This window comes from Xenopus laevis, chromosome 4S (assembly GCF_017654675.1).
Source record: "Xenopus laevis strain J_2021 chromosome 4S, Xenopus_laevis_v10.1, whole genome shotgun sequence".
Taxonomy (NCBI): domain Eukaryota; kingdom Metazoa; phylum Chordata; class Amphibia; order Anura; family Pipidae; genus Xenopus; species Xenopus laevis.
In genome coordinates this window covers 128,424,392-128,552,637 of record NC_054378.1, presented here as the reverse complement: position 1 = coordinate 128,552,637, position 128,246 = coordinate 128,424,392, and the positions used below count along the sequence as shown (strand labels likewise).

At 42.0% G+C, this 128,246-nt stretch overlaps 5 protein-coding genes across 12 annotated transcripts in view; 2 read left to right on the top strand and 3 right to left on the bottom strand.

Moving 5' to 3' along the window:
- Positions 1-29,706: 29,706 nt before the first annotated feature.
- hesx1.S (HESX homeobox 1 S homeolog) lies at positions 29,707-32,855 on the bottom strand. Its single transcript, NM_001085795.1, is given in 4 exon segments — positions 29,707-30,034; positions 31,454-31,555; positions 32,260-32,447; positions 32,671-32,855. Coding segments are annotated over 4 exon segments (549 nt in total). The 5' UTR covers positions 32,831-32,855; the 3' UTR covers positions 29,707-29,935.
- Positions 32,856-49,062: 16,207 nt separating this feature from the next.
- On the top strand, positions 49,063-78,781 carry appl1.S (adaptor protein, phosphotyrosine interacting with PH domain and leucine zipper 1 S homeolog). Of its 2 annotated transcripts, none has more exons than XM_018241190.2 (22): positions 49,063-49,269; positions 50,887-50,985; positions 53,012-53,071; positions 54,350-54,421; positions 54,652-54,739; positions 54,893-54,934; positions 56,758-56,816; positions 56,911-57,057; positions 57,755-57,837; positions 65,116-65,274; positions 65,393-65,581; positions 66,800-66,842; positions 68,440-68,496; positions 69,607-69,698; positions 71,062-71,235; positions 71,428-71,474; positions 72,942-73,116; positions 74,471-74,507; positions 74,704-74,850; positions 75,790-75,840; positions 77,768-77,857; positions 78,096-78,781. In XM_018241190.2, the coding sequence occupies exons 1-22, from the start codon at positions 49,216-49,218 to the stop codon at positions 78,234-78,236; spliced, it is 2,106 nt and encodes a 701-aa protein (XP_018096679.1). In that variant the 5' UTR covers positions 49,063-49,215; the 3' UTR covers positions 78,237-78,781. The 2 variants fall into 2 exon arrangements, with proteins under 2 accessions (XP_018096679.1, XP_018096678.1); XM_018241189.2 differs by having other exon boundaries at positions 49,065-49,269; positions 71,053-71,235.
- Positions 78,782-85,433: 6,652 nt separating this feature from the next.
- On the bottom strand, positions 85,434-92,530 carry kctd6.S (potassium channel tetramerization domain containing 6 S homeolog). Of its 5 annotated transcripts, none has more exons than XM_018241192.2 (3): positions 92,365-92,530; positions 87,041-87,144; positions 85,434-86,309 (listed from the first exon to the last, which is right to left on the bottom strand). In XM_018241192.2, exons 1-3 carry the CDS (start codon positions 92,390-92,392, stop codon positions 85,623-85,625), a joined length of 819 nt encoding a protein of 272 aa, XP_018096681.1. In that variant the 5' UTR covers positions 92,393-92,530; the 3' UTR covers positions 85,434-85,622. The 5 variants fall into 5 exon arrangements, with proteins under 5 accessions (XP_018096681.1, XP_018096682.1, XP_018096683.1 ...); XM_018241193.2 differs by having other exon boundaries at positions 92,361-92,526; XM_018241194.2 differs by lacking the exon at positions 92,365-92,530 and adding an exon at positions 91,971-92,100.
- Positions 92,531-92,561: 31 nt separating this feature from the next.
- On the top strand, positions 92,562-104,807 carry pdhb.S (pyruvate dehydrogenase E1 beta subunit S homeolog). Its single transcript, NM_001090876.1, is given in 11 exon segments — positions 92,562-92,714; positions 92,806-92,865; positions 95,295-95,402; positions 96,070-96,132; positions 97,080-97,115; positions 97,223-97,508; positions 98,787-98,897; positions 99,772-99,863; positions 101,492-101,633; positions 103,941-104,367; positions 104,457-104,807. Coding segments are annotated over 10 exon segments (1,083 nt in total). The 5' UTR covers positions 92,562-92,678; the 3' UTR covers positions 104,090-104,367; positions 104,457-104,807.
- A 4,321-nt stretch (positions 104,808-109,128) lies between these two features.
- pxk.S (PX domain containing serine/threonine kinase S homeolog) overlaps positions 109,129-128,246 on the bottom strand; it is a 55,983-nt gene continuing 36,865 nt past the window's right edge. Inside the window, exons 15-19 of one of the 3 annotated variants that reach the window (XM_041561858.1) lie at positions 127,991-128,077; positions 126,120-126,189; positions 125,860-125,919; positions 116,865-116,899; positions 111,552-111,674 (exon numbers count right to left, since the gene is read on the bottom strand). In XM_041561858.1, the coding sequence (XP_041417792.1) occupies positions 116,883-116,899; positions 125,860-125,919; positions 126,120-126,189; positions 127,991-128,077 (234 nt within the window). In that variant the 3' untranslated portion in view covers positions 111,552-111,674; positions 116,865-116,882. Of the gene's footprint in view, positions 111,675-116,864; positions 116,900-125,859; positions 125,920-126,119; positions 126,190-127,990; positions 128,078-128,246 lie in introns of all 3 variants that reach the window. The other 2 variants (XM_018241185.2, XM_041561857.1) reach the window with 2 other exon arrangements.

Sequence of the window (128,246 nt, the reverse complement as noted above, 5' to 3'; positions counted from 1 at the left end):
GTCAGCTAATTAATAGACCTGGAGGAGGATTGACTTCTGCTACATTGTTTCAGAACCAGAGAAGAGAGGAATGAATGGATATTGGGAAGTTGTATCAGGAGTCAGAGGCAGCAGTGCAGAGAAAGGGACAGACACAATGACAGTTACACAGAACTATAAACCCAGTGAGAATGAGGAATGAATGGATATTGGGAAGTTGTATCAGGAGTCAGAGGCAGCAGTGCAGAGAAAGGGACAGACACAATGACAGTTACACAGAACTATAAACCCAGTGAGAATGAGGAATGAATGGATATTGGGAAGTTGTATCAGGAGTCAGAGGCAGCATTGCAGAGAAGAGAAAGGGACAGACACAATGACAGTTACACAGAACTATAAACCCAGTGAGAATGAGGAATGAATGGATATTGGGAAGTTGTATCAGGAGTCAGAGGCAGCAGTGCAGAGAAAGGGACAGACACAATGACAGTTACACAGAACCTCTATAAACCCAGTGAGAATAAGGAATGAATGGATATTGGGAAGTTGTATCAGGAGTCAGAGGCAGCAGTGCAGAGAAAGGGACAGACACAATGACAGTTACACAGAACTATAAACCCAGTGAGAATGAGGAATGAATGGATATTGGGAAGTTGTATCAGGAGTCAGAGGCAGCAGTGCAGAGAAGAGAAAGGGACAGACACAATGACAGTTACACAGAACTATAAACCCAGTGAGAATGAGGAATGAATGGATATTGGGAAGTTGTATCAGGAGTCAGAGGCAGCAGTGCAGAGAAGAGAAAGGGACAGACACAATGACAGTTACACAGAACTATAAACCCAGTGAGAATGAGGAATGAATGGATATTGGGAAGTTGTATCAGGAGTCAGGGGCAGCAGTGCAGAGAAAGGGACAGACACAATGACAGTTACACAGAACTATAAACCCAGTGAGAATGAGGAATGAATGGATATTGGGAAGTTGTATCAGGAGTCAGAAGCAGCAGTGCAGAGAAAGGGACAGACACAATGACAGTTACACAGAACTATAAACCCAGTGAGAATGAGGAATGAATGGATATTGGGAATTTCATAAGAATTACATTTTCTTTCATTAAACAACATTTATTTTTGCCAGAGTTGCCCTTTAATCTTAAATGGGCTATCTTTTGACACGACTCTCAGAGGATGCTGGGAAAGAGAGGCAGACACACCTATATTAGTAAAACCATTGTTACTTTCTATTCTTGATTGTTCTATTCAGGCTCATCTCTGATTCCTCTTCCAGCCTTTCATTCACAGCATTGCCTTGTTGCTATGGTTAATTGGACCCCAGCAACCAGATAAATGATGAAATTCCAGACTGGAGAACTGCTGAGTAAAAAAAGGTTAAAATTTAATAAAAACATACACATTTAAAACAAATAAAAATTAAAGGGGAACAACTCTGTTATTGTCATAATTTTGAACTCCTCCCCTGCACGTCAGCGTGTATAGTTGAAGGGAACCATGGAATGACTTTACAGTAATGACGTAATAATAGAAGATAAAAGGCAAACAAAGTACAGAGAAATAGGAGCTGGGTCTGATGGCTGCAAGTGAACCACACAAGCTGTTCCGGCTCCGCTGTGCGTGATGGAATATTAAGGAAAAGGGCCACACTTGGGTTGCAGCTCAAACAATGAAGCCTGAGTAGCATGGGGCCTTCCTGCACCTGCCCCAGTCTCTACACTGTCTCTAAGCACCCAGGGAACCCACCAAAACCTCTTGACACCTCTTCATTACTGTGAGGCTGAGCGCCACCTATGGGACACAATGGAAAATACATGTCAGTCAATTAAAGGGAAATGTGCCTTTTCCATATTGAAATACTGTTATTATTAGTATTTGTATGTCATTGGTATTATATCCTTCTACTGTATAGAGCTGCATAATATGCTGTTGCTTTATAATCCCATGTCTGTATTAATTATATGCAAACATTTATATTCTTCAGAGCTTTACAATCATTATACCTGGTTCACATAGGGTTAACCCAGTGTTAGTCCATATATATATCTATATATATATATATCTATATATATATATATATATATATATATATATATATATATATATATATATATATATATATAGATATATATATGGACTAACACTGGGTTAACCCTATGTGAACCAGGTATAATGATTGTATATATATATATAATACACAAAAGCCATGCATATTTTGTAAATTATATCCTTATAAACGGTGAGTTCTTAAGTCATCAGTTATAAACGGTGAGTTTTGATGTCATTTCTGTCACATGACTCACTGAAACTTGTGTATTATAATAAATAAAGTACCCTCATTTGCAAAATATGAGGATATTGGAAGCTACCTTGGAGTTCCATGACCTGTATAAAAATACGCGGCATTTGGCTTCGTGGCCATGGTCATGAAACTCCTCAGTAACTTATAATATCCTTATACTTTACAAGAGGGGGTACTTTATTCACTATATATACCCCATCCCAGAATGCCAGCATAACATTCAAGGGACAGAGTCAGAGAAAGCCGACAACTGAGCTAAAAATGAACCTTTTGGATAATGTAAAAAATAAAAATTAGGACAATTTGCAACTGAGTTTTATTTTTTTGTGAGATCATTTTTTTTATTAATTGTTGAGCTTGGGTTTTTTTTTTGTTTTTTTTTTCCTGTAGGTTTCTTATTTGCCCTTTAAAGGGGGTGTTCACCTTTGAGTTACATTTTAATATGATTTAGAGAGGGATATTCTGAGACAATTTGCAATAGGTTTTAATTTTTTATTATTTGTGTTTTTTGACTTATTTCGTTTTTATTCAGCAGCTCTCCAGTTTGTAATTTCAGCAATTTGGTTGCTAGGGCCTGATTACCCCAGCAACCATGCATTGATTGGAATAACAGACTGGAATATAAATAGTAGAGGCCTGAATAGAAAGATGAGTAATAAAAAGTAGCAATAACCATAATTTTGTAGCTTTACAGAGCATTTGCTTTTTAGGTGGGGTGACCCCCATTTGAAAGCTGAAAAGAGTCAGAAGAAGGAAAATAATTTAAAAACTATAAAAATAAATAGTGAAGACCAATTGAAAAGTTGCTTAGAATTTGCCATTCTATAACTTACTAAAAGAGGTGAACCTCCACTAATAACCTAAAGGAGGGGTGGGACAATAGTCACACTACTAACACTGTTAAAGGGCTAGCACAAGTCAACTTTTAGTATGTTATAGAATGGCTCATTCTAAGCAACTTTTCAATTGGTCTTCTTTTTCTTCTGACTCTTTCCAGCTTTCAAATGAGGGTCACTGACCCCATCTATAAAACAAATGCTCTGTAAGGCTACACATGTATTGTTTTTGCTACTTTTTATTGCTCATCTTTCTATTCAGGCCTCTCCTATTCATATTCCAGCCTCTCATTCAAATCAATGCATGGTTTCTAGGGTAATCGGGGCCCTAGCAACTAAATTGCTGACATTGCAAACTGGAGAGCTGCTGAATAAAAAATAATAATTATAAAATAATAAAAAAAATGAAAACCTCACAGCCTCAAACATAACCCTAACAGACTTTTATGTCTAGGGCCCCCCTACCTGCTGCTTTGGGCCCCACATTTCTGAATCATTACTTTAGGAAGACAATGGTAATAGAACTGTAGAGATTGGTTTCTCCTCTCGGCTCCAGGTACCCCAGTTTGACACTGGTCTATTGGAAGACACAAATCACAAGGGCCACTGTTTGTCTTCTGTCCAACCACAACAAATCGGAATGTCCCCTTTAAATCTCTTGACAATAAATACGCAATACAATTATGGCCACTAGAGGGTGCTCTTTATCTACCTGGGCAGATCCTCAGGCTGGAAAGCTTTTGCACATGTCTGTAAGTACCTGTAGCCCTTCTGCTGCCTTTGGACTTCAATTCAGCAAAATGAAGACTGCTGAAGGGTTGCAGGGAGTTGAAGTTTAGCAACTAAAGAAGTGTTGAAGGTAGGACACCATAACCTTTATATATATATATATATATATATATATATATATATATATATATATATACACAAACAATATGGGGTCCCAGCCTTCCTGCAACACCTGATAACCTCTGTATAATACACACACATTTCAGCCTTCTAGTGCCACCTGCTGGTGAGTATTGGTACTACCCACCTCCTGCTTCCCTTGCAATTAGCTGATTAGCTCATATGACCAAATGGGCTAATTATGTAACCCTTTGTGTTCCACACATCATAGAAATGGTGCTGAAATGGATGGACCCAAGGAGCCAGTCCCATACGTTCTATGTCTTTGGCACAGCTGGCGGCACAGAAAGTGTTAAACCTCGGTCAATCTCCTTTGTGACCCAACATTAGTGAATTGCTGTTTTCTCTTACAGGAAGAATTAATTGTAAAAGGTGCTATAGAGGTCCACACTTACCCATACACATCGGTCGACCCATAGGATCCATTTGGTGCTGTTTTCTCTTTTTATGGGATTCTGTGGGGCCAAGCGAAGAAGAACCTTAAGGGGAGCAAAGAGAAATAAAGTGGCCCTCGGGCCCCACGCAGACAAGTGCCCAGCACAGTGTGATTCATGCCACTACTAGAATATTCCAGCATTGCCCATAACATGAGCCCATAGACCCGTGTTACGGAAAAAATATATCTGGAACGGTCTAAATCCTAAGACGGACGAATGGCTAGTGTCAGAGGGTTGATAGTTGTCACCCCCGCCCTCTATGACGCCATAACGCTATAGGGCCCAAGGCAGGATGGACTAAAAAGGGCTAAATGGTCTACTGTGGACAATGGTCACTCATATAGTTTATACTAGGCCATACAAATAAATGATCCCCACTCTGTTACTTAGATTCCAGAGTATCAGCATAGTGTCAGCATGTCTCTTATGCCCTTTTGCTGAAGTGTTGCTCAATAGCTGTCTGTACCACAATGGCTATGTTTAGCCAACAGATGTTTACGAGGCTGTGGACAGTTGGAACCAGAAATCTCTTATGTTGCAAAACTGCACATCTTACAGGAATGTACAAATATATGCCAGTAAGTCTCCTCGCCGGACCATGTATGGTATTTCCTTGAACCCCTTGTCACAATTACTGTAAATACCTTCTGAAAGCTATATAACGCCTGGACCAAGAGGTGGGTCTTTGGTAAGTCCTTGGCTGACATTCTGTGTGTTACTCCAACAGCTTACCCAGACAAAACTGTTATGTTGTATTATGTAAGAATAAATTGCCTGACTATTACTAAAGGTTTTCCTTTACTGAGTTTTGTCTTACACGAGGTCAAAAATGGTATTACTAAAAATACCATCATATGGTGACCCGCCGACTGTGATCCAGTTTTTTCCAGTCATTTTTTTCAGGCAATGGAGGGCTCCAGGCTGTGGCCATTGGAGTGTACCCGAGGAAGCTTTGTTCTCGGATGTCGATAGTTTACCCGTGGATATTTTCTTTTCCAGGACGGTTTCCCCGTAAAGCTTTACTTTAACGGATGATGGATACACGCGCGTAAGTACCCCTGGGTGGGGTATATATGTTTTTCTAACTTCTTCTTTTTGCCTCTTGTTTTGTTAATTGTTGTGTTAATCAGCTGAAATTATCTGCCATTCATGATAGGAATCCGCAGTTTCCTTCCTGTTTTTGTATTTTGTAAGTCTCTTATTCCTTATCATGAAGTGTAGTCTAAAACATCTTGAAATAGAAATTACACGTGTACTGTATGTTGTTTGATGAATGCAAAAGGATCCATGAATGTTGAATGTTTGCCTAGCTGAGTGCGTGAATAACTTTAGTGTAACTGTCATCTGTAGGTTTTCTGAAGGAAATTCTGTAGAGTGTGAAGTGTGAATCACTTTCCTGTCCGTTTGAATTGTCAGATGAAAAACGAGAGTCATACAAACATTTAGGTGTTGTCCAACTGCAACTTCAAACCTATTTTCTCCCTTTCCACTCAATTGTAAGCCTGTTCTAAATTTCAGAGAAAAGTATAACATCATTTTTTCCTGCAGGTGACTCCAGTTTATATGTCTGTTTGTTTGCCCTGTTTGTTTTATAAACCAATGTTAATAGCTCGCTGCTAAGCTTTTTGCATCCTACAGGTCTGTTAGAGCATATTTTGAATGTAATACTTGTGTGTATGTTAGAAAGAAAAGGACTTGACTTGACTTGACGGTTATATGACTTTGATGTGTCTGTAATGAATATGTTTGCCTTACTGTTTTTGGTTCTCTTTACTGTTTAAATGTTTTAGTAGGTACCTCTGGTAATGTAATATTTGTTCTATGGGTCTATCACTAAAATATTGTCATTTTGTCTTAGACTATCATGTCACTATTCGTATCCTATCCTAACATTGTCTTCTTTGTTATTATTCTCGTAGTAACATTAGTTCTCTTGTGTATTTCTGTTTGTGAATGGGTTACTCGTGAATAAGGTTAATTCACTCCACTTGTCTTTCTTGTGTGAACAGAAATATTAGTGTTGTCTCTTTAAATGTTCTCTGTTATAGTTTTTGTCTCAAACTAAACTTACTTCTCTTTTTTATCTTTATGTGTCAGATTGATAACTCTTTTTTTAAGTGTATTATGTTTGACTTGTGATCTGAAAAAAACATGTTCCATCAGTTTAGAATATCTAACAATCCTCCTAGATATGCTAGTTGAGTGCCCAAAACATTTTAAGTTTCAAAGCCTTTGTTAAGTGTCACAGTGGAGGGGATAAGACTGCGTTTTCCTGGCCAGAAGGCGATAGTATTCTTCCCTCACAACTTGACATTCTACTGTGACAGATAAAGGATAATTGTAAGAGAATATTTTACTATACTAATTGCATGCTATTAGATCTAGCAGGCTTATGCCAACCAATAGAAAGTGATATTTTTCACATATACTTCAGCTGAGACATTACACCTATTCTCTGCTCCTTGCTCAGCAAACTTAGATCCAGTCCTTTATATGGATACCCAGGAGCAATTAAATGCCAAATTTGTGCCTATTGGCAATTTTAGAGTAACACAGGGTTACACAATCTCAGAACTTTTGGTTCCACAGACAGTGCAGCCCCCAGTAATAAAGATTCTTATTGAGCTAATGGTTCAGAATGTTTTAAGCTTATTAACAGTAGTACTTCCCCTGAATATTCTGAAGAAAAAGGTCCTGACAACCAAATAAATCACCGTCAGTTGTTTCACACTGAAGTACTTAATGGTGCATTAGACTTACAGCACCCTTTAGAGGAAATCTAGTTCATAGTCCAATTAATAACAAGAAGGATTCTGTTTGCTGGTACTGTCATAAAAACTACATTTCCCAGAATCCTCCCTTGCACAATATTTCAGATGCTCCAACTTCTCTCACTGTTTTGTAACTTCCTCTTTTGTCAGGCAGCTGGCTCAGGAACTTTTAACCACAGCAAATAATTTTTAACTTTACCATTTCATACTCATCTGTAATTTTTTTTCTGTATCTCCTGCATCTGGATCTTTTTCACCAACATGAAGGTTAACTTGACGCAGTTTGATTCTATACCCGATTCACTCATTGGTACAGGTTAAATTATTTTCATTATTCTCTAGACAGATGTGAATCTATTATTTCATATTATTGTACTGCATTTGCAGTACAACAAGAGGGGAGTATTATATTGTGGGTTCTGTTGTTGTTACTATTTTTTCTAATTAAATAAGTTTCAGTTAATAAAAATGCAGCTTATGTGCTTGTGCCGCTGCTACAGAAAAATTCTCCCGTAATCATTGCACTTGTGTATCTTGCATCACAAGTCTGCAAGTGTAAGAAAATGCAGAAGTGACTTAAATTTATTGTTGATTTTGTCTGATAACCAGTAATTTCACTACCAAATTTGTAGAAATAAATGATGCTACTATAATGGGTCTATGTCATTTTCATTTAGGCTAAAAATATAAAAATATAAATATAGATACAAGAGAGAACTTGTTAAATGTTTTTCCTGGTTATGATTAATCAATATTATTTTGTTATAAGAAGGAAACAGTACAGGTTGTATTTGATAGTTTACACAATTACATTTTCGATTCTGTTACAAATTTGCAAATATCACTGATCTTAAGTGGAGTTGTGTCTTTGTACCATCCCACTTCCAACAACACAATCACTGGCAGCATTTGGTTGGATTTATTCCCAGCTGTCCTGTCAATTCTCTGCAACAATCCTATCAGGTGTTGTGGACTTTCTCCATTTGAATTAACCACAAGAAAATAAAAGCCCTTCACTCATATCATAAATGTACAACCACTTCTCATTACTGACAGTTCATACAGTAGTTTCATTAGAGTTTTTTAGCTAGTACATTAGATAAGTCAGTATTACCAGAACACCAGATATTGTCACATTGTCTTTTTGTTTCCAGGTTGGTGATCTGAGCAAAATTCCATCAGTAGCTGTTGAGATTATTCCAATCCATTCCAAATAGAACAGCTATCATTGATCCCACCACTCATTGAAAGAAACTCTGCATACATACAAAGAGTCATTTCAAAGTTTGCCATTCATATCTGTGATGCCTTTACATTTTTGCCTATCCTAATATCGAAACTATGGACTGATTATGAACTCCTAAAAAAAAAAAAAGAACTGTACAGAAACTGCTGCATTGACTGAATACAAGTGACTGTTGAATATTTCTTCATATGCCTATCCACCGCCATGATGTCTCTCTGATTGGACTTTCCCCTATAATGAACTGATGGACTGATATTGAAATGGGTTAATTTTAAGGTTTAGATTCATACAGTATTGAATGTGATATAGTTAAATTGTGTGCAATTTATAAGAACAATGGGAATGTGATAATGTAACATTTTCTCTATATGTTTAGTTTTAGATTAGTTATGAAAACAACAAAGGTAAAATTGTATCTGGTTCAAAAGTTTTTAGAAGGGAAGTTTCCTGCAATTACTTATTATTGTATTATTGCCCCAGGTCCTCAGCTCTATATGTAGCCGGTTGTGTGTAAACAGCACTGACATAGAAAAAATGATAAACCCCATAATAATAGAACTCTGTCATGTGCTAATGTTAGAATTGAGTAGAGTCTAGATTCCAAGACTAGTCCCGCCCATAATGTTAAATCTATAAAAAAAAATATAAATCTTATCACCGTCATAAACTAAGCTCTATAGTTAGTATAGATATGGGTATATAGAATTTGTGTGAAAGTAGGGAGGGGTGTATGGATGCTGGGTTTTCATTTGGAGGGGTTGAACTTGATGGACTATGGTCTATTTTAAACCCAATTTAACTATGTAACTATAAACATAGAGGTTGTTCAAATAAATAGAGTAGCTGACCAAAATAGTATGATTTTAGATTAGTATGTGTTTTGATAGGAAAAAGAAGGTTGTACTCATATTGTTTCTGAAATGTTTGTTGAATGTCATATAGTCAAAGTTTTAGAGCTGCAACAATAAGTGTAATCTTTTTATAAGAACAGTTCAGTTATTCCAAATGATTAGGTAAAATTTTATAGCTGGTTAAAGAACTCCATTGGAAGTTTCATTAAGTCTATCCATGTCATCCTAGCATTAATACTTGGTCTATATTTCTCTGTTAGAATTTGTGCTATAAGCACCTCCCCCCAACTTCTGCTTTCATTTGATTTACATCTATAAGATAAAGCTTTTCTCAGCCATGTGTGGGGAGGTTTGAAAGAAAGAAAGAATAATTTTTTACTTTTCAATAGTGATGAAATCAGTATTATATTAGTCTCTTATAACATGTTACATATATATTATATATTCTTTGTCATTTTATAGGGTTTTCTGTTCCCAACTGCACTTAACCAAGTTATTTCATGAAACAGGATGTATCTGTAGCTCCCTAGCTTCCTGTTTTTTCTTTTCACTGATTTCAGCTTTCAGCTGCACTTCTGTATTGGTGCTGCCACGACAGTTGAACTGTAACTCACAACAGCGTACACCACTGTCCCATTTATAATAGACCTCCCTTGTTCCTGGGGGTCCTCTCAGCACTCTTACTGTGCCTGTAATTACTAATGTGAAACGTCTTACAACGTTTCAAATGAGGAATGTTACGGAAAAAATATATCTGGAACGGTCTAAATCCTAAGACGGACGAATGGCTAGTGTCAGAGGGTTGATAGTTGTCACCCCCGCCCTCTATGACGCCATAACGCTATAGGGCCCAAGGCAGGATGGACTAAAAAGGGCTAAATGGTCTACTGTGGACAATGGTCACTCATATAGTTTATACTAGGCCATACAAATAAATGATCCCCACTCTGTTACTTAGATTCCAGAGTATCAGCATAGTGTCAGCATGTCTCTTATGCCCTTTTGCTGAAGTGTTGCTCAATAGCTGTCTGTACCACAATGGCTATGTTTAGCCAACAGATGTTTACGAGGCTGTGGACAGTTGGAACCAGAAATCTCTTATGTTGCAAAACTGCACATCTTACAGGAATGTACAAATATATGCCAGTAAGTCTCCTCGCCGGACCATGTATGGTATTTCCTTGAACCCCTTGTCACAATTACTGTAAATACCTTCTGAAAGCTATATAACGCCTGGACCAAGAGGTGGGTCTTTGGTAAGTCCTTGGCTGACATTCTGTGTGTTACTCCAACAGCTTACCCAGACAAAACTGTTATGTTGTATTATGTAAGAATAAATTGCCTGACTATTACTAAAGGTTTTCCTTTACTGAGTTTTGTCTTACACGAGGTCAAAAATGGTATTACTAAAAATACCATCACCCGTTGTACACAGGGTTCTCAAGTGCCTTCGGTCCCCTGGCACTTCCCAGACATTGGGCATTAAAGGGTCTGTTTCCCTCTGAGTTAACTCTTAATATGATTTAGAGAGTGATATTCTGAGACAAATTGCAATTGGTTTTCATTTTTTATTATTTTTGGTTTTTGAGTTATTTAGCTTTTTATTCACTGGCTCTTCAGTTTGCAAGTTCAGCCATCTGGTTGCTAGGATCCAAATTCCCCTAGCAACCATGCACTGACTTGAATAAGAGACTGGAATATGAATAGGAGAGGTCTGAATAGAAAGATGAGTAATAATAAGTAACAATAACAATACATTTGTAGCCTTACCGAACATTTCATTTTTAGATGGGGTCAGTGACCCCTATTTGAAAGCTGGAAAGAGTCTAAAGAAAAAGGCTTATAATTAAAAAACTATAAAATAAATAAATAAAGAACACCTATTGAAAAGTTTCTTAGAATAAGCCATTCTATAAGATACTAAATGTTAACTTAAAGGTGAACCTATGGGCTCTTACACAAGAGCGTTTCTTGCTCCGTTCCACCTACGTTAGGCACTTAGGAGCACTTATGGGAGTACAGGCTCATTGAAAAGAATAGAACTGCCTCCCCTGCCTTCCCGCAGGCTAAAATGTAAATCGCCGGCGGGATGGCAATCGTTTCGCTTTGTTTTCCAAGTCGCCTCACGAGGAAACTTTGGGTGCCTTCGGAAAACGAATTGCGCCGAGTGCCATCCCGCCGGCGATTTACTTTTGAGCCTGCAGGAAGGCAGGGGAGGCAGTTCAGGGAGATTAGTCGCCCCGAAGAAGAGGAGATATGTCGTCGGTCGACTTATTTCCCCGAATCTGCCTGTGTGCCCTGACCCTAATGTACATGAATTTACTACTCTGAGCGACTGATTGGGACTAGATTTGCCGGTTTTTGGAAGGGCCGCCCGGATGAAGACATTGAAGTGAATGACATGGCGATCACCCCCTCACCCTCAGTCCCGCCCCCTTATATCACCCACCCCCCTGACATAATCCAGTCCACCCAATGTCACTGCCCAGCCCCCAACATCACCAATCTGCCCCCCAACATCACTAGCCTGCCCCTGCCCATTAAAAAGGTGGCAACCCTAATTTGGACTGATTCACCGTTCACTGATGAGCCATTTATTAAAATGTATTTTCAGATTTAAATATGCAAATTAGGGTTCAGACTGGGGTGGATTCTGTATCCAAAGGATTTGGTGTATTCACGGTACCCTTGTTACTAGCCCTGCACCCCAATGGCATCTCTCAATAAGTGCCCAGAATTAGGCACAGGGCACGGGCACAGGGTAATACACACGTCAGTGTCTAAAGTCTGTCTGACCATTAGCCGCCAGCACCCATGTGCCCCAATTCCACTGACCCTCTGGTCTAGCTGCTCTCCTGTATCTGGGGCCCTACAGTAGCCTGCCATTATATTATATGTGTATTATCTGTTTATATCAATCCCCAGGTTTGTGCCCATTTGCTAAGCTTTCTGCTCTAAGCCCAGCACAAGGGCCACACCTTAGGCCTAATGACTGGGGATCAGCCACTTAATACTCTTAAACCCCCAAGCCGGGTATTGTCATGTTATTTAAACTCTATATAAGTCTTCTTACTGCGGGGCGTATAAACTATGGATTTCCAATTCCTGCCCCCCTGCTGACAATAAACTGTTCACTATGATTTTGTACTATTTCTCCTCTTAGGTCTTCATTTAATGTTTTTATTTTGCAGCTGTCTGGTTGCCAGGGCTTGATTACCCTAGCAACAAGAAAGCAGTTTGAGGTCACATGGATGGTAGATAATAGAGGACCTGAGCAGAAATATAACCTATAACAGATAAGGACGAGGGCGACGCTAAAGCCTTTCTGGTGATCTGTTTTTGGTTGTCAGGGTTAGCGAACCCTAGCAACCAAGCAGCATTTTCAATTGCAGGTCTGAAAGGTGTAAAAAAAAACAGAAGGCTCGTAATCCAGAATCTATACAACAATGTATGTAAAGTAGCTCAGAACAGGTGCATCTATAACATTCTATAACATAAATTTTTTTCCAAGGTGAACTTCCCCTTTAAAAGTGACTGTTTACACCTTTAGGGGTCATGACACAGGGCTGTTTGTGACTATTGAAGTCAACCAGGGAAAACCGACGTCATACTAAATGCCTGTTTCCACTCTCAGCCACTGCCATTTGTTTTTAAGGGGAACTCCACCAAAAACAGCTCCTACTGAATTAAATGTGACATTAAATGTCTAATTCCTGAGCAACACGGTCAGTGGGGTTTAAAGTCAGTGTTTCTGCTACTGAAAGCAATTTGTGCCAGAAACAATGGAGGAGCAGCAGCCACAAACCTGGAGGAGCAATGACTTCTACTAATTTGTTTCAGGAGTCAGAACCAGAGCAGAAAAGTGCACTACTTTGTACATTGGGCACCGGCAGCTTTGGGAAACAGATCAGCCAATCACATGCCAGGGGGTCACTGACTAGGATGTCCTTTATGTAGGGCAGGGAAAGGCCCCTTTTAATTCTATAGGCATTTCCCCAGTATCCCCCACATCTGGTGTCGGCGCTCCCCATTATCCACATATGGATCCCATTGGCCTCTGTATCTCTGGATTTGCCCGTGATACTTGCTTAATGCGATTTTCCCGTATATTTTAAATTAAACAAACTTGGCTTTTTGTAATGCGGTTTGTGTTCTATAAACATTGGTTTCTCTGAGCCGGGGGCAGACGTATGCGCTAGGGGATATTTATTTAAGTTGCCCCCGGGAGGTGGGGGGATCGGGGTGCTTAATGCACGAAGCTCATTAGGGAAAGAGAAGGATTTAATGCAACATAAATACACACATATAATATTGGGGATGGAAATGGATCAGTGGGTTTATCAGATTTAATGGGCCCAGATAGGTGTTTAAAGGAGCCGTTGGTTTTGCATTTTATTGTATCCACTGAAATAAAAATGGGAATTACATTATATTATAGGGCCCAAAGCGCTCACCCGTGAGTGTCTATTTGTGCATTCCTATAGGGTGCTGGTTTGATTCATTCCACTGAAGAGTTAATAGAGCCCATTCTTCCCTATGTTGTACCCTCATGGCACCAGATGTTACTGGGCCCCACTGCAAATTCAATTAAGGGCCCCAAAACCATACCTCCCAACTGTTCGATTTTCTGCAGGACAGTCCCGATTTCGACAGCTCAGCCCGCAGTAAAGGATTTCTTACGGATATGTCCCGACTTTCTCTTTGATTTCCTGCGCTGACGCTAGAAATAGATACAAAGTTTCTGAAACGTATTTAATATAAGAGGCTTTTTGGCAGAGAGCCTGGAACACTGAGCAGTTGCACTTAGATACCATTGTAACTAATAAGAGTTTCTGAAACTTAATTAAATAAGAGGCTTTTTGGCAGAGAGCCTGGAACACTGAGCAGTTGCACTTAGATACCATTGTAACTAATAAGAGTTTCTGAAACTTAATTAAAATAAGAGACTTTTTGGCAGAGAGCCTGGAACACTGAGCAGTTGCACTTAGATACCATTGTAACTAATAAGAGTTTCTGAAACTTAATTAAATAAGAGGCTTTTCCAGGCCCAGATTTGTGGAGAGGCCACAAAGGCCGGTCCTAGGATGGCAAATTTTGAGGGGCGGCATGCCGCCCAACCGCATGTAGATGAGCACTGGGGAGCCACATATACACATATTCGTTGGTGCTAGGACCCGGCGGACTCGGTGCCGGCGCATGCAATCGCAGAGGGGTGCACAGCTGTGCGCATTCCTGGCGGGCACTAGGACCCAGGCGGCCTAGGGGTGCCAAAAAAGGAAATCCGGCCCTAGGGGAGACCCATCAGAAGCCCCATACATGGGCAGATAAGCTGCCAAATTGGTGTAAAGGACTGATATTTTTTCTGCCTGTGTATGGCCACCTTAATAAGAGTTTCTGAAATGTAATTATGTAAGAGGCTACTGGACGAGAGGCCAGAACACTCAGCACCTGTACTTAGGTACATTTGTAACTAGACAAGATAAGCAGGTCTCTTGGGGAAACTCTGACTCACAGTTTAAAGGGCAATTTCAGCTTCATTAGCAAAACTGTTATAACACATAAAACATGGCCCTAAAACTCAGTGAAATGTCTTCAAACTTTCATAAGCTGCAGAATTTTGAAAACTGGACATGGTAATTAGGGGTGTGGCCATAAACTGGTTGTGGGGAAACATTTTTGGCACGTTATGTGGGGCAGATGTTTTTGTACCTATTTTACATTTTCCTAATGTTGGGAATTATGCAAAACATTGGTAAGTTGACCTATTCTACCATTTGATAATATTGAAATTGCTCATTAATTAGGGCCTTACTGAGCCCACTCCAGTCCTGGGGCCCCCCTGCACCCGCACGGTCTGCTTCCTCTTTAGTTACTTTGCTGCTGCATGGCACTGTACTGGCACTGTACTGTACTGCATGGCACTGTACTGTACTGCATGGCACTGTACTGCATGGCACTGTACTGTACTGTAATGTACTGCATGGCACTGTACTGTACTGTAATGTACTGCATGGCACTGTACTGTACTGCATGGCACTGTACTGCATGGCACTGTACTGTACTGTACTGCATGGCACTGTACTGCATGGCACTGTACTGCATGGCACTGTACTGCGTGGCACTGTACTGCATGGCACTGTACTGCGTGGCACTGTACTGCATGGCACTGTACTGCATGGCACTGTACTGTGTGGCACTGTACTGCATGGCACTGTACTGCGTGGCACTGTACTGCGTGGCACTGTACTGCATGTCACTGTACTGTACTGCATGGCACTGTACTGTACTGTACTGCATGGCACTGTGCTGCACTGCATGGCACTGCACTGCATGGCGCTGTACTGCATGGCACTGTAATGTACTGTAATGTACTGCATGGCACTGTTCTGTACTGCATGGCACTGTACTGCGTGGCACTGTACTGTACTGCATGGCACTGTACTGTATGGCACTGTACTGTACTGCATGGCACTGTACTGCATGGCACTGTACTGCGTGGCACTGTACTGTACTGTAATGTACTGCATGGCACTGTACTGTACTGCATGGCACTGTACTGCATGGCACTGTACTGTACTGCACTGCATGGCACTGTACTGCATGGCGCTGTACTGCATGGCACTGTACTGTACTGTAATGTACTGCATGGCACTGTTCTGTACTGCATGGCACTGTACTGCGTGGCACTGTGCTGTACTGCATGGCACTGTACTGTATGGCACTGTACTGTACTGCATGGCACTGTACTGTATGGCACTGTACTGTACTGCATGGCACTGTACTGCATGGCACTGTACTGTACTGTACTGCATGGCACTGTACTGCACTGTACTGCACTGTACTGCACTGTACTGCACTGCATGGCACTGTACTGCGTGGCACTGTACTGTACTGTAATGTACTGCATGGCACTGTACTGTACTGCATGGCACTGTACTGCATGGCACTGTACTGTACTGCACTGCATGGCACTGCACTGCATGGCGCTGTACTGCATGGCACTGTACTGTACTGTAATGTACTGCATGGCACTGTTCTGTACTGCATGGCACTGTACTGCGTGGCACTGTGCTGTACTGCATGGCACTGTACTGTATGGCACTGTACTGTACTGCATGGCACTGTACTGTATGGCACTGTACTGTACTGCATGGCACTGTACTGCATGGCACTGTACTGCATGGCACTGTACTGTACTGTACTGCATGGCACTGTACTGTACTGCATGGCACTGTACTGCACTGTACTGCACTGTACTGCACTGTACTGCACTGCATGGCACTGTACTGCGTGGCACTGTACTGTACTGCATTGTACTGCATGGCACTGTACTGCACTGTACTGCACTGTACTGCACTGCATGGCACTGTACTGCGTGGCACTGTACTGCGTGGCACTGTACTGTACTGCATTGTACTGCATGGCACTGTACTGAGTGGCACTGTACACCTCACAACATTTTGGAAATAGAAAGAGGGGCAAAAAGAATTGCTGCACGGAGAGGCAATTTGACCATGCCCATTTTGTGGCCACACCCCCTAATTACCATGTTCATTTTACGAAATTCGACAGGTTATGAAAGTTTGAACACATTTCTGTGGTTTTTATGTGTTATTACAGTTTTGCTAATTAAGGTGAATTGTCCTTTAGGGTCAGGGCAAACTCTCAGTTTAGGGGAGATTAGTCACCCGGCGACAAATCTCCTCTTCTTCGGGGCGACTAATCTCCTCAAACTGCCTCCCGCCGGCTAGAATCTAAATCAGAACGGTTAGTTTTCCGAAGTTGGCCAAAGTGGCCTCACGAGGAAACTTTGGGGATTTCGAAATAAGAAACACTCCGAGTTCCATCCTGCTGGTGATTTCAATTCTAGCCGGCGGGAGGCAGTTCGGGAGATTAGTTGCCCCGAAGAATATGAGATTTGTCGCCCTGACCCTTAAGTCAGTTTCCCCAAGAGACCTGCTTATCTTAAATAGTTACAATTGTTTCTTTGCTTATCTTAAATTGTTACAAAAGTATCTAAGTGCAGCTGCCACTTATTCTGGGCTCTCTGACAAAAGCCAATTTAGTTGGAAACTTTGTATCTTTTTCTGGCTGTTCAGTGAAGAAGATCAAAGAGAAAGTCGTGACATTTCAGTAACAATCCGGGACTGCGGGCTGAGCTGTCAAAATCGGGACTGTCCTGCGAAAAAGGGACAGTTGGGAGTTATGTCACTGTACTGATCCGCGGGCAACACAGGGCAGAATGGGCTCTGGTAACTGGTTCCAGTGCTGGTGAGACACAACAGCCCATGTGTAAAGGCCCTTAGTTGGGGGGTCGATATAGAGAGATTGTCCAAGGACCCAAAGGTCAACTTGCGTGAGTTTGAGCTGTACCTGGAGTTGTGATTAGAGGGGTCTCTGCAAGGTCTGTTATCCCCCTGGCCAAACCCTGCTGAAAAGAAACCTGGATGTCCATGTGTATGAAACACAAAGCTGTCAATCACAGAACAGGGTTTGATCCGGCAACAACCTCTTCCATTATATTTATAGGTGCTGTTAGGAGAAACAGTATATGTCCCGACCCTCAGCATCATAGAGGCCCCGGTCACTTACTGAGTCTGAGACCCAAGATGCAGGTGCAAGAAGGGACAGGGCAGCTTGTAAATAAAGACCCCACTGTGGACTGGACCTGTCGGCTCTCCCTGACTTTTATATCTGAATGACACCCAAGTTAGGGGACAGCTTTTCACCACCCACACGCCATGACTACGGTGCTCCCCAACACAGCCAGTGATTTATTCTTTGGGTGCTCATTGGTCTCTGCAATTCACCCATGTGTAATAACGCACCTGCCTGGCACCTACTAAATGACTCCAGAAATATATAGTGAGGTGGATACTGGGAGTTATAGTTCAGTCACAGTTCGGAGGCCTTGTAGGTCATGATTTAATATATCCCCCAAATGATCCCCAATGTCTGGGGCCCCTGATCCCATCCTCTGGCCCAGGACATATGGCTGTGAATGTTCTCACTGGTTACTCACTGGTTACTCACTGGTTACTCACTGGTTAAACAGCTGCCCCTCATTTTCTCTGCAGGTAAATAAAAGCCAAAGAGCCCTGGGGCCACTTGTAAAATCCAAGAAAAACCATTTGTTTCTTTATCTCCAGAGTTAATTGGAACACGACAGGGAGTTTTTATCTGCCCCCTGGGGATGAGATGGGTGTGAGTGCGGGGCCCCCCTCCTACAAATTAGCAACATCCAGGTAAGGGGCTCACTCAATAACCCAATAGCCTGGGAATTAATGGGCCCATTGTCCTGGATGCGGATTCACTTCTTATCTTCATATTAATTCAAGTGGATCCGGGAAAATGTTGCTGGAAGGGGAATAGGAACAGTAACTGGAACCTTAGAAAAGAAATTGAATTCAGCTTCTGAATAAGATTGTGAATGATTTTAATTCAGGGTTGGAAAGAGGGGGCCCTGACAATGACGGGCGGTTGCAGCTGCAGGATCAGGGGTCCCTGTTGGACCAGTTCAGCATTAGAACCAAGGGGGACCATCAAGGGTTTAGAGCCTCACAGGCCCTGGGTGAACCACATTCTGACCTACAGCATTTCACTTCTTTAAAACTACAAGTCCCAGAATCCCCTAATGGCAGAACCTTTAACATCGTGTCTTGTCTCCCTCCTGCTGTGCCGGATCTACATTCCTACATCTTTAGCCTGGGTGTCAGCTCCTCAGCCGGGGGAGTTTTAGTTCTAATTGAGATCCTTGTGTCAGTTACTATTACTATAGAGACAGCCGAAACGTTACCCCTAAAGAAGTCACGTGGGCTCCCAAATGTGCAATACATTATTACTATCCCCAGTGCAGAAAGGCGCCCCCCCCCCCACCCAGTCCCAAAATAGTGTGGTGCAGGGGAGTAAGAAAAAGGAAGATTTGAGAATCCCAACCTTTGGGTAAAAATGAGAAGACCAAGTCCTACAGCTTTATAACTGCCTCCTTGTGTCTTTATATGGTCACAGGACAACCCCTCAGTGACTTCTAATATCCTTATCATTTACAGTAGGGGGTACATTATCACTTATAATACATGAGTGATACTCAGAGTTCCCTGTATAACTCAGCCTGCAGCCTTGTGCCTTTATATGGTCACAGAACAACCCCTCAGTGACTTCTAATATCCTTATCATTTACAGTAGGGGGTACATTATCCCTTCTAATACATGAGTGATACTCAGAGTTCCCTGTATAACTCAGCCTGCAGCCTTGTGCCTTTATATGGTCACAGAACAACCCCTCAGTGACTTCTAATATCCTTATCATTTACAGTAGGGGGTACATTATCCCTTATAATACATGAGTGATACTCAGAGTTCCCTGTATAACTCAGCCTGCAGCCTTGTGCCTTTATATGGTCACAGGACAACCCCTCAGTGACTTCTAATATCCTTATCATTTACAGTAGGGGGTATATTATACCTTATAATACATGAGTGATACTCAGAGTTCCCTGTATAAGTCAGCCTGCAGCCTTGTGCCTTTATATGGTCACAGAACAACCCCTCAGTGACTTCTAATATCCTTATCATTTACAGTAGGGGGTACATTATCCCTTATAATACATGAGTGATACTCAGAGTTCCCTGTATAACTCAGCCTGCAGCCTTGTGCCTTTATATGGTCACAGGACAACCCCTCAGTGACTTCTAATATCCTTATCATTTACAGTAGGGGGTACATTATCCCTTATAATACATGAGTGATACTCAGAGTTCCCTGTATAACTCAGCCTGCAGCCTTGTGCCTTTATATGGTCACAGAACAACCCCTCAGTGACTTCTAATATCCTTATCATTTACAGTAGGGGGTACATTATCCCTTATAATACATGAGTGATACTCAGAGTTCCCTGTATAACTCAGCCTGCAGCCTTGTGCCTTTATATGGTCACAGAACAACCCCTCAGTGACTTCTAATATCCTTATCATTTACAGTTGGAGTTAAATTTTGCCTTATAGTACAGTGAGGACCCTCACCTGTATAAATCAAATATATATATATATATATATATACCTGCACAATTGCTCAGCTCAAGATACCAACTGTCAGTCTGCCCCCTCTTTAGCTGACAGTGGTGTTTCAGGTGTCTCCTATGATGAAGCCTTTGCACAGGCCACACTAATAATGTTAAAACGAATGTCACAGGGGCTCCTATAAGAGGCCATCGAGTTAGACTGGTTCTTTATACTGAGATTGTTTGGGACTTGGGTTGGCAATGGCACAGCTTATTCTGACTCCCAGTCCAGACATGTTTTGCAGAGCCTTTTTTAAAGCAGCCTCCCAACAGAACCCCCGCGCGCTTGCAATGTTGCTGAGATATCACAGACTGTTTCAGTTGGACCCGTCTAATCCAGGCAGTTTAAGTGGGATTTGCTGCAAGGCTCCAGTTAAAGCAACAAGGTCAGTAAAGCTGAACTATAATTATATAATAATAAGCCCTTCTTGCTCAGGACTATTGACACAAGGATGGTTTCCAATAATTGAATTTCTTAATAATAATAACAGTTCTTTCCCCCGGCCGCTTGTTGCCTCATAGTGTTAGAAACTGGGGGGCCTGTGCCCATAAGACTCCTGTGTGTGTACGAATCAAGGGTCGAAGTGGATTTGAGGGAATTTTCGAATTCGAAAAAAATTCGAAATTCAAAGTAATTTTTTGGATACTTCGACCATCGAATAGGATACTTTGACTTCGAATTCGATTGAAAGTAAAATCGTTCAAATACTCGACCATTCGATAATCGAAGTACTGTCTCTTTAAAAAAACTTCAATTTCAGGGGGCAGATTAGGGGCAGATTTATCAAGGGTCGAAGTGAATTTGAGGGAATTTTCGAAGTAAAAAAATTCGACATTCAAAGTAATTTTTTGGATACTTCGAGTATCGAATAGGATATTAAGACTTCGAATTTACTTAGACTCGAAGTAAAAATCATTTGAATATTCGACCATTTGATAATCGAAGTACTGTCTCTTTAAAAAAACTTTGACTTCAAGACTTCGCCAAATTAAACCTGCCGAAGTGCTATGTTAGCCTATGCGGAGCATTTTTCAAAGTTTTTGGAAGTCGAAGTAAAATCGATTGCTGAAATCCTTCGAATCGTTCGTTTAGAAGGATTTAATCGTTCGATTTTACTTCGACCGCAGGATACCCAAATTCACTGAAAAAAACTTTGACTTCAATATTCGAAGTCGAAGTATTTCAATTCGATGGTGGAATTTCTAGGTATTTTTAACTTCGAAATTCGACCCTTGATAAATCTGCCCCTTAGTGTCCCAATATGATCTACATCCATAATATCACTTCTGTCAATGGAAAATATTACTTAAATATTATTTATTATGTAACCTTAACAGAATAAGGGGCAGATTTATTAAGGGTCAAATTGAAAATGCGAATTCGAATTTTCAATTTCTTTTTATGGCCATAACTCTCAAATACGAATTGTGAATTATCCAAACTCGATTCGAGTTTTAGTTTGAATTCAAATTTCGAGATTTGTCACACTGTGGCCCTTTAAGAACTCAAATTCGACTACTCGCCACCTAAAACCTGCCGAGTTCTTAATAAGTCAATGGGAGAGGTCCAGGGAGCAATTTGGACATGTTAGTAGCCTTCCTGACATTCTAGTTTTTTTCAGAGAAAAAACTCAAATCGAGTTTAATCGAATTCGATTCGAGTTTTTGGATCGGGAATATTCATCCAAGTTTTACATATCCAATTTTTTTTTTTTTTTTATAAATAACCCCCCAGTCGAATTTTCGAGTGTATTCGAATTTAATAGAGTTTTAAAAAACTCACATGAATTCGAAATTCAAACTTTAATAAATGTCCCTCACAAGCTGTTTATTGACAGTTTCTTGGGATCTACTGATCACCCACTAAAGGTCTAATGGTACATCCCGATCTACCTTTTGGGCTCCCCTGCATTATGGGATAGCGGGGGGTTAGAAATAAACGTTACAAAAGGAAGAACAATGCAAACATAGTTAAAGAGACAGCAAGGCCCAACTGGAGACCTTATACAGGTATGGGACCTGTTATCCAGAATGCTCGTGACCTGGGTCGTTCTGTAATTTGGATCTTCATACCTTAAGTCTACTAGAACATCATATAAACATTAAATAAACCCAATAGGCTGGTTTTGCTTCCAATAAGGATTAATTATATCTTAGTTGGGATCAAGGACAAGTTAATGTTTTATTATTACACAGGAAATGGAAATGATTTTTAAAAATTTGGATCATATGATTATAATGGAGTCTATGGGAGAGAGCCTTAAAGTAATTCGGTGCTTTCTGGATAATGGGTTTCCGGATAACAGATTCCATACCTGTAGGTTCCAACAGGCCCGGACTGGCAATCTGTGGGTTCTGGCAAATGCCAGAGGGGCTGCTTTAAGGTCCCATAGAAAGTCAGTATTTAGTGGGCTGGTGGGGGCTGTTTGGGCCTCTATGTACCTGAAATGCCAGGGCCTATTTTAATTCTCAGTCCGGACCTGGGTTCCAACCATGCACCCCCCCCAATCCCCCGAACCCCAAGAGTCTACTCTTGAGAGCAAATCTAGGGGGAATATGTATTAGTGTATAAATGATCTGATTTGCTCTACTGTGATATAATTGTCATAAAGGTTGAACACAATAAATATTTATATAAATATATCAAGTGGCTGCAAAGGTTAACTTTTAGTATATCTGGAAGATTCTTAGCAATCTTTTAATTGGTCTTATTTATTTTTAGTCGTTTTTTAATTCTTTGCCTTCTTCTTCTGACTTTTTCCAGCGTTCACATCCAAATGCTTTGTAAGGCTACAAATGTATTGTTATTGCTACTTGTTTATTCCTCATCTTTCTATTCAGTCCTCTCCTATTCATATTCCAGTCTCTTATTTATATCAATGCATGGTTGCTAGGATATTTTGGGCCATAGCAACCAGATGGCTGAAATTGCAAACTGGAGAACCACTGAATAAAAAGCTAAATAACTCAAAAACCACAAATAATAATAAATGAAACCCAATTGCAAATTGTCTCAGAATATCCCTCTCTATGTCCTACTGACAGTTAATTTAAAGGTGAACAAGCCCTTTACTGGATCCAATGAATGACGTGGAAGCAAATTAAATTAAGAGACTATTTATAATGTCGTTTATATGTTGATGCCCCTCGTTAATAGACATTAGGCCACCAGAGATGGAGTATTATGTTCCCAAATGCCTTTGTGCTGCTGCTATTGCTGGGGACAAATCAGACTTAATTTTGCCAGTTGTGCAGTTAATAGTGAGAGGTTAAAGCTGCTTTTCCTTGACTGGATTAGTCAGATCTGCGCCTATTGTGCTCGTCCTTCTCAGCTTTAAGGTGAAACAATAGGTCGGAATTACCTGCCAATGGGTCAGGCGAGACTCTGGATCCCGACATTAGTGGGAACGACCTTTAATTCCATCACCAGTGTTCCCTGCAAATAGGGATTGTTCTGACTTAATCCAGCCACAATGTGGATACTTTACTGTTACTCTCCTTTAGATTAACTTTTTCCCACCCGTGAGTTGCACTTAATCCCATAAACCTGTCGCTATTTCATTCCAATTCTCCTGAAAAGTCACCGCTTTCAATTATTATAATGAGGTTTTTAGAAAATTAGCCACACATTACAGCCCTGGGACAGCGCATGTGTCAGTAGCAATACTTATTTTTTTATATATATATATATTATGTTTTATTTCATTGGATACTTCCCAGTCTGCTGCCCTTTGCTTGTTCCAGAAATGCGGCTTTTAGTAACTTTATGGGCAACCAAAGTGCATAAGGTGGGCCTGATCTTTTACAGGCAGTTGGGGAATGGGCAGCCCAGGTAGGACGGCACCCATAGACTCCAATTGGGAAAGGAAGCCTGGGATAAGCATAGGGCTCCCATAATGCACAATGTAGATGGGACAGCACCAGGCCCGGACTGGCAATCTGTGGGTTCTGGCAAATGCCAGAGGGGCTGCTATAAGGTCCCATAGAAAGTCAGTATTTAGTGGTCTGGTGGGGGCTGTTTGGGCCTCTATGTACCTGAAATCCCAGGGCCTATTTTAATTCTCAGTTGGGACCTGGACAACACCCATTAAGCCCAGTAGAGGAAGAAAGTCTTGGAGGGCTCCCTGAGCATGGAGTGGAATGGAACATTAAGGGGCAGATTTATCAAGGGTCGAATTTGGAAGTGTACAATACTTCGAATATCGAAGTCGAAGTATTTTTCACCGAATTTGGCCATTGAACAATCAAAGTAAAATCGTTGGATGGTACGATTGAATCGAACGATTTGAATAATTTTAGCGTACGATCGAACGATTTTACTTAGATGTGTAAAGACTTAGAAAAATGGTTGTAGAAGGTCCCCATAGGCTAACATAGCACTTCGGCAAGTTTAATTTGGCGAAGTATTGAAGTCAAAGTTTTTTTAAAGAGACAGTACTTTGATTATCGAATGGTCGAATATTCAAATGATTTTTACTTCGAGTCTATGTAAATTCGAAGTCTTAGGGGCCAATTCACTAACTTCGAGTGAAGGATTCGAAGTAAAAAAACTTCGAATTTCGAAGTGTTTTTTGGGCTACTTCGACCATCGAATGGGCTACTACGACCTTCGACTACGACTTTGAATCGAACTATTCGAACTAAAAATCGTTCGACCATTCGACCATTCGATAGTCGAAGTACTGTCTCTTTAAGAAAAAACTTCGACCCCCTAGTTTGCCATCTAAAAGCTACCGAACTCAATGTTAGCCTATGGGGAAGGTCCCCATAGGCTTTCCTAAGTTTTTTTGATCGAAGGATATTCCTTCGATTGTTAGATTAAAATCCTTCGAATCGTTCGTTTCGAAGGATTTAATCGTTCGATCGAAGGAATAATCCTTCAATCGTTCGATTTTAATTCCCAGTCGAATATCGAGGGTTAATTAACCCTCGATATTCGACCCTTTGTGAATCGGCCCCTTAGTATCCTATTCGATAGTCGAAGTATCCAAAAAATTACTTTGAATGTCGAATTTTTTTACTTCGAAAATTCCCTCAAATTCACTTCGACCCTTGATGAATCTGCCTCTAATAGTCTGATCTCACGCAATTAGAAAATGGTCAGTCTAGATAGGATAGCACCCATCAAATCCGGTAGTGTCATAAAGTCTGGGATATTGGATATTTGTTAAATAACTGTCAACCATTTTTACATTAATTAACTATTCCGAACAATAATATTTGGAAACTATTGTATAGATTCATTGAAGTTCAGCAATTTTGGATGTTTTTTTGTATTCATGAAATATCCACAGTCTCAGGGCCATTTATTTATTTATTTTCTGGTTCTCAGCAAACCAATTCATTAAATATAATCATATTTTATGTTTAATTATGCGTAAATATGAATTGATATTGTGGAATTGATTTATATTGCATTAGCAAAGGTAATTTTTTGCGGGTTCATAATGAACGTTCAATATTTAAATTTAAACTTAAATTAACATTGATTATATAAATTATAACTTATAATTCAAATTAAATGTAAATCTGATGTTGGGTCTTCTTATACTTTATTTTATGCTCCCCAGACATAATGCAGTTGAGGTTTTCTTAGATTGCTAATTGTTTAATGTTTTTAATTGGATCAACGGGCTAAATTCTATGTAGGTTTAATCCCAAAGTCATTTCCTTTAGACTAGTTTAAAAACTTGTAGCGGTTTTTCAAATTTGTACCTATGATTATGTATTGCTGCATATGAAACGAGTTAGGACACCTGACTTTTAGTAACTTGTAATAAAGCTTCAATTTTATCCTACCGACTGGAGTGTGTGTTTATTCTTTAGTTTATATTGAGTGGAATTAATCCGAAACCGAAAGTGTCGGACCTGGGGTTTTTACACCCAGGTCACTTCTCCCATAGGGTGAGCTGCAGTTCAGCATTTAACTTTGCAGCCATTTACATTGCTCAGACATATACGGTTCTGTGCTTGTCGTTTCTTGAGAATAGTGGGGAATAGTCAGTCCAGATGTTTCAGCACCCATAGAACCCAGTAGGGGAAGAAAACCTGGGATAGTCAAAGACATTTGGGGAATAGACAGTCCAGATGGGGCAGCACCCATAAAATCCAGTAGGGGAAGAAAGCCTGGGATAGACACAGGGTGTTGAGGAATTGACAGTCCATATGGGGCAGCACCCAAAGAACCAGTAGAGGAAGAAACCCTGGGATAGGCACCGGGTGTTAAGGAATTGACAGTCCAGATGGGACCGCTCTCATAGAAAGCCTGGGATAGACATAGAGTTCCCTGAGTAGATGTAACAGTAATTGGGCAATTTAAGGCTTTTATTCAGAGGACAGTGTAAATGGTTCAAAAAACATAGAAACATGGAGTAGAGATAAAAAGCCCTGAATAGACAAGGGGCTCCATGTGCAGCTAGTGAGGTGCATCAGTAATTCTCTGATCTGACAGCCCAGGTGGGACAGAAATGGTGAACCAGAGACTCCAATAGGAGAACGAAGCTCTGATTAGACATAGAACAGAAAGAACTGATCCCATTCTATACAGTTAGATTCTTGCTAATTATAAAACCTATTAGCAGCAGTAGTAGTGGCGGTGGTGGAGGTGGTAGGGCTGAATTTGGGAGCCATCGGAAACACACAACTGAACAAAAGCAGCACAGGAACCTTTATCTCTGCTCCGCAGCCCTGAGCCAAGTTGGGTTCCCAGAATTCCCAGACGGTTCCCGGGCCCCTGGTCTCAGCCATTGTCAGAGAAGCTGAACGGTGTCCCTGGGCTTTGTCTTCAGATTAGACAGTAATGAGGGAAAGGGCAACATGGCAGAAGGAGGAGAAACTATAACTCTAAACAAATAGTAACAGAAGAACATTGGGAGACAAAAACGTTCCCCCCTGGTTTTCAATAACATTATTCCTTTTATTTTCTCTTGTCATCTAATGAGCGACACTGTATTTGTATTTCTGTTACAGGACTATCCTTCTCTCTTTGTATCAGGCGAGTGGCAGTTGTGTTTGTGTTGGAGTAGGAGCCTCACTGTACTTACTGTATATACTGTATATACTGTACTTGCTGTATATACTGTACTTACTGTACTAACTGTATATACTGTACTTGCTGAACTTACTGTATATACTGTACTTGCTGTACATGCTGTACTTACTGTATATACTGTACTTGCTGTACATGCTGTACTTACTGTATATACTGACATTACTGTATATACTGTACTTGCTGTACATACTGTATATACTGTAATTACTGTATATAATGTACTTGCTGTTCTTACTGTATATACTGAACTTGCTGTATATACTGTATATGCTGTACTTATTGTATATACTGTAGCTACTATACTTGCTGTTCTTACTGTATATACTGTACTTACTTACTGTATCTACTGTATATATTGTACTTGCTGTTCTTACTGTATATACTGTTCTTACTGTATATACTGTACATGCTGTATATACTGTATATACTGAACTTACTGTATATATTGTACTTGCTGTTCTTACTGTATATACTGTGCTTGCTCTACATACTGTATATACTGTATATGCTATACTTACTGTATATACTGTATATATTGTACTTTCTGTTCTTACTGCATATGTTGTTCTTACTGTACTAACTGTATATACTGTACTTGCTGTTCTTACTGTATATACTGTACTTACTGTCCATACTGTATATACTGTACTTATGATAAATTGCAGCGCATTCCTTACTGGGTAAGTGCATTTCCATTTGAAAGAACTTGGCAGATCTATTTGTTTACATAAATATCTCAATTCCCATTGAAAGGGAAAGTAAAATTCAGACTCACACTACAGGCTACATATTGTCCAATTACAAATGTCCCCACCCCATTGGGGGCCCCCTATTCTCCGGCTCTGGCTTTGGAAATCTGTGTAATACGTAAAGGGCAATGGGTTATTGGATATAAAAATAATGATCAATTAATGTATGGGGGGGGTGCTTCATACTGAATTGGGTGACTTGGGTGGTTCTTGTGTGGCCAATGAATGATGATTACTGGAAGGGAAGTCAGGTACATTCTTATTACACAGCACTGGACATACAGAAGTCGTATTGTTGTGTGATGAGGACAAACTCACAGATTGGACCGGTGAGACCCCGAAAAAAAAAAACCAGGCCACCCCCCAGCCCAACGATGTGTCTCTCTTATTGCCTGATAAACCCCTCTGCCCCCCCATGGAACACGTGGCCCCCATGAATGATTCTGTTGACTTGTTTAGCAGCTTCTGTCTGTAAATATCAATGGTCTCCCAGCAGGTTCTACTCATTCCTTTGTCCCTTGTGTCTACAGAACCGCAGGTTATACTCAGTATCACTGCTTAGGGCCTCAATGCCTTTATTAACTTTATATTTGTAGCTGCCCCTCATTTTGTCCAGGTTTGTGAATCCAGAACATTCACTTGTACTGGATAGTAAGGACTTTATTTGGGAACCACTGTAGCCTTTGTAAGTAGTGATCAAATCATGATGTGATTCTCATGTGTTCTGCCCAGTGTTGGTGCTAGAGGATGATGGGAATTGTAGTTTAACAACAGCTGGATGCATTATACACAGTAATGACACTGTCAATTAATTGATTTAGGGCTCATCTTCTTTAACTTCAACCCTGATTATTATTATATTCCTTTATTTTACACAACACCAATATATTACAAAGAACAATCACCTTGTGTTTATTTGTACCCTGGGTACCCCTGGAACTATAGCAGGGTGACTGTTACCCCAATGTTTCTATATATCTGTAACCTTGTTATGAGCTAAGGGGGCCCAGCCTGAAGGTCAGTTAGGGGGAGATTTGGGGTGAGTGCTTATTTGTACCCTGGGTACCACTGGAACTATAGCAGGGTGACACCCCAATGTTTCTATATATCTGTAACCTTGTTATGAGCTAAGGGGGCCCAGTCTGAAGGTCAGTTAGGGGGAGATTTGGGGTGAGTGCTTATTTGTACCCCGGGTACCCCTGGAACTATAGCAGGGTGACACCCCAATGTTTCTATATATCTGTAACCTTGTTATGAGCTAAGGGGGCCCAGTCTGAAGGTCAGTTAGGGGGAGATTTGGGGTGAGTGTTTATTTGTACCCTGGGTACCCCTGGAACTATAGCAGGGTGACACCCCAATGTTTCTATATATCTGTAACCTTGTTATGAGCTACAGGGCTCTGACCAAAGCATCCGAGGGGATACTGAGATAAAAAAGCCTGACAACCACTATCCTAAAGAATGGGGATATTTAGAAGATCCAATACACATATAGTCCAAAATAATTCAAAATATTTATTACAGTTGATAAAAACAGGCTATTTACATAAAGTGCATCATTGTTCCACAGTTATGTTACAGGAGAAAATATTTACATCTCTTGGACAAATACACAGAATAAAATAGAGAGAGAACACTGCAGAGGCCCAAGTCTCTATCACGAGTGCAGCTGCCAAATAGCGACCGGTCACATTACATATTCCCAAAGCTTCTCTGGACTAATGGAGATCCTCATTCTTCTATCTTTGATGATAGTGAGTCTTTAACAATCAGGAACTGGGATTCCCGGTGAGACCTTTTGAGTTTTGCACGGCGATTTTGAAACCAGATCTGTAACAAAAGGCACAAGAATTTAAAATCAAATCTCAAAGCATGAAAAAGAGAAAGATTATGATAGAGAGATCAATGAGACAGAGAGAGGGAGATGGATGGATGGATTTGATGAATAGACGAATGGATTGATGGATAGACGGATAGACAGATAGAGAGAGAGATAGATAGATAGATGGACAGATAGAGAGAGAGATAGATAGATAGATAGATAATAGATAGATAGATAGACAGATAGATGATAGATAGATAGATAGATAGATAGATAGATAGATAGATAGATAGATAGATAGATGGACAGATAGATAGATAGATAGATAGATAATAGATAGATAGATAATAGATAGATAGATAGATAGATAGACAGATAGATGATAGAAAGATAGATAGATAGATAGATAGACAGACAGACAGACAGACAGATAGATAGATAGATAGATAGATAGATAGATAGATAGATAGATGATAGATAGATAGACAGACAGACAGACAGACAGATAGATAGATAGATAGATAGATAGATAGATAGATAGATAGATAGACAGATAGATGATAGAAAGATAGATAGACAAATAGATAGATAGATAGATAGACAGATAGATAGATAGACAGATAGATAGATAGATAGATAGATAGACAAATAGATAATGGATGAATAAATGGATAGATAGATAGATGATGGGTGGATGGATGGATAAATAAAATAATCGATACATAGATTATGGATGGATGGACAGATATATAGACAGATAATGGATGGATGGATAGATACATAGATAATGATTGGTTGGTTGGTTGGTTGGTTGGTTGGATGGATAGATGATAGATAAATAGATAGATAGATGATGATGATGATAGATAGATAGATTGATAGATAATGATGATGATAGATAGATAGATGATAAATAGATAGATAGATAGATAGATAGATAGATAGATAGATAGATAGATAGATGATGGATGGATAGATGATAGAGGCCCGGACTGGCAATCTGTGGGTTCTGGCAAATGCCAGAGGGGCTGCTATAAGGTTCCATAGAAAGTCAGTATTTAGTGGTCTGGTGGGGGCTGTTTGGGCCTCTGTGCCGGCTGATTGGGCCTCTGTGTACCTGAAATGCCAGGGCCTGTTTTGACTCTCAGTCCAGCCCTGGATAGATAGATAGATAGATGATAGATAGAGATAGATAGATAGATAGATAGATAGATAGATAGATAGATAGATAGATAGATAATGGATGGATGGATAAATAGATAGATAGACAGACAGACAGACAGACAGACAGATAGATAGATAGATAGATAGATAGATAGATAGATAGATAATGGATGGATGGACGGATGGATGGATAAATATATAGATAGACAGACAGATAGAAGGACAGACATATTGCGTCAGTTCCAAGCAAGAGGAGCCCCTACCTGGATCCTATCTTCATCCAGAGCTAATTTGCTGGCCAGCTCTTCTCTGACGTCAATGCCTGGATAGGAATTCACTCTGAACACGTTCTCCAATATTTCAATCTAAAAAGAACGCAGACAAACAAATACATTTATATTGGAGACCAACTGAGCCAAGTAGCTCTGCGTTATATTCTGCTGAAAAACAATCCCTTTGGATCCGTATATAATTTACTGTGAGACCAAGAGGTCCAAGACACTCTCAGAACAATGTGTATCTGTTCCAGTAACATTACATTTTGTGCCTCACTAACATCTTTCCAGCTCTTTCTTGGGCGTTAAAATAGCTTTTGTGTGACGGGACATTCATCCTCGCTTAGGTCTTGTGTCTGCAGGACCCGACCCAAGAAAACCAGTCTATACACTTTTGGACCAGGTTCATATTGAAAGACTTTTGTGCAGAAAGGGAAAATCATGGTAAGGATTTATAGGCTCAAAATAATAATTATAAATGATTTACAGGCCCAAATTATTAATGTTAAATGATTTATAGAACTGAGCATTTCTGTAACAAGTACATTGTTTATCTTGATAGGTCTATCAAATTTATAAACAAAAACAAATAAAGTATAGCTAAGACATTTTTGAAAAACCACAATTAAATGTGAGAAATGGAAAATTCTGAAAATGTAAAAAATGTCATTGTTATTTTGTCATTATAACTTTTAGTGAAGACAATAGAAATCTAATTTTGTTCACAAATATAAATAATATTCTGTATATTTATTTTTTGATAATTTGACATAGATTAAATTTTTGGTTTTTACCTGGCCTCTAGTGAAAGCAGTTCGGGGTCTTCGCCCCCGATACCAACTCTGTTCTCTCTTGTAGGTCAGTCTTTCCTCTTCGCCGGGATCCAGTCGGATCTTTGTCTCCTCTTCTGCGGATCGGCGCATGGCGTCAACTTGTACGGGAAGGTCATAGATCAATGGGATTTGCCAAAAGGTGCCGTCAACTATGAAGGAGAAACACAAGGGTTTCATTTAGAATAAGCCAAAATCTGGGAATTTGAAAACTTAAAATACTTTAAAAAAAAGATAATTTCTATCAATAAGGGCAAATAAAGGGAGGAGGGTTGTCCTATTTTGCTTGAAGAAAAATCTCAGTTGGGAATAGCCAAATGTTGCCTATGATTTGGTGAAGAACTATTAGGTTGAGCTGAAGAAGACACCACCTACCCTTGCTGCTGCACTCAATCCACGGCCGGTGGTGCTTTATAATGGGTGATGAAGCCACATCCATCTTCTTGTCTAATCCTAAAATATGTTCGATGGAAAATGAAGATGGAGGAGATCTATTTTCCATCAGACGGGATCCTTTCTGGAGACCAGTAGACATGGTGAGGCTCAATGGGAACGTTGTCCTTCTCTGAGCTTCTCCTTGGCTTTTATAGAGCCGCAATCCAAGTGATGGAGCTGCTCCAGCCTTCTGTCTAGCTGTGTTGACAAGGGGGTTGGATTTACAACCTCATTAATTAAAATCTTTCATTAGAAAGTTTTAGCATCTCAATGAAGCCTCCCCCACGGAGAGGCAAGGAGAGCTAATTGTTTATTTGTTTGGCGTGTAATTAGCAGCTAATGGGGACACTAGGGGAGCGATAGAGTGGGACAGACTCTTATCTCCCCCAACCAGAATATCTACTTTCTCTAAGTTAAATACCGCCGACAAACTCCTCTTTTATGGAAAACCACCAACGTATGAAATCATCGACTTATATCATTCCTCTTCATTTCATAACATTCAACCGACGCCTCTTCCAGGATTGTACGAAATCGGTCAAGTAGGAAGTAATCTCATTTAAGGGTTTTGGTTTTTTTAAGGGAAATTAAGGGGTTGGAAAAAAAATGAATGTGATAATGCTATTAGGCTTAATCCTAATGAACTGCCCGTCGGTTTATTTCTTATGCATATGTAGTAGTTAATGTGGTCAATAAAGACACAATGGATGGAGGAACGAGGCACACGGCAGAGGGCTGGAAATGTTGTTCAGAAATCAGGGCCATTGTTTTCCGCAGTGTCCTGGATTAGCAAATTGCACCCGTTGCTTTAAATAATAATGCGCTCGTTTATTTAACACTTATTTACGTAAAAGGGAACATTCTACCAACAAGAAGTGAGGGGAGATTAGTCGCCCGAAGAAGAAGCGATTTGTCGCTGGGCGACTAATCTCCAGAAATTGCAACGTGTGTCTCTGCCCTTTTTAGTATGTTATAGGATGGCTAATTCTAAACAACTTTTTAACTGGACTTTTTTATAGTTTTTGAAGTTTTTTCTTCTTTCCAGCTTTCAAATGGAGGTCACTGACCCCATCAAAAAACAAATGCTCCGTAAGGCTACAAATGTATTGTTATTGCTACTTTTTATTAATCATCTTTCTATTCAGGCCTCTCCTATTCATATTCCAGTCTCTTATTCAAATCAATGTATGGTTGCTAGGGGAAATTGGACCCTAGTAACCAGACATCTGAAATTGCAGCTGCTGAATAAAAAGCAAAATAACTCAAAAACCACAGATAATATAAAAATGAAAACTAATTGCAATTTGATCCAGAATATTCCTCTTTAGGGCTTTTACACACGGCCGTTCCGACCTGCGCTCCCCTGCGTTCCGTTTTTTGGCGTTCAGCCGCAGGGGAGCGCAGGAATAGACGCAAGTCATTATTTGAAATGGGGCTGTACTCACTCAGGCGCGTGTAGGCGCCGAACGCAGGTTCAGACGCAACATGCTGCATTTTTCCTGCGTTCGGCGCCTACACGCGCCTGAGTGAGTACAGCCCCATTTCAAATAATGACTTGCGTCTATTCCTGCGCTCCCCTGCGGCTGAACGCCAAAAAACGGAACGCAGGGGAGCGCAGGTCGGAACGGCCGTGTGTAAGAGCCCTAACATCATACTAACAGTTAATTTTAAGGTGAACGACCCCTTTAATTAAATAATCCAAATTTTCTGTGTAATTATAAAACAGTCGCTTGTACTTGCTCCCAACTAAGATTAATCCTTATTGGAAGCAAAACCAACCTATTGGCTTTATTTCATGTTTAGATAATTTTTTTAAGGAGACTTAAGGCATGGAAATCCAAAATATGGAAAGATCCTTTATCCAGAAAACCCCAGGTCCTAAGAAGTCTGGATAACAGATCCCATACCTGTACTTCTATTGTTATACTGCAGTTTCAGGGAAGTCAATAGAACAGCTGCTGGTGATTTACACATCGGTAACCCTGTACCCCAATTCTGGGTCAGCCTTTTAATATATAGACCTCTAAATGTTTAATTGGGGTGAAGGGAGTAGAAGGCACCCACTGCACCCACTTAGCATATATCCATCATGTGAACGTATAAATGTCTCTCATTCTGGCTCAAAACAGCAAACCTGTCTTACTTTATGGCAGGAATTTTGATGATATACTCAGGGTCACAGTAAGAAACAGTAGGAGATATAACATCACTTTATATAATTTCCTTTATTATATTGGCTTTGTTTGGATCATGTTTTACAGGTTCAGTGGGAGGAGTTTGTGTAATAAGTGAATGTGACGTCTCCCAGGGCCACATACTGTACATACCTCCCAACTGTCCCGCTTTTGACAGCTCAACCCGCAGTCCCTCATTTGTACTGGAATGTCTTGATCTTCTCTGCACTGAACAGCCAGAAAAATAAACAAAATTTCGAACTTAATTGGCTTTTGGCAGAGAGCCCAGAACAGCCATAGCTGCAGATAAGATAGTTTTGTAACAATGTCGAGATAAGCAAATAAGTAACAATATAAGATAACAGGTCCCTTGGGAGAAGTTAGACTCACAGCTTAAAGGGCAATTCACCTTCATTAGCAAAACTGTAATAACTGGGGAAAAAAAACACAGAAAAATGTTCAAACTTTCATAACCTGCAAAATTTTGTAAAATGAACATGGTAATTAGGGGGTGTGGCTACAAAAAGGGTGTGGTCAAAAATGTTGCCGCGCTGCAACTTTTTTGTCCCTCTTTGAATTATCGAAATGTTGGGAGGTATGTACATATAGGGAGAAGTAGTGATGTGCGGGTTGGGTTTTACGTGACCCACACTTGCCCGATATCAGACCTCCCTCCACCCGCGTGGGTTCCTTTTATAGACCCGCGCCGACCCACCCCTGATGTCACAAAAGGGGCGGGGCGAGCATCTATAAAATTTGAACCCGGACTTCGGAAGCAGCATTGTGAGGTCGTGGGCGGGTAGAGCCTGCAGAAGAGATCAACTCAGACCCGCCTGCAGCCTGGAAAGGGGGGTGCGAGGTCGGCACGAACCCGTCCGACCCATGGGTAAACCCCTGGGTCCTGCAAGTATCCCGCCCTCTCATCACTAGAGAGAAGGAGGCCACGCCTGCAGGGCCGTCATCAGAAATCACGGGGCCACTTATAACAACGTTTTCTGGCCCCCCTGGTCCCGCCCACCCCACAGTAAATAGGCCACACAGACATCAGCGATAAAAACAGTAAAGCCCCTCCCCCGCACAAGTTAAAAAAAAAACACATTGGTGTTCAGTGGAATTTACCCCAGGATACTTGTGGCTTTTGGGGCGACTTTCAGGTCTTTTTGCAGCTTCGGCTCTGTTTGCGACTTCGGGTCTTCAGGATTTATGATCTTTGGGACTTCACAGCTTTGTTGACTCCAAGGGGTGGGCCCGGCTAATTCAAAAAGTACAAATGTACCCCCTGTACCCCCAGATGGCAGCCCTGAATGCCTGTAACACATACATATCCCTAATAATATAAAGTCTTAGGCCTGGTAAATTGTGTCATTTAGTTTCTTTTTTATTCTTTGTTTCTATTGCACAAACAATTATTTTTTATACGGACGATTTTTTTGTATTTTATTCCCCAAGAATCACTTGTGGGGCGTTTTTTTCCCCTTTGACCTCCCAGAAGATAATTAGGAATAATCATCGATACAAAACCAACAGTATTAATTAGAAGTGACCTGTGCAAACACAATGGCACCCTATGGAATTTGCTTTTACAAATATAACAAGGAATTATACAAAGGCAATGAATTCATTGTACAAACACAATTTCACCTGCAGCCGATTACTCACTGCCGATTACTCACTGGCAATTACTCACTGTCAGTTACTCACTGCCAAACAGTTACATCAGGTCTTACTAGAAACTCCAGTGCAACCCTGTGATTGGCAGGCGCGGAGCTCAGGGCTGCTGGGTTTATTCAATATAATATACAGTTACAGGTATTGGACCTGCTATCCAGAATGATCAGGATCTGGGGTTTTCAGGGTAACGGATCCTTCTGGGTACCCTTTAAGTTAACTTTTAGTATGATGTAGTAGAGACTAATATTTTAAGTCAATTTGCAATAGGTCTTACATTTTTTTATGTGTGTTTTTTTTTATCATTCAGTTTGGAATTTTAGCAGCTACAGGGTTGCTAGGGACCAAAATACCATAGCAACCAAGCAGTGGTTGGAATGAGAGATTGGAATATGAATAAGGGTGGGCCTGAATAGATAGATAATAATAGTAATAAAAAATAACAATACAATTGTAACAAAGAAAAGCAATAGTTTTTGGCTTCTAGGGTTGGCGAACCCCATTTAAAAGCTGGAAAGAGTTAGAATAAGAAGGCAAATCATTAGAAATTTAGTAAAAACTATAAAAGACCAAGTAAAAAGTTGCTAAGAATTGGTCATTCTCTAACATCATCATCAGAAGGTGAAGCTATGATTTAATGTGATCTTAGATGTTCTGGGTACTGGTCACTGACCCCATCTAAAAAACAAATGTTCTGTAAGGCTACAAATGTATTGTTATTGTTACTTTTTATTACTCCTCTTTCTATTCAGGCCTCTCCTATTCATATTCCTGTCTCTTATTCAAATCAGTGCCTGGTTGCTAGGGGAATTTGGACTCTAGCAACCAGACGGCTGAAATTACAAACTGGAGAGCTGCTGAATAAAAAGCGAAATAACTAAAAAAACACAAATAATAAAACATGAAAACCAAAGGCAAATTGTCTCAGAATATCCCTCTCTACATCATACGAACAGTTAATTTAAAGGGGAACAACCCCTGTAACAGACCTGTTTGTTCCCACCAAAACAAGTCTAAATACAACCCAGATACTGACATGGCAGCTGCTTTACTTCCCATGATTCCAATCAGACATTATTGTTCCAATATATTTCAGTTACAATGTGGCGTTTCCTTGCTGCTCACTGAGGGGCTAATTGTGGGATTTAGGCAAAGTGACCCATCTGCTGATTCCCCAAAGCCCTTGAGCAAAAAAAAAAAAACAAGTGATACTGGACAAATCTTTGTAATACCCTAACGAGTGCCCTTACACTAATCTGTACCTGGTAATTGTGCAAAGTGCAACTCACATGGGCGGCATGGCAACAGACAACTGTTCAGGTAAGTGTTAGTATGGGAGTGTTATGCTGAGAGCTCAATTAGTCACGTGTGGCCTTTAATCCCTAAACTATAGATTCACTGCAGAGGGTTAATTGCTGGGGGTCTTATGTGTAACTGCAAGTACCAACATACCCTCATCTTATGGCCAGTTAATTGTTCCATTAGGCAACTTCATAAGATCTCTCTGTACAGACTATGAGCAAACTTAGGGGACTGTTCCTGCTGAATTGTGCTTAGTACAGGGGAATACCTATGTACCATAGTTTTATGGGATCTCTATGTACAGACTATGAGCAAACTTAGGGGACTGTTCCTGCTGAATTGTGCTTAGTACAGGGAATACCTATGCTGCCATAGTTTTATGGGATCTCTCTGTACAGACTATGAGCAAACTTAGGGGACTGTTCCTGCTGAATTGTGCTTAGTACAGGGGAATACCTATGTACCATAGTTTTATGGGATCTCTATGTACAGACTATGAGCAAACTTAGGGGACTGTTCCTGCTGAATTATGCTTAGTACAGGGAATACCTATGCTGCCATAGTTTTATGGGATCTCTCTGTACAGACTATGAGCAAACTTAGGGGACTGTTCCTGCTGAATTGTGCTTAGTACAGGGAATACCTATGCTGCCATAGTTTTATGGGATCTCTCTGTACAGACTATGAGCAAACTTAGGGGCTGTTCCTGCTGAATTGTGCTTAGTACAGGGAATACCTATGCTGCCATAGTTTTATGGGATCTCTCTGTACAGACTATGAGCAAACTTAGGGGACTGTTCCTGCTGAATTGTGCTTAGTATAGGGGAATACCTATGCTGCCATAGTTTTATGGGATCTCTCTGTACAGACTATGAGCAAACTTAGGGGACTGTTCCTGCTGAATTGTGCTTAGTATAGGGGAATACCTATGCTGCCATAGTTTTATGGGATCTCTCTGTACAGACTATGAGCAAACTTAGGGGACTGTTCCTGCTGAATTGTGCTTAGTACAGGGAATACCTATGCTGCCATAGTTTTATGGGATCTCTCTGTACAGACTATGAGCAAACTTAGGGGACTGTTCCTGCTGAATTGTGCTTAGTATAGGGGAATACCTATGCTGCCATAGTTTTATGGGATCTCTCTGTACAGACTATGAGCAAACTTAGGGGACTGTTCCTGCTGAATTGTGCTTAGTATAGGGGAATACCTATGCTGCCATAGTTTTATGGGATCTCTCTGTACAGACTATGAGCAAACTTAGGGGACTGTTCCTGCTGAATTGTGCTTAGTACAGGGAATACCTATGCTGCCATAGTTTTATGGGATCTCTCTGTACAGACTATGAGCAAACTTAGGGGACTGTTCCTGCTGAATTGTGCTTAGTATAGGGGAATACCTATGCTGCCATAGTTTTATAGTTTCTCTGTGCAAAAAAGAAATCTGTGGCTTTTTCCCAAATAACCACAACCCTTTACAACACCACTTCTGGGTTTGTGTAATGGAATGTAACACAGTAGGATGGCCGTGAGCTGAAATATTCTGTGGCCACCCAAACTGAGACAATGGTAACTTGAGGAGGAGTAAGTGATAAACACCTTCTTTGTATATGAGAACTTTGAATATGAAAATAAATCAAATACCGGTACACGTCCATCTCTAAATACAAAAGGAAAGTTAAAATAAATGATATAATGGCCCTTTAGAAATCTAATATATCTATTATTTATTTATATATATAAATGCGTATGTCACTGTTCCCAGTTTCCTTCTAGGCAAGAACAGCAGTGCTGCCTTGCTTTCTGGCAGGATACACACTGAGGATTAGGATGAGCAAAGGCTCAATGACACAGTATTTTATTGATTGAGACATTTCCCATAGTAACAAATGCAGTTGTAATTCTGATGGGCAGAAAGTGGGCCCTAGGGACAGTTACACTAATCTAGACGGGGAGATGGAACATTAGCATTTTGCCTGTAGACAAATAAAAGGGAACTGGTCGTGTTGTCCTGGAGGAGCAGTCGGCTTGAAAGGGAAATGGGAAGCCCAGAACCACTTCCAGGCTTTACACTGATCCAAATGATGGAAAGATCCATTATCCGGAAAACCCCAGGTCCTGAGCATTCTGGATTACAGGTCCCATACCTGTTCTATGTTTATTAAGCTCCAAAATATTTAACGTTGCTATACAAATAAAAGGTATTTACAGGTATGGGATCCATTATCCGGACACCAGAAATACTGCAGCTCTAACTGTAACAGGAAGAGATCACCTGACCAGAAATACTGCAGCTCTAACTGTAACAGGAAGAGATCACCTGACCAGAAATACTGCAGCTCTAACTGTAACAGGAAGAGATCACCTGACCAGAAATACTGCAGCTCTAACTGTAACAGGAAGAGATCACCTGACCAGAAATACTGCAGCTCTAACTGTAACAGGAAGAGATCACCTGACTAGAAATACTGCAGCTCTAACTGTAACAGGAAGAGATCACCTGACCAGAAATACTGCAGCTCTAACTGTAACAGGAAGAGATCACCTGACCAGAAATACTGCAGCTCTAACTGTAACAAGAAGAGATCACCTGACCAGAAATACTGCAGCTCTAACTGTAACAGGAAGAGATCGCCTGACCAGAAATACTGCAGCTCTAACTGTAACAGGACGAGATCACCTGACTAGAAATACTGCAGCTCTAACTGTAACAGGAAGAGATCACCTGACTAGAAATACTGCAGCTCTAACTGTAACAGGAAGAGATCACCTGACCAGAAATACTGCAGCTCTAACTGTAACAAGAAGAGATCACCTGACCAGAAATACCGCAGCTCTAACTGTAACAGGAAGAGATCACCTGACCAGAAATACTGCAGCTCTAACTGTAACAGGAAGAGATCACCTGACCAGAAATACTGCAGCTCTAACTGTAACAGGAAGAGATCACCTGACCAGAAATACTGCAGCTCTAACTGTAACAGGAAGAGATCACCTGACAAGAAATACTGCAGCTCTAACTGTAACAGGAAGAGATCACCTGACCAGAAATACTGCAGCTCTAACTGTAACAGGAAGAGATCAGCTGACCAGAAATACTGCAGCTCTAACTGTAACAGGTAGTCAAGAGTTAAATATAGGGCTCCCTTGTGTCCGAATATTGCGCAGAACCGAGTCACCAATGCAAAGTTTAGGGGTGCAACTTACACCAGAAATCCCAAGTGCAAGGTACAAGTGTAATATGAATAGTGAGAGGTGCAATTTTGGTCACCCCTGGGTCTTGCACTTGTGCCCATGGGATTAGTAATTAGGCACAAACCAGTTATGTTGGTAATTGAATAAAAGCTTCCAAACTACTGAAACATTTAGGGTAAGGGCAACTTTTGCTGCCCATAAATTGCCCCCCATGTGGCATAGTATGGCCAAAACTACCTTCATACTGGCAACCATGGGAATCCAAAACACTTATATACTGTAATCTTGACCAAATGTCTCCTTCCACATTTTCTTGAGATTCCCATGGTCAGTAAATTCATGGGGCCAACAGTGCCAGATCCTGACTGAGATTCAAATAGACCCCCCAAATGTCCCCAACCTCTCCTGCAGGTCCCCTTAGCTCATTACAGATATATAGAAACATTAGGGTAACAGTCACCCTGCTATAGTTCCAGGGGTACCCAGGGTACAAATAATCACTCACCCCAAATCTCCCCCTAACTGGCCTTCAGACTGGGCCCCCTTAGCTCATAACAAGGTTACAGATATATAGAAACATTGGGGTGTCACTCTGCTATAGTTCCAGGGGTACCCAGGGTACAAATAAACACATCCAAATCTCCCCCTAACTGACCTTCAGACTGGGCCCCCTTAGCTCATAACAAGGTTACAGATATATAGAAACATTGGGGTAACAGTCACCCTGCTATAGTTCCACGGGTACCCAGGGTACAAATAAACACTCACCCCAAATCTCCCCCTAACTGGCCTTCAGACTGGGCCCCCTTAGCTCATAACAAGGTTACAGATATATAGAAACATTGGGGTGTCACCCTGCTATAGTTCCAGGAGTACCCAGGGTACAAATAAGCACTCACCCCAAATCTCCCCCTAACTGGCCTTCAGACTGGGCCCCCTTAGCTCATAACAAGGTTACAGATATATAGAAACATTGGGGTGTCACCCTGCTATAGTTTCAGGAGTACCCAGGGTACAAATAAGCACTCACCCCAAATCTCCCCCTAACTGACCTTCAGACTGGGCCCCCTTAGCTCATAACAAGGTTACAGATATATAGAAACATTGGGGTGTCACCCTGCTATAGTTCCAGGGGTACCCAGGGTACAAATAAACACTCACCCCAAATCTCCCCCTAACTGGCCTTCAGACTGGGCCCCCTTAGCTCATAACAAGGTTACAGATATATAGAAACATTGGGGTGTCACCCTGCTATAGTTCCAGGGGTACCCAGGGTACAAATAAGCACTCACCCCAAATCTCCCCCTAACTGACCTTCTGACTGGGCCCCCTTAGCTCATAACAAGGTTACAGATATATAGAAATATTGGGGTAACAGTCACCCTGCTATAGTTCCAGGGGTACCCAGGGTACAAATAAGCACTCACCCCAAATCTCCCCCTAACTGACCTTCAGACTGGGCCCCCTTAGCTCATAACAAGGTTACAGATATATATAGAAATATTGGGGTAACAGTCACCCTGCTATAGTTCCAGGGGTACCCAGGGCACAAATAAGCACTCACCCCAAATCTCCCCCTAACTGACCTTCAGACTGGGCCCCCTTAGCTCATTACAGATATATAGAAACATTAGGGTAACAGTCACCCTGCTATAGTTCCAGGGGTACCCAGGGTACAAATAAGCACTTACCCCAAATCTCCCCCTAACTGACCTTCAGACTGGGCCCCCTTAGCTCATAACAAGGTTACAGATATATAGAAACATTGGGGTGTCACCCTGCTATAGTTCCAGGGGTACCCAGGGCACAAATAAACACTCACCCCAAATCTCCCCCTAACTGACCTTCAGACTGGGCCCCCTTAGCTCATAACAAGGTTACAGATATATAGAAACATTGGGGTGTCACCCTGCTATAGTTCCAGGGGTACCCAGGGCACAAATAAACACTCACCCCAAATCTCCCCCTAACTGACCTTCAGACTGGGCCCCCTTAGCTCATTACAGATATATAGAAACATTAGGGTAACAGTCACCCTGCTATAGTTCCAGGGGTACCCAGGGTACAAATAAGCACTTACCCCAAATCTCCCCCTAACTGACCTTCAGACTGGGCCCCCTTAGCTCATAACAAGGTTACAGATATATAGAAACATTGGGGTGTCACCCTGCTATAGTTCCAGGGGTACCCAGGGTACAAATAAGCACTCACCCCAAATCTCCCCCTAACTGACCTTCAGACTGGGCCCCTTAGCTCATAACAAGGTTACAGATATATAGAAACATTGGGGTGTCACCCTGCTATAGTTCCAGGGGTACCCAGGGCACAAATAAACACTCACCCCAAATCTCCCCCTAACTGACCTTCAGACTGGGCCCCCTTAGCTCATAACAAGGTTACAGATATATAGAAACATTGGGGTGTCACCCTGCTATAGTTCCAGGGGTACCCAGGGTACAAATAAGCACTCACCCCAAATCTCCCCCTAACTGACCTTCAGACTGGGCCCCTTAGCTCATAACAAGGTTACAGATATATAGAAACATTGGGGTGTCACCCTGCTATAGTTCCAGGGGTACCCAGGGCACAAATAAGCACTCACCCCAAATCTCCCCCTAACTGACCTTCAGACTGGGCCCCCTTAGCTCATTACAGATATATAGAAACATTAGGGTAACAGTCACCCTGCTATAGTTCCAGGGGTACCCAGGGTACAAATAAGCACTTACCCCAAATCTCCCCCTAACTGACCTTCAGACTGGGCCCCCTTAGCTCATAACAAGGTTACAGATATATAGAAACATTGGGGTGTCACCCTGCTATAGTTCCAGGGGTACCCAGGGCACAAATAAACACTCACCCCAAATCTCCCCCTAACTGACCTTCAGACTGGGCCCCCTTAGCTCATAACAAGGTTACAGATATATAGAAACATTGGGGTGTCACCCTGCTATAGTTCCAGGGGTACCCAGGGCACAAATAAACACTCACCCCAAATCTCCCCCTAACTGACCTTCAGACTGGGCCCCCTTAGCTCATTACAGATATATAGAAACATTAGGGTAACAGTCACCCTGCTATAGTTCCAGGGGTACCCAGGGTACAAATAAGCACTTACCCCAAATCTCCCCCTAACTGACCTTCAGACTGGGCCCCCTTAGCTCATAACAAGGTTACAGATATATAGAAACATTGGGGTGTCACCCTGCTATAGTTCCAGGGGTACCCAGGGTACAAATAAGCACTCACCCCAAATCTCCCCCTAACTGACCTTCAGACTGGGCCCCTTAGCTCATAACAAGGTTACAGATATATAGAAACATTGGGGTGTCACCCTGCTATAGTTCCAGGGGTACCCAGGGCACAAATAAACACTCACCCCAAATCTCCCCCTAACTGACCTTCAGACTGGGCCCCCTTAGCTCACAACAGTATTTTTACTGGTACAATATGATTTAATACAAAATTTGCTGAGTGTCATTCTGGGATAAAATTGTAGGTATTATGGGCTAGTGACTGAGTAATGAGTCCAGAGAGAATTGTTTGAAAGAAAATATTAGAAAATAACAACAAAACCTGAATTACAACCATTTTTTTTCATAACAAAGAATTAAAGAATAAAGAAGAAAGATTTGGCGGCATCTCTCAGTTACTTCCAGCACTGAAACCAATAAGTCATAGATTATAAGGGATAATGTACCCCCTACTGTAAATGATAAGGATATTAGAAGTCACTGAGAGGTTGTTTTGTGACCATATAAAGGCACAAGGCTGCAGGCTGACTTATACAGGGAACTCTGAGTATCACTCATGTATTATAAGGGATAATGTACCCCCTACTGTAAATGATAAGGATATTAGAAGTCACTGAGGGGTTGTTCTGTGACCATATAAAGGCACAAGGCTGCAGGCTGAGTTATACAGGGAACTCTGAGTATCACTCATGTATTATAAGGGATAATGTACCCCCTACTGTAAATGATAAGGATATTAGAAGTCACTGAGGGGTTGTTCTGTGACCATATAAAGGCACAAGGCTGCAGGCTGAGTTATACAGGGAACTCTGAGTATCACTCATGTATTATAAGGGATAATGTACCCCCTACTGTAAATGATAAGGATATTAGAAGTCACTGACGGGTTGTTCTGTGACCATATAAAGGCACAAGGCTGCAGGCTGAGTTATAAAGGGAACTCTGAGTATCACTCATGTATTATAAGGGATAATGTACCCCCTACTGTAAATGATAAGGATATTAGAAGTCACTGAGGGGTTGTTCTGTGACCATATAAAGACACAAGGCTGCAGGCTGAGTTATACAGGGAACTCTGAGTATCACTCGTGTATTATAAGGGATAATGTACCCCCTACTGTAAATGATAAGGATATTAGAAGTCACTGAGGGTTTGTTCTGTGACCATATAAAGGCACAAGGCTGCAGGCTGAGTTATACAGGGAACTCTGAGTATCACTCATGTATTATAAGGGATAATGTACCCCCTACTGTAAATGATAAGGATATTAGAAGTCACTGACGGGTTGTTCTGTGACCATATAAAGGCACAAGGCTGCAGGCTGAGTTATAAAGGGAACTCTGAGTATCACTCATGTATTATAAGGGATAATGTACCCCCTACTGTAAATGATAAGGATATTAGAAGTCACTGAGGGTTGTTCTGTGACCATATAAAGACACAAGGCTGCAGGCTGAGTTATACAGGGAACTCTGAGTATCACTCGTGTATTATAAGGGATAATGTACCCCCTACTGTAAATGATAAGGATATTAGAAGTCACTGAGGGGTTGTTCTGTGACCATATAAAGGCACAAGGCTGCAGGCTGAGTTATACAGGGAACTCTGAGTATCACTCATGTATTATAAGGGATAATGTACCCCCTACTGTAAATGATAAGGATATTAGAAGTCACTGAGGGGTTGTTCTGTGACCATATAAAGGCACAAGGCTGCAGGCTGAGTTATAAAGGGAACTCTGAGTATCACTCATGTATTATAAGGGATAATGTACCCCCTACTGTAAATGATAAGGATATTAGAAGTCACTGAGGGGTTGTTCTGTGACCATATAAAGACACAAGGCTGCAGGCTGAGTTATACAGGGAACTCTGAGTATCACTCGTGTATTATAAGGGATAATGTACCCCCTACTGTAAATGATAAGGATATTAGAAGTCACTGAGGGGTTGTTCTGTGACCATATAAAGGCACAAGGCTGCAGGCTGAGTTATACAGGGAACTCTGAGTATCACTCATGTATTATAAGGGATAATGTACCCCCTACTGTAAATGATAAGGATATTAGAAGTCACTGAGGGGTTGTTCTGTGACCATATAAAGGCACAAGGCTGCAGGCTGAGTTATAAAGGGAACTCTGAGTATCACTCATGTATTATAAGGGATAATGTACCCCCTACTGTAAATGATAAGGATATTAGAAGTCACTGAGGGGTTGTTCTGTGACCATATAAAGACACAAGGCTGCAGGCTGAGTTATACAGGGAACTCTGAGTATCACTCGTGTATTATAAGGGATAATGTACCCCCTACTGTAAATGATAAGGATATTAGAAGTCACTGAGGGGTTGTTCTGTGACCATATAAAGGCACAAGGCTGCAGGCTGAGTTATACAGGGAACTCTGAGTATCACTCATGTATTATAAGGGATAATGTACCCCCTACTGTAAATGATAAGGATATTAGAAGTCACTGACGGGTTGTTCTGTGACCATATAAAGGCACAAGGCTGCAGGCTGAGTTATAAAGGGAACTCTGAGTATCACTCATGTATTATAAGGGATAATGTACCCCCTACTGTAAATGATAAGGATATTAGAAGTCACTGAGGGGTTGTTCTGTGACCATATAAAGACACAAGGCTGCAGGCTGAGTTATACAGGGAACTCTGAGTATCACTCGTGTATTATAAGGGATAATGTACCCCCTACTGTAAATGATAAGGATATTAGAAGTCACTGAGGGGTTGTTCTGTGACCATATAAAGGCACAAGGCTGCAGGCTGAGTTATACAGGGAACTCTGAGCGTCATTGGTGGATTATAAGGATTATATCCATAATCCCCTAATGTAAAATGATAATAAATGTCTTTCAATCCAAGATTTTTTAGTGCAATAATATAGAAAGATACACAGTGCCTGGAATATACACTGTATAATACTGAAAGACCTTCCCATACACAGCTATTATATGAATAATTATTCCATGTGTACAAAGTATTAAACAAAAAATATAAAAAACAAGTTGTCCTGGGTTTTTTTTATATTGAAAAACTGTTTTTGTTATGTGTTGGGATGTGGTGCCTGTGATTTTCTTGATCTGTTTATAGAGAAACTAAACTCCTGGCAGTCAGGTCTGCAGAGAAGCAGCGCCATCTAGTGGCTACATGTTTAACTGTAACTCAAAGCCTGTGATGCAGGTGCAATGGTGCCAGATGCATCTCTCTGTATTGCAGCCATTGTTAATTAGGTTTAGTATACACAACTGGAACCTGTGGCCCACCCGTGGTTGCTAAACTGCAACTCTCAGCATCCCTCTGACAGCCATAGATTGTAAGACATCCCTGATTTATTACCCATCCATTCCCTCCTGAAGATGTGCCCAGCTTTCCTGCATTGCAGTAAATGAAAAGGACCAGGGCTGTAGTTCCCTCTAGGTCAGGGTGGGAGCAGAGTAGGCGGAGCAGAGCGGGAAACACATGGAGCATTATTTTAGCCCCTCCCCCAGGGCCATTTATTTTTTGCTTAAATAACAGGTAAGGCCCTTGCTGACCCCCCCCCCCCCCCCAAAATTAATTGATCTGTTTCCACCCCAGCCTTATCTGCCTGACTCTTTTCTCAGACAGGGTTCTGGGAGTTCTAAGCAAGTTGCACCACCAGAGCACATCCCTGCCTGACACTTGCTGCTGTTTGCAGGGGATGCTGGGAAGTGTAGTCCTATAATAGCTGCAGCCCCCATTTCTGTCTATGAGCCCTTTTCATTATTATCATGGCGAGTGTCTCTCTTTGCTGTCAGCTCACAGGCTACAGTAACTGTACAGCACATACAGGGAGTTCCCAGCTACAGAGGGCAGCCGGGGTAGAGGAGCACTGCAGAAGGTACAGGGAGTTCCCAGCTTGGGTAGAGGAGCTTTGGAGAAGGTGCAGGGAGTTTACAAGTATGAAGTGCAGCTGAGGAGGAGGAGCTGTGGAGAAGGTGCAGGGAGTTTACAGGCATGAAGTGCAGCTGAGGAGGAGGAGCTGTGGAGAAGGTGCAGGGAGTTTACAGGCATGAAGTGCAGCTGAGGAGGAGGAGCTGTGGAGAAGGTGCAGGGAGTTTACAGGCATGAAGTGCAGCTGAGGAGGAGGAGCTGTGGAGAAGGTGCAGGGAGTTTACAGGCATGAAGTGCAGCTGAGGAGGAGGAGCTGTGGAGAAGGTGCAGGGAGTTCTGAGGTACAGAGAGAAGCTGGGGTTGAGGAGCACTGCAGAAGGTGCAGGGAGTTGCCAGGCACAGAGTGCAGCAGAGGAAGAGGAGCTGTGGAGAAGGTGCAGGGAGTTGCAGGGTCAAGGCACAGAGAGAAGCTGGGGGTGAGGAACAGTACAGAAAGTGCAATGAGTTCCCAGGTGAAGGGTGCAGCTGAGGAGGAGGAGCAGTGAAGAAGGTGCAGGGAGTTAATAACAGAGTGCAGCTGAGGAGGAGCAGTGAAGAAGGTGCAGGGAGTTCTGAGGTACAGAGAGAAGCTGGGGTTGAGGAGCTTTGGAGAAGGTGCAGGGAGTTTACAGGTAAGAGGTAGAGTTGGGGTAGAGGATCAGTGCAGAAGCTGCAGGGAGTACAAGGCAAGTCCAGAGTGCAGCAGTCGGGGCCACTCAGGGCCAATGTTCCTCGCACTTTCCTCTCAGCGTCATGTTGACAACTTCCTGCCTGCCCCGCCCCGTAGCAACTATACACAGACAGACTGCTTAGCCGACCAATAAGAGGTTTCCGATTGTGAGGAACGGCGCGACCGAGCCAATGAGAAGAGGCTGTGAGAGAGTGTAGGCGGGATGTCCGCTGGCTGGGCGCTGCTGTAGGGTTCTCGGTTGTGTAGAGTCTCCGCTTGTTCCGCTGCTCCCCGGCCCAGAAACCCGCGCCATGCTCGGTACTGACAAGCTGCCCATTGAGGAGACGCTGGAGGACAGTCCTCAGGTACCGAGTGTCAGGGCGGGGCTTGTTGGCTTGTTACCGGCAGCGAGAGGGTTACTGAGAGGGGTAGAGGTGGGGCCCGGGGTGCAGGGGGCGGGGACTTGGAGCTGGTGCGGAACGTCATGAGGCGGGGGGTTAATACCTGACAGTACAGGGGGCGGGATTAGGGGATTGTGGGAGGAGTCAGTGTTGCACAGGTCACTCAGCTGCTGCAGAAGCTCTTGTCTGGCTCAGCCTGGTTATTAGACTTGTAGGGAGTTGCTGCAAGTTATAGTTCGTTACCAGTAAAGTCTGACTCTTGAGGGGCAGTGATTGGAGTCAGGAGACATCACATAAATACTCCTGTCATTTTACTGATTTGGGGAATGAAAACTCTCTGCTACTGCTGCAGAAGCTCTTGTGATACAGGACAGTCTGCTGCTAAACTGGGAATATTCAGTGGCTTGTGTTTCTTGTTATTCCTCTTACAGTGGGGTCGGCGACTCCCAGACATTATGATAAAAGACAAAATAAATAAAAGCAAAGAATGATCTGATTTTCTCTTTTGGCAAGTAGAATCGGTCTCTATAAAGAGTAATTATTCCTTTCTCTCTATTGGGAGTATCCGCGACCCCCTGGGCTTTATAGAAAGTTCCCACTGGGCCCAGAATAAACCCAGTGCCCAATCACATCCACCGATTTCTATGATGTCACAGTTCACGTATGACCCAAACCTGCTCATATTTACTTTGTTCATTGTGCAAAATGCAGTTTTGGGTGGAGTTTCTAGAAACCATCAGGCTGCGCAGGCCTCATATTCTCTTTCTTACAAACAAAACCCAGACACAACCTGCAACCAAAGTCCTTATAATTCAGAAGCCCTTCATTTTGCAGTTTGGCCAATCTGGTTGCTAATGTCCAAATTCCCCTAGCAACCATGGGTTGATTTAAATAAGAGACTGGAATATGAATAGGAGAGGCCTGAATAGAAAGATGAGAAATAAAAAAATTGGCAATAACAATACATTTGTAGCCTTACAGAGCATTTGTTTTTAGATGGGGTCAGTGACCCCCATTTGAAAACTGGAAAGAGTCAGAAGACGAAGGCAAATAATTCAAAAACTATAAAAAAAAAATAATGACCAGTTGAAAAGTTGCTTATAATTGGTCATTCTATAACATACTAAAAGTTAACTTAAAGGTGAACTGCCCCTTTAAATTTCTGCTATTGGGCCCTTATGAGCAGAAGTGCTAAATGGAATATTAAATGGGGGAGACTTATATGGCTGTGTATGGGCTGCTGGGGGAGTCCTGCTTCTGTGACAATATCACAAGTATCTTGCAGTAGCTATTGGCCAGTGTATGGGGCCCCTGGGAGGGACTAACTGACCTGTATATGGGCAAAAATCAGCAGGTTTATTTAAAATTATTTAAAACCCCATCAGACAAGGACTTCATCCCTTCTGTGTCCCGTCAGATTGTTCCCAATGTACCAGCCGACTCTTTATTAAAAGTATCTACTGTATCTGCCATTACTGCTGCTGGCACAGCGCGGGGCAATACAACTGGTTCCGACTTTCCTGTCAAAGTCCGAAGACGATGAACCTTTCATCTTACATTTCTTTTCCTTGTTCTTTCCAGACCAGGTCCCTGCTGGGGGTGTTTGAGGAAGATGCCGCTGCCATTTCCAGTTACAGTAACAAACTGTTTCACGCCATGCGCAGGATTTATGATGCCCAGGTACCCGATACATTGTATATATTGTCCAACACTTCTCTTCTCTGCACTGCTGCTTCTGACTCCTGATACAACTTCCCAATATCCATTCATTCCTCATTCTCACTGGGTTTATAGTTCTGTGTAACTGTCATTGTGTCTGTCCCTTTCTCTGCACTGCTGCTTCTGACTCCTGATACAACTTCCCAATATCCATTCATTCCTCATTCTCACTGGGTTTATAGTTCTGTGTAACTGTCATTGTGTCTGTCCCTTTCTCTTCTCTGCACTGCTGCTTCTGACTCCTGATACAACTTCCCAATATCCATTCATTCCTCATTCTCACTGGGTTTATAGTTCTGTGTAACTGTCATTGTGTCTGTCCCTTTCTCTGCACTGCTGCCTCTGACTCCTGATACAACTTCCCAATATCCATTCATTCCTCATTCTCACTGGGTTTATAGTTCTGTGTAACTGTCATTGTGTCTGTCCCTTTCTCTGCACTGCTGCCTCTGACTCCTGATACAACTTCCCAATATCCATTCATTCCTCATTCTCACTGGGTTTATAGTTCTGTGTAACTGTCATTGTGTCTGTCCCTTTCTCTGCACTGCTGCTTCTGACTCCTGATACAACTTCCCAATATCCATTCATTCCTCATTCTCACTGGGTTTATAGTTCTGTGTAACTGTCATTGTGTCTGTCCCCTTCTCTGCACTGCTGCCTCTGACTCCTGATACAACTTCCCAATATCCATTCATTCCTCATTCTCACTGGGTTTATAGTTCTGTGTAACTGTCATTGTGTCTGTCCCTTTCTCTTCTCTGCACTGCTGCTTCTGACTCCTGATACAACTTCCCAATATCCATTCATTCCTCATTCTCACTGGGTTTATAGTTCTGTGTAACTGTCATTGTGTCTGTCCCTTTCTCTGCACTGCTGCTTCTGACTCCTGATACAACTTCCCAATATCCATTCATTCCTCATTCTCACTGGGTTTATAGTTCTGTGTAACTGTCATTGTGTCTGTCCCTTTCTCTTCTCTGCACTGCTGCTTCTGACTCCTGATACAACTTCCCAATATCCATTCATTCCTCATTCTCACTGGGTTTATAGTTCTGTGTAACTGTCATTGTGTCTGTCCCTTTCTCTTCTCTGCACTGCTGCCTCTGACTCCTGATACAACTTCCCAATATCCATTCATTCCTCATTCTCACTGGGTTTATAGTTCTGTGTAACTGTCATTGTGTCTGTCCCTTTCTCTTCTCTGCACTGCTGCTTCTGACTCCTGATACAACTTCCCAATATCCATTCATTCCTCATTCTCACTGGGTTTATAGTTCTGTGTAACTGTCATTGTGTCTGTCCCTTTCTCTGCACTGCTGCTTCTGACTCCTGATACAACTTCCCAATATCCATTCATTCCTCATTCTCACTGGGTTTATAGTTCTGTGTAACTGTCATTGTGTCTGTCCCCTTCTCTGCACTGCTGCCTCTGACTCTAGAAACAATGTAGCAGAAGTCAGACTTTCATGCTTTTTATCAGTTTTCTCAGTCAGTTAACTTCTGCTACATTGTTTCAGGAGTCAGAACAAGTGTAGTCTATACAAGGGCACACAGGGAGACTGAAACCTGTGAATTAACTGAGGAGAAACAAAACATCACATGACTAGTATTGTGGTTAACCCAAGTGACTAATGTCTAGCTGTATAGACTTCTCTATTCAGGACTGACCGGTCTGTGCAGAGATCTAATTTCTAGATGCCGACTCTCAAGTTGAATTATAACTCTTAACCTCCCGCCCCTCGGAGTTGTAGTTCAGCAAGAGCTGAAAAGCCAAAGGTTTGTCACATGACAAAGTAACAGTGTTCAGTTTCATATAGAATGTTTCAAGGATTGGCAGCCCCTGGCACATGCATATAAGGTCGGTGGTGAAGGGGATACTGGGAGTTGTAGTTTCACAGCTGCCTTGAGTGTAAGTTGTTGCCCTACGGAGTGAAAAATGTCATAAAATCATTCTCTGATTCCTTCTTTTTTGGTTTATTATCAGAATGAATTAAGCGCTGCCACCCACCTGACCTCCAAACTCCTGAAAGAATATGAGAAACAGGTAAGTACCGGCATTTAGCTTCCTGGTCTCTTGTTTTTCTCTTATCCAGGGTATCGGCTTTATTGTTAATTGATGACTCTTATGAATCAATACGTTTCTCTTTAAAGGGTCAGTGATTGAAATTAATATATTCTTAGTATATTAAATGGGGATCTGTGAATTTTATGTGCAGGAGATGTCACAGTGCCCATTACTTTGTGCCGTCGCTGTAACAGACATCCCTTTAATTGCCCTGTATTAACTGTCAGTCTCCCTGCAGAGCAAGATGACAGTTCAGCTGCTTCTTGTAATGTAATATTGCTGCCTCTTTGTACTATACAATACACGAGTGATACTCAGAGTTCCCTGTATAAGTCAGCCTGCAGCCTTGTGTCTTTATATGGTCACAGAACAACCCCTCAGTGACTTCTAATATCCTTATCATTTACAGTAGGGGGTACATTATCCCTTATAATACACGAGTGATACTCAGAGTTCCCTGTATAAGTCAGCCTGCAGCCTTGTGTCTTTATATGGTCACAGAACAACCCCTCAGTGACTTCTAATATCCTTATCATTTACAGTAGGGGGTACATTATCCCTTATAATACACGAGTGATACTCAGAGTTCCCTGTATAACTCAGCCTGCAGCCTTGTGCCTTTATATGGTCACAGAACAATCCCTCAGTGACTTCTAATATCCTTATCATTTACAGTAGGGGGTACATTATCCCTTATAATACATGAGTGATACTCAGAGTTCCCTGTATAACTCAGCCTGCAGCCTTGTGCCTTTATATGGTCACAGAACAACCCCTCAGTGACTTCTAATATCCTTATCATTTACAGTAGGGGGTACATTATCCCTTATAATACATGAGTGATACTCAGAGTTCCCTGTATAAGTCAGCCTGCAGCCTTGTGCCTTTATATGGTCACAGAACAACCCCTCAGTGACTTCTAATATCCTTATCATTTACAGTAGGGGGTACATTATCCCTTATAATACATGAGTGATACTCAGAGTTCCCTGTATCAGTCAGCCTGCAGCCTTGTGCCTTTATATGGTCACAGAACAACCCCTCAGTGATTTCTAATATCCTTATCATTTACAGTAGGGGGTACATTATCCCTTATAATACATGAGTGATACTCACAGTTCCCTGTATAACTCAGCCTGCAGCCTTATAATTAAAGGGGTGCACTGGTGTTTATCATGGTCATTGTGATTAGACATTGCACAGGTCGCAGCTAATTATGAGACAGTTTTGCTGTTAATTGTTGCTGTTGTCTCCCAGAGGTTTCCACTAGGTGGCGATGATGAGGTTATGACTTCAACACTACAGCAGTTTTCCAAAGTGATTGATGAAGTAAGTCCTGTGTTTATGTTCTGGCCCCTCCGCTGTCCCTTTTCACTAATGTTGGGGTCACAGACCCTCCCTGTCATTATGAACTTGTTGTTTGGACCCCTCCACAGGAACAAACATTTAAAAACCAAAAAGTACTATTTACAATTCCATTTTGATTCTCGATGGGTGTAAAATGGTGTGTGTGTAATACACGGGTTATTGCCTTCACTCTCTTTTGTTTTACCCAATAGCTGAGCTCGTGCCAGGCCGTTCTCTCCACCCAATTGGCCGACGCCATGATGTTCTCTATTGGCCAATTCAAAGAAAGGGATTTGAAAGGTGAGTTCGTTGCTCGAGACCTTCCAGGCCTAGATCTGTAGCGCTGGATTGTAACAAACCTTCTCAATAATAAGTCATTCCAGCTCTATAAAGAATAAAGGACAACAACAATATTACTGAGTGGTTAAACCTTGTTGTTTCCTTTTCTTTCAGAAATATTAACACTAAAAGAAGTTTTCCAAATTGCCAGTAACGGTAGGTGCGGTGCCGCTGATGTCAATGGAATTCAGTGAATGGGATTTGCTTTTGTCAAAGGTGTTTAAATTCCTAATTGAAATGGAATTGCAGGTAGTGGATACAGGGTGTAGCTTCCCAGCAGATATGGCAGAGGAAGCAAAAAGTCAAGCAAATGCGCTACTAAAATAAACCGTCAGCCAATTATTAATTACACATTAATTAAAAATACAAAAACATTTATTAAGACGACCAAAAAGCCTGACTCTTTTCATGCCTATTGGGGCACTTACTCATCAATTAAAAAAATAGCTAAAAGTACAAAAACATTTTTTAGGACGAGACAAAAAAGCCTGACTCGTTTCATGCCTGTTGGGGCACTTACTCATCAATTAAAAAAATAGCTAAAAGTACAAAAACATTTATTAGGACGAGACAAAAAAGCCTGACTCGTTTCATGCCTATTGGGGCACTTTATCATCAATTAAAAAAAATAGTTAAAAGTACAAAAACATTTTTCAGGACGAGACAAAAAAGCCTGATGCGTTTCATGCCTGTTGGGGCACTTACACATTAATTAAAAATACAGAAACATTTATTAGGATGAGACAAAAAAGCATGACTCGTTTCATGCCTATTGGGGAACTTACTCATCAATTAAAAATAGTTAAAAATACAAAAACATTTTAGGACATGAGATAAAAAAAGCCTGGCGCGTTTCATGCCTGTTGGGACACTTACTCATCAATCAAAAATAGTTAAAAGTAAAAAACATTTATTAGGACATGAGACAAAAAAGCCTGACACGTTTTGCGCCTGTTGGGGCACTGTCAGTCAAAGTAGTTTAAAGTATTAAAAAAATAGCTAAAAGTACAAAAACATTTTTTAGGACGTGACAAAAAAGCCTGACTCGTTTCATGCCTATTGGGACACTTAATCATAAATTAAAAAAATAGTTAAAAGTACAAAAACATTTTTTAGGACGAGACAAAAAAGCCTGACTCGTTTCATGCCTGTTGGGGCACTTACTCATCAATTAAAAAAAATAGCTAAAAGTACAAAAACATTTTTTAGGACGAGACAAAAAAGCCTGACTCGTTTCATGCCTGTTGGGGCACTTACTCATCAATTAAAAAAAATAGCTAAAAGTACAAAAACATTTTTTAGGACGAGACAAAAAAGCCTGATGTGTTTCATGCCTGTTGGGGCACTTACACATTAATTAAAAATACAAAAACATTTATTAGGACGAGACCAAAAAGCCTGACACATTTCATGCCTGTTGGGGAACTTACTCATCAATTAAAAATAGTTAAAAATACAAAAACATTTATTAGGACATGAGACATAAAAAAGGCTGACGCGTTTCATGCCTGTTGGGACACTTACTCATCAATCAAAAATAGTTAAAAATACAAAAACATTTATTAGGACATGAGACAAAAAAGCCTGGCGCGTTTCATGCCTGTTCGGGCACTGTCAGTCAAAGTAGTTTTTGTTCTTTAACTATTGTTGATTAATGAGCAAGTGCCCCAACAGGCACCAAACGCATCAGGCTTTTTTTTTTGTTTCATGTCCTAATAAATGTTTTTTACTTTTAACTATTTTTGATAGATTTTTGGAAAACCCACATTATGTTGCTAAAAATCACTTTCAGTAGACTCAAGCAGATGCGCTTAGTGCATTGATAGTTGTTTTTTAGTGGAGGGTGGGAAGTACCTGCAATGCATGCTGGGAGAACATAAAACTGCGCGAATATAAAACACAGCGCTGCAGTATATTCGGCAAGGGCGACTGAAATAACCATCTCACCGGGTTCTTAATGAATCTTCTTCTCTGCCCAGATCACGACGTCGCCATCAACAGGTACAGCCGACTCTCCAAGCGCAGAGAGAATGAAAAGGTTAATGGCGTTCCTTACGCTTCTGATCCCGTCTCTGGGGGTGAGTTCTAGATCGGACCTCCTCTCGGTACCAACCGTGTTCCTTCATTCCTAGACCAAGTTCGAGGCCACGGAAGACGTTTACACGGCCCGGAAGAAGCAGCACCAGACCATGATGCATTATTTCTGCGCATTGAACACCATTCAGTACAAGAAGAAAATCGCCATATTGGAGCCGTTGCTAGGATACATGCAAGCGCAGGTGATTGGCTTATTATTGGGGGGCACTAGTGCGAGTCATGGGATAAAAGAATGGGCGATACATTCTTGTTTTGAAAGAGCATTTGTCGCATATCAATACCTTATGCAAGAAAAGCAACATGGCAGCTCCTTATTATTGATATAACTAGTATAAACCCCTCCCAGCACAAATATGTCTCAGCAGCTATTCCTGACAGTATTTACACCTCACGGGACAGGCAGTGCTTAGACAATTCATATCGGATGCATTTTGGTTTGTTGCGGTAACTGAAGGGCCAGTAATGTGGGTAACGTGTGCTTGGGGATTTTTTGTTTGGTACAGGTATGGGTTCCATTATCTGGAAACACCTTAGTGCTTTAGCACACGGGCAGATTCGGGCCTGACGACTAATCGCCTCTTCTGCGGGGCGACAATCTCCCCAAACTGCTATAATGAGTAAACGCCAGCGACGATGCACTTGCGGCACTTCGATTTTCGAAGTTGCCCAAAGTTTCCTCGTGAGGCAGCTTCGGGCGACTTCAAAAATCAAAGCGTCGCAAGTACAGAAGCACAAAACATCATGTACAACATTTCTACCTACTTTTTTGGTCAGGCTTTAGTTCTCCTTTAAGCATTGGAGAGAAGTCACTAATGCAGGGGGAATACGAGCCCTAGGAACCCAGATCCAATGCTGTTGTGTTCATCTCCTCCTGCACAGATCAACTTCTTCAAAATGGGCTCAGAAAACCTGAACAGTCAGCTGGAAGAGTTCCTGAGCAACATTAGTAGCAGCGTGCAGAGGTGAGTATATGCAGTTACCAGGGCAACCACACTGATCTGCCGAGCTTCTCCAGTGAGGCCCTTTCCTGCAAGTCCTACAGGGTCTGAGGGTTCCTCTGCCCATCAGTTAAACTGTATTACTGAGTCTGCCCATTACTCTTACATTTTATAGGTAATGCATTGGGCCATTCCACAACACAAGGATTCCCTTCTCTCAGTATTTGCTCTTCCTCATATCAGAGCTGTGGAGTGGCTTTTGGTACAGATCAAACTGGTGACTCCCCAGCACCCACGTTTGTAGCTATACCTCTATATTTTTTTTTTTGTAACTTATATTTTATTGACAGTTTTAAAAGTTTTACAAAGCTCAAAACATCACAATAGATATTGATTGCAGATTAATACAGCGAATCGAAAAGGGAATAACCTTGAGCTAGGGCCGTTATGGCCAGCTACCAAAGCTATGTCAATAAGCAAAAAGCGCTCGCATGTCCCGAAGGGCAGGCGAGATAGGAATTATACAAACAAGAAGAACAGCAATAAGAAAATATACATCTAAAAGAAAGTACAACAGTGATGAGTCAAATGGTAGCACTGTGGGTTCAGGTTCGAGCTATAGTAGCGGAGAGGGTGTAGGGAGAAGCTGAGGGAAAATGTAAGGAAGGTCAGAAATGGTCTCAGAAAAACTTAGTGGGGCAGGGCGGGCACCATCCCCCGAAGGTCCCAAACGGACCAAATTTTGAGAAATTGTTCCATCTTATGCTGGAGATGGGCTATGTTAGCCTCGAAAGACCGGTTGCAGTTCACCCTGTTGATAATCTCAGTCAGTGTGGGAATCGTCTGGCTTTTCCATTTAGCCGCAATGGCTAACCGAGTGGCAGTCAATATCTGGTTTACAAGGGCCTGCCCACTTCTCTGAATCCCTGGCAAGGGTTTGCCCAGCAAAAACGTTGTCGGGTCTAACGGCACTGGTCGGGAGAGCAACGAGCAGAGAAGGTCTTGGACTGCTTTCCAGAGGGGCAGTATAAATGGACAATCCCAAAAAATATGTAACTGGGAACCTTGGACACCACAATTTCTCCAGCAGAGAGGAGAGTGATCAGGGAAAAGCTTGTGAAGTCTTTCTGGGGTATAGTACCAGAACGTTAAGATCTTGTAAATATGCTCCTTCTGCCGTATACATGACACCATATGTGCCGCATTGTCCCAGATTCTGGACCAGTCGGAATCAGTGAGCGGTCGTGGAAGAACTAGGTCCCATCTATCCATATATTTATGACGATGCTGCGATGGAGTTTGGGGGGCAGTGAGCAGCAAGTAGATTCTAGAGATAAGACCTCTTTGTGGTAGACCAGTGGCTGCCAGAACCTCAAAAGCTGTGGGCCGAGTCCCAACCGTCGACTGTGCAAGGGAATCCACAAAGTGACGGAGTTGAAAGTATTCAAAGAATCTGATTCTCACAGACGAATCTTTGTCTTGAATAGTTTGTAAAGGAAGCATCTTGTGAGTAAGTGGGTGGAGAATGTCCCGTACAGTGAAACAGGAAAATTTCGACCACCGTAAATAGAACGCTGGGTCCATGCCTGGCTGGAAAACAGGGTTCCTCAGGAACGTGGTCAGTAATGGCTTGGGTGAAATCAGATTATGTTTATGCCTGGTGGCGAGCCAGATCGAATGTAGGTGCCTAGTCGCCGAAAGCACTGTGGGAGGGCATCTGATAACGGTAGTGGGGCACCAAAAAAGTGCATTTAAATGAAAGTCTCGTGCCATCACATTCTCAATGTGGCCCCATGTCGTAGGAGAATCCCAAAGCGACCAGGCCAAAAGTTGCCTAAGGTGGGCGGCCTCGTAATATTTCCGTATGTTAGGGGCCCCCAAACCCCCTCGACAACGCGTCGACATCAGGACCGATGAGGCCACTCTATGGCTCCGATTCGCCCAGACAAAACCATGAAACAGGGACTGTATTTCCTTAAGTGTTGAGGGTGGAACAGCAACCGGGAGAGTCTCAAACAGATAAAGGTATTTGGGTAGCACACTCATTTTGATAGCGGCCACCCTGCCCAACCAAGATATAGAGTAGTGAGACCATTTCAACAACTGAGTTTTAGTCTGCTGTATAAGAGGCTTAAAATTAAGGTCATACAAGTGAGAATAAGCCGCAGATAAATGGGTACCAAGGTATAATAAGGAATCCCTCTTCCATCTATAATTAAAAGCAGTCTGCAATGACTCCAGTTCACCCGATGCAAGGTGTAAGGGTAAAGCTTCAGTTTTGTCCAAATTGAGTTTGTAGCCAGATATTGCACTATACCTCGTTAATAAGTTGTGAAGGTTAGGGAGTGAAACAAATGGATTTGACAACGTGAGTAGGACATCGTCCGCGAATAGAGCTATTTTATACTGCGAGGAGCCAACCGTAACCCCCGAAACGTCCGGGTGGTTCCGTATGGCTGCCGCCAGAGGCTCAATACTTAGGGCATACAAAAGGGGGGAAAGGGGGCAACCCTGTCGCGTTCCATTAAAAATGGGTATTGGCTTTCGCGACTGGCCAGGAAGTTTGAGGAAAGTGAGAGGGGTGCTATACAAATTATTAAGAGCACTGAGATAAGGGCCAGAGAGGTTAAGGTGTCCTAGTAAAGAGAACAGGTATGTCCAATTAAGCCTATCGAATGCCTTCTCGGCATCCAAGCTTAAAATTACTGATTTGACCTGAGTCCTCTGGAGGATCTCAATCAAATCTATGGTGCGTCTGGTATTGTCACCAGCCTGCCTACCCAGTATAAAGCCTACTTGGTCTCTATTAATAAGTCGCGGTAAGATGGGTGCAAGACGGTTAGCCAATATTTTAGAAAATAGCTTCAGGTCAGAATTTAACAAAGCAATGGGCCTATAATTCGAGCATTGTGCGGGATCCTTTCCCTCCTTAGGTATGAGGGAGAGGTGGGATGTCAAGGTGGTGTTGGGGATGGCAGTCCCTTGTAAGTACAAGTTGAAAAGTTTCAGCAAATAGGGATTCAATATATGCTGAAACAGTTTGTAGTATTTATAAGGGAGGCCGTCGGGGCCAGGAGTTTTCCCAGTGGGCATTTGTTTGAGAGTATAGGATAATTCTTCCGCAGTAATAGCGGCATTGAGCACGGCCAGGTCGTCAACCGAAAACTTAGGAAGATCAAGGGAAGCCAGAAAGTCAGTTATTAATGCCCTATGGTGGCCTACTTGTGGAAACGGTGGAGGTAGATTATAAAGCTTGCAGTAAAAATCATGGAATGCGGAGCCAATTTGTTCGGGGTCGTAAGTCAAACATCCTGAAGAGAGCCTAACAGAAGTTATTCTAGTTTTGGCTTGTTGGTCCCTCAATTTCCTAGTCAACAGAGTATGCTGTTTGTCAGCTTTGTCATAAAACATTTGTCTAGTCCATATAATGGCCTTTTCCGCCTGTCTATGTTTCAAGGTGGCTAGTTCTTTTCGCAAGAAACTAAGTTGATGTAATAAGGAGTCAGTACCCAGTATATTATATTGAGTCTCTGTATCTCTGAGTTTCCTATGTAGGGCGAAGTAAGTTTTAGCCATAGATTTCTTTTTGTGGGCAGTTAACGCAATGAGGTGGCCTCTTATTGTAGCCTTGTGGGCCTCCCAAAGAGTAGCGATGGATTCAACAGAGCCCTCATTAATCTCAAAATATTCCTTCAGTCGTCCCTCAATTTGTGTAAAGGCCGTGGAGTCATGTAACAGCGTCTCATTCAGTCGCCAATGGGACTCACGGAGGGGGGGTTTAGAAAGATCTAAGGTCAAAAGTATGGGCGCATGATCGGACCAGGAGATAGGCAATATCTCCGCTGTGAATCGCAAATTAAGAGAAAAATGCGAAACAAAGAAATAATCAATGCGTGTGTGAATCTTGTGTACTGGGGAGTAGAAGGTAAATTGCCTATCTCTAGGATGTTTAATGCGCCAGGTGTCATACAAATGGGCTTGTCTCATGGTTTGACGGAACAACTTGGACAAATTGTGTGTTGCCTGAAGTGTGGCTGGTTGGGATCTATCCAGCACCTGAGAGAACGCTAGGTTGAAGTCCCCCCCTACTATAACATATTGGGGAGTATGTTGTTGTGCTTTAGCAATGACCCGTTTAAGAAAGTGAATTTGGCGCTTGTTAGGAGCATAGACATTAAGAAGGAGGACCTGAGTACCAGCATATGTTCCTGTTAGCAACAAATAATGACCTTTCGGATCAGGAAGGACCTGGTCGACCGAGAAGGGACAGTCCTTGTGAATAAGGATGGCTACACCGGCCTTTTTGAAAGGGCCTGAGGAATAGTAGGCCGTAGGATAATATTTAGAGCGAAGGCCAAAGGGACTATCCTTAGGGAAGTGTGTTTCCTGGATAAACGCTATATCGGCCCGGGAATCTCTAAGTTCCTTTAGAGTCAAATATCTCTTTTGTATGCTATTAAGGCCTTTAACGTTAATAGAAATGAACTTAGCCATGGGAGAACAATTTGAGGAATATTAAGATAAAGTGTGGCTTAGTTGTCAAGGCCATCGACAGGTGCGGTCGACCAGAGTCCCCAACCGATCCATACAACAACATATAAGGCACAAGATACTTAGGTAAACTGAGCTCCCTACATGTCAATTCAAAATAGACCCAAGAGAACATATGAGGTGAACCTGGAAAGGGGAAATGAACCCAAAACAGTAAAATAGCAGCAATAAACATAAAATAGATAATAGATAAAAGAACAGCATGTAATAAAAGAACAAAAAGCAAAAGGAAAAAAATAGTTATTCCAAACTCTCCTGAGCTCTATCAGGTATAACGATAACTGTGGTGAAAAAAGGTCAGATGTAACAATGGCAGTGACGAAAAGTCTACGGCCAAGGAGGAACAATCAGGTACCTCCGGTGAGGGTGGGTAAACAACTGTGATGCCAAGGATCGCCGCACTCGATGGAACACAAGAGAGTAGTCGACAAACCATGGTGTTCACGGAAACCTCGTGGGTTGGATCGAGCCAGTCATGGGTCAAGATGGCCACGTAACACAAAATAAACCCAGCAAAAAATCCTCAAGGAATCTGCGGAGGCGATGGGCTCAAGGCCAGTGGTGGCAAAACATTTTGACGCTGAATCGTAAGCCATTGGGGTTCAAAAGTAACCACCGGCTTCTCCCTTGGGCTGGGATGAGCTGGCGAGGGCATATCCTTAGGTGGCAGACCAAGTGCCTTTAAGAACCTAGCACCATTTTGAGGATTCTGCAAAGTGTAGGTGTGACCCGCCCGATTAACCACCAGCTTAAATGGGAAGCCCCATCTGTAGGGTATGCCAAGATCTCGGAGCTTTTGCGTAACAGGCCTCATTTCTCTTCGTTTAGTTAAAGTGATGGGAGAGAGGTCCGTAAAAATCTGTACTTTATGATTGCGAAATTCCACTGTATTGGCCGCTCTCGTTTTCGTTAGAATAAGCTCCTTAGCTTGATAGTAGTGGAAGCATGTGACTATGTCACGCGGAGGTTTAGGTGGAAGTGGTTTCGGGCCTAGGGAGCGGTGAGCCCTGTCAAATCTCCACATATCGGTTGGAGTGTCTGGGCAGATGTGGGTACATAGGTCGGTGAGGTAGCCCGGTATATCAGTCGGTGGTACATCTTCCGGGATGCCCCTGAACCTCAGGTTTTGTCTGCGGGATCTATTTTCTAGATCCTCGCACATGTCCCGCAATAGGTACACTTCCCCTTTAAGGGCGGCATTTTCCTCCTCCGTATTTATTAAACGCTGTGCAATATCATCGGTAAACGTCTCCAATTTATCAGTCCGATCGCCCAAGTCGGTCACATCTCTCCTGATTTCTTTCAAAGCCACATTTACTGCCGCCGCAACAGTCTGGGTAATGGTGGCCGTCAGGGCAGATTGCAGATGCGCCAGTTGGTCCGCCAATATTTGGGCAGTAACGGGCAGTTCAGCTTGTTGTTGGGCTGGGAGACTATCAGAGGGGGAATGCTGTGGCGACTGAGAGGCCAGTGAAGGAGAAGTACTCACGGAGTGGCTGGGAGAAGCAGCTGCATGCGGTGAGCTTGGAGGCGCGCTATCAGAGTCGGCGCCATCTTGGGGAGTATGCCTCAGGCTGCGACTTGGTGTCTTTTGCAGGTAAGGCGACATCGTAGTACGCTGTTTTTGTCGGTTTTGCCGTTTCCCCATGATCCGGCTCAGTAAGCGTGCATCCCGTGCTGTATATATTTGCTTGCGAATGCTGATATGCGGGAGTTCAGAGGTTCCGAGTCACGGAGCTCTTACTCTGTGCGACTGCTCAGCATCACGGCCAAGGACCGCCTATACCTCTATATTTAACATGCACTGTAATCCTTTACTAAACTGTATTTTAGCTCAGGGTCCCATCTCTTATACTTAGGGTTGCCACCTTTTCTGGAAAAAAAATACTGGCCTTCCTATATATTTATCTTTATTCCCTATTAATAACATTGGGATCACTGACCTTCCTTTATATTTATCTTTATTCCCTATTAATAACATTGGGATCACTGACCTTCCTATATATTTATCTTTATTCCCTATTAATAACATTGGGATCACTGGCCTTCCTATATATTTATCTTTATTCCCTATTAATAACATTGGGATCACTGACCTTCCTATATATTTATCTTTATTCCTATTAATAACATTGGGATCACTGACCTTCCTATATATTTATCTTTATTCCCTATTAATAACATTGGGATCACTGACCTTCCTATATATTTATCTTTATTCCCTATTAATAACATTGGGATCACTGACCTTCCTATATATTTATCTTTATTCCCTATTAATAACATTGGGATCACTGACCTTCCTATATATTTATCTTTATTCCCTATTAATAACATTGGGATCACTGACCTTCCTATATATTTATCTTTATTCCCTATTAATAACATTGGGATCACTGACCTTCCTATATATTTATCTTTATTCCCTATTATTAACATTGGGATCACTGACCTTTCACTTGATCCAGTCAATGAGTTGGGAAAGAACAATGAGGGACTAATAGTCACATTCTCTAAAGGAATAAAACACATTTCAGCCATTTTTCTTCCTGGTTTGATTTGGAATAGAATGTGCAGTGTTGCCAATGCATTTGTCTGGATGGAAATAAAAGCTATTATAAGGATTTTCACCTTTATTCACTCAAGCACACTGATATTATTGGGAACACAATTGTATAAGCCTCTGGGCAGTTTATAGTTGAGGAGATGTGAGTCTGTACAATAACTGTCCCGGCTTCTTGTCTCCTGCAGTGTCCGGAGAGAGATGGACAACGACATGGAGAACACGCAGCAGACGATACAGGACATGGAAGCTGCCAGTGAGCCATTGTACTTGCCAGACCCCGACCCAAAGAAACTCCCAGTGAATCGCAACCTGACCCGGAAAGCCGGTTACCTCAACATACGCAAGTACGAGCAATCCTATTGGCTGAGGCTGTTACAGTGACACGTTAACTGGTGCTCATTTTGGTTTATAAATGATCGGCAACTTCCCCCCTGACCATTGTGGGTGTCCCTGTTGTTGCAGCAAGACCGGCCTGGTGTCCTCGAGCTGGGACAGACATTACTTCTTCACTCAGGGTGGGAACCTGATGAGCCAGGCGAGGGGCGACGTGGCCGGGGGACTCGTCATGGACATAGACAACTGCTCGGTGATGGCCATCGACAGCGAGGATCGGAGATACTGCTTCCAGATCACGTCGTTCGACGGTAAAAAGTAAGCGGGGTTTTGTTATAGGATTTAATGTGTCAGGGCAACTTTAATTTAAATCTAATCTATCGCGAAAAATGAAAATGTTATATAAGCTTCCTCATACTGAAATAAGAAACGTTCTAAATACAATCAATTAAATATTCTGCATCTTTTCTGAAATAATCAAGTTTATATTCACTATTCCTCTCTCAGCATCTGTTTCTCTTCATTCTCTCTTCATGCAGCAGTTGGGTGTCAGATATTCATTGACAGTTAGATCAAATATATCTTACAGGGGGCTCCTTTTGCCTAGAAGATGTATTAGCGTTCACTCTATTAAACTCACCAGACATCATGTCTCTCTACATGCAGGATTTGTGCAAAAGGCGGTTATTTTGTTAGATTTTGTTTGTACTGGAATCAGCTATTTGTGTGAGCTCTAATACATCTGCTAGGAAAGGAGCCCCCCTATAAGATGGGTGTCAGATGAATGATCCAATATATCTTATAGGGGGGCTCCTTTCCTAGCAGATGTATTAGAGCTCACACAAATAGCTGATTCCAGTACAAACAAAATCTAACAAAATAACTGCCTTTTGCACAAATTCTGCATGTAGAGAGACATGATGTCTGGTGAGTTTAATTGAGTGAGCTCTAATGCATCTTCTAGGCAAAAGGAGCCCCCCCTATAAGATATATTGGATCTAACTGTCCATAAATATCTGACACTCAACTGCTGCATGAAGAGAGAATGAAGAGAAACAGATGCTGAGAGAGGAATAGTGAATATAAAGTTGATTATTTCAGAAACAAATGCATAATATTTAATTAATTGTATTTAGAAAGTTTCTTACTTCAGTATGTTGAAGCTTATATTATATTTTCATTTTCAAGGCAGTTCCCCTTTAGCCATTTTAAAGCCAGAGTCTATTTATTACTATCATTTAATAATGGTATGTTCCTTGCACTGTCCGAGGGCTGCTCCTACCTACTGTATATGTACAGCTATACAGAGATGGAATGCTGTGGGCGCATAGTGAAAGGAAGTAGAAGATAAACTGAATGTGATTAATGTCTGAACAGAACCAGGAAATTAATCATTAGAATTGATGGGTCTGTCACATGACCAAATGGAATAATCATCCGCCCTTTGTTTGCTGCTTGAGATCTGTTTGTGCTGCTTGTTGCAGGGAGTTGCAGTCATGCACATACTCTTCTCACTTTTTTTTCTTTTTCTTTAAGAGCCGTCATTTTACAAGCAGAAAGCAAGAAGGACTGTGAGGAGGTAGGTGTTGTGTTCTGTCCTTGAGCCCATGTGCCAGTCACTTGCCAGAATCACCAAAATGTTTAGGAAACCAATACAACGTTATTAAGTGCCGTTCCTCTATTACCCTGTTTCTTAACCAGATGTCACTGGATTTCAACTCTCGTAATTGGGATTATTGGCATTAACCAGATAAGGAGTTGTAGTCCAGCAACATCTGGCAAAGGTAGTCTTTAGTGGTTGTGGGTCTTGGGACAATCTATCCGGTGTGGAGCTCCCTTATTTAAAGGAGAACTGAAACTTAACTAAAGAAGTAGCTAGAAATGTTGTACATGATGTTTTTTGCTTCTGTACCAGCCCAAGGCAACCACAGCCCTTTAGCAGTAAATATCTGTCTCCAAAGATGCCCCAGTAGCTCCCCATCTTCTTTTCTGCTGATTCACTGATTCACATGCTCTGTGCTGCTGTCACTTACTGAGCTTAGGAAACCACTCACAATATACAGTACACATAAAATAGAAATGTCACAATATAAGGCTGATTAGTAATTAATACACATAATTACTACATGGCAGCACAGAAACCAGTGCAATTAGCATCAGAATTTAATAATCAGCAAACCTGTAGCATCAGCTTATATTACAGCCAGGGAAGCTCATTTTCTGCTGGATAATTAGTGACGAGCCCTAAGCTTAGCTTCTCAACAGCCAATCAGAGCCCACTGAGCATGTGAGTGTCACAGACACTTTCCAAGATGGTGACCCCCTGTGACAAGTTTGAAGTCCTGGATCATTGCTGCTATTGACAAGCTCAAACTTTAGCCTCGTGCAATAAGTTCACTCTATAAAATATGCCATTTTAAGCCACGTTCATTTTTAGTAGGATGCACCGAATCCACTATTTTGGATTCGGCCGAACCCCCAAATCCTTTGTGAAAGATTCGGCTGAATACCGAACCAAATCCTAATTTGCATATGCAAATTAGGGGTGGGAAGGGGAAAAAATTTTCACTTCCTTGTTTGTGTGATTTCCCTCTGCGCCCCTAATTTGCATGCACAAATTAGGATTCGGTTTGGCCGGGCAGAAGGATTCAGCCGAATCCCAAACCAAATCCTGGATTCGGTGCATGCCTTATTTTTAGGGTTTAGTTCTCCTTTAAGGGGCCCAATTTCTCTACTCCATGGACAACAGTAAGCACCATGGGGCATGTTGACGTGCCAGTTAGCAGGGTTAAATGTGTATATGGGGGTGCTGCACCAAGGAAATGAGCCATATTGTAACATGGATACTGTGCCTGTTGTCATCATTGCAGACCCCCTTTTTTTATTTTTGAATGTGACGTCCAGCTTCACTGTCTGTATTTGTCCCTGATTAATATGAAACAGGGCTTTATAGAATAAAATTCTCCAGGCATGAATGCTGTGCATGTAAATGATCTTTTCTGATAGAGAGTTACTGATATATTTGTGTCTTACACGACTACTGCTCCGATCCTGAGTGTGTGTATAGAATCCCTGCCATAAAGCAAGACAGAAAGGATGTAAAGACACTCACATGAGAACCAACACAACATTGTCCCTTCTAATGGTATTCTAACACAGATTTTCTTTACGCGCAGTGGATTAGTACAATAAACAACATCTCCAAGCGGATCTACCTGACGGACAATCCAGAGGTATGTAGAACAAGGGTATGCGGTGCGCTATACTTGTACCACCGATTCTTTATTGGCCCAGATGATCAGAGCCAGGACTCAATTATGTTGTGTTTTTTTTAAATTTTTCCTCTTAAAGATCCTACTGTATCAAGCTTAAAAATGGGTTTGATTGGGCATTGTGCCCCTTTTCTTCCCAGGGATGGCTATTTTGCATATTTAGAGAGTAGGAGGAGCTTTGGCCAGTATTTCTCTCTCCCTTTGTTAAAAATAGAAATTATGTTCAATGTAGAAGCAGAGATTATGTTGTGTTTTTTCCTTTATAAAGATCCCACTGTATCAAGCTTAAAAATGGGGTTGATTGGGCATTGTGCCCCTTTTCTTCCCAGGGATGGCTATTTTGCATATTTAGAGAGTAGGAGGAGCTTTGACCAGTGTTTCTCTCTCCCTATGTTAAATGTAGAAATTGTGTTCTATGTAGAAGCAGAGTAATACCGTATATACTCGAGTATAAGCCGTCCCGAGTATAAGCCGAGGTACCTAATTTTACTTCCAAAAACTGGGAAAGCTTATCGACTTGAGTATAAGCCTAGGGTGAGAAATGCAGCAGCTTATGGTAAGTTTCAATCAAAAAATTGAGGGTTTCTGCTCCCATTGGAGGTGCCGGCGTCTCGTTTTTGGACGCCGGCGAATATTCTTGGAGACTATTCTTGGACGCCGGCGACCATTCTTGGACGCCGGCAACCATTCTTGGACGCCGGCGACCATTCTTGGACGCCGGCGACCATTCTTGGACGCCGGCGACTATTCTTGCGCTTGACCCGTGTATAAGCCGAGGTAGAGTTTTTTAGCATATTTTGGGGGCTGAAAAACTCGGCTTATACTCGAGTATATACGGTACTCCATACTGTGCCACCAGACATGTAGATGATATGGAGCATATTTATTTGTATAGGTTTATGTTGGCATTTATGGGGGAGTTGCTTCTTTAGGGGATAAACCCTATGCCAAGCAGAACGGGTATCTCTGACCTTTTTCCGGAGCTTGGCATAGAGAGGCAATATTCTATTTCAGAGGAACTCTGTAAAGCCCTGGGATTCCTAAGTAAAGACAAAGTTATTTCCGATGTAGGAAACGGCTGCCAGAGTCAACCAATCTGCACTGGAGGCTGTGACTCCCTCCCCGTCCTTCCAGCAGAGGCACGAGAGCATGCGGCCGGGGGTGTGAGTATCAGGCGCATCTTACGCTCCTTTCTCTGCCTAACAAAGGTCACGTTTCAGCTTTGCGTCTCCGGTATTCGGCAAGATCTAAATATAAGCTCACGCCCTTTGTCAGCCTGTTCTGGGCTTTGGGTAAAACACAAGGTTGTATTTTGCATGTTTGTATAGACTTTTATATTGGGAATAAACAAGGGTTGCAGGGAGTTTTCCTTGCTGGAGCCTTCCTAGCCCTGGGCGCACATGGAGATCCTCTGGTACCCTGAGCTTGATTGGATAATACATATTTATGACCTTTGCCAGAGATGTTGCAGGTATGTTTAATGCCCCAAACAGTATGTTTAATGCCAACTTGATATTTAATACACTCAGATCACCCACTTTCTATTGTTTGCCCCCAGAACACACAACAGGATAGGCTGTAAATGCAGAACCAGATTCCTATTTAATACCCCAAGAACATATATTATAATTGCAGTAACAATTTTATATTTGGTGCCCACAGAACACATAGCTCTGTAAATGCAGTGTAATCTTTGTGTGGAATATTCCCAAAATATATAGCAGTATTAATGCAGCACCATCCTCTTTTTTTTTAATGTCCCCTGAACACACAGTAGTATTAATGCTGCACCGCCTTCTTTTTTTTTTCAATACCCCTGAACACATAGTAGTATAAATGCAGCATCAATTGTAGATAATATCTCTCTGGAGAACCAATTGCATCATTTTATTTAGAGATGGATGTGCATGCTGTGCATTTCTAAATAAATGAAACTACTGATTGAGGCAATTGGTTCTCCAGGGTGATATTATCTACAATTGGTGAAAGTTTGGTAGGTCTGGTGGTACCTGACTATGAAGTTGAACCCTCTACACTTGATAACTAAGGATCACATCATCCACGGGGTGTTTATACCTTTAAATGCAGCAATATTTTCTTGAAGCTTTTCTGGGTTTAGAGAGTGGGTTATATTTGTTAGTGGGATTTTGTGTTCTGTGTGCGTTTCACGTTACACCCCCTGCAGGGCTGGGACTCCCCAGATTCTCTGGGGACTAAATGTCAGCGGGTCACATCTTCACACTATTTCCTAACTGCCTGGGATCTGCTTAGGGATAAATCGGGGGGGGGGGGGGGTAGTGCAGATTTGCTTTGCTAATAAGACGCTGTAGGGATAACAAAGAGAATTTCTCCTTTATTCTCTGCCCGGTTTCTTTCTGTACCAACTTGGTGCCGGTTCTTGTTTCTAGCGGTATCAGCACATTGTGATACACGGAGTAACCCCGTAGTGACTGTGCTAGAAGCCTTCATGATCATATTTGGTTCAGGGGGTAAATGTATTAACCCTTTCTGTTTTAGACCCTCCAGACCCCACGCCAGACGCACCAGCAGCACCGGATCTATTGGATCAGATTCGTCGGCCCTCACTGCTCTCTCACTGGACTCCATTGTGGCGCCAGACACTCCCATCCAGTTTGATATTATTTCCCCAGTCAGTGAGGACCAGGCTGGGCAGCCGAGAACCCCGGGGCAGACTGGCAGGTAAAGTGGAGAAATGAGCAAAGTGCAAGGTTGTCGGATACAAAGTCCTTTGAATGGGCACCCAGTGGGTGACTAGGGGGGCTGGGACCCTTTATTGTAACACTAGGGAATGCCGAGGGGGTAGAATAAATGTTAGACCAGACATTCGAGATCGGTTGTTTCCCTGATAACCGGATTCTCTTCACTTTCCAGGCGAACAAACCCATTTGGGGAATCTGGGGAAAAATCTGAATCTGAAGGTAACGAGTTATTTCCTGCGTCTGTTTGTGAATTCATTACAGTGATTGGCTAAAGAATGTGAGAGGAGGGCTTTATACGGATGGAGGGAGGGATTTATATGGATGGAGGGGAGGGCTTTATATGGGTGGAGGGAGGAGGGAATTATACGGATGGAGGGATTTATACAGGAGGAGGGAGGGAATTATATGGATGGAGGAAGGACTTTATGCGGATGGAGGGGATGGCAATATATGGAGGGGATTATACAGTTGGAGGGAGGACATTATAAGGATGGAAGGGAAGGCATTATACATATAGATGGAGGGCATTATAAAGATGGAGGGAATAATACAGATGGAGGTCAGGCTGGCATATGTTTGAGGGAGGGCATTTTACATATGGAGGGGTGGCATACAGATAGAGGTAGGGCATTATACAGATTGATGGAGGGAAGCATTATATGGATGGAGGGGAGGGCAAGTGGGCATTATACAGATGGAGGGTGGGCATCAGGCAGCCATCAGGGGGTGACAGGGGGGGGAGAGTTGTAGGGGGCCCGAGGGTAAGGGGGGCCCGGCCACTTTGCACTTTCTTGATTAGCTGGGCCCCCCTGCTTTCTGAGAGCTGCTGACTTTGGGAAGGCAGGGCGGGAGCACAAGGGGAGGGATCTTCTGTCCATTCCTTTTCCTTATTGGTCACAGAGTTTAAGTCCCGGTTGAGCTGCTCAGGGATTGGATACCTGAGGTTTGAAATTCTCCTCCAGCTCATCCAATCACTATGCAGCTTTACCAGGACTTGAAATTCTGTGACCAATAAGGGAAGAAAATACTGTCACTGGAAGAAGATGCAGCCACCTGTGCTCCCCTCCTCCCTTCTGTAGTTGGCAGCTCACTGACAGCAGGTGGGCCACACTAATGAAGTAAGTGCAACATGGCAGGGCCCCCCTAAAGGTAACCCTTTGTGGTCACTGTTGTGTGGTGGGGCCCTGGGCACCAATTTTTTTTAAACTTCTGGGGGGGGCAAGTTTTTTTACATGGACGTTTAAGGGGTGCCCTGGCCACCAATTTTCTTATTACGTGGGGGGGGACCCTGGCCACCAATTTTTTTCCCCATGTAGGGTCCTAGCCACCAATATTTTTTGATGGGGGGGAGCCCTGACCACAAATGTTTTTTTCAATGGGGGGGCCCTGACCACCAATATTTTTTTATTAACATGTGGGAACCCTAGCCACCAATGTTTGTTTTTTTTAGTGTGTGGTGGAGGGTGAACCTGTGGGGTGGGGAGGGCAGACCTGTAGGTGGGGCTTGTGGTGGGCATAGCCCAGGGGGCCCAGGATCTTTTTTCGTATGGGGACCTGCGATTTCTGATGGCGGTCCTGGTGGGCATTATATAGATGGAGGGTGGGCATTATATAGATGGAGGGCTGTTGGCCTTTCTGTATATTCCCAGTAATTCAGTTGGTTGTTCCATAAACGCGTCATTACAGACTCCATCCTCCACCAGTTGTTCATCGTGCGGTTCCTCGGCTCCATGGAAGTGAAGTCAGACGAAAACACGGAGGTTGTGTACGAAACCATGCGGCAAATCCTCGCGGCCCGAGCCATTCACAACATCTTCCGGATGACCGAGTCCCACCTCCTGGTCACGTGCGACTGTTTAAAGTAAGTTCTACCCTATTGCTTTTTTGGTTTGGTCTGAGGGGACATTTGCCCTGGGTCCTTGGAGGTAAATCTGAGGGTAAAACTATTCAGTTTCAATTGTTGCAGGTTTAGCAGGTTCCTTTGCTTCCCAACCAGCAGACTCTGTGGGTTTTTATTGTCAGGGAATGCTGGGAATAGCGCTTCTCTTTCATCATTCTCGTGCAGTTAAAATTAGGGATGCACCGAATTTCAGGATTTGGTTCGGGATTCAGCCTTTTTCAGCAGGATTCGGATTCCTCCGAATTCTTATGCCTGGCTGAACCGAATCCTAATTTACATATGTAAATTAGGGGCGGGAAGGGAAATCACAAAACAAGGAAGTAAAAAATCTTTTTTCCACTTTTTCCTTTACCACCCCTGATTTGAATATGCAAATTAGGATTTGGTTCGGTATTTGGCCGAATCTTTCACAAATGATTTGGGGAAGTGACTGTGACAGTTTTTGGCCTGGTGCAAATTTGTTCCTGCCCAGCGACCCTTAGCAACCTTTGCTTTAGTGAGAGATCCGTTGCATTCCTAGTTAAAATACCTGAAGTAAAGGTTGCTAAGGGTCGCTGGGCAGGAGCAAATTTGCACCAGGCCAAAAACGATCACAATTAGGCTTGGGTGAATTTTTCCCCGTTTCAATAATTTGCCGACGCCCATTAAAGCCTGTGGGCGTCAAAAAATTTGATGCGTGATGCCATACAAGTCTATGGGCGTCATTTTCGTGGCGAAACAATTTGCCCTAGTGACAGTCACTTCTGCCTTCAAGTTAAATTCATTGACTTGCCCTGTATTCACTTTGTGTCCCCAATAGTTTTGCACTGCAACTCCCAGCATGCTTCAGCCCTTCAATATATCCTAGGGTAGAGTCCTGCAGCGGGTCGGGTACCCGCGGGTTACCCGCAAAAACCTCTGGTACCCTGCGGGTTGCGGATAGAGGTTCCGAGTGCGGGTATAGATGCGGTTCTGCGGGTCGGGCCGTGGGTCTTCTCAATAGTGATTTTTACTCCTTTTTTCTGGTGATGTCACTTCCGGTTTACAATGACAGCACTTCCTGATTCTTGGTGGTCAGCGGGTCGTGGCTCACAAATAAGGTACTTGCAGGTCGGTTAGCGGGTCCAATCGGGTAAGAATGTGGGTTGCGGATTGCAGGTTGCGGATACGAGTCGGGTACAGGTTCCAAAAAATGGACCTGCGCAGGACTCTATCCTAGGGGATTCTGGGAGATATTGTCCTGCAACATCTGGGGATAACCCCCCAATAATGATGTTCATGCATATAATATTGTATCTGTAATGATAAACCATTTCTTATTTGAATTTTATTTTAGGCTGATCGATCCCCAAACCCAAGTCACGAGGCTGAGGGTGAGTTTGCCTGTGGGGGAGGGGCATTTCTAGATGTCAGTGGCTGAAACTGCCAGTTGTGCATATTAGTGCTGAACTCCCAGCATCCTTCACTAGATGTTAGAGGATCATGAGAGTTGAACCTGCCGCTCCAGCAATGTTATAGGCCTTTCCCACTCTCTGTAAGTTCTGACTGCAGAACTTCTTTCTTCTTTAGTTCCCTCTGGCCAACGTGATTGTATACGGCACGCACCAGGAAAACAAGCGCCTCTTCGGCTTTGTGCTGCGCACGGCGGGAGGAAGGGCCGAGGGGAGGCCGCTCTCTGTCTGTTACATCTTTGAGTCCAACAATGAAGGAGAAAAGGTACAGAAGCCCTGAATTGTCTATGGATTTTAAAACAATTGCTGAAACCAATTATCAGCCTGGGACTCCCAGCAGGAGTGAGTTGCTTGCAGCAGGATAAAATCTTAGGCTGTGGATCTCCCAAATAAAGCGTCTTTTAAAAAGTACAGCTCTCCTTTCATCTCAAGTTTAAGGGGTTGTTCACCTTTTAATTAAAGGGGAACTATCACAAAAATGAAAAATTAATATTAGGGATGCACCGAATCCACTATTTGGGATTCATCCTTGGTGAAAGATTCGGCCGAATACCGAATCCTAATTTCCATATGCAAATTAGGGGCAGGAAAGGAAAAAGTGGAAAAAATTCTTCTTTTGTGACGTAAAGTCATGGGATTTCCCAACCTGCACCTAATTTACATATGCAAATTCGGTTCGGCCAGGCACAAGGATTCGGTAGAATCCGAATCCTGCTAAAAAAAAGTCCGAATCCAAAACCGAATACTGGATTTGGTGCATCCCTAATTAATATAAGCTTCCTCATACTGAAATAAGAAACTTTCTAAATACAATCAATTGAAAATTCTGCATTGTTTCTGAAATAATCAAGTTTATCTTCACTATTCCTCTCTCAGCATCTGTTTCTCTTCATTCTCTCTTCATGCAGCAGTTGGGTGTCAGATATTCACTGACAGTTAGATCCAATATATCTTATAGGGGGCTCCTTTCCTAGCAGATGTATTAGAGCTCACTCAAATAACTGATTCCAGTACAAACAAAATCTAACAAAATAACTGCCTTTTGCACAAATCCTGCATGTAGAGAGACATGATGTCTGGTGAGTTTAATTGAGTGTGATGATTATTTTATGAGGATTTGGTTGGTGTGTGGGCAGATCTGTCCAATCCCCCTGGATTTGCTTCTCACATTTGCAAATCTTCAAAAATATTGTTTTCTTTACAGATCTGTGATTCAGTTGGGCTGGCAAAACAGATTGCTCTTCATGCAGAACTTGTAAGTATCCCCTGTGTTATGTTAATGCAGGTAAACTACAACTCCCCACATTTCCTCACCTCAATAACCTCAGATCTTCCTGCTGAATTGTGCTTAGTACAGGGAATACCTATGCTGCCATAGTTTTATGGGATCTCTCTGTACAGACTATGAGCAAACTTAGGGACTGTTCCTGCTGAATTGTGCTTAGTACAGAGGAATACCTATGCTGCCATAGTTTATGGGATCTCTCTGTACAGTCTATGAGCAAACCTAGGGGACTGTTCCTGCTGAATTGTGCTTAGTACAGGGAATACCTATGCTGCCATAGTTTTATGGGATCTCTCTCTACAGACTATGAGCAAACTTATCGGACTGTTCCTGCTGAATTGTGCTTAGTACAGGGAATACCTATGCTGCCATAGTTTTATGGGATCTCTCTCTACAGACTATGAGCAAATTTAGGGGGCTGTTCCTGCTGAATTGTGCTTAGTACAGGGAATACCTATGCTGCCATAGTTTTATGGGATCTCTCTGTACAGACTATAAACAAACTTAGGGGACTGTTCCTGCTGAATTGTGCTTAGTACAGAGGAATACCTATGCTGCCATAGTTTTATGGGATCTCTCTGTACAGACTATGAGCAAACTTAGGGACTGTTCCTGCTGAATTGTGCTTAGTACAGGGAATACCTATGCTGCCATAGTTTTATGGGATCTCTCTGTACAGACTATGAGCAAACTTAGGGACTGTTCCTGCTGAATTGTGCTTAGTACAGGGAATACCTATGCTGCCATAGTTTATGGGATCTCTCTGTACAGTCTATGAGCAAACCTAGGGGACTGTTCCTGCTGAATTGTGCTTAGTACAGGGAATACCTATGCTGCCATAGTTTTATGGGATCTCTCTGTACAGACTATGATCAAACTTAGGGGACTGTTCCTGCTGAATTGTGCTTAGTACAGGGAATACCTATGCTGCCATAGTTTTATGGGATCTCTCTGTACAGACTATGAGCAAACTTAGGGGACTGTTCCTGCTGAATTGTGCTTAGTACAGGGGAATACCTATGCTGTCATAGTTTTATGGGATCTCTCTGTACAGACTATGAGCAAACTTAGGGGACTGTTCCTGCTGAATTGTGCTTAGTACAGGGAATACCTATGTACCATAGTTTTATGGGATCTCTCTGTACAGACTATGAGCAAACTAAGGGGGCTGTTCCTGCTGAATTGTGCTTAGTACAGGGAATACCTATGCTGCCATAATTTTATGGGATCTCTCTGTACAGACTATGAGCAAATTTAGGGGCTGTTCCTGCTGAATTGTGCTTAGTACAGGGAATACCTATGCTGCCATAGTTTTATGGGATCTCTCTCTACAGACTATGAGCAAACTTATCGGACTGTTCCTGCTGAATTGTGCTTAGTACAGGGAATACCTATGCTGCCATAGTTTTATGGGATCTCTCTCTACAGACTATGAGCAAATTTAGGGGGCTGTTCCTGCTGAATTGTGCTTAGTACAGGGAATACCTATGCTGCCATAGTTTTATGGGATCTCTCTGTACAGACTATAAACAAACTTAGGGACTGTTCCTGCTGAATTGTGCTTAGTACAGGGAATACCTATGCTGCCATAGTTTTATGTCATCTCTCTGTACAGACTATGAGCAAACTTAGAGATGACTCTGAACCTTTTCTATTGAACACCAGTGATGTAGCAACAGGACTGCTATGAAGTGTTTAGGCCATGTCTGATTATGGCTTCACATTAGAGATTGTAACACAACAGGAGGACTATTGCAGGTAATGAGAAAGCTTGAGGAAGAGACAGTGGCAGCTCATACAGTAACACCAGAGTAAATCATAATAATAAAAAAAAAAAAAAAGTTTTCAATTTTTGCCATCATGTGACCTGATACGGTATATATTTTATCGCTGGCAGGATCGCAAAGTGTTGGAGAAACAGAAAGAAATAGAGAAAGTCAAAGAGAAAAAACAGAAAGAAATCAGCAAACAGAAACAGATAGAAAAGGTAAGTCCCTGCCCCTGAGCACTTCTTACCCCTGGGGGGCCCTCCAGCTTCTCTAGTGTTAGTGTTGGCATTACTGTGTCTGCTAATTTACATTTAGTTTCATTATAAATGGTCATTTTTGGGTGGAGTTCTCCTTTAACGTTTAATGGCACAGTATCTCTTTATTAGTCGGGGGGTGCTCCCCTTTATTCCCCTATTGGGGTGCATGATCTGACCTTAATAACTTTCGTACCCTCAGGATCTGGAAGAGCAAAGCCGTTTAATCGCCGCCTCCAGCCGACCCAATGCTGAGGGACAGTTTGTGGTTCTGAGCAGCAGCCAATCAGAAGACAGCGATGTAGGGGACGAAGGGAAGAAGAAGCGAGAGTCGGAAGCATGATGGAGATAACGGGACGTCCTGTTGTTGCTGAATTAAAGGCACAGGCGCATGCAGGAAACACGCTTTTAATATTAATTACTCTGAACGCCTTTCTATTGAGTCGGTGCAAGAGCTCATTCCTGCGAGAAGCGGCCATGTTTTTTGCGGGAGCTGCCATACTAACGTCAGGCAGATACACGGCTGCATGATTTCCCCGGCTGGGGCCCCTACATCAAGGATATTGTGATGCTGCCTCCATTTAAAGGACTTGCCCAGTACAATTAAGGGGAAGAGCTGAGCCTGCTGGGAGTTGTATGTGTGTGTCGACCTCGCCGACCTTAATTGTTTCGTAATGAATCATTGTTGTAACGAGACTCTGTTGTGACTCAATTGTGATTAAACCTTTTAATTACTCGGGGGGATGTAACACATTTGCCCTCAATGCCTCTTGCGCTATCGAATGTACTGGCTCCGCCCAGCATGGGAAACACAAGGGAAGTCAGGGGTATGGGTTAAAGGGACAGCTAACCTGAACATTAAATTTTAGTAAGCCTCATTCTAAGTAACTTGGCAGTTGGCTCTTATTTTTTTTTGCTTATCCTTTCCTTTAACCCTTTTGCATCAGTAACACAATCTGCTCTGCTTTGGTTTGATACCTCTATAAGTCTGTGACTGCACAGCGAATGTTGCAAGTGATCTAAGTGTTAAAAACCTTAAAGGGATCCTGTCATCAGAAAACATGTTTTTTTCAAAACACATCAGTTAATAGTGCTACTCCAGCAGAATTCTGCACTGAAATCCATTTCTCAAAAGAGCAAACAGATTTTTTTATATTCAATTTTGAAATCTGACATGGGGCTAGACATTTTGTCAATTTCCCAGCTGCCCCTGGTCATGTGACTTGTGCCTGCACTTTAGGAGAGAAATGCTTTCTGGCAGGCTGCTGTTTTTCCTTCTCAATGTAACTGAATGGGTCTCAGTGAGACATGGGTTTTTACTATTGAGTGCTGTTCTTAGATCTACCAGGCAGCTGTTATCTTTTGTTAGGGAGCTGCTATCTCGTTACCTTCCCATTGTTCTGTTGTTAGGCTGCTGGGGGGGAAAGGGAGGGGGTGATATCAGTCCAACTTGCAGTACAGCAGTAAAGAGTGATTGAAGTTTATCAGAGCACAAGTCACATGACTTGGGGCAGCAGGGAAATTGACAATATGTCTAGCCCCATGTCAGATTTCAAAATTGAATATAAAAAAATCAGTTTGCTCTTTTGAGAAATGGATTTCAGTGCAGAATTCTGCTGGAGTAGCACTATTAACTGATGTGTTTTGAAAAAAACATGTTTTCCGATGACAGTAACCCTTTAAGGTGTTGGTGTTTGCGGTGCATGCTGGATGCAAAGAGGGAGTTAAGTGCAAATAACTGACTGCTGTGTGTTCTGAGAGTTATCTGACAAACAGCTTTTTCTTTTCTCTGTTAAGCTGGCCATAGACGCAAAGATCCGACCGTACGAATCAACGTACGATCGGACTTTCCCATCTCTCGACCCTCCACTAACCATTCAGATCAAAGTCTTTACCATTCCAATCAAATAAGAACAGATCAGCCAATGTTCTGCCCCTGACAGCAATCGTACGATACTTATGTCTGACAACACTAGTGACAGTCTCCCTCTGAAAATCGTATGATCGGCAATACACGCAGAGATATTATCGGCAGCCGACAGAAATTTTCTAACCTGTCCGATCGACCAAACGACCGATCTCCGACGGACGAAAAATGTCGGGACTCTCCACACATGGTCCGAAAATCGTACGAATCCACGATTCGTACGATCGGATCTTTGCGTCTATGGCCAGCTTTAGGGGTAAACTGGTAGATACATTTAGTGCTTTTATTTTCTTTTTGTGTTTTAGCCTGAGATAGTTTATTTAACGTTAATAAGGGGTTTTTATTTTAGTGCTGGTAGCAAACACCATTGTTTTTTCTCTCTTCCCTCTGCCTGATAATTAAGGGGGAGGAGTTAATCAGGTTAATTCTGATCAGGCTTCGTGTTCTGTGGTTTGAAACCTCCATAAGTTTCTGTCTGCGCAGCGAGTGTTGTGTGTGAATTAAGTGTTAAGCAGCGTTAAAACCAAAAAGACGTTTGTGAGGAATTGCACTTGGGAGACTGTATGAGTGTAAATATGAGTGTAAGTGGGTTTGCTGCTATTACATAGTGTGTGTCGTATAAAACTAGGCTCATAAATCTTTGGACAGAGACCACTTTTTTTCTAATTTTGGTTCTGTACATGACCACAATGAAGTTTAAATGAAACAATTCAGATGCAGTTGAACTGCAGACTTTCAGCTTTAATTCAGTGGGTTGAACAAAAAGATTGTATAAAAATGTGAGGAACTAAAGCCTTTTTTAACACAATCTCTTCATTTCAGGGGCTCAAATTAATTGGACAATTGACTCAAAGGCTGTTTCATGGGCAGGTGGGGCAATTCCTTGGTTATGTCATTATCAATGAAGCAGTTGAGTTGATTTGAGGGGGGGGGGGTGTATGTGGAACAGACAACATGGGGTCACAGGAGCTCTCCATGCAGGTGAAACAAGTCCTCCTTAAGCTGCAAAAACAGAAAAACCCATCCGAGAAATTGCTCCAATATTAGGAGAGGCAAAATCTCCAGTTTGGTACATGGTGAGAAAGAAAGAAATCACTGGTGAACTCAGCAACACATAAAGACCTGGACCTCCACGGAAGACAACAGTGGTGGATGATCTCAGAATCATTTCCATGGGGAAGAGAAAGCCCTTGACAAGAGCCAAACAAGTGAAGAACAGTCTCCAGGAGGTAGAGTCTCCATATCCAAGTCTGCCATAAAGAGAAGACTGTATGAAGTAAATACAGAGGCTGCACTGCAAGGTACAAGTCACTCATAAGCATCAGCAATACAAAGACTACATTGGACTTTGATAAAAAACATCTAAAAAAGCAGCACAGTTCTGAAAAACATTCATTGGACAGATGAAACCAAGATGAAGCTCTAGCAGAATGATGGCAAGTAAAAAGTCTGGAGAAGGAGTGGAAGAGCTGATGATCCAAAGCATAGCACAGTTGTGTATAAAAGATTTGGGAGGCAGTGTGATGGCTTGGGTGTGATTGGCTGCCAGTGGCACTGGGACACTAGTGTTTATCCATCATGTGACACAGAAGCACAAGAATGAATTGTGAGCTCTTCAGAGACACGGTCTGCTCACATCCAGCTAAATGCACTCACATTGATTGGGAGGCGTCTCATAATGAGCCAAAACATAGAGCCAAAGCAACCCAGGAGTTTATTAAAGCAAAGAAGTGGAATATTATTGAATGACCAAGTCACCTGATGTGAACCCAATTGAGCTGCATTTCACTTGCTGAAGACTAAACTTGGGACAGAAAGGCCACAAACAAAGAGCAAGTGAAAGAAGCGGCTGCAGTAAAGGCCTGGCAGAGCATTAAACAGGAGCAAACCCAGAATCTGCTGATGTCCATGAGTTCAACACTTCAGCCTGTCATTGCACCAGACATTAAATGATATAACATTAGGGTCACTATTACCCAGGGGTTCAATGACATTTGCTATAAGTTCTGAGTCATTAGAGATCACTAGATCCAGTAGAGCATTTTTCCTGGTTGGCTCCTTCACAACCTATGCCATAAAATTGTCATTTAACAGTTTATAAACTTGTTCCCATTAACTGATCTGACTGTTGCTCCAGTCAATATCTGGGTAATTAAAATCTAATGGTCTGATACATTAGATAGGTATAAGAAGGGATTGGATGGTGTTTAGCAAGTGAGGGAATACAGGGATATGGGAGATAGCTCATAGTACAAGTTGATCCAGATGGAGTTTTTTGCCTTCCTCTGGATCAACTGACAGGCAGGTTATATATAGACTTAAAAGGCTGAACTTGATGGACGTGTGTCTTTTTTTCAACCTCACTATGTTACTGTGACTTTGGTTGTTTTTATGTAAAAGCCAAAGTTACGGATCTGGTACATCCCTTGTTTTGATCAGAACGGCGCCCTTTGTTTTCTAACGGTGTTACCAGCTAATGAAAATACATGAATAAAATCCATATTCTCTATGGCTAAATACGAGGTTATTTAGGTGCATATTTACAACTGCACAGAAATCAGCATCGGAATTTAGAGCTAATTGGTTAGAGCCCTAGTTAGTGGGGGGGGTGAGGGATGATCGTTAGCATTTGACACATACATGTGACTGTAGGATAGTGATATCCAAATGAGAACATTATTAAAGTACAATATTATAGCCCAATGGCTCATCATGCTGCATTCAGCAAGCACTAGTCTCCATGATGCACCAACAGCATCTGGAATGTGGGAGAATAAAACTCCATCGCTTCACAAGAGGCTGAGCACATGCAGCCAAATTTCTGTATCTTACCATTGCTGCACAGTAGTGATGTCCGGGTCGTGAAATCCTCAACCCGCACCCGACCCTAATCCGCATCCGGCCCACTATTGCCCCTCTATTTATAGAGCCACGCCTGCCCCGCAGTGAAGTCACAAAAGGGATGGGCTCGAGTCTATAAATTTAGGTGCCGGAAGTGGTAGGTCCCGAAGGTTTTGGCGCAGGAGTCGGCCTAAACCAGGGGAAGGCAACCTGCGGCTCCAGAGCTTCATGCGGCTCCAGAGCTTCATGCGGCTCTTTATCCTGATTGCTGTGGCTCGGTCTTGCGGCTTTGCCTGTCCTGACGTCTATACAACCCTCACAACTGCTGTCGGCTTCTTGAGTGTGCGACTCCGGTATGCTAACTGTTCGCTTACTGCGGTTGCACACTCAGGAAGCCGCCAGCAGTTGTGAGGACTGTATAGACGTCTCAAGAGTGACAGGCAGGCCCGGACTGGCAATTTGTGGGTTCTGGCAAATGCCAGAGGGGCTGCTGTAAGGTCCCATAGACAGTCACTGTTTTTTGGGCTGGTGGAGGACTATTTGGGCCTTTGTGTAAATGCGAGGGCCTATATTGACTCCCAGTCCAGACCTGGTGACAGGCAAGACTGAGCCGCAGCAAGATGATTCATCCTGGTACTGCGGTCACACACTCAAGACAAGAGAATGAAGATCAACATGGAGCTTCACAAACAGAAGTCACATTAAACAGATGAGAACACTAGCATTTAATAGGGCTATTCAGTGTTTAATTTATTTCAAAGTAGCCCTATACAATACTGTTTGTTGTATTCTGTTGTTGTAACTGTTAAAATTAAAAAAAGGTTAAGCTGGGTTATGTTTTGCGGCTCCAGAATATTTTTCTTTAATGGAAGAGGGGGCAAAATGGCTTTTTTGATAATAAAGGTTGCTGACCCCTGGCCTAAACCCACCCAGGTCCCAAGGATTTCGGGCCGGCAGTGCACAGTCCACTTACAATAAAGGGGCAAATTTATCAAGGGTTGAATTTCGAATTCATGGCAGTTTTTTTACAACTGCCATAAACTCCCATGAACTCGAAATTCGACCAATCAAAATTTATGGAATTAAAAAAAAAAAAAAAACTTTCTAATTCTCGGTTGAATTGGATTAGACCCGAAAACTCAAATCGAAGGCGAACTGAAATAAAATTCTCAGAAAAAAAAACTCGAATTACAGGAAAGCTGCAAACAATTGTCTCCCATTGACTACAACAGCAATTTGGTAGGATTTAAATAGTTGAATTTCAAATTCTTAAAGGGCAAGTAAGTAAACCCCAAAATAAAAATTTGCCAAATAAAAGAGAACATAATTCTAAGCAACTTTTTAATATTACATTACATATTTTCTATGGTTTTTAATTTATTTGTATATGTATTGCTATTGAAAGCAGTGTATGTCTGTCCCTTTCTATTCTCTGTCCTGATGTCTAAAGGTGGCCATACACGGGCCGTGTATGGGCCCCTCTGACTGGCTTCCCCGATCAAGATCTGGCCGACGGTGCGGTCCCGCAATCCGACCACCCATAAAGCCACCGTTAGGATCCGATCGTTGGGCCCTAGGGCCCATGATCGGATCAGCCCGATATTGCCCACCTCAAGGTGGGCATATCGGCGAGAGATCTGCTCGTCGGATCTCTCCTGGTATGGCCACCTTGACTGTTGATACAATATAAGAGACTGTAACAGACCTGGTTTTGATGGAGAACCAAGACTGTTGCAGCATTGATATTTTTTTTTACAAATAACTTTCAAAGCACTGAAACTTTGTAATGAATTTATATTGGAAAGTTGCTTAGAATTATATTTTCCTTTGTTAGGCAAAGTTTTATTTTGGGGTTGAGTTGCCCTTTAAAGGGCCAGAGTATGATAAATCTCGAAAATCTAATTAGATTTTTTTTTAAAAAACTCAACTCGAATTTTAACAATTCCCTAGTCGAATTGGACAGTTTTGGCCATAAAATAACTCAATTCGACCCTTGATAAATCTGCCTATAAGAGTTATACACGGAGCACATTGTGCCGCTCGCAGGCCCCAGTGTCGGACTGGCCCACAGGGATACCAGGAAAACTCCCGGTGGGCCATGGTGTTAGTGGCCCCTCATGCTGCTAAACATTTGGCTTATTTCATGGCCGTTGCCTATTTATATGAGAATAAAGAGGCTAAATAGATGGAATAATAGGTTATAGTATGTAAAGAAAAGAGAATAGGAGAATAGAGGTTGAGCAAGAAAAGGAAGAAAATAATACTTAGAGTGGGCCCCTGGTCTCAAGGTTTTTGGGTGGGCCCTTGGTCTAAGGGTTTTTGGTGGGCCCCTGGTGTCCCAGTCCGACACTGGCAGGCCCGGATTTGTGGAAAGGCCACCTAGGCCCGGGCCTAGGGTGGCAGAATTTTAGTGGGGCAGCGTGCTGCTTAACCACACCCACATTGGTTCAAAAACACTGGGGATGCGCTGGAGATACAATCATTTTTTACATTTCCTGTGAGCCAATCCCCATTGCTCCAGTCCAGATGATGAAAATTTTTACTAATAAAGGGGAGGGGACAGGGGCGTCGAATGGCAGTGGGCCCGCTCGGTATTGTTTAGCAAGCGTGCATTCCTTCTTTTGCATTTTTGGCTATGCCGTTTTTGGAGACTCTTATAGGGAGACTCCTTAGGATTTGCACCTCATACGCATTTACTGAGGGTGCGTCATCCAAATTCGTATCTCGGTATTTAGCAGATATTAAAGCAAGGAACGAGTCATTATTAAAATAGAAAGTCTCCTCCATACAAGCACATGCATACATGATGGAGAAGCTGGGAATGTCTGACGGAAAATCACACTAGCGATCCACTCAAAATGGCTAATAAATAGTTGTACAAATAGAAAATAAAAGCGTTATTAGGTAACATGGCATCTCCTGCGTCTGGCGTTTCAGCTGTAAGAACGTTAGCACTACGGGTCAGTCGTCCGTCTTACGAGCCAGTCGGCAGAAAGTCCAGTTATGCTCCACGGTGTTTTCGTTGGCGCGCTCGCTCATGTGATGCACCCGGGTATTTCGGATGGTGAAGCCTTGCTTTGTGATGTATTCCATGAGATGGACGCGGAGAGAGACCTCCTGGTGGTAATCGCACGGGCCAAACGTGAAGGAGACCTGGCAGTCCCGCGTGTCCATCATGTGTTTGTTCCACTTGGTGAAATGGTTGGCAATGCCTTCCAGCAAGGAGTGCACTTTGGTGGTGATGGTGAGCTGGGTTATGATGACCGCCACGGGGTTGGAATACTTGGACAGCTTCCGGGTACTCGAGAGTTCCACCACTTCCTCAAAGGTGTCCGTGGGGTACAGGGGTTTGGGATCGTTCAGGTATTGGATTAAAGGCTCAATCTGATAAAAATCGGCTTCTTTACTAAGCAAATCGAACTCCTTAAAGTCAACCGGCACAGTCAGTTCTGATGTCCGCAAGAAGTTCAGGATGTAACGGAAAAGAGCCCCGTCTCTGTCGATGAAGTAGTTCCCCTGGGAGTCTCGAGCCGTGGGGAAATCCCCCCCGAACATCGCCCCCAGCATGGAGTCTGGATAGCGAGTCAGAGTGGAGAGGGAGGTGGTGTAGACATGGCCGCCTACATTCAGTGTGACCGGATCAGTCATCTAAAATCCAAGAGAGAACATTTAAGGGATTCAGTCATGATTTTTATGATGTAGTTTTTATTTCTAAATGACACAGTTTACACTGCAAATAATTCACTGTACAATATAAAATGTCATTCCTGAACCAACAAGTGTATTTAGTTGTAATATTGGTGTGTAGGTGCATCTCAGCTCATTTTGCCTGGTCATGTGATTTCAGAAAGAGCCAGCACTTTAGGATGGAACTGCTTTCTGGCAGGCTGTTGTTTCTCCTACTCAATGTAACTGAATGTGTCTCAGTGGGACCTGGATTTTACTATTGAGTGTTGTTCTTAGATCTACCAGGCAGCTGTTATCTTGTGTTAGGGAGCTGCTATCTGGTTACCTTCCCATTGTTCTGTTGTTAGGCTGCTGGGGGGGGGTGATATCACTCAAACTTCAGTCACTCTTTACTTCTGTACTACAAGTTGATCAGAGCACAAGTCACATGACTGGGGGCAGCTGGAAAACTGACAATATGTCTAGCCCCATGTCAGATTTCAAAATTGAATATAAAAAAAATGTGTTTTCTCTTTTGAGAAATGGATTTCAGTGCAGAATTCTGCTGGAGCAGCACTATTAACTGATTAAATTTATTTTTTTCCCATGACAATATCCCTTCAATTGCGGAATTCCTGCCGATCCTTAAACTCCTGTCATGCTCAGAAGCCACAAACCAAAAATAAGGGCACTCCCCTGACTGCAGCACTTACCATGTACCCCCAGTCTCCATTATCCATATGTTCAAACGATCGACCTGCTGCGAGCAAACGCTTCACTGCTGCGGGACGCATGCGCTCTTCTCTCCGTCCAGCTTCTGTAAGACAGATGTGCAGACACTGCTTATTATACGGGATTCCGAGAGCGACAGTGCAAAGTTACAATGGTAACAGGAAGGGAGAGAGGTGCTAATGCTATTCCCGCAGGAGCTCCCGCTGTATCCCTCCTTTCTATATAGAGAAGTGCCAGTCACAGCAGGATCTTTCCCTTAATCATTAAAATGATTGTGCTTTACAGCCGAAACAGACCGAGACTGAACATCTTTTATATAAATGTATACATATCTATCTATCTATATATATAATACATAAAAGCCATGAATATCTTGTAAATTATATCCTTATAAACGGTGAGTTCTGATGTCATTTCTGTCACATGACTCACTGAAACTTGTGTATTATAATAAATAAAGTACCCCCTCTTGTAAATTATAAGGATATTAGAAGTCACCTCGGAGTTCCATGACCTGTATAACTCGGCCTTCAGCCTCGTGTTTTTATATGGTCATGAAACGCAGAGGTAACTTCTAATATCCTTATAATTTAAAAGAGGGGGTTCTTTATTCACTATCTATCTATCTATCTATCTATCTATCTATACCATTGCTTACCCTGCTATTACTCATTGGTCATAAAGGGTTTGTTTACCTTTACATTTATTATGATGTAGAGAGGGATGTTCTGAGACAATTTGCAATTGGTTTTCATTTTTTATTATTTGTGGTTTTTGACTTATTTAGCTTTTTATTCAGCAGCTCTCCAGTTTGTAATTTCAGCCATCTGGTAGCTAGGGTCCAAATTCCCCTAGCAACCATGCATTGCTTTGAATAAGAGACTGGAATATGAATAGAAGAGGCCTAAATAGAAAGAGGAGTAATAAAAAGTAACAATAACAATAAATGTGTAGCCTTACAGAGCATTTGGTTCTTAGATGGGGTCAGTGACTCCCCATTTGAAAGCTGGAAAGAGTCGGAAGAAGAAGGCAAATAATTCACAAACTATAAATATAAATATATAATGAATACCAATTTAAATATTGCTCCATTGTATAACATACTAAAAGTCAACTTCAAGGTGAACCAACCCTTTAAACATTCATTTCTTTTGTAATAAATCTATTTGTACAGGACTCGCACCCTCCCTGTAGATAAACACAATTAGTCTGCTACTGCTTTATATCAGTTCAATGAATAGAGCTGAAGTTCTGTGCTCTGAGACATCACCTCTGAGGGAACCCCCCTGATATAACGAACCCTAAAAGATATACATTTCCAAGTGCCAACAAACTATTCCCCAACTGAGATAGGCAAGAAGCTGCCCCTGTGGAGGAGCAGGGTTTAAAGGGGTAACACCCATTCTGGATTTAGGGCTTTAGCAGTAACACCACAAATGAAAAGTGTTTGAAAGGAATAAAAATATAATGTATTGTTGTGCTGCACTGGTAATACTGGTGTGTTTGCTTCAGAAAGATAACTATAGTTTATATAAACTAGCTGCTGTGTAGCCATGGGGGCAGCCATTCAAGCACAGGATACACAGTAGATAACAGATAAGTACTACTATAGTTTATATAAACAAGCTGCTGTGTAGCCATGGGGGCAGCCATTCAAGCACAGGATACACAGTAGATAACAGATAAGTACTACTATAGTTTATATAAACAAGTTGCTGTGTAGCCATGGGGGCAGCCATTCAAGCACAGGATACACAGTAGATAACAGATAAGTACTACTATAGTTTATATAAACAAGCTGCTGTGTAGCCATGGGGGCAGCCATTCAAGCACAGGATACACAGTAGATAACAGATAAGTACTACTATAGTTTATATAAACAAGCTGCTGTGTAGCCATGGGAGCAGCCATTCAAGCACAGGATACACAGTAGATAACAGATAAGTACTACTATAGTTTATATAAACAAGCTGCTGTGTAGCCATGGGAGCAGCCATTCAAGCACAGGATACACAGTAGATAACAGATAAGTACTACTATAGTTTATATAAACAAGCTGCTGTGTAGCCATGGGGGCAGCCATTCAAGCACAGGATACACAGTAGATAACAGATAAGTACTACTATAGTTTATATAAACAAGCTGCTGTGTAGCCATGGGAGCAGCCATTCAAGCACAGGATACACAGTAGATAACAGATAAGTACTACTATAGTTTATATAAACAAGCTGCTGTGTAGCCATGGGAGCAGCCATTCAAGCACAGGATACACAGTAGATAACAGATAAGTACTACTATAGTTTATATAAACAAGCTGCTGTGTAGCCATGGGGGCAGCCATTCAAGCACAGGATACACAGTAGATAACAGATAAGTACTACTATAGTTTATATAAACAAGCTGCTGTGTAGCCATGGGGGCAGCCATTCAAGCACAGGATACACAGTAGATAACAGATAAGTACTACTATAGTTTATATAAACAAGCTGCTGTGTAGCCATGGGAGCAGCCATTCAAGCACAGGATACACAGTAGATAGATAAGTACTACTATAGTTTATATAAACAAGCTGCTGTGTAGCCATGGGGGCAGCCATTCAAGCACAGGATACACAGTAGATAACAGATAAGCACTACTATAGTTTATATAAACAAGCTGCTGTGTAGCCATGGGGGCAGCCATTCAAGCACAGGATACACAGTAGATAACAGATAAGTACTACTATAGTTTATATAAACAAGCTGCTGTGTAGCCATGGGAGCAGCCATTCAAGCACAGGATACACAGTAGATAACAGATAAGTACTACTATAGTTTATATAAACAAGCTTCTGTGTAGCCATGGGGGCAGCCATTCAAGCACAGGATACACAGTAGATAACAGATAAGTACTACTATAGTTTCTATAAACAAGCTGCTGTGTAACCATGGGGGCAGCCATTCAAGCACAGGATACACAGTAGATAACAAATAAGTACTAGTATAGTTTATATAAACAAGCTGCTGTGTAGCCATGGGGGCAGCCATTCAAGCACAGGATACACAGTAGATAACAAATAAGTACTACTATAGTTTATATAAACAAGCCCTTCAGAGTAAAGAGGTTATCTATGGATTGTGCACACAAGGCAGAAAAGCTGTTTTGGGTTTAGAGTGGGAATTTCTCCCAGGGATGAACAGGGTGGGACCAGCTGGGCTTCTATATTCCTGCAAAAGAAATCAGAGCATATTGTAAAGCAATTGTCATGTTCTTAGTGACAGTCAGTCCAAATGGTGAGTCCCAGAGATTTATTTCTAGAACTGTGTCACAATTGCGTCACGTCTGTGTTACTGTTGTATAAAGCACATGTGCTCCACTAAACTGCCAGACTGTACTTCATGCCTGTATCAGATCCTGGAAGGAAAATTACCGACAAATAAACTTCCTGTATCCGACAGTTAGAAGATTTAAAGGCCAACTAAAGACATAAATGTTCATTTCATTTTCTCGTCCTATGGGGGGATATTTGTACCTCAACTGTTCCTGGATACTGGACATACAATTAAATAAAGAGAAAACACTGGGCAATAAAGATTGTTCTTGTCACATTCATAAATATATAACTGTTGCACCTACATGGCTTCTGTGTCCGCAGTTTAGGGGTTCATCTGATTTGCCTAATTCCCATTTCAACCCACATATTCTATTTAACACCCAACTGTACAGTGATGTCACTGGGGCAGAGATACAGAGTATTGTACTAGACCCGTATACACTGAACAGAGACAGAAATACAAGGACTCACTAAGCCAAATGCAGTGGGCAAATAAAAAAATATATATAATCTTTGGGCATATTTTTGTATTCTGTTCAGCTGTGTAAAAATGGGAAGGGGAACGCCTGTGGGGAGGGGTGAGTAACCTGCGGCTGCTGCAGAACCTCTTGCAGATCTGTCACTCACTTCAGTGGAACCTCTTTGCTCACAGCCAGTGTGGGGGTAACAGGAAATGAAAGGCCAGTTGGACGAGGCAATGGGAAATAAAATCAGGGGCAATGGGAAATAAAATCAGGGGCAATGGGAAATAAAATCAGGGGGAGCGGGAAATAAAATCAGGGGCAATGGGAAATAAAATCAGGGGGAGCGGGAAATAAAATCAGGGGCAATGGGAAATAAAATCAGGGGGAGCGGGAAATAAAATCAGGGGCAGTGGGAATGGGAAATAAAATCAGGGGCAGTGGGAATGGGAAATAAAATCAGGGGCAATGGGAAATAAAATCAGGGGCAATGGGAATGGAAAATAAAATCAGGGGCAATGGGAAATAAAATCAGGGGCAGTGGGAAATAAAATCAGGGGCAGTGGGAATGGGAAATAAAATCAGGGGCAGTGGGAATGGGAAATAAAATCAGGGGCAATGGGAAATAAAATCAGGGGCAATGGGAATGGAAAATAAAATCAGGGGCAATGGGAAATAAAATCAGGGGCAGTGGGAAATAAAATCAGGGGCAGTGGGAAATAAAATCAGGGGCAGCGGGAAATAAAATCAGGGGCAGTGGGAAATAAAATCAGGGGCAGCGGGAAATAAAATCAGGGGCAGTGGGAAATAAAATCAGGGGCAGCGGGAAATAAAATCAGGGGCAGTGGGAAATAAAATCAGGGGCAGTGGGAAATAAAATCAGGGGCAGTGGGAAATAAAATCAGGGGCAGTAGGAAATAAAATCAGGGGCAGCGGGAAATAAAATCAGGGGCAATGGGAATGTGAAGGCCAGTGGGGCGGTAAAGCCTCATTTATTAGGGGAAAACAAATGTAGGGAGAGGTCGGGCAGAGGAGTGGGTCGGTCGGTAGAAGAGGCCAATAGATATTATCAGAACTGGATACATAAGATGAAGATTTAAGGCCTGAGACTCCCAGTTGCCGGTGCCTCACACTCACCTCAGTGCGGGGAGAGAAGGAGGCGGGTCCGGCTCATACAGTCCGATGCCTTCAGCTCCCGCCAACTCCACCCACGCCCGCCCCGCCCACTAGCGATCCCCTCCCACAGCCCCGCCCCCTTCGTTTCGTACAAAACCCTCAATTAGAGTCTTTTCTCCAGTTCGCCCGTAACCCCTCCCTCATTACTGACCCTCCCCACCCGTTATTATTATTATTCCCCTCCGTGACTCCCGGTCTCATTCCAGCCCGCAGTCCCTCGGCGCCTCAGAGCAGACATCATACAACTAAATCCCTTCTACACGTCACACTCCCATGAGCTGCTCCTGCTGCTACACAGTACCACCCCCCCCCCCAGTGATTCCACTTTGGCCTCTCCCCGCACCTTCCTACCTACCCACTCGCACACCCTTCGCATGAATCATCCCATCCACAGCGCTCTCCCCTCAGGTGACAAATGTCCCTCACGACTACCCTTACACGTCCCCTCACTAAGCCCACGCCGCTGATTGGCCGTCGCACAGCAACATTCCTTCCCCTCTACCCAATCTCAATAATGGCGGGGCCGTGTCAAGTTCAGCGCAGCGATACAGTCACGCCTCTCTTTTCATTGGTCATGCGGCGTCAGATGATCGATTGGAACCGAGAGCAGTTTTTTATTGGCTGAAGCGTTCGCGAAGGGCGACGTTTTGGACAGAGGACAGAAGTAAGATGGCGGCGCTCAGGAGCTTGTTCTGTGGAGGGAAGGTGAGGGGAGCGAGATTTGGGGTCAGGCGGGGCCCTTAGTGTTTTACTGTGCGGTAACTAAATGCTTCATTACCCCTTGTCTCTCCCGCAGAGCTCGGTGTCCTTGTTACTGCAGAGAAGCTTCCACAGGAGCAGCCCGGCCGCCTTGCAGGTAACGCTAGTAGTGTCTTTCTGACTCCCCTGTGCTCACTGTAGGCCTGGGACTCGCTTGTCTCTGCCCATGTGACCTGTTACTTCTGAACTGACACTCACTCCACTGGATTCTCACCGCCAATGTCAGGAGGAAACTGCCCCGACCCCTAGTCTGACCCTCCAACCAGGGACCCCAAGGGAGTTGTCATGGAAACCATTTGCAAAAGTGCAACTAGTTCTCCAATCAGCCTCCTCCTGTTAGTGTTTCTGGAGTCGCAGCCACTGACCCTGCATTCAGCAACAATTCCATTGAAAGGGGCTGTTCACCTTTAAATTAACTGTTAGTATGATGTAGAGAGGGATATTCTGAGACCATTTGCTATTGGGTTTCATTTTTTATTATTTGTGGTTTTTAACTTATTTAGCTTTTTATTCAGCAGCTCTGCAGTTTGCCATTTCAGCAATCTGGTTGCTAGGGCCCAAATTCCCCTAGCAACCAATCATTGATTTGAATAAGAGACTGGAATATGAATAGGAGAGGCCTGAATAGAAAGATGAGTGAGAAATATTAACAATACAGTTGTAATCTTACAGAGTATTTGTTTTTAGATGGGGGTCAGTGACCCCCATTTACAAGCCAGAAAGAGTCAGAAGAAAAAGGCAAATAATGGAAAAACTATTAGACTTAAAGGAACAGTTCAGTGTTAAAATAAAAAAAAAAAATGGGTAAATAAATAGACTGTGCAAATTAAAAAATGTATCTAATATAGTTAGTTAGGCAAAAATGTAATGTATAAAGGCTGGAGTGAGTGGATGTGTAACATAATAGCCAGAACACTACTTCCTGCTTTTCAGCTCTCTAACGCTGAGTTAGTCAGTGACTATAAGGGGGGCCACATGGGACATAACTGTTCAGTGAGTTTGTAATTGATCCTCAGCATTCAGCTCAGATTCAAAAGCAACAGATATGTCCCATGTGACCTCCCCTCAAGTCTCTGATTGGTTACTGCCTGGTAACCAATCAGTGGAAAGCAAGAGAGCTGAAAAGTTTTGTTCTGGCTATTATGTTACACATCCAGTCACTCCAGCCTTTATACATTACATTTTTGCCTAACTAACCATATTAGACATTTTTTTATTTTTGCACATACTATTCCAGTTTTTATTTTTATACTGAACAATTGCTTTAAAGGTAAACCACCTCTTTAAAGGAGAAGGAAAGGTTAAAAGTAAGTAATCTTTATCAGAAAGGTCTATATAAATACACCAGTAAACCCTCAAAGTAATGCTGCTCTGAGTCCTCTGTCAAAAGAAACAGCACATTTCTTTCCTTCTATTGTGTACTCATGGGCTTCTGTATCAGACTTCCTGTTTTCAGCTTAAAGGAACAGTTCAGTGTAAAAATAAAAACTGGGTAAATAGATAGACTGTGCAAAATAAAACATGTTTCTAATATAGTTAGTTAGGCAAAAATGTAATGTATAAAGGCTGGAGTGGTTGGATGTATATGTATTGATGTCAGTCAGACACTACTTCCTGCTTTTCAGCTCTCTTGGTTTACACTGATTGGTTACCAGGCAGTAACCAATCAGAGACATGAGGGGGGCCACATGGGTCATAACTGTTGCTTTTGAATCTGAGCTGAATGCTGAGGATCAATTACAAAATCACTGAACAGAAATGTCCCATGTGGCCCCCCTTCAAGTCACTGACTAACTCAGAGTTATAGAGCTGAAAAGCATGAAGTTGGATTCTGGCTGTTTTATTAGACATCTGTTCACTCCAGCCTTTATATATTACATTTTTGCCTAACTAACTATATTAAATACATTTTTTATTTTGCACAGCCTATTTATTTACCCAGTTTTTATTTTCACACTGAACTGTTCCTTTAAACCTCCAGTGCTAGGGCATGCTCAGTTTGTGCCTCTCTCCCCTCCTTGCTGTAATCTGAGCCCAGAGCTATGAGTGAGCAGGGAGAGACTCAGGCAGGAAGTGATGTCACACCAAGCTAATATGGCAGCTGCTATCCTTAACAAACAGAAAGCTTCTAGAGCTTATTACTAGGGTATGGTAAAGCATTCTGCAGAATAAATATAGCATTCTACAGCTAATTGTAACTTCCCTTCTCCTTTTAATGAGTGTATATCGGAACATTAGAACGAAAGGTCTTGTTTAAGTGTAATACGTAGTAGCACTATAAAGAACCCCAGTGTCTGACCTATTAGAAGGTACATTGAGAACTGAAGGAAGCTCATATCCAGCAGAACTCTGCAGCTGGTGTCTCTGTGGGAGTAAATGTGATAGGGATATAAGCAGTTTGCAGCAGATACAAAGTATGAAATTGTGTAGCATAATCCATGGGAGTGTTCCTCCATCTGAGTTTTACTTTCTGAAATCAATCAGAATGAAGCCTTACGTAGTATATGATATTGTGTGTGTCTGCAGGTGACTGTACGTGATGCATTAAACCAGGCTATGGACGAAGAAATCGAGAGGGATGAAAGGGTGTTCCTGCTCGGGGAGGAAGTGGCGCAGTATGACGGAGCCTATAAGGTACACTTTCCTCAACATTAAATGGGAACTATCACAAAAACGAAAATTTAATATAAGCTTCATCACACTGAAATAAGAAACATTGTAAATACAATCAATTAAATATTAATTTCTGATATAATCAAGTTTATATTCACTATTCCTCTCTCAGCATCTGTTTCTCTTCATTCTCTCTTCATGCAGCAGTTGGGTGTCAGATATTCATTGACAGTTACATCCAATATATATTATAAGGGGGCTCCTTTCCTAGCAGATGAATAAGAGCTCACTCATAACGGATTCCAGTACAAACAAAATCTAACAAAATAACTGCCTTTTGCACAAATCCTGCATGTAGAGAGACATGATGTCTGGTGAGTTAAATAGAGTGACCTCTAATACATCTGCTAGGAAAGGGAGCCCCCTATAAGATATATTGGATGTAACTGTCAGTGAATATCTGACACCCAACTGCTGCATGAAGACAGAATGAAGAGAAACAGATGCTGAGAGAGGAATAGTGAAGATAAACTTGATTATTTCAGAAACAGTACAGAATATTTAATTTTTTGTATTATATTTCAGTATGATGAAGCCTTTTATTAAATTTTCATTTCCGCTTTAGTTCCCCTTTGAGATAAAAATGGAAATGTCGCAGGTGAAAGTCTAATTACTGTCTCCCTTTCAGGTCAGTCGGGGTCTATGGAAAAAGTATGGGGACAAGAGAGTTATGGACACTCCAATAACTGAGGTACGAATGTGTTCATGAAAGGCTTTGTGCTTTATTAATAATGCTGGGGGGTCTGGGATGCTAAACTCAAGCCAGACACATCTGATGTCAATAAAGAGGCTCATGTATAGAACCATTAGAATTGCCAACTGATGTCTGTATGTGATTATTACTTGCACAAATTCCTGTTCCCTAAAGACTTTATTGGCCCCCATTTTAGGCCTTTACTTATCTGGGCTACACGGGGAGGCTCATTTATCAAAGTCCAAATTTTTCTCATTATTTTCTGTAAAATACTCCGACCAAATACGCGCAGGTTTTTTCCCCTTCTTTATCAATACATTCTCCCGAAAATGTTATGTTATGTGCTTGAAAAAACGAATGGTAAGAATTTTTTGGATTTTACACTCAGATTTTTGGCTGAAAACTATAAAATCTTCAGATTATTGCATGAAACCCAGCTCTGATCAAGATATTTTCGGGACTTCTCCCATTGACTCCATTTTATCCAAAGAATCCAAAGTTTTAAAACTGATTTCCTTTTTCTGTGTAATAATAAAACAGTAGCTTGTACTTGATCCCAACTAAGATATAATTAATCCTTATTGGAGGCAAAACCAGCCTATTGGCTTTATTTAATATTTACATTATTTTCTAGTAGACTTAGGGCAGGAAAATCCAAATCCAAAGCTCTATTATCTGGAAAACCCCAGGTTCTGAAATTCTGGATAACAGGTCCCATACCTGTATACAACCTCTGCAGGTCTGAAATGCCAGATTTTCAGATTCAGACTTTTTCCATCCTCAGGCTATTATAAATCTCGAAAAATTCATTTTTTTTTTTTTACTAAAAATACACAATTTTTGGGGGTTTTTGGCATTCTGGCCTTACTAAGAAATAACATGTCTGTATTTTCATCACTAGTCCCGGGCAGGTTGTATAATGAGCCCGTGTTTGTTATTTACAGATGGGCTTTGCTGGAATCGCTGTAGGTGCTGCCATGGTAAGTACATTATGTTATTTGCATCTCTAGTGTGTGTGTGTATAATGGGTGTGTATAATGGGTGTGTATAATGTGGATGTTCTATGAATTCTGCTGATTCTAAACAGGCTGGACTAAGGCCCATCTGTGAGTTTATGACCTTTAACTTCTCCATGCAAGCCATCGACCAGGTGATCAACTCTGCTGCCAAGACCTACTACATGTCTGCTGGGCTGGTGTCGGTCCCCATAGTCTTCAGGGGACCCAATGGGGCGTCAGCTGGGGTGGCCGCCCAACACTCTCAGTGCTTCGCTGCTTGGTACGGACACTGCCCGGGGCTTAAGGTGGTGAGTCCTTGGAATGCGGAGGATGCTAGAGGTCTCCTTAAATCTTCCATTCGGGATGATAATCCAGGTATGTTTTTATAAAAAGTTTGCCTTCCATTTTATTTAATTAAAGGGTTGGTTTAAAGGGATACTGTCATGGTAAAAGATGTTTTTTTTTTCAGAACACCATCAGTTTCCCAGCTGCCCCTAGTCGTGTGACTTGTGCGCTAATAAACGTCAAGTCACTCTTTACTGCTGTACTGCAAACCCCCCCCCCAGCAGCCTAACAACAGAACAATGGGAAGGCAACCAGATAGCGGCTCCCTAATACAAAATAACAGCTGCCTGGTAGATCTAAGAACAGCACTCAATAGTAAAATCCAGGTCCCACTGAGACACACATTCAGTTACATTGAGTAGGAGAAACAACAACCTGCCAGAAAGCAGTTCCATCCTAAAGTGCTGGCTCTTTCTGAAAGCACATGACCAGGCAAAATGACCTGAGATGCACCTACACACCAATATTACAACTAAATACACTTGCTAGTTCAGAAATGACAATTTAGAGTGAATTATTTGCAGTGTAAACAGTGTAGTTTAGAAATAAAAACTACATCATAAAAATCATGACAGAATTCCTTTAACTCGTAGTATGTTCTAGAATGACTCCTTCTAAGCAGCTTTACAATTAGTCTTCATTATTCTTCTATATAGTTTTTAAATGATTTGCCACCTTCTTCTGACTCTTTCCAGCTTTCAAATGGGGGTACTGACCCCATCTAAAAAACAAATGCTCTGTAAGGCTACAAATGTATTATCGCTACTTTTTATTACTCCTCTTTCTATTCAGGTCTCTCCTATTCATATTCCAGTCTCTTATTCAAATCAGTGCATCGTTGCTAGCGTGTTTAGGACCCCTAGCAACCAAACTGCTGAAATTGCAAACTGGAGAGCTGCTGAATTAAAAGCTAAATAACTCCTGACATAATAAAAAAATGAAAACTAGTTGCAAATTGTCTCAGAATATCACTCTCTACATCATACTAACAGTTATAATTTAAAGGTGAACAACCCCTTTAAAGTACAGCAAAGTGAGGATAAATTTAACATGCACTGAGCGTTCCTTATGTAAAGGTGGTAAAGCTTTTCGTTTGCTCAGTGAATATTTACGTTTTGTACTTGTGGGAGATTCTTGTGTATTCCTCACGGCAGCCTGTTATTACATCTATAGGCTCCAGTGAAACTGTGTTGCCATTGGCAGAAAGTTTCTTTGGAGGTTACACCCTCTTTCTCACAGGAGCGTCCTTGTTACCCTGCAATAAAACCCTATTGTTGGAATAGCTTCTAACCCGTTTTATTTTTGTAGTGGTGTTCCTGGAAAATGAGTTGATGTACGGGGTCCCTTTTGAGTTATCCGAGCAGGCTCAGTCTAAAGACTTTGTCATTCCAATTGGAAAAGCAAAGATCGAGCGGCCAGGTAAGTCTTTTATCCGCAATTCACTAGTAACTCTTGGATGGGGCGCAGCAATATAATAACTCACGGGTTAAACCAACTTTAACAAGCCAATAAAATCCAGGCAGGAATGCAGGTCTGTCACATTTAAAGGATAAGTAAACCTTTAAAATATGTGTGTAAAATTCACAAGTGGGATATTCTAATTAATTTTGCAATGTACATTCATTGTTTATTTTCTTTTAATTCCAAGATATGAAGGGATACATGTGCTGTTAATATGAATGAATTTTGTTACAACAGCTCCACCTGCTGGTCACTTTCCCACCAGTCTGACCAGCAAGTAGTCAAGGAAGTTGTCAGGAGAAAGAAAGAGGCTGATGTTCTTCTGCTTAGGAATTAAATAAGAAACCTTTCTCACATCTTTCCTAAGCAGAAAAACATCAGAGCAGCCTCTTTCTTTCTCCTGACAACTTCCTTGCTTAGAATAGCCCCCTCATCCGTTTTACATTCACTTATTTTAAAGGTTTACTTATCCTATAAAAAGACAATAATGCAAGCCCATCTACTTGGTGAAGTACAGTGACCCCTTAAGGTTATATGTCTTAAAGGAGTAATTCATTTCATTCTTTGTAGTTTCCAGCTTGCAGGTTTAACATGCAGTCTACTTGTCTGGGGTCACTGACCCCAGCCACCACAACAAACTGCAGTTCTGATAGCCGCTAAAGAATTGAATCTATAAGTGTATAGTTATTTTATTTTCCACGGTTTGTACAGTGATACCCTAAACATGTGGCAGAAGAGCTGCAATGGGCTCCCATGTTTTACCACAACCTGCACAAACTTTGGGATGTGCACAGAAGCCAATACCAATTGTGAACTCTTTAATTTATCACAGGATCCCAGATAACACTGGCTTCTCACTCCCGGTCTGTTGGCCATTGTTTGGAGGCTGCCAGCGTGTTGGCAAAGGAAGGAATTGATTGTGAGGTAAGAAGCACCCATGCAGCAGTCCTTTTGCTATTATTCACTGGATTGCAACAAAGCAGAGGCCCCGCCCCTTGCCTACAACTCCAAACTCAATCACAGGATCAAATCCTGAAAAAGAGAATCTCATTTGTTACTTTGACTCTGTTTGACGAGTGTATTCAGCCCAGCGAGTTGTTAATAATTGTTAAAGGGAAACTATACCCCCGAACAATCTAGGTCTCTATGAACAGATATTGCATAAAACAGCTCATAGGTAAAACCCTGCTTCATGTAAATAAACCATTTTCACAATAATATACTTTTCTAGTAGTATGTGCCATTGGGTAATCATAAATAGAAAACTGCCATTTTAAAAAATAAGGGCCGTCCCCATGGATCCTAGGATACGTGGTGCACACAAACAAACCATACATGTTAGGTCACATGAGCCAATTAACAGACAGAGTTGTGTCTTTTGCTTCCACACTTCTTCCTGTTACAGTTAGAGCTGCAGTATTTCTGGTCAGGTGATCTCTTGCTGTTACAGTTAGAGCTGCAGTATTTCTGGCCAGGAGATCTCTTCCTGTTACAGTTAGAGCTGCAGTATTTCTGGTCAGGTGATCTCTTCCTGTTACAGTTAGAGCTGCAGTATTTCTGGTCAGGTGATCTCTTCCTGTTACAGTTAGAGCTGCAGTATTTCTGGTCAGGTGATCTCTTCCTGTTACAGTTAGAGCTGCAGTATTTCTGGTCAGGTGATCACTTCCTGTTACAGTTAGAGCTGCAGTATTTCTGGTCTGGTGATCTCTTCCTGTTACAGTTAGAGCTGCAGTATTTCTGGTCAGGTGATCTCTTCCTGTTACAGTTAGAGCTGCAGTATTTCTGGTCAGGTGATCTCTTCCTGTTACAGTTAGAGCTGCAGTATTTCTGGTCAGGTGATCTCTTCCTGTTACAGTTAGAGCTGCAGTATTTCTGGTCAGGTGATCTCTTCCTGATACAGTTAGAGCTGCAGTATTTCTGGTCTGGTGATCTCTTCCTGTTACAGTTAGAGCTGCAGTATTTCTGGTCAGGTGATCTCTTCCTGTTACAGTTAGAGCTGCAGTATTTCTGGTCAGGTGATCTCTTCCTGTTACAGTTAGAGCTGCAGTATTTCTGGTCAGGTGATCTCTTCCTGTTACAGTTAGAGCTGCAGTATTTCTGGTCAGGTGATTTCTGAGGCAGCACACAGACCATCACTAAATGGGGGTTCAAGGCAAGAGCTGTAAAAGGGCAATATTTACTTAAATATATATATATTCAAGTTTGGTAAGATTCTTTAATATGCCACTTAATATGATATAAACATCTGTTGCTTTAGTATTCATTTTGGGGGTAAAGTTTTCCTTTACGCTCTTGATATTTAATATGGATGTCTATAAGGCTGTTCACACTAGTGCCTTAGACAGCAGATATTGGCTGCACATGTGCTGCAACTGGTTTGTATTTGTGTGATTTGGACCAAGCTCAAAACATCATGTGCAGCAGAGTTTGATCTAATGTCTGTCATACAAAGTTGCTGCTGTAATTCAGGCCTGTAAGCATTTCCTGCAGGGGCCTCTTATTGGCCAATGTCACTTATCTTCAATAATCAGGTTTTTTTTCTTTCTTTAAAGGTAATCAACTTGCGTACGATTCGGCCGATGGACATTGAAAGCATTGAGGCGAGCGTTGTGAAAACAAGTCATCTGGTGACTGTAGAAGGAGGGTGGCCACAGTTTGGTGTAGGTGCTGAAATCTGTGCCAGGATCATGGAAGGTGGGTGCATCTCTAAGCAATGCAACTCTATACGCTTTTATATTGCTCCCTCAAACCACCAAAAACTGTTCAGGACCAGGGATAAATATAATAGCTTTTTTTTTTCTTCCTAAGAATCCCACTGTACATACAAGGTCATGCAATGAAATGTATATTCCTAGACCTGTAGTAAACCTCATAGACTGCACTCGTTATCCTTAAACCTGGTACAATTTCTTTGGGTCTCTGTCTATCTTCTTGTTTTCATTGTCTACTGAATCTCATGACACCTAAATGTGCTCACACGCAGGCAGATTTAAAGGAAAACTATTGCAAAAATGAAAATGTAACATAAGCTTCATCATACTGAAATAAGAAACTTTCTAAATACAATCAATTACAAATTCTGTACAGTTTCTGAAATAATCAAGTTTATCTTCACTATTCCTCTCTCAGCATCTGTTTCTCTTCATTCTCTCTTCATGCAGCAGTTGGGTGTCAGATATTCACTGACAGTTACATCCAATATATCTTATAGGGGGCTCCCTTTCCTAGCAGAGGTATTAGAGCTCAGTCTATTAAACTCACCAGACATCATGTCTCTCTACATGCAGAATTTGTGCAAAAGGCAGTTATTTTGTTAGATTTTGTTTGTACTGGAATCAGTTATTCGAGTGAGCTCTAATACATCTGCTAGGAAAGGAGCCCCCCTATAAGATATATTGGATCTAACGGTCAATGAATATCTGACACCCAACTGCTGCATGAAGACAGAATGAAGAGAAACAGATGCTGAGAGAGGAATAGTGAATATAAACTTGATTATTTCAGAAAAAATGCAGAATTTCTAATTGATTGTATTTAGAAAGTTTCTTATTTCAGTATGAGGAAGCTTATATTCAATTTTCATTATTGCAATACTTCCCCTTTAAGCTTATTAGTCTTTGCATGGGGTCCTCTGTCAGGCCCAGCCAACCAATATCTGACTGAGAATCTGTTGATCACGCAGGCTTCATTTTCCCCAAGGCCCAAACGATAGAATCAGCCTGATTGCCCACCTCAATGGGTATAGCTTAGGGATGCACCGAATCCACTATTTTGGATTTGGCCGAACCCATGAATCCTTCACGAAAGATTCGGCCGAATACCGAACCCTAATTTGCATATGCTAATTAGAGGTAGGAAGGGGAAAACATTTTTTACTTCCTTGTTTTGTGACAAAAAGTCACGTGATTTCCCTCCTAATTTGCATATGCAAATTAGGATTCAGATTCGGTTCGGTTGGGCAGAAGGATTCGTCCGAACCCGAATCCTGCTGAAAAAGGCCGAATCCTGGCCGAATCCCGAACCGAATCCTGGATTCGGTGCATCCCTAGTATAGCTAGAGATCCACTCATTTAACAACCTCTCCAACTTTGTGGATTTTGAAGGATTTCCTTTAATACATGGAGTATCCTTGTATAAATAGAAAACAGACTGGGCTTCTTAGGATTTTGACAGTCCACTTTTGTTACTGCAAACAATTACTGTTTTGGGGATCTATTACTCTGAAACCTGTCACAGAAAGAGGATTCTGATGCAGATCCAGAACAACATCCCACAATAGGGTCAGCTGTTGTGCAATTCTGGGACATCCTTGATAAGGCTGCCTTACACATTAAAGTAGAACTAAAGCCTAACTAAAGAAGTAGGTAGAAATGTTGTACATGATGTTTTGTGCCTCTGTACCAGCCCAAGGCAACCACAGTCCTTTAGCAGTAAAGATCTGTGTCTCCAAAGATGCCCCAGTAGCTCCCCATCTTCTTTTCTGCTGATTCACTGATTCACATGCTCTGTGCTGCTGTCACTTACTGAGCTTAGGGACCCACTCACAATATACAGTACACATAGAATAGAAATGTCACAATATAAGGCTGATTAGTAATTAATACACATAATTACTACATGGCAGCACAGAAACCAGTGCAATTAGCATCAGAATTGAATAATCAGCAAACCTGTAGCATCAGCTTATATTACAGCCAGGGAAGCTCATTTTCTGCTGGATAATTAGTGACGAGCCCTAAGCTTAGCTTCTCAACAGCCAATCAGAGCCCACTGAGCATGTGAGTGTCACAGACACTTTCCAAGATGGTGACCCCCTGTGACAAGTTTGAAGTCCTGGATCATTGCTGCTATTGACAAGCTCAAACTTTAGCCTCGTGCAATAAGTTCACTATATAAAATAGGACATTTTTACCATTCATTTTTAGGGTTTAGTTCTCCTTTGACTAACATGGGAGACTTTTTTTTTCTCCAAATTGTTTCAACGTTTCTTTCCATTCCCAGGACCAGCATTCAACTACCTCGATGCCCCAGTAGTCCGTGTGACCGGCGCTGATGTTCCGATGCCTTATGCCAAGATCCTGGAAGAGAACTGCACCCCTCAAGTAAAGGATATTATATTTGCAGTAAAGAAGACTCTAAATCTCCTGTAGATCGATCAGTCAGGTGACAGGTTTAGAAGAGGGTCATTTACATTTACATATTACAGTTCGTTATCTTATGAACAAAGTGGATTCTGGTTCCTGAAGACTGAACTTTCCTATGAGTGCAACATTTGTACTTATATTCCTTCTGATCCTTTCCCTGGTCAGGATCCCTGCAGCGTCTCTGTTACACTCCTCCTCCCTATCCTCTGTATCCTTGATGGAGAAACCAGTTACAAGGAGGGACGTTTCATCTCTGAATTCTCATTCATTCCTGAACCCAAAATGTCATTTGCTTTATGTAAAGGGGCAATTCACATTTAAATTATGCTGGATCATTAAGCAGACTCAAATCCGGTTTTTTTGTGTTTTTCAGTTTTTCATTCAGCAGCTCTTTACTTTTCAACTTCAGTAGTGATCTGGCTGCTATGGTACAAAATGCCCTAGCAACCAGTCAGTGGTTTGATAGAGAGGCCATAAAATAACAGCTTTACAGTGTAATAGTCTTTTGGCTGCTGGGCCAGTGACCCCCCCCCCATTTGAAAGCTGTTATGGGAGGCAATGTATAAACTATTAAAGGACCAGATTCTAAAACATTCTATAAACATCTAAACATTCTATAATACTAAAACTTAATTTAAAGGTGAACTAACCCTTTTTTTCCATTGCTGTGTTTTACCGTGTCCATCATTTCTTCGTCACTGGAGGGAATAAATCGTTTTATCCACGGGCAAGTCTTTGTATTAATTGTGCCTGGAGGCTGAACTATAAAAAATATTGCAATGAATAGAAAGTCAATTAATTTCCATGTTCCTTGTGTAGTGTTATTGAGATTATTTTAGGTGTTTGCTTGGAGAAATAAGTGTATAGCAGCTTTGTGGGAAGAAATATATGGCTCTGGTAGCCATACAAAGTATTCTATGGCGCTACGGAATCCAAGATGGATGCACTAGAAACGGGTCCCTGGTGTCCCACAGAGCTGCATGGGAATTAGTGTCGCATAGTAAGAAGTTTCTTGCACTAGAAGCCAATCTATGGGCCTCGTACATCTGAGAATGACCACTCACTCTGTACGGCTAAGACAATGGGTACAGTTGCAATTTCTTCTTCACATTGCTTGGGATGGGTTTAAAGGAGATGTGTACATTGAGCACAAAATCTCATTACTCATTTAGAAATAGAAGAATTAGTTTCAGTAGTGATTTAATATTTCTGCAAAAACCCTACTAATCCCTCCCTTCTCTTACACTTGCTGCTCCCTGAATTTCCAGGCTGTGCACTCAGCTCACTGCACTGTAGGACAGGAACCAATCAGCAGCTAGCAGGACCTGATAGGGAACTGAAGCCTGTCTGTGCTTGTGTGACTGCAGGGCTGTGATTGGCTGTCCCCTCCTACTGTGCTTCTGGCAGGGAAAGTTAGGACACGCCCACCCCTCATTTGAAACACAGACAGAGAACATCTATAGGGAGCTCCAATAAAGGGGCTATTTTTTAAGATAATATAAATTTTTAGCACCATGTAAAAGCAACACCATATATTACTTATAATTGCCTACAAAATTAGGGTTTTTTTGCATTTATCCTGTCTCCTTTAATGGTGGGTTTAATGATTTGCTCCTCCTTCTTCAAAAGAGCCACATAAAGCCCTGTATATAGTGAAGGTGCTGCACCACAGAGCTGACTATCAGAAGGCACCAAGGCTTGTCCTGCTGGTAACTGTGCCGTGGCATTAATTCAAATTCCTCATTTTCAATCCCACAATCCACTGACACACGGAACAAATATTCATTTGAATGGACTCGATTCTCTGCTTTTATCCCCACTCAAATAATGTCATTGTGAATTATCACCACCCTCTTTAGTAAACAGCCTTCACTATGGCAACAAGAGGGGTAAGTTGTGCATCACTAATGTCATCCGCAGTGTTATATTTATTTTGCTTTATTCCCCACTGTATTACAGAGGAGTTACTTACCCAAACTGCTACTGGATTTTAGGCAGTCTGATTCCAACCATCCTCATCAGCTTCCATGGGTCTCCTACTGTGTTATCAGCCAATCACAGCTCAGCCATGATCTGATATTCTCTATAGCAACACAGGTATTTCCCTGTAATCGGCACAAACCCACAGCAGATACAGTATATATAAAGGTATAATACACAAAAGCCATGAATATCTTGTAAATTATATCCTTATAAACGGTGAGTTCTGATGTCATCAGTTATAAACGGTGAGTTCTGATGTCATTTGTCACATGACTCACTGAAATTTGTGTATTATAATAAATAAAGTACCCCCAGTTGCAAAATATGAGGATATTAGAAGTTACCTTGGAGTTCCATGACCTTCGGCCTCGTACTTTTATATGGTCATTAAACTCCTCGGTAACTTATAATATCCTTATGTTTTACAGGAGGGGGTACTTTATTCACTATATAATCATCATCTCACAAGGAAATTCACCTTTTAGTACAGTTATGGGATCCATTATCCGGGAACCCATTTTCCTGAAAGGCCGTCTCCTATAGGCTCCATTTTATCCAAATAATAAGTTTTAAAAATGATTTCCTTTTTCTGTGTAATAATAAAACAGTCGCTTGTACTTGATCCCAACTAAGATATAATTAATCCTTATTGGAGGCAAAACCAGCCTATTGGGTTTATTTCATGTTTATATGATTTTCTAGTAGACTTAAGGTATGAAGATCCAAATTACGTAAAGATCCGTTATCTGGAATGCCCCAGATCCTGAGTATTCTGGATAACAGGTCCCATATCTGTAATAATAAAACAGTAGAAATACTACTATAATTTATAGGCAGCTGTGAAGCCAAGGGGGCGGCCATTCAAACTGATAAAGGAGAAAAGGTTCAGGTCACTTAGCAGATGACAGATAATCTCTGTAATAGAATACAATGGTTTTCTGCAGTGTATCTGTTATTTGCTATGTAACCTGTGCTTTGAATGGACGTCCCCATAGCTAAACAGAAACTTGTTTATATTAGGGATGCACCGAATCCGGGATTCAGCCTTTTTTCAGCAGGATTCAGATTTGGCCGAATCCTTCTGCCTGGCCGAACCGAAACCTAATTTGCAAAACAAATTAGTGGAGGGAAATCGTGTGACTTTTTGTCACAAAACACGGAAGTAAAAATGTCTTCCCCTTCCCACGCCTAATTTGCATATGCAGATTATGATTCGGGGGTTCGGCCAAATCCAAAATCGTGGATTCGGTGCATCCCTTGTTTATATAAAACACAGTAGTGTAGACACACCAGTTGTGTAGGGGAACAGGAAGTTATATTTCGGTTACATTTTTGGTGTTACTGTTCCTTTAAGTTATGAGGATCCAAATTACAGAAAGATCTGTTATTTGGAAAACCCAATGTCCTGAGCATTTCCATACCTGTATTTTAAGATAATTTGCAATTGGCCTTTTTTCCCGTGCGTATTATTGACACTTGTTTTGGAGAAGTTTCTAGTGCCAACAGCTGGCGACCAAGCAGCACTCACAAGTCACAATGGAAGATGAATAGGGGAGCGGTAAGCAATATACTAAAGGGCAGATTTATCAAGGGTCGAATTTGAAAAATGTAGAAATTCAAAAAGACCAACCAAAATTAAATCGGAGGTTTTTTTTGGCCTTTTTCGATTGAATTTGAATCGTACAAGTAATAGCGCATTCGGATCATACCATTTTTCCACCAATTGACTCGAAGTGGGTTTTAGATGGCGAATGGTCGAAGTCAAATTTTTAAAAAGACAGTACATGATAACTTTAGATTTTTTTTTAAATTCGAATTGAATTTGGACTATTCCCTAGTCGAAGTACACAAAAATTAGCTTGAAATTCAATTTTTTTTTTTTAACTTGAAATTTCACTTCGACCTTTGATAAATCTGCCTCTAATAATCATGGAATGAAAATCGTAGAGTCCATACTTTTGGTTGCCAGGGCCTGTGATTCTGACGACCAGAAAGCCTTCCGTAAAGGAGAATTCAACTGTAAAGTAAAAAGATACGCTACCCCCCCACCCTACATAGACCCCCCTCCCTCCGACTAAGTGTTACCCCGGGCAAATGCCCCTAACGTTTTACTTACCCCTCGGTGCAGATTCAGACATCGGAGTTCACGGGCGCCATCTTCTTCTGTTCGGAATGAGACTGGCGAGGCGGTGCATGCGCAGTTGGAGCAATTTTCTGTTTGGCGACAACTGCGCATGCGTCGAAACTCACGTAAATTGCCGAAGCGCCAGTCTCATTCCGAAGATTTCTGAAGATGGCGCCCGTGAACCCTGATGGCTGAATCTGCACCGAGCGGTAAGTAAAACGTTAGGGGCATTTGCCCGGGTAACACTTAGGCTGGGGGAGGGGGGGGTATGTAGTGTAGGGGTTTTTAAATTTAGGAACTGGAGAGCCTTCCAATGTAGTTAATATTTCTTTATTAAAGCACTACATGTTTCGGACCACAAAGGTCCGTCCTTGGGTGCATGTAGAGGGACCGTTGCGGTCTGAAACATGTAGTGCTTTAATAAAGAAATATTAACTACATTGGAAGACTCTCCAGTTCCTACTTTTTCTGGATATGATACTACATGGAGGTGGCTACTCCAGCAACTGTCGACCAGTCTTAAACAATTGAAACTAGTGGATCAACAAGATACATTGTCTGTTTTTAGATTTAGGGTTTAGTTGTCCTTTAATGCCCATAATAATAAAGGAAATTAAACTTTCTCAGAGTAGATCCATCTATAACACACAGACGTATTCAGAATAATAACAGTGTGTTTAATTAATAATAGGTTTTATTTCCACCCAGGCAAATACATAGGGAACACTGCACATTCTATTCCAAATCAAACCAGGAAGAAAAATGGCTGAAATGTGTTTTATTCCTTTAGAGAAAGTGACTATTAGTCCCTCATTGTTCTTTCCCAACTCATTGACTGGATCAAGTGATGTTTGTGTTGCTTTCCTTTGCATCACACACACACTGCTATTATTCTGAACACAGCGTTTTATTCCTGTTCCAATGAAAGTGCAGGCGCAAGGGTTGATTATTTTAATAAAAATATGACAGAATATACATTGTATGAGAGACCCCGGAGACAAATATACACAACATTCCCTCTGCCTCCTGTACAGCAGGTTAAAGTGCAAAAAAAAGGTGAAACTAAAGATCTCAGCCCCGCGCAGTGTTCCCTGGGTTATTGGTAATGGACGAAGCAAATGTAAACACCCCCTTAAATTCAATGTAGCTTTAAACACATGGGGCTCATTTATCAACACTGGGCAAATTTGCCCATGGGCAGTTACCCACAGCAACCAATCAGTGAGTAGCTTTTTAAAGCCAGCTGCAAGTAGAACAATGAATGCAACAATCTCATTGGTTGCCATTGGGTATTGCCCATGGGCAAATTTGCCCAGTGTTGATAAATAACCCCCATTATTCTGTAGTGGGAAACCTATGGGCTGCCATGAACGAGGATTGTGGGAAATGTAGTCTGCACCATCCATGAGCCCTGCTGTGTGTTTTATAATTGGGCACATTTGTTCCTCCCTATCAACTTGTTCAGCCTTCACCGATTCTATTATGGGTAAGTGGGTGAACGTTCTTTCATTGTTACCAGTCTTTATGAGAGTAACAACTAGACCCTGGCCAGAGGCATGCTGGGAGTTGTAGTTTTTCCTGCAGCTGAGGTTGCCTATATTATTGTATACACGGTGGGGCTCATTTATAAACACTGGGCAAATTTGCACCTGGGCGGTAACCTAGAGCAACCAATCAGGGATTAGCTGCAAGTTGAACACTGAAAGCAATCATCTGATTGGTTGTCGTGGGTTACTGCCCAGCTGCAAATTTGCCCAGTGTTTATAAATGAGCCCCAGTGTGATAGGACGGGTAGAATGAATGCCGGATAGGTTAAAGGCAGAGTAAAAAACGGACATTATAATATACAGACATTATAATCAAAACTACTAAAACCCCTTAAAGAGAAATGTCACACTCACAGCATCCTTGGGCAGAATAGCTGGAGGGCTCCCCCTAAATATCACTGAGTGTTGGGAATTAGTTTTGTGCTAAAGCAAATGATACTTTGTTTATAATAAGGATTCATTCTCCTAAACTGTATGGACTGTACATGGGAGCTGCCATTCCTGGGCATTCTGTTTGACATCCGACAAGCTCATGGGCCAGATTATCATGATCTCCATACAGATAAATAGGGGCCCTTGAGACGGGTCTACTCAGAGGGCCACGTCCAGTCCAGTTTGACAGCTCTCTGCCCAATACCACTTTTTTTATAGATTTACTTGAGTATATTTCCATTTTCCAAACGACTGAGCAGAGGAAACAAGAGTAAAATTAAATGCTAAAATAGGTGCCTTTAATTACCTTAAAGGAGAACTAAACCCTAAAAATGAATGTGGCTAAAAATGGCATATTTTATAGAGTGAATTTATTGCACGAGGCTAAAGTTTGAGCTTGTCAATAGCAGCAATGATCCAGGACTTCAAACTTGTCACAGGGGGTCACCATCTTGGAAAGTGTCTGTGACACTCACATGCTCAGTGGGCTCTGATTGGCTGTTGAGAAGCTAAGCTTAGGGCTCGTCACTAATTATCCAGCAGAAAATGAGCTTCCCTGGCTGTAATATAAGCTGATGCTACAGGTTTGCTGATTATTCAATTCTGATGCTAATTGCACTGGTTTCTGTGCTGCCATGTAGTAATTATGTGTATTAATTACTAATCAGCCTTATATTGTGACATTCCTATTCTATGTGTACTGTATATTGTGAGTGGGTCCCTAAGCTCAGTAAGTGACAGCAGCACAGAGCATGTGAATCAGTGAATCAGCAGAAAAGAAGATGGGGAGCTACTGGGGCATCTTTGGAGACACAGATCTTTACTGCTAAAGGGCTGTGGTTGCCTTGGGCTGGTACAAAAGCACAAACATCATGTACAATATTTCTAGCTACTTCTTTAGTAAGGCTTTAGTTCTCCTTTAAGGGACACCTCCACTACAGAACAGTCACAGACAGGTGAAAGGTCCCAAACAAACCCACAGAGATGATTCCCATTAGGCACGTGTTAGAGAAAACCCCAATTGCAGCTCCACTTTGTGGCCAATCACGGTGCGACAGGGGAGGGGCATTCCTCAGCAATTATACATATCTATGGAGGGACTCCGAATTCATACCTGCCATTGGTACTTTCCTCATGATTAGCGTCTATCCCCCCCTGGCCCCGGGGCCCAATAAGAGAATCACTGTCCTATAAAACAGCCTGGACTCCTTTAGGGACCGGCGATGAGTTTAAAAGAGAAAAAAAAAAGTGTTGAAACTTGTAGCAAGTACAAACTGCACTTTTCTGATAGACGCTCAGCTGGTCCGGGGGGTGCTGTGGTCGTTGGTGGTGGTTTTCTTCAGCCCCCCCTTCCTGAAGTTCTGAATAGAACTGAGTAAAGCTCCTCGCTCTGTTCCATTCACAGACGTAGCGGCAGGAGCTGATGGTGGGGGGGCGGCGGCTGCTGGAGGAGGAGGCGGAGCAGGAGGAGGTGGTGGCGCTGGTATCGGAGCAGTTGAGACCCCTGTGCAAAGAAAATCTCATTAGTCGTTCCCACAACAATGCTACAAGCAATATACCAGCCAACAGGCACAGAGGCTATTTTGGATTCGCCGAACCCCCAAATCCTTTGCGAAAGATTCAGCCGAATACCGAACCCGAATTTGCATATGCAAATTAGGGGTGGGAAGTGGAAAGCATTTTTTATTTCCAAAAAGCCACGAGATTTACCTCCCCACCCCTAATTTCCATATTCAAATTAGGATTCGGTTTGGCCGGGCAGAAGGATTCGGCCGAATCCGAATCCTGCTGAAAAAGGCCAAATTCCGAACTGAGTCCTGGATTCGGTGCATCCCTAATTAGAATGGAACTGGGCTCAGGTCAAGGTGCCCCTTGTTGTGCTGTGTAAGAGGGGCAATCAGTGTGGTTCTGCTTTAGTCTGTCTATCACCATCACATTTAGGGGCAGATTTATTAAGGGTTGAATAGTAAATTTGACTTTTTGAAAATTCGATTGTTTCCCAGCTGCCCCCAGTCATGTCACTTCACTTTAGTATGGAACTACTTTCTGGCAGGCTGTTATTTCTCCTACTCAATGTAACTGAATGTGTCTCAGTGGGACCTGGATTTTACTATTGGGTGCTGTTCTTAGATCTACCAGGCAGCTGTTATCTTGTGTTAGGGAGCTGTTATCTGGTTACCTTCCCATTGTTCTGTTGTTAAGCTGCTGGGGGGGAGGTGATATCACTCCAACTTGCTGTACAGCAGTAAAGAGTGACTGAAGTTTATCAGAGCTCAAGTCACATGACTGTGGGCAGCTGGGAAACTGACAATATGTCTAGCCCCGTGTCAGATTTCAAAATGAAATATTGAAAAATTTGTTTGCTCTTTTGAGAAATGGATTTCAGTGCAGAATTCTGCTGGAGCAGCACTATTAACTGATGTGTTTTGAAAAAAAACAAAAAAAAACATGTTTTCCCATGACAGTATCCCTTTATATAACCTCCCATTCAAATTGAGTGTACATTCAAATTTATTCAAAAAACAAATTCACAGAAATTTGACCATTGATAAATCTGCCCATTAGTGTTGGACTGAGATGCCAGGGGCCACCAGAAAACCTTAGACCGTGGCCCCACTTTCCAAACTATTATTCCTCCTCTCCTCACTCAACCTCTTTATTATTTATACTCCGTCCTTCCATTATTTCCCCACAAAGAAAAAGGGAATGACCAAATTGGCCAAAATATTAGAAGCAAAAGAGCCCACTGACTCCTGGGCCCAGAGGGAGTTTTCCTGGTATCCGGGTGGGCCAGTCCGACACTGATCACATGTCTCTTGGGCACAATGGTTCCCTTATATCAGAGTGGACTGGGGCATCCAAGGGCCCAACCAAGGCAGTCACTTTAGATCAGCCACAGCCGTAAAGTCATGATAATTATATAATACACAAAAGCCATGAATATCTTGTAAATTATATCCTTATAAACGGTGAGTTCTGATGTCATCAGTTATAAACGGTGAGTTCTGATGTCATTTCTGTCACATGACTCACTGAAACTTGTGTATTATAATAAATAAAGTACCCCCAGTTGCAAAATATAAGGATATTAGAAGTTACCTCGGAGTTCCATGACCTGTATAAAAACACTCGGCCCAATATGGTCATGAAACTCCTCAGTAACTTATAATATCCTTATATTTTACAAGAGGGGGTACTTTATTCACAATATTATTCAACAATGTTAATTTGTGCAACAGTTTTGCTGTAAGACAAAGGAATGCTTCACCCAGATGTATTGTGCCAAACACAACCTCAGCTGCTCAGACTTTACTTCCTTTCTGGCAAAGAACAGCAGTGCAGACCTGCTTTACAGCAAGGATTCTAGATACACATGTCAGGCACATAAAGGCAACTGGATATAACAGCAGTGTCTGTCTGTCCCTTTCTCTTCCTGGTGGTTGTGACCTGGTAGTAAAAGGCAGCCAATTAACAGACCTGAAAATAAAGTCACATGATTTGTGCCTCTCTAACAATGGCTGCAATGAAATGTCTGTGCCGTGCGCATAAAGTTGTGTTTGTGTCAGAAAGCAACGCACAGTGTTTAGTAAAGTCGAGAAGTTTGGGACATTTGATTTTTAATTTTAAAAAGTTAGTCATATGAAAAAGTTTGGGAACCCCTCTCAGCCTGCATAATAATTTACTCCACTTTCAAAAAATAAGATACCAGTGGTATGTCTTTCATTTCCCAGGAACATCCGAGTACTGGGGTGTTATCTGAGCAAAGATTTTTAGTGAAACAGTATTCAGTTGTATGAAATTAAATCAAATGTGAAAAACTGACTGTGCAAAAATGTGGGCACCCTTGTAATTTTACTAATTTGAATGCAAGTCACTGCTCATTACTGATTACTGGCAACACCAAATTGGTGGGATTAGCTCGTTAAGCCTTGAACTTCATAGGCAGATGTGTCCAATCATGAGAAAAGGTATTTAAGGTGACCAATTGCAAGTTGTGCTTCTGTTTGACTCTCCTCTGAAGAGTGACAGCATGGGATCCTCAAAGCAACTCTCAAAAGATCTGAAAACAAAGATTGTTCAGTATCAGGGTTTAGGGGAAGGCTACAAAAAGCATCTCAGAGGTTTATTAAACTGTCAGTTTCAGCTGTAAGGAATGGAATGAGGAAATGGAAGGCCACAGGCACAGTTGCTGTAAAACCCAGGTCTGACAGGCCAAGAAAAATACAGGAGCGACATATGCGGAGGATTGTGAGAATGTTACAGACAACCCAAAGATCATCTCTAAAGACCTGCAAGAAGATCTTGCTGCAGATGCAGGTGTATCTGTACATCGTTCTACAATTCAGAGCAATTTGCACAAAGAACATGTGTATGGCAGGGGGATGAGAAGCCCTTTCTGCACTCACACAAACACACTCGCTTGTTCTATGGAAAAGATCATTTAGACAAGACACAGGCATTTTGGAACAAAGTGCTTTGGACTGAGGAGACAAAAATGTAGTTATTTGGTCATAACAAAAAGCACTTTACATGGCGGAAGAAGAACACGGCATTCCAAGAAAAACACCTGCTACCGACTGTCACATTTGGAGGAGGTCCCATCATGCTGTGGGGCTGTGTGGCTAGTTCAGGGGCTGTTTGGCTAGTTCAGGGGCTGTGTGACTAGTTCAGGGACTGTGTGACTAGTTCAGGGACTACTGGGGCCCTTGTTAAAGTCCAGGGTCGGACGAATTCAACCCAATATCAACAAATTCTTCAGGATAATGTTCAAGCATCAGTCACAAAGTTGAAGTTACACTGCAGGGGTTGAATATTCCAACAAGACAATGACCCTAAACTCACTTGGAAATCTACAAAGACATTTATGCAGAGGGACAAGTCCAATATTCTGGAGTCCCCCGACTTGAATATCATGGAAAATCTATGGGATGATTTGAAGCAGACTGTCCATGCTCGGCAGCCATCACATTTAACTGAACTGGAGAGATTTTGTATGGACCAATGGTCAGAAATAGCCACATCCAGAATCCAGACACTCATCAAAGTCTATAGGAGGCGTCTAGAGACTGTTACATTTGTAACTAAGTATTGATGGAATATCTCTGTTGGGGTGCCCAAATTTATGCACCCGTCTAATTTTGTTATGATGCATATTGTATATTTTCTGTTAATCCAATAAACTTTATGTCACTGCTGAAATACTACTGTTTCGATAAGGCAAGTTACACATTAAAAGGAAGTTGCTACTTTGAAAGCTCAGCCAATGATAAACAAAACTTCAAAGATTTAAGAGGGGTTCCCAAACTTTTTCGTATGACTGTATACAGGTGCATTTGTGCTTTCATGGAGAAGTATAATCCAGTGGTTATAGGGACACAGTCATCAGAATAAAAAGGTTGGGAAATGGGAAAATGTTTATTGGGCATCTCATTCCTGCTATTATTGTATAAACGCATATTTATACTCATGTGACTACTTCTACTTCCTTCCCACCAACTAACAACAATTCCGGTCATGCTTTATGGCAGTTGAGATTCTAGCTATCTGTATAACAGAACATTCTGTCCCAGTGGCTGCACAGATCCTATCTGATCCCCATTGTAAGCAGCAGTCCTGCCCTGCTTTATGGCAGCTGAGATTCTAGCTATCTGTATAACAGAACATTCTGTCCCAGTGGCTGCACAGATCCTATCTGATCCCCATTGTAAGCAGCAATCCTGTCCTGCTTTATGGCAGCTGAGATTCTAGCTATCTGTATAACAGAACATTCTGTCCCAGTGGCTGCACAGATCCTATCTGATCCCCATTGTAAGCAGCAGTCCTGTCCTGCTTTATGGCAGCTGAGATTCTAGCTATCTGTATAACAGAACATTCTGTCCCAGTGGCTGCACAGATCCTATCTGATCCCCATTGTAAGCAGCAGTCCTGCCCTGCTTTATGGCAGCCGAGATTCTAGCTATCTGTCCAGTGGCACAGAAAAATAATTGCTATAAGAAAACTTGACAAGGCTAATGCATAGAAATGCTTTTTTAATATATATAGATATAGATATAGATAGATATAGATAGATATAGATATATATATTATAATTATGAGTTATTATTACGATTATGAGTTCTCTGTTTGTCCCTGAGTTCTGTCTGTCTGCCTCAGCAAATGGGCAGATCTTTACCCCATTTGGCCATCCATGTTCTGGGCAAAGTGTCTGGCTCATCAGTTTTCTCAGAGCTGCACTGAAAACATCTGATCCCTGAACAAGCCTAACCAGATGACACACGATTCCACGTATGCTAATAAGCAGGGATGCACCAAACTTATTGATTTTGGATTTGGCTGAATCGCACATTTTTTGCACTGGATCCAGCCAAATACGGAATTAAATCCGAACACTCACTGTGAGCAACAACTGCCAACGCGTGCAGTAATTGGCCGTGCAGACACATATGAAATAACGTGTCGCACAAAGTGGGAGGCAAGTTTTTCACATTTTATAGGGTTTCGATTTGGTTTGTCCTAGTTCTTGGATTCCACCGCACTTGGATTCGGCTGCATCTCAAACTGAATTATTGATTTGGTGCATCGCTACAAATAAGACTTTTTCTTTACATTTAAAGCAGTGCGGCCTCAAGGAGTCTGGCAGCACCACCTCCACCAGGTGCATCTTTAATGAACAGACAACAGAGTGTTAGCTTACATTACCGAAAATTCACGTTCAAAATGATGCATGCTCTACGCGGAGACAGCCGAGGGGGGGAGAGAAAAGCACAGAGATCATTATTTATTAGAGACAAACTGACATGAATACACACAGTGTTATATGCCTGTAACGTTCAGGGCTGACTTACACTGGAAACTTTCACATTGTCACAAGGGGGATTTCTCAGTTTGGTTCTTGTATCTATTATATAACCATAGCTTCACCCTCTCTATTAGGTTTAGCACGTTCATAAACTTCCCCCAAAAGCCCTACCAGGAAACATCTATAGGTATTTTCATATATAAATACACCAATGCTAAACCTGACATATTGAACTACACATTTTCCAGACTCTCCATCTGAAATGCCATGTTCTCAGGTGGAGAAGTAACTGCTGAGACCCAAACTGTCACCAGAAGCAATGCCAGCACAAGAATGATAGGGGATCAGCAGTAACGTAACATGCAATGACAAGCGTCAGCAGGAGTGGGATAAAGGGCATTGCCATTGGGCTCTGGAACAAAGGGAACGTGTCCGCTGGAGGAATAAATGGCATTTCACCATCTGGCAGTTTGATGGGAAAGTGTGGGTTGGGCAGATGCCAGGAGAACCCTACCTGCCTGAATGCATAATGCCAACATTACACCTTGCTGAACTAGGTATCATGGGCTTGGGCTGTTTCCATGGCTTGGGCTCCTGGTTACAGTAAAGCCTTCAGTCTACAGGGTACAATGACATTCCTGATATTTCCGTGCTTCCTACTTTATGTAACAGTTTGGGGGCCCTTTCCTGTTTCAGCACAATAATGTCCCCCATACACAGAGCCAGGTCAGTACAGAATGGGTTTGCTGAGATGGGAAGAACCTGACTGCACAAAGTCCTCAACCCAAATGAGCCCCTATGAGATGAACTGGAACCCCCGACTGTGAGTCTGATCCCCAACATCAGTGCCCAACCTCACTCTTGTGACTGAATGGAAACAACTTCCAGCAACAATGTTCCAACATCTAGTGGGAACCTTCCCAGAAGCACCGGGGCAGTTATAGCAGCAAAGAGGAGGGGGAAACCCAACTGAGCCCCTGTGGGATGAATTGGAATCTCAATTGTGAGCCTAAACCCCAACATCGGTGCCCAACCTTAATAAATAAATTTCAACAGGGGCCAATTCCACTCTTGTTTTGCAACTATTGTTTGAAAGATTTACAAATATACACCATGTTAATGTTCATTGCCCACCATCTGGGCAATTCTGTAATTATTATTTTTAGCGGTTTAACACCCTTGTCCCTCCCTCTTCTGAATGGCCTGAATTGCACCTGAACAGCTCAGAAATACCCTTTGTTACTGATCTGTCTGTGCACATGCACCATAAAAAGGTCCACTTACGGTGAAACCTGGAGCTCATTATTCCCCAGAATAACCCGGGTTCAGAGTACTAATTATATGTTCTTTATACTCTAGGGCTGCTCTCTTTCCCATTGTCAGGCAGAAGGTGGGGCTGAACATGAATAAGAGAGCAGCCCAGAAGTAGCAAGTACACAGAATTACAGATCCCCGGTGTGAAATTATTAGTGGCGCTAATATTAAATTACCCCTTTGACATATTGCATGGTGTAGACTTGCGGATAAAGGAGACATTGTTGGGGCTGAATTTCATGAAGAACAAGAGAAGAGAAGGACACCCTCTCCAGGGCCGTGTTCTATTGAGAATTTAGAGGGAATCTCTCAATCTCAGAGGTTGAAAGATAAAAAGTCAGGGCTTGTGCTGCTGGGATCAAGCTCACGGAGTCAATAGTGAAGCACACATGGAACAAGAAAGAATGGGCAAAAAAGGAAAGCCAGGAGATTAAACAATATTATTATCAATATTTACACTAATAATTAATGATTTGTTCTTGTTCTGCCCAAAAGATCTGTTCTGGAGTATTTATCTTGTCAGCTCGATTGTACTAATAAGGGCTAATGACTGCTCCCACCCAATGTCCCCTCCACCAGGTTCTCCACTAACAAGTTACCAGACTGTGCCTACAAGGAATTAAAGGGAACATTGCTCCTACCCCAAGCAAACTGCATAAGTGAGAACCACCCACTATATTAAGTGATGAATCTACAAGTGGGGTGCAACTGTCCCAGCCAGGAGGTGCTTTGTTCTGTCATGCGAAGGATGGGGTGCGTGCAAAGGGGTCCCATTGGGGCAGTAGTTACTGGATAACTTGAATATCAAACAGAATGGCTAATTGTAAGATCTAAGTGCCCTTCGGCATATGTCACCTATATGTCACCTATAAAAATGCAAATACTCCAGCCTAGAGGATTCTGGGAGCATTAGTTATACAACAAGGCAACTGAATTTCCTTTTCCCATTGTGCTCACATGGCAGCTCCTTCCCTGGCCCCTCTGTACATAGCGCTAGGAACAACAAGCAGCAGGACACAGACATCAGACAGGTGTAATTATGTCCAGTTGCTGAGAACAGAATGGTTGTGGTGTGGGGTAAGACATTATTTTGGGCCCATGGGCAGTAACCCAGCAGTGGGGCAATAACAAAGCTTTCCAATGGCCTCTCATCATCTAAGAAGAGAATTTACATTATTTAAACATTCATTTGCGGCTACATTTTAAAAATCCACATTGACGCCAATGGAGAATTTTGCATGGAAAATGCTTTGAATTACACAGCGACGAAATGGCGAACATAAGCTGCAGATTGTGCAATGGTGGATAGAGCAGACATGGATTCTGGGCAGCTGGAAAGGCGGCGGCATGCTGGAACAGCTCATGGCAAGCAATGTGTATAATGGGCAACCTGCTGCCTTTGTAATCACACTGCAACTCCCAACTCTGGCTGGCAGTAGGATGCTGGGAGTTTTGGGGGATAGGAGGATAATTCAGGCTCAAGGTTGGAATCCAGGACACTCCAGGCAACATTCCGGTTTGGCCAAACTGTAACGGCAGAAACACACTCAGATTGGGGGAGATTAGTTGGCTAGCGACAAATCTGTTCTTCAGGGTGACTAATCTCCCCAAACTGCCTCCCCGCCGGCTAGAACGTAAATCGGCGGTGGAATGGCAATCGATCGCTTCGTTTTCTGAAGTTGCATAATGAGGAAACTTTGAGCGACTTTGGAAAACAAATCGATCCGAATGCCATCTCGCCGCCGATTTACATTCTAGCTGGCGGGGATGCAGTTCGGGGAGATTAGACGCCCTGAACAAGAGGAGATTTGTCGACGGGCGACTAAACTTCCCAATCTGAGAGTGTGTCTCTGCCCTAAATGTTCAGATGACCGATCCAAGCCCTTGATTAGAGTGGCGACAAGTCAAAGTTTTTGCAATGCAAATTAGGTTTGAGATTTAGTTCAGTAATCAGAAGAGTCACTCATGGAGAATTTGGTATCCCAGACACAACCACAACCCATGCCTTTTCAGGATAAATATACTTTCTTAGTAGTACGTGCCACTGGATAGTAACAAATATAAAATCTCTGGCTGCTATGAGCTACTGGGGGCACAAAATGGGGGCTCAAGGGAAAAGCTATGAAAGAGCAGTATTTACTGATGTGTATCTGGTCGATATGATGAAAGTCTTTATTAGTTCACTTATTTTGCTGGTTGCCAATTCCTTCTGAAGTTATAGTTTCCCTGAACCAGAATATACATGGGGCCGCGAGGGAGGATACAAAGGGAACAATAAAACAGAGCAGGTTCTGACCACCTTTTATGGCTCAGGAGTCTGGCAGATGACAGTGGAGGCGGGACTGGTGCCCCTTTGGGGTGTGGCTAAATCACCAGGGGGCAAGTTGTGATGAGTCAATCGGCAACTGGCTGATCACTGCCTCATTCACTAAAAAGTCCCGTCCGAATTTCTTAATTTGGACATTTCCTAATATACACAACTAGGGCACGCGAATCAAGATTTATAGTGTGAGCAAACACAAAACCTGACTACTTTGCAACATCACCCCCTAGTGATTGCACAATGCACAGTCCTCCAAATAGCCAGGGTCTGACATACAGAAATATAGAATATTCTATCACTAAATCAGGCACGACTGTAAAAGCCTTAAGCCTCGCCTTTGCTTGGATCGAGGGGTGGAAAGGGACCAAGAACAACTACTGTTCAATATATTAGTAAAACAAATTATTATCCCTTCTCCCATATGTATAAATACAAATATACAGAGAAGGAATGTTCTGGGCACACAATAAGCTATACCCTCATACTGTACTGTCTAAGGGAATCAATATGGCACCTCCTCCTCCCATATGTATAAATACAAATATACAGAGAAGGAATGTTCTGGGCACACAATAAGCTATACCTTCATACTGTACTGTCTAAGGGAATCAATATGGCACCTCCTCCTCCCATATGTATAAATACAAATATACAGAGAAGGAATGTTCTGGGCACACAATAAGCTATACCCTCATACTGTACTGTCTAATGGAATCAATATGGCACCTCCTCCTCCCATATGTATAAATACAAATATACAGAGAAGGAATGTTCTGGGCACACAATAAGCTATACCCTCATACTGTACTGTCTAAGGGAATCAATATGGCACCTCCTCCTCCATATGTATAAATACAAATATACAGAGAAGGAATGTTCTGGGCACACAATAAGCTATACCCTCATACTGTACTGTCTAAGGGAATCAATATGGCACCTCCTCCCATATGTATAAATACAAATATACAGAGAAGGAATGTTCTGGGCACACAATAAGCTATACCCTCATACTGTACTGTCTAAGGGAATCAATATGGCACCTCCTCCCATATGTATAAATACAAATATACAGAGAAGGAATGTTCTGGGCACACAATAAGCTATACCCTCATACTGTACTGTCTAAGGGAATCAATATGGCACCTCCCTCCTCCCATATGTATAAATACAAATATACAGAGAAGGAATGTTCTGGGCACACAATAAGCTATACCCTCATACTGTACTGTCTAAGGGAATCAATATGGCACCTCCTCCTCCCATATGTATAAATACAAATATACAGAGAAGGAATGTTCTGGGCACACAATAAGCTATACCCTCATACTGTACTGTCTAAGGGAATCAATATGGCAACTCCTCCTCCCATATGTATAAATACAAATATACAGAGAAGGAATGTTCTGGGCACACAATAAGCTATACCCTCATACTGTACTGTCTAAGGGAATCAATATGGCACCTCCCTCCTCCCATATGTATAAATACAAATATACAGAGAAGGAATGTTCTGGGCACACAATAAGCTATACCCTCATACTGTACTGTCTAAGGGAATCAATATGGCACCTCCCTCCTCCCATATGTATAAATACAAATATACAGAGAAGGAATGTTCTGGGCACACAATAAGCTATACCCTCATACTGTACTGTCTAAGGGAATCAATATGGCACCTCCTCCTCCCATATGTATAAATACAAATATACAGAGAAGGAATGTTCTGGGCACACAATAAGCTATACCCTCATACTGTACTGTCTAAGGGAATCAATATGGCACCTCCTCCTCCCATATGTATAAATACAAATATACAGAGAAGGAATGTTCTGGGCACACAATAAGCTATACCCTCATACTGTACTGTCTAAGGGAATCAATATGGCACCTCCTCCTCCCATATGTATAAATACAAATATACAGAGAAGGAATGTTCTGGGCACACAATAAGCTATACCCTCATACTGTACTGTCTAAGGGGATCAATATGGCACCTCCTCCTCCCATATGTATAAATACAAATATACAGAGAAGGAATGTTCTGGGCACACAATAAGCTATACCTTCATACTGTACTGTCTAAGGGAATCAATATGGCACCTCCTCCCATATGTATAAATACAAATATACAGAGAAGGAATGTTCTGGGCACACAATAAGCTATACCCTCATACTGTACTGTCTAAGGGAATCAATATGGCACCTCCTCCCATATGTATAAATACAAATATACAGAGAAGGAATGTTCTGGGCACACAATAAGCTATACACTCATACTGTACTGTCTAAGGGAATCAATATGGCACCTCCTCCTCCCATATGTATAAATACAAATATACAGAGAAGGAATGTTCTGGGCACACAATAAGCTATACCCTCATACTGTACTGTCTAAGGGAATCAATATGGCACCTCCCTCCTCCCATATGTATAAATACAAATATACAGAGAAGGAATGTTCTGGGCACACAATAAGCTATACCCTCATACTGTACTGTCTAAGGGAATCAATATGGCACCTCCTCCTCCCATATGTATAAATACAAATATACAGAGAAGGAATGTTCTGGGCACACAATAAGCTATACCTTCATACTGTACTGTCTAAGGGAATCAATATGGCACCTCCTCCCATATGTATAAATACAAATATACAGAGAAGGAATGTTCTGGGCACACAATAAGCTATACCCTCATACTGTACTGTCTAAGGGAATCAATATGGCACCTCCTCCTCCCATATGTATAAATACAAATATACAGAGAAGGAATGTTCTGGGAAAACAAAAAGTTACAGTTGAAAATCACCCTACTAGTAAATAAGATTTATATCACCATTAGCATCTCCAAGGTACTGCTCTGGTCACTCTGATGATGAATACAAAAATAGTCACACCCCTGTGTATTTCCCTTCAAAAATGCCATTAGCCTTTCAGAAATAAGCACAGGGTATTGACACGTTTACAGTTATTGCCAATATATAAATCTAGTGGGCTAATAATAAAAGCTGATATCTGTCAATTTCGAATTGGCAGTTGCCCAACAGAACAAGCAGCAGGTAAGTAGGCAGAAGTCACAATGTGTGTAACATAGAGCAAGCGTGACAAGGCCAGGGCAAATGACAGCGCATGACAAGCCTGTGGGTAGAAGGATTAGTCCTGAGTGAGGCAGAGGGAAGAATGCCGACCAGCAACAGGTATAGAATGATGCCCATTGGATCCAGGCCTGTATTCTGATCCAATGGCACTTACCTGTCAGAAGCCTGAGTTTGGGATTTCAGCAGTAATAGAACATGCCAACACTTAGACTGGAACAATCTCACACATACCTACCGACGTTATGTACCCGTGTGGCCCACGTGAGTGGGTTGTTTACCTTTAAATTAATGTTTAGTATGACACAAAGAGGGATATTTTGAGACACTATGCAATTGGTCTTCATTGTGGTTTTTGCATTATATCGCTTTTTTTACTCAGCAGCTCTCCAGTTTGCAATTTCAGCACCTATCTGGTTGCTAGGGTCAAAACTACCCTAGAAACCAGGCAAAGGCTTGAATGAGATACTGGAATATAAATAGGAGAGGGTCTGAATAGAAAGATAAGTAAAAAAAAGTAATAATAACAATAGTTTTGTGGCTGCTGGGGTCAGTGACCCCCATTTGAAAACTGAAAAGAAGCAATCAACTAGATTTTCATTGCACAGATTAACCGCCCTGCATAATGGGCTTAATTGAAAGCCAAAGCAGTTACAAAGGGGTATATGGAGAAGGGTGTTTATGCAGAGCTCATTATCTCTAGTTAAAGTAGAGTTATAAAATTACTGAGAGAGTAGTGACTATGAAAACCCTAACCCTAATAATAAATAAATAAAAGAACAGGCAGAATACATTTCATCATAAGTTCTATTTATTTTACTCATGTTAAATGGGTGGTTCCCCTTTAAGTTAACTTTTAGTATATTATTGAATATTCAGTTCAAAGCAACTTTCAATTGGTTGTCATTATTTATTTTGTATAGTGTTTAAATTAATTCACTTCTTTTTTGGAATCATTCCAGCTTTTAAATGGGGGTCACTGACCCCATCTAAAATGAAATTCTCTGTAAGTCTACACATTTATTGTTATTGCTACTTTTTATTACTTATTACAACAAATAATAGAAAATGAAAACGAATTGCAAATTGTCTCAGAATATCCCTCTCTATATCAGTGATCCCCAACCAGTAGCTCGTGAGTAACATGTTGCTCCCCAACCCCTTGGATGTTGCTCCCAGTGGCCTCAGAGCAGGGGATTATTTTTGAATTCCAGGCTTGGAGACAAGTTTTGGTTGTATAAAAACCAGGTGTACTGCCAAACAGAGCCTCAATGTAGGTTGACAATCCACATGAGGGTCTGCCAAATGGCCAATCACAGCACCTATATGGCACCCCAATAATTTTTTTCATGCTTGTGTTGCTCCCCAACTCCTTTAATTCTGAATGTTGCTCACAGGTTCAAAAGGTTGGGGATCCCTGCTTTACATCATACAAAAAGTTTACACAAAGGTAAACAACACCTTTAAGAAAAGGTCTATTTAGGTGTATACTGCCCCTTTAAGCTGGATACGAATTAGGCTGGATAGGGGAGCAGTAGATAGCACTACCCAACCCAACCTCAAACAATTAACTAGCAATTATTATGGTAAACCAGATATTTCCTTAAAGGATAAGTAAACCTTTAAAATAAGTGAATGAAAAACTGATGAGGGGGCTATTCAACGTTTGCAATGTACATTCATTATTTATTTTATTTCCAAGATATTCAGAGATACATGTGCTGTTAATATGAATGAATTTTGCTACAACAGCGCCACCTGCTGGTCATTTTCCCACCAGTCTGACCAGCAAGTAGTCAAGGAAGTTGTCAGGAGAAAGAAAGAGGCTGATGTTCTTCTGCTTAGGAAAGGTGTGAGAATAGTTTCTAATTTTATTCCTAAGCAGAAGAACATCAGCCTCTTTCTTTCTCCTGACAACTTCCTTGACTACTTGCTGGTCAGACTGGTGGGAAAATGACCAGCAGGTGGCGCTGTTGTAACAAAATTCATTCATATTAACAGCACATGTATCCCTTAATATCTTGGAATTAAAACAAAATAAATAATGAATGTACATTGCAAAATTTCTTAGAATAGCCCCCTCTTCAGTTTTACATTCATTTATTTTAAAGGTTTACTTATCCTTTAATTCTCAGCTGGTAATAGCCCACGATACTGACCTGCTGTACAAGGAGGCGTCGGAGATGAAGGGGATGTTAGAGGAGAACTTGCCCCAGAACCTGTTAAACAGAAAGAGTAAGGAATAAATAAACAAATACACAAAGCAAGTCGAGCAAGTGATACAATAAAGGGGATTGTGCCAATGAACAATAATAACCGGAATGGATTCCTGCAAAACATGTGTATATTGGGTATAGTTACAATATGCCTTTTGCTCAGCTCCTGGCATTGCCCAAACAGAAGGTGATGGCACACGTACCAGAATTATTTGAGTTGTTGGACTTCATTGCCTGCTCCTCCCCAGTGTCACAATTTGTGCGCTTTGATTTCTAAATGTCAAAAAATAAACAAATGGGTTACGTTATCATGTCACATCATTCGGCAAATGCACGGTTGGATCGTAACTATCATCTAAATAGGAATACTTTACCTTTAGGGTGGTGGCACACGTGAAGATTCAGGGGGAGATTAATCGCCCAGCGACATATCTTCTCTTCTTCGGGCAACTAATCTCCCAAAATGCCTTCCCGTCGGCAAGAAAACAAATCAGCAGGATGGCATACATTTCAGAAGTCGCCCAAAACTTGCCTCACAAGGAAACTTCGGGTGACTTCGGAAATCCGTATCAATTCGTATACCATCAGGCCGGTGATTCGTATTTGTCAGGATCAGCCCGGGACTTGAACTCTTGTTGTGCTCTTCTGGACACTTGCAGCATTTACCTTGTGAGCCACTTGGGGCTGATCCTGAACTCGTGTTTAATGTTTCTGTTTATCTGCCTGTTCACAGTATATTTCCTCCCTGTTTTCCACCCACCTCGTTTAGCCTCATGTGTCTCCCATTCCTAATCACCTTCCCTTTATAAACCCCGCCCTGAGCTTTGAGTCATTGAATGTAATTTGTTTGTTCCTGACCTGAATCCTGTTACCTGAATCTTGTTCCCGAATCGTTATCAGAATCTCGTTACATATAGTAATTGACGGCACCAGTCAGCGATTTATTATCTTAAAATGCCTTTGTTGGGACATAGGCTCTGACCCCAAACACCCGGCAACGTTTCAGACCACTCTCGGTCTTTTCTCAAGCCCTCAATCAGAATCTCGTTATCTGAATCTCGTTATCTGAATCTCGTTATCTGAATCTCGTTATCTGAATCTCGTTATCTGAATCTCGTTATCTGAATCTCGTTATCTGAATCTCGTTATCTGAATCTCGTTATCTGAATCCTGTGACCTGAATCCTGTGACCTGAATCCTGTGACCTGAATCCTGTGACCTGAATCCTGTGACCTGAAAACCTTGTTATCTGAAACCTGGAAACCTTCATTCTTGGAAACCTTGTCTTTGAATACCTTGTACTTTGTTCCTGAGTGAGTAACTTTTGTTCCCATGTTCCCCATTGTTCCCTCACCTTGTGGATACCCTGATTAGCCTTTTTTGCCTGTTCCTGCCTTTTTGTTTTCTGTGTTCTGGCTGCCATTAAACCTACAATTTACATTCATCATGTCTTTGCCTCCAATCACCTATGGCTACACCCCTGGGCTTCCACCATATCCACTCCCCATGGAGTGGCTATCCTCGGTAACAGCGGTTCACCGTTGTAAACCTTACAGTATTCTTGCCGGCGGGAAGGCATTTTGGGGAGATCAGTCGCCCGAACAAAAGATATGTCGTGAGATATGTGGGCGACTAATCTCCCCCGAATCTTCACGTGTACCACCACCCTTACTGGGAGAAGCAAGGCCTTTGAACTAAACTCCCAGCCTCGAGTTATTTGAAAAATCAGGACCAACCAGTGCAGCTTGTGTAATTGGAATTTCTAGAAGTTTCTCAGGTTTTCACATGGTTGTTAACCTATCCCAGTCCCACTAGGAACACAAATAGAGAGATACCCTGCCCCCGAAATAAATGTAAATTTTAACAATTACCATTATTTGAAATTATCTGTTCATTGTTCCTTTTAACTTCTCCAACCAACAGGGTGTTTTCTACATTTAGAAATGGTGGTGTTCCAGCTACTGTAAGTCCTAGCCTCCCCCACAACAGCTACGCCACAGGGGATCCTGGGACATGCAGTCCATAAAAGCTGCACAATCACAGTCTGGATACAGATCCAGCAACAAGCATGTACCTTTCGTGCCAAGATCTTCCTTTTCTTCTTCTCTTCCTCAGATCCATGGTGAGACTGCGCCCGGGTGAGCCGTCTGTGCTGGGAGATCTGTAATGCAACAGACATTGGAACTGACTCCCGCAGCAGATCAGCAGCAAAACACAAGGATCATTATACAGATTATAAAACCTATGCAGGCTGTCAGTATTGTCCTTAGGACACGGATCTCTTCTCATGGGTCTATAGGTCCCTAATATGATCTGAACATTGTCAAATA

What these genes read in the sequence shown, in the direction of transcription:
- kctd6.S (XM_018241192.2), bottom strand. Translation starts at nt 92,392, where the DNA reads ATGATTCATGCGAAGGGTGTGCGAGTGG. An exon ending in TGCGAAGGGTGTGCGAGTGG is followed by an intron (nt 87,145 to 92,364) that starts GTAGGTAGGAAG and finishes TCTGTCTTACAG; the next exon opens with AAGCTGGACGGAGAGAAGAG. An exon ending in ATGGAGACTGGGGGTACATG is followed by an intron (nt 86,310 to 87,040) that starts GTAAGTGCTGCA and finishes CTTGGATTTTAG; the next exon opens with ATGACTGATCCGGTCACACT.
- appl1.S (XM_018241189.2), top strand. Translation starts at nt 49,216, where the DNA reads ATGCTCGGTACTGACAAGCTGCCCATTGAGGAGACGCTGGAGGACAGT. An exon ending in CGCTGGAGGACAGTCCTCAG is followed by an intron (nt 49,270 to 50,886) that starts GTACCGAGTGTC and finishes TGTTCTTTCCAG; the next exon opens with ACCAGGTCCCTGCTGGGGGT. An exon ending in TTTCCAAATTGCCAGTAACG is followed by an intron (nt 54,935 to 56,757) that starts GTAGGTGCGGTG and finishes TTCTCTGCCCAG; the next exon opens with ATCACGACGTCGCCATCAAC.